The 119,167-nt window shown below is 46.3% G+C and overlaps 9 protein-coding genes across 13 annotated transcripts in view; 7 read left to right on the top strand and 2 right to left on the bottom strand.

Annotated features, from left to right (window-relative positions):
- Positions 1–7,764: 7,764 nt before the first annotated feature.
- On the bottom strand, positions 7,765–15,952 carry atf6b (activating transcription factor 6 beta). Of its 2 annotated transcripts, none has more exons than XM_076043983.1 (17): positions 15,522–15,952; positions 13,848–13,927; positions 13,514–13,595; positions 13,320–13,379; positions 13,064–13,140; positions 12,751–12,922; positions 12,444–12,593; positions 12,135–12,343; positions 11,647–11,826; positions 11,455–11,537; positions 11,190–11,366; positions 10,995–11,105; positions 10,810–10,909; positions 10,340–10,407; positions 10,133–10,232; positions 9,938–10,022; positions 7,765–9,850 (listed from the first exon to the last, which is right to left on the bottom strand). In XM_076043983.1, the coding sequence occupies exons 1-17, from the start codon at positions 15,592–15,594 to the stop codon at positions 9,534–9,536; spliced, it is 2,124 nt and encodes a 707-aa protein (XP_075900098.1). In that variant the 5' UTR covers positions 15,595–15,952; the 3' UTR covers positions 7,765–9,533. The 2 variants fall into 2 exon arrangements, with proteins under 2 accessions (XP_075900098.1, XP_075900100.1); XM_076043985.1 differs by having other exon boundaries at positions 10,995–11,102; positions 15,522–15,951.
- A 1,546-nt stretch (positions 15,953–17,498) lies between these two features.
- On the top strand, positions 17,499–21,240 carry LOC142900179 (uncharacterized). 2 transcript variants are annotated; one of them, XM_076044316.1, is made up of 7 exons: positions 17,499–17,649; positions 19,622–19,912; positions 20,026–20,085; positions 20,287–20,358; positions 20,468–20,581; positions 20,826–20,897; positions 20,984–21,240. In XM_076044316.1, exons 1-7 carry the CDS (start codon positions 17,568–17,570, stop codon positions 21,133–21,135), a joined length of 843 nt encoding a protein of 280 aa, XP_075900431.1. In that variant the 5' UTR covers positions 17,499–17,567; the 3' UTR covers positions 21,136–21,240. The 2 variants fall into 2 exon arrangements, with proteins under 2 accessions (XP_075900431.1, XP_075900432.1); XM_076044317.1 differs by having other exon boundaries at positions 17,500–17,649; positions 20,838–20,897.
- A 536-nt stretch (positions 21,241–21,776) lies between these two features.
- On the bottom strand, positions 21,777–24,824 carry LOC142900032 (DEP domain-containing mTOR-interacting protein-like). Its single transcript, XM_076044047.1, has 5 exons — positions 24,547–24,824; positions 23,281–23,568; positions 22,952–23,022; positions 22,763–22,867; positions 21,777–22,570 (listed from the first exon to the last, which is right to left on the bottom strand). Exons 1-5 carry the CDS (start codon positions 24,563–24,565, stop codon positions 22,442–22,444), a joined length of 612 nt encoding a protein of 203 aa, XP_075900162.1. The 5' UTR covers positions 24,566–24,824; the 3' UTR covers positions 21,777–22,441.
- Positions 24,825–33,107: 8,283 nt separating this feature from the next.
- LOC142899936 (autotaxin-like) lies at positions 33,108–46,888 on the top strand. The gene is made up of 25 exons (XM_076043895.1): positions 33,108–33,296; positions 34,562–34,667; positions 35,255–35,404; positions 35,831–35,956; positions 36,054–36,114; positions 36,338–36,435; positions 36,927–37,006; positions 37,120–37,239; positions 37,453–37,508; positions 37,962–38,027; positions 38,110–38,182; positions 38,304–38,412; positions 38,901–39,026; positions 39,098–39,129; positions 39,311–39,438; positions 39,539–39,617; positions 39,794–39,881; positions 40,366–40,544; positions 40,652–40,712; positions 40,981–41,120; positions 42,152–42,296; positions 42,382–42,459; positions 44,951–45,083; positions 45,164–45,317; positions 45,396–46,888. The coding sequence occupies exons 1-25, from the start codon at positions 33,279–33,281 to the stop codon at positions 45,564–45,566; spliced, it is 2,577 nt and encodes an 858-aa protein (XP_075900010.1). The 5' UTR covers positions 33,108–33,278; the 3' UTR covers positions 45,567–46,888.
- Positions 46,889–48,160: 1,272 nt separating this feature from the next.
- On the top strand, positions 48,161–63,572 carry LOC142899937 (autotaxin-like). Its single transcript, XM_076043896.1, has 26 exons — positions 48,161–48,256; positions 48,431–48,539; positions 49,270–49,419; positions 49,562–49,687; positions 49,956–50,016; positions 50,154–50,251; positions 50,958–51,037; positions 51,188–51,307; positions 51,427–51,482; positions 52,407–52,472; positions 52,576–52,648; positions 52,732–52,840; positions 52,941–53,066; positions 53,355–53,386; positions 53,486–53,610; positions 53,697–53,775; positions 54,035–54,122; positions 54,293–54,468; positions 54,565–54,622; positions 55,108–55,221; positions 55,340–55,473; positions 55,911–56,055; positions 56,160–56,237; positions 56,585–56,720; positions 56,927–57,083; positions 62,580–63,572. The coding sequence occupies exons 1-26, from the start codon at positions 48,239–48,241 to the stop codon at positions 62,748–62,750; spliced, it is 2,685 nt and encodes an 894-aa protein (XP_075900011.1). The 5' UTR covers positions 48,161–48,238; the 3' UTR covers positions 62,751–63,572.
- A 3,176-nt stretch (positions 63,573–66,748) lies between these two features.
- Positions 66,749–83,580, top strand: LOC142899950 (venom phosphodiesterase 2). The gene is made up of 22 exons (XM_076043910.1): positions 66,749–66,992; positions 67,950–68,010; positions 68,152–68,249; positions 74,347–74,426; positions 74,538–74,657; positions 75,557–75,666; positions 76,243–76,308; positions 76,404–76,476; positions 77,230–77,338; positions 77,424–77,546; positions 78,323–78,354; positions 78,555–78,682; positions 79,331–79,400; positions 79,798–79,885; positions 80,026–80,198; positions 80,462–80,507; positions 80,612–80,766; positions 81,416–81,551; positions 81,632–81,709; positions 82,081–82,213; positions 82,988–83,144; positions 83,214–83,580. The coding sequence occupies exons 1-22, from the start codon at positions 66,749–66,751 to the stop codon at positions 83,382–83,384; spliced, it is 2,451 nt and encodes an 816-aa protein (XP_075900025.1). The 3' UTR covers positions 83,385–83,580.
- Positions 83,581–84,991: 1,411 nt separating this feature from the next.
- On the top strand, positions 84,992–88,892 carry LOC142900104 (tumor necrosis factor receptor superfamily member 6B-like). Its single transcript, XM_076044154.1, has 4 exons — positions 84,992–85,081; positions 85,578–85,998; positions 86,570–86,743; positions 87,357–88,892. Exons 1-4 carry the CDS (start codon positions 85,076–85,078, stop codon positions 87,785–87,787), a joined length of 1,032 nt encoding a protein of 343 aa, XP_075900269.1. The 5' UTR covers positions 84,992–85,075; the 3' UTR covers positions 87,788–88,892.
- Positions 88,893–94,507: 5,615 nt separating this feature from the next.
- On the top strand, positions 94,508–99,061 carry ccdc126 (coiled-coil domain containing 126). The gene is made up of 3 exons (XM_076044055.1): positions 94,508–95,007; positions 97,280–97,889; positions 97,986–99,061. The coding sequence occupies exons 2-3, from the start codon at positions 97,652–97,654 to the stop codon at positions 98,228–98,230; spliced, it is 483 nt and encodes a 160-aa protein (XP_075900170.1). The 5' UTR covers positions 94,508–95,007; positions 97,280–97,651; the 3' UTR covers positions 98,231–99,061.
- Positions 99,062–109,848: 10,787 nt separating this feature from the next.
- igf2bp3 (insulin-like growth factor 2 mRNA binding protein 3) overlaps positions 109,849–119,167 on the top strand; it is a 19,738-nt gene continuing 10,419 nt past the window's right edge. For 2 of the 3 annotated variants that reach the window (XM_076044062.1, XM_076044061.1), the window contains exons 1-3: positions 109,849–110,052; positions 111,115–111,175; positions 116,348–116,396. In XM_076044062.1, coding sequence (XP_075900177.1) covers positions 109,878–110,052; positions 111,115–111,175; positions 116,348–116,396 — 285 coding nt within the window. In that variant the 5' untranslated portion in view covers positions 109,849–109,877. Of the gene's footprint in view, positions 110,053–111,114; positions 111,176–116,347; positions 116,397–117,118; positions 117,304–119,167 lie in introns of those variants that run through there. The other variant, XM_076044064.1, reaches the window with a different exon arrangement.

Here is a 119,167-nt window from a genome sequence, read left to right as displayed (position 1 = left end):
CCTTTGACCCCCCCGACCTTGACTCGGCTCCGGTGTCTGGTGCAGTGTTCAGGTTCACCGGGGGAACGGCGGCGGATCGTTGAACTTTACTGTCCAGCTGCTACGGCTGCTGGAAGGAACCTGAGAGAAGATGGTTTCGCGCCAGGAACACATGTGGCGTGATGCTAAGCTAATCGCGTATCCCACATGAAGGAGGGAAATGGTGGTGGCTACTGGGAGCGTTAGCCCGTGGCGCTAACAACATTGCGGTGCTAGCGCAACTGTTAGCCGCCTGCTGCTGTGAAAATTACACACACACACACACACACACACTGATGCAACCTGCAGCCTTTTGGTTTTGGTTGGTGTGTGTGTGTGTGCATGTGTTAGTGTGTGTGACTGAGTGTGAGTGTGTGAGTGTGTGAGGTGTGAGTGTGTGTGTGTGTGTGTGTGTGTGTGGGAGACAGAACCCTCAGTGTTCGCCATCCTGCTGTAAAACTGACGGTGTGACGATGACGACAGCAAGAAAAACATCTTTCCATATTAAAGAGGCAGGAAACACATGTGATCAGCACTCACACACACTCACACTGACACACACACAGACACACACAATATTTGACAGTGAAAATATTATAATGTGAAAAAGTAAAACTGTAGAATTGGAGACTGTAGCCTCCATTGTGTGTCTCTGCTCATCTGAAAGTTCGACTGCCGAACGACCTCACAGAGGGGCTGTTTACATTTTTGAAAACGCTCTTGAAAAGTCTTCAAAAACGTTCCCGTTTACACGGAGACATTAGAATCGACTGAAAACAATGTAGTACCTGGACCGGTGCGAGGACCGGTATTACGCCGCAAGTTTACTCCCCGGAGGCAGAATAAGGAGAAGAACACCTGAAGCATGCCGTGTTTAAAGACGCAGAAGATCGCTAACAACATGAGCACCACGGAGAACAGAAAGAAAGATTGCTGGTGAAAAGGCGGTGTGGATAAACGACAGAGCTGAACTTCTCCTTCAAGTTACTTGAGAACACGAAGCCTTCAAAGGTCCATGTTAAGGTTGACTGAGAGTCGTGCCAGTAAAAGTTGGCTAACATTTTTGATATTTAGGTTTCCTGCCTCAATATCCCAGTCTGCCGACCAAAAAGAAAATCAATAAAAAGTAAAACAGAAGGTTTGCAAATCGCTTTTGTTGTGTTTATTTTCCCTTTGCACATAATCCACGATGGATCCACGAGCACCGTGTGCACCGTGTGTTATTGTTGGTTATTGTTTGCGGTTTGTTGTTGTGGAGTTTAATGGGGAGACTGCAGGCTGGTCATTAGCAGCAGTAACAAGTCCATTGCCCAACGCTGTTGTTGTTGTAGTGAGTGGTCGTCTGCACCTCACGTTGGCTAAGGTTGAAAGGCATTGATGAAGGCTTGATGTGACTTCCGGGGTTGGTCAGCAGTAGGGAACAGCGGTGACGCAACCAGGAAATACGGCAAAGGTTAGACCGTCCCATGTGGTTACCAGGGAGGCAGATTTGGGTTCGTCCTTCTCGGCCGGGTCCTTCGGAGGACCCGTCCTTCCGACGGAGGGCGCTTCCTACGAAGGATGCAGACCCTGAATTGAGACACAGCCATGAAGAAGAAGAACCACCACCTGCTGGACTTAATGAAGACCTTTCGGGTTAGTTTGGCCAAAGAATATTTTGGTTAAATTGAAAATTAAAAAAAAAAATAAAAAAATTCTCATTTCATTTTTTTTGTCTCATTTTTTATGTTTAAATATTTTAGAAGGTTTTCTAAATGTGTGTGTGTGCGCGTGTGTGTGTGTGTTCAGGATCTGGTTCCTCAATGGAAACTGTGATCGGTGCCTTCAGGTGCACTTACTGTAAATCTCAAAACAACATACATGGCAGCAGACATCAGAGGAGCAGAGCCCCCTAGTGGTGAGTATTTGCAGCATGTGACTGGTTGGTTAAAGTGGAGTGGGGTGATGAAGCGGGCAACTGCTGGCTCCGGCCATGAGGGGGCGACTTTTGGTTGTCACGATGAAAACGCCCCCATGTGGGCGGAGCCAAGATGCCTTTGAACTGAGTCAAATGTCACTGGAGCTGATCTGTGTGTGTGTGTGTGTTTCAGCTGAGAAGCAATAAACAGGACAGCTGTGTTTCCATGGTGCTGCGGGGGAGGTGGGATGGGGGGCACTGGTCCAGATGTTCAGGTTTGATGGTTTCAGCAGCTGTCACTCAAATATGCAGCATCGCTAATGTACCACAGCGACCGCTGTGACAATGATCAGGACTCTAGAAGGTCCCCATGCCGCATCTTTAGAACCTGCTGCGGCCTATGTCTATTCACTGTAGGCTGGTTCAATTCACTGAACTAATTCCGAGACAGTTGATTGATGCGACTCTTGACTTCTGGTGTGTTTTTTTCCCCTTCAATGAATCCAAGCTTTAAAAGCTTGCTGCTGTTTCCGTTTCAAAGCAACACCTGGAACGTGGAAGGAAACTAAATGATGATCATGGAAGTGCAGCGGAACATCCTGTCAGGGCATTTCAAATGTTTTCTCTCGCATTAAAATCACATCTTTGCTCAAACAGAAATGAAAAAAACCCAACAGCAACTCGGCTCTCAGGGATTCAAACACACGACAGGCTGCTGCACTGTGCTGTCGTGTTTTCATCCCAGACGGGAAGTCTGTGAGTCTGTTGAGGAAGGATGGAAAAAAATAAATAAATATTGAAAGTCACAAAAAAAATAAAATTAGCTCCATCTATAAAAGAAGTTCAGTGACTTCTGCAAGGAGAAGAGGGAACCGGCAGCTTCTTCCAGAAAAATGTCAGAATAAATAAAAAAAGAAAGTAAAAGGAAAGAAAGAATGAGTCATCTCAGTCAGGGGTCACATGACTCTGTTTACGGCTTCGAAAGGTGTGAAACTGCTGCTGTAAAAGTCGGGAGGAACCTTCTGAAGGTCGTTGAGGGGTCGGCAGAAAGCTAGGGGTCGGTATTCGACTAATAGTATTTAATTTGAAGGTGGCTACTGTCTGTTAGCATCTGTTAGCTAGTGGCTAGTGAAATACAGAATTGATCCGTATTTGACAATTAAATGGTGTGTCTCGTTTTGTCCCGTGTTTCCGAGTTGTCTTGAATGTAAATTTATTTTCGACGCAAACTCACGTTCGTTTCCATGGAGTTTGAGTTCAAAACCGTAATCTCCGCAGCTGCAGACACCAATTCACACCGCAGCATCTGAGGTGCGTCTGCGCTGCGGCGCGGAAACTGCTCCGTACCCTGCAGACGTGTTTCCGAGCAGAGCGTCGAGCGCGCCGGCTCGATCCGTTCACGCGAGGATTGCAAGATACAACCCAGGTGGTTTTGTGCGTATTTAAAGAAAACAATGGTGAAACAAAACCCCTTTGACCATCCCAACTGTGTCTCAAGTATCGCTGTGTGTAAAAAAAAAAGAAAGAAAGAAAAATAATAGTAAACCGAACTGCTGGTATTATACAAAAATGCAGGTATTTAAAGTATACATGCATTTTGTTCGTCATAGTTTTAGATGTAAAGTGAAATCTGCTTCATTGTTTGACAACCGAACTGAACAGAGTAGAAGCCGATGCCTTATGTTGACGTTTCACAGTACAATACAGCACATGGAAAAAAAAACACGCTGCACGTGAAGCGTGAAAAAAATAAACGCTGGTGTTCTTTATCAAAGCAGCGCGGTTTCACGCTTCTGAGACGCTTCTGAAACGCACCCGTGCTGCACCTGGTGTGAACCAGCACACTGACTTATTTTAAAAACTATACGGTAGAAATGGACAGTAGAGCTCCCATGTAAACCATGGGAGCTCTACTATCTATTGAGCAAGGAGCAGTGTGTTTACTTTTACCAATGTGTGTTTTGACACAAGTACTTTTCCTAAAGTACATAACGTGAATACTTCTGCCATCTCCAGCGCCCTCTGGTGCTCCTCAGCTCATCCAACACGGGAGAAAACCTTCGGCTCAGAATGTGAGACTTGATTCCTGCCCCCCCCCCCCCCCCTTTTTTTTTTATGTCTCAGGAGCAAATTAACCGCTTACAGTTTACAGCCCGTAGCTGCCAAACATCACACCCACACACACACACGCGCGCACGCACACACACATACACACCATTATCTCTAAATTATTTTATTTTATTGCTGCAACAAAACTATTCCAATCTATTTTCCTGAGCTGTGAAAAACCATTAAATGATTAAAGAGAGAGAGAGAGAGAGAGAGAGAGAGAGAGAGAGAGAGAGAGAGAGAGAGAGAGAGAGAGAGAGAGAACACTGCTCCTGGCCGGCGCACCTTCATGGCTTCCATAACAATGGGTTTAATTCAACCTTACAGCTATTACAAGTAATTACTGAGTCGTTTTACGAGATTTTAGCTCAGTTTCTCCGACTGACGTAAAAAAGAAATAAAAAAAAGAACTGCTGCTACTGGATCTAAGAATCCTTCCAGTGAGGTTTCAAGTGGAAACATTTTTTTTTTTTTCGGGGTAGATGAACTCTGGAATTTTGGACGTCTCTGCTGACTGGTCTGTGTTGTGGTCAGTGTTATTAAACTCATGGGTGGTGGGCAAAACTTTTTGACTGGTGAGCCACAATGGGACGGGGTCCGGAGCAGGAGCAGATCATGGGATATGTAGATAGCATGTTGCTTTAATGTGAATTGAAAATGAACCAAAGCAAAGTTACAATTCAATCAGTGTGTTTGAAGCCCCCACAGTATTTAGCTCTTTATTGAAATGACTCTTAAAACACTGAAAAATGGATGAAATACAGCTGTTTTATGACTTACTATATCATCAATTTCGGCGTGGCCGGATTAAAAAGCTTTTGGTGTCTCCACAGTGACTACGTTTACATGCAGAGCTTAATCGGTTTCTTGTCTAATCGGACTTCTCTCCTTGTCCCAGTTTACACGCAGCTGAGAAAATGAAATTATTGACGAGGACGTGTCCACCTCCCCCACACTAGGGGGCGATATGAGTCTTTTCAGCATGTTAACTTTCGGTTAACCTCTTTCGTTGCACAATAACAAAACAACTGGAGCGCGATAAAACACCAATGTAATTTCCGTACTGGTCTTCAATTTAACAAGTTTCCTCACCGTCATAATCGGACTAAGGCAATAATTCGCTTTTCTCGAGTGTCATGTGAACGTAGTGACGAGTCCTGGATGAGTCCTCTCGTTCCCGTGTCGGAAACGATGAGAAGTCTGTGCCTCGGAGCCTGATGACTTTCTCATGTGAGGCCTTTGGAGACGGAGTTGAAGCGTTTTTTGCTTCCTGCTCCAGCAGTCTCCCAACCCCATGGCCATTAAAAAAAAGACTTTTTAATGAGGAAAATGCAGGAACTAAAAAAAAAAAAAAAAAAATCTCCATCCCTTTTTTACATTTTAATCTCTTTGAAATGGAGACCAGAAAGAAGGCAAAGAAAAAACGTCTTTACAAGAGGCAAAAAGCAGATGCTGCTTTGATTAGTCTCTGACACTGCTGTTAGCTTGGCTGTCTGTTAGCTGAAGCTAACAGCTAACAGAAAGTTTTTTTTTTTTTTTTTTTTAATTTTATGTATATATATATATATAACGGTAAAACGAGTGATAGAGTGGTAGATGTTGATTTGATGGATTCTGAAGTTTCATTCCCAATATGCTGGAAATGATGCTGAATTTCCATAGGTCATGTTTTAAGACGTTCCGTCACGGCTGTACACATAAAAGTTAATACATAAAGTTAAATCGCCTCGATTAACAGCCGCCGATTAAAACAATAAACTATTTAACAGGCGATGACGTCAGCAGGAGGCGCCGTGTTGCCAAACAACTGCGGGAGGTTTCACAGCGACAATTACAAGCAGCAAACAGAAGAAGAAAAGAAAAAAAACAAAACAGAAACCAAAAAGGACGTTAAAGTTTTTTTGTTTTTTTTTAAAAAACAAAGCAAAACAAAAAAAACGTCTGTGTTTGCGAGGCTACAGGAGGAGGGGGAAGGAGGAGTCGCGGAGGCCGCGCCCCTATCCCTCCCCCCACCCACTCACCAGCCAAGATGCCTTGTTTCCAAGTCCCACATTTGCTGTGTCTCAATTCAGGGTCTGCACCCTTCAGACCGAGTGTCCTCCGTCTGAAGGAAGCGTTCTTCGAGTACCCGGCCTAGAAGGACGGACCAAACCCCGCCTCCCCGGTAACCACTGGGGACGGTCTAGCCTTCGGCGTATTTCCTCACTGCGTCACGGCCGTTCCCTCCGGCTGGCCAACCCCGGAAGTTACGTTTTTATAGCAATCAAGCTAACCATTGGTTCGCCATCTAACGATGCCGTTGGATGATCAAATAAGTAAAATCCTATGTTAAAAACTGGATACTTTATGTGAAACTTCAATACTTGAATTTATACGTTGTGTCTTTACCAGTACATGCCACTCATTTCAGCTGACTTCCCAGGATCCTAGGATGCTTTGCAGCAGCACGCAAAGCATCATGGGATACACAAGTATGCGAAGGATAGTAGCGGTGCATCCTTTGAATCGGCTAAAACGAGTGCCTTTTGAGCATTTTGAGCGTCCTAAGCACCCTTGGGAATTGGGACAAGCCTTCGCGCAGTGCTATGACGCAACTTCCTTTCAAAATGCGCACTTCAAGGACGCAGAACCTGAATTGAGACACAGCAAACGTCTGCATCCTTGAAGTACGCATTTTGAAAGGAAGTTGCGTCATAGCACTGCGCGAAGGCTCCAATTCCCAAGGGTCCTTAGAATGCTCAAAATGTGTACTCGGAATGCGCACTTATGTATCCCATGATGCTTTGTGTGCTGCTGCAAAGCATCGTGAGATCTTGGGAAGTCAGCTGAAATTAGCGGCATGTACTGGTAAAGACACTTCATATAAATTTAAGTATTGAAATTTCACATAAGATTTGCAGTTTTAACATCAGGTTTTTATTTATTTGTATATCGAACAACATCGTTAGATGGCAAACCAATGGTTAGCTTGATGCTATAAAGACGTCCCTTCCGGGGTTGGCCAGCAGGGGGAACGGCCGTGACGCAATGAGGAAATTAACCGAAGGCTAGACCGTCCCGTGTGATTATGGGGAGGTGGGGTTTGGTCCGTCCTTCTAGGCCGGGTCCTCGAAGAACGCTTCCTTCAGACGGAGGACACTCGGTCTGAAGGGTGCAGACCCTGAATTGAGACACAGCAATAGTTTCACATACTAGTGCTGCCACCTTGTGGCGGAATTGGAAAATTTATTCATTTACTTGTGCATCCGATGAGTCTGTGGCGACAGGCAACAGATTAGGTCATGGGTGTCAAACTCTGGCCTGCGGGCTAAATTTGTCCCGCAGTGAGATTATATTTGACCCAAACTAGTATTAAACAGGACATGTACCGCTAACACAAATTCCAGTATGCTCTGCTCAAGTCAGGACAGGACATTCATTAAAGTTATTAGGACTTCATTGGTTTATTATCTTTTAAACTTTTTTTTAAACGTATTATTAGCCTGCCTGTGGAAAAAGGTTACTGTTGAAATTTAAATCAGAAGGCTGTAAAGAAAAAAAGAGGCATACGATTTATATTTATATTTGATTTTTTTTAATTATTTTTTTAATTTCAAAATTCGATTTAGCATGTTCCATATTCAGGTTGTTTGGGTCCATGTTTGAGTTTAAAACCTATGTTCTAGTGAGCCACCTTCATGTTTGTTCAGTTTGTTCAGGCAGCACAATGCTAACCAAGGTGGAGAAAACAACAAGGGGGGTGGAGGGATTGCTTGATAGTTTATTAAATCTTTTATTAAAGCCGACGCTCCGGTTTCCTACAAACAATGAAGGCAGCGGTTAAGTTGGAAAAACAGGATGGAATTAGAAAGATTTAGGAACAAATTCAGATTCAACGTCATATAAATAACAGTTTTTAAAAAAACAAAAACAAAAGAAACAACAGAATACCGAAAAAAGGACTTTTAGCTTCACATATTTACAGCAAACCCTTTTATTTTCCATTTCACTCACTCACTCACTCTCGCTCTCTCAGACACACACACACACACTAAAAAATACAGATCAAACTCATTTCTTGGTTCTGCTCTGTAATTCTTAACTTCTTTTATCCAGTATTTTAAAAAATGATTTTCATTAAAGAAAACTACATTTTAGTGAAACATTTTAAACATTTAAAAAAAAAAAAAAATTTGTCAGCCCCAAATTCCAGAATTCTAGAACTGGGATTCTGGCCTGTGTTGCTTTGTGGGATGAAGTTAAGAAGCATGAAGCAGAGCAGAAATAAAGGAGCTTTATTGTGAGTTGCAGTCCAGAAACATCAGTGGTGCTTCAGAGTCCAAAAAACCTCTGAGAGAAAAATCATTCATCGTTATTATTAATAAAATTGTGTTTCTTCCTTTTCAAATCGCTGCATTTCTTTATTTAAAAAAAAGTAACAAACTGCTAGAAAAATGACCAAATAAAAAAAATAAAAAATATATTTATTTTCGTTCGCCATGTTTTTTGTTCTGCCTTCACTCGTCTCCATCGAGTAATTAATATTTCCTTCGCAGGGCATAGCTGATCAAGTATGACTGGAACTTTAAAATCCATTGGCAAAGAACAACATTACCCAGCATGCTTTGCAACAGTGCAGAGAACTCCCGTTTTGAAGACTTCAAGACACTTTTTTACAAAGTCGATAAAGAAAAAAATAAAATCTCAAGAAAAAAGTTAAAGGCTCATAACATCTTCTGGTTGATGATTTTTTTTTGTTAGTTTTTTTTTTGTCGCGATACGTTTTCTGTCCTGTACAATTAAAAAGTCTCTTTATATCTTCACCAGGAAGTTGGGCTACAAAAAATAGTGAATTCCTGGAACAACATAATTTCACATTTTTGTGTATTTGTCCTGGTTTTCCTCCACTTAAACGAAATTAAAAAAAAAATCTACGTAAAAAAAGTGACAAAAACAGCGAAATATATATATGTACACAAGATGAACACTAATATTTACAACCGTTAAATAATCCCCTGAAGGCAGCGTCAGGTCACCAGTAACCAACAGTAAGCGAGACAAAGGGCCTGAAGACGAAGCGAGAAATCAACAAGTAAGAATTAATATTATTTTTGATCACAAGGGGGATTTTTTTCATATCAGAGTCGCTTCCATCCATCCATCCATCCACCCACCCACCCATCCATCCATTCATTCATTCACTCATTCACTCATTCACTCATTCGAGTTTTGAATGTTTAGAGTTTGTGATTGGACCAGACCAGTGTGTTTGACAAAGAAGAAGACGAAGAAAATCAAAGAAGACGAAGATGAAGAAAAACAAGAAGAAGAAAAGGTAAACAGGAAGCAGTGCGATGTGAAACAGGATGTGGAATCTCCTGGGAGTCGAACATCTGATCAACTAATAAATAATATTATGGATTCACTCTCCTCCTGACGCAAACACACACACACACGCAACGCTCCAGCTCCACAGCGTCCCAATGGGCAGCAGGTGTGTCCGTTACCTGTCCACCCTTAGCCCCGCCCCTCACACTCCTCCCGATTGGCTGATTAGAAACTCGTCTGTCCGTCGGTGGGCGGGGAAAGTTTTGGAGGAGGGAGAAGAAGAGGAGGAAGAAGAGGAGGGGGAGGAGGGGTGGTGGTGGTTGCTGTGGCGGCCTCGCAGCGAGGTGTTGTTGCCATGGTGATGGTGGTGTGGGGGGGCGCCCGGGGGCGGGGCCGGGTCCCTCAGGGAGGGCGGGACGGCCGACGACTTGATGGGGACGATGCGGGTGTCCATCACCTCGCAGTCCACCTGCATCATCATCTCATAGCCCCCCGGGGAGGAAGAGTTGTACAGACTCTCTGCGGGGGAGGGGGCAAAAATAATCATCAGATCAAGCAGTCAATCAGACGACAGCCCCCGACTAAGCGAATGACTGACTGACTGACCATTGACGGGCAGGGCCGGCATCACCAGGGACATCTTGGGTCGACCCGTCTTATTGTGCAGGATGGCAGGAAGCAGCAGGTGGTCCTGCAAGAGAGAGAGGATGATTACTGCCCCCTGGTGGCGGAGGAGGAGGTCAGGGAGGTTATTACTGCCCCCTGGTGGTGGAAGGAGAGAGGGGGGTGCTGCTGCAATACCCGTCTGAAGGAGACCACGTAGAAGGTGTCCTCTCGCCGGTCGATGGCGTCCAGGAAGTCGCTGTAGGTGACCTCAGGACCAGGAAGCACCTGCAGCTGGCTGCAGACACAAACAGGAAGTACCTGGCTGTTATCACCGCGAGCACTGAGCAGGGTTGCGTGTGTGTGTGTGTGTGTGTGTGTGTGTGTGTGTGTGCGTGTGGCCACCTCTCGATGGAGCGGTGGGTCTGGATGGGCAGGTATCTGGAGACGTTGGTCTTCCTCAGCTGGGCCTTCTGCAGGGCAGAGGAGGAGGAGGAGGGGGAGGAAGGGGAAGGTAAGGAGGGAGAGTGAGAGGAGTCAAATTGAGTTCACGCCCTCTGCTGCGACCAGGTGAGGCCAGCTAGACCACAGTTTCTCAACAGGTGGGTCGCAACCCACTTTTGATTGGGTCGCAGCTTCATGGGCAATTTCCCCCTTTATATATTTTAATTATAATAATAATATAATAAAGTAATTTATTTATTTATTTTTGGGAAAAAAGGGATTTTAAAATATTTTGTTATAAAATATATGTTATGAAATTTATTTCTATATAAACAGAAATAAATAAATCATTATATTTATTTATTTATTAAAAAGCAAGGTTGGTGCTGATGTTCCAGCAGATGGGATCCAGTGCTCTAGGCTCCTCCCACCTGAGCAATCTTGGCCTTCCTGGCGATCTTGGTCTTCCCTCCGGACTTCTTCCTCTCGATCTGGTGGCGACGGACCCAGCCCCGGAGCTCGTCGGCCAGCCTGCAGAGAGAGAGAGAGAGAGAGAGAGGGTAAGAGAGTGGGCGGAAGCGTCGGGCCAGGGCTGGGGGGCGGGGCCAGGGCTGACCTCAGCGACTCGGAGCGGTTGAACTGGCGGCAGTCGGAGGAGGAGAAGTAGCGGTCGACGTCCTGCAGCACCAGGTCCTTCATGTCACTGAACACCTCGCTCAGGTTCCTGCTGGACGAGGAGGACAGTGAACGCACCGCCGGAGGCTCCGCCCTCCTAAAGGGGCAGCAGTCATGCTCTGATTCAGCCGCTCACCTGAAGTGAAATGTCTCTGGGGCCTCGTCCCCTCCCTCCTCCTCCGCCCCCTCCTCCAGTGGGGGAGGCGACGGCGCCACCTGCTGCTGCTGCTGCTGCTGCTGCATCTCCAGCAGGCGGCGCCCCAGGTGAGGCACCACGCCCTCCTGCAGGTCCAGCGGCTTCCGGTCCGTGATGCTGGCGAGAGGGAAGAGAGTGATAGTAGAGTGAGTGAGTGAGTGAGTGAGTGAGTGAGTGAGTGTGTGTGTGTGTGTGTGTGTGTTACCTGACAGGGCCGAAGCTGAAGGTGATGAACAACAGGACGGCCATGACGCACACGGCCCTCTTGTTATTGGCCGCGTCTCCGCCCTGGGGGAGGGGACAGCCAATCAGAGCGTTGGGGTTAGAACCGCCGCCTCCCCCCCTTCTTCCTCTCCCCTTCCCCCCCCATCCTCCTCCTCCTTCTCCTCCTCCTCACCTCCTTCTCCGCCAGCCGCTCCCTCAGTGCCTGGTTCTCCCGCCGCAGCCGCTGGTTCTCCTGCTGCACCTCCCTCAGCTGGGCCTCCAGGTTCTGCAGGTACTCCTTCTTCTTCTTCCGGGATTGGCAGGCGGACTCGCGGTTCTTGATCATCCGCTGCTGCCGCTTCAGCATCTTCACCTGCAGGAGGAGGAGGAGGCGGGGAGGGGGAAGAAGAAGGAGGGAGGCGGGGCTGTGATGATGATGTCACCCTCAGAAAACGATGACAAGGGTAACTTTGAAATCACTGCCATTAACAAAAGAAACTCGACACCTGCTCAGGTGCGTTCACTTCCTGCCCAGCTCTGCCCCCCTCCCACCTGCTCCCTCCCTCCCTGGTGTGAGCAGGTGGGAGGTGTGCGGGCGGAGCTGCTCCAGTCACTTCCTGGAAAATCTTCAACTTCCTGTTAAGTTTTTTTTTTATTTATTTTTTTAGTTCCGGTACTCACGTCGACGTCTGGGTTGCCCACTAGCGCCGTGGCGGCTACGGCAGGGACGATGGGCTTGCTGGTGGGCGGAGCCACGGGGGGGCAGCTGGAGGAGGGGCAGGAGGAGGAGGAGGAGGACGTGGAGGAGCAGCCGGGCGAGACGGGCTCCACCTTGACGATGGCGGCGGCGGCGGGCGGCGAGGCCAGGCAGACGGGCGGAGTCAGGACCACTGTGGGCGAGGCCGGGGAGGGGGGGGGGGGGGGGGGGGGGGGCTCGGTGAGGACAGGAAGTAGGGCGGCGGGACTAGTGGGGAGGAGGGGAGTAGATACCTGGTCTGGCCTGGTCCAGGGGGGGCAGGCCCTGCAGGATGAGGGTCTTGGTGGTCTCGGGCAGCCCGGGCACACACAGGGGGCGCGGCTGGATAGGAGGCTTACTGCTGAGGATGGAGCTGGCCTTCAGGGCGGCCGAGCTAGGCAGCACTGGAGAGAGAGAGGAGGGGGGTGCAAGAGAGGCAGAGAGACAGGGGAGAGAGATGGAGAGGAAGAAAGTGAGAGAAAAGGGGGAGTGGGGGGGTGAGCGAGTGCATTGACCCCACGATCACGACGATGACGATGACGATGATGATGTCGCACCCACCTGCTGCCACCGGGGCTGCTGCCAGCACAGCCGGGAGGTGGGCGGGTCTCTGCTGCTGGGTGGGCGGGACCGCCGAGGTGGCCACCGTCACCTCCAGGGTGCCCAGCGGGGGGGACAGCACGTCCCCATACATGTAGGGGGGCGTGGGGGGGTTCTCCCCCTTCACCATCACCTGGAGGAGGGGGGGGGGGGGGGGGGGGACCGTAGCAGCTCCATCACTCCATTCAGACAGTGTCTTTAAATTCAGGATATTATGAATATTACATATGTAAGACGTGTGTGTCTAAAACGGTCAAAATATAGTTTTCAGCACCTGAGAGTCTGGAGACGAGCAGTTGGAGCCCAGCGAGGAGGAGGGGGGAGAGGGCGGCTCCGCCTTCACCTGGAACACTGCACACGCACGCACGCACACACACAGGTGAACCAGCAGAATACTATCACTCTATGTGTGCGTGTGTGTGTGTGTGTGTGTGTGTGTGTGTGTGTGTGTGTGTGTGTGTGTGTGTGTGTGCGCGTGTGTGTGTGTGTGTGTGCGTGTGTGTGTGCGTGTGTGCGTGTGTGAAACCTACACATGTCCACTGGCAGCGGTTGTGTGATGCTCATCTCAGTCTTTATCTTTGGAGTTTCACCTGCAGGGAGGAAAAACACATGTCAGGAACTAAAGTCACCTTCATCATGACTAAAACGATCACCGTCGTCATCATCATCATTGAGCCAGTGATGATGATGATGATTTCCCAGTGTCTCATCATCTGCTGCTCACCTGCCAGGAGGTTGTTGTCCAGGTGTTGCCATGGTGACGTGGGGTTGTCAGGATCCAGGGTGAGCACCAGGTCGGTGTCCAGCTGCACAGGAGAGAGAGGAAACAAACGGATGAAGTGTGTCTGTGTGTGTGTGTGTGTGTGTGTGTGAGTGAGTGAAAGAGAGAGAGGGAGAGAGAGAGAGAAAGACTCAGCCAACATCATCACCGAAGAAGAAGAAGAAGAAGAAGAAGAAGAAGAAATCAGTGCTCCTACATCAGGTTCAGCATCATTCTGAAACTGGATCCATGAGTCTTTGTGTGTATTTGTGCGTCTTTGTGTGCATTATTTGTGTACCGTGGCTTCATATTTGAGGCTGTGGCCGATGTCTCCGTCCTCGCCCTCCTCCATGCTCTCACACTGGTAGAGGCAGGCATCTGTGGAGGTCAGGGGAGAACACACACACACACACACACACACACACACACACACACACACACACACACACACACACACACACACACACACACACACACACACACACACACAGCTGAGTTCCCTCACACTCTACCATTACTCTGACTCACTACACATTTAAAAACTGGTCACATGACCACAGGCGTGTCTGAGTGCACAAGTTCACGGTTCAGTGCCGTAAAATTCACTGCATGAGTTGTTTTCCCCCCCCCCCCCCTCCCATCATGCACCGGGGCAGAGCAGGTCAGGAGGACACTGTGACAGCGGCGCTGGACTTTGAAACGGAGACAAACAGCGTTGCGGCCGTTTGAACGTGCAGACACGCGGTCATACGTGGATATCTGTGGACGACTGACTGGTGTTGTGATGAGGGCTCCCCCTTGTGGCCACCACCGAGCCTCTCTAACGATCTGCTGTCACTTCGGATGGAAACACCGTGGAGCTTCTCGGTTCATCTTGTTCTAAAGCCGACAAGTTTGTTTGGTGATTCAGCTTTTAAAAAAAAAAAAACACACAAAAAAAACAACAAAACTGCTGCTGCTGCAGGTGCAGTGCTTCAGGGCTGAACTTGAGCCCACTGACACATTCCTGCGCGTTAGCAGCCTTGTGAAGCGGTGAAGCAGCTGCTACACCTGCTCCACTAGGTTCCCCTGCAACCTCTCCCTCTACCTGCTCCGTCCCCACAGCATGGTCAGAACCCCGCACCTCCATCACACAGGTGCACGCTGGGGGATGCAGGCTGGGCCGCACTGACTAGTAGCTTGTTTCTTCTACTGCTGCTGCTGCTTCACCAAATGTGTTGTGACATGTGGCATTAAAGAAGGCCAAAGTGTGTGTGTGTGTGTGTGTGTGTGTGTGTGTGTGTGTGTGTGTGTGTTTTTAGAGTACACATCTCATACACCCACACAAATAACGATAAATAAATAATCACACTACATATGCTACATTATATAAATAATAATAACAATGATGAATAACGTGACTTGCTGCGTAATTTAATCACTACACACCTTCATTCGCTAAAAGGGGGGAACTATCCAATCTGAAAGCTGTCAACATGTGACGTGTTCTATTAAATTAAATCTCTTAATATGCAAATTTGACCTGGATTCCTAATTCCTAACTGCTATTTAACACTTCCTTAACATAAAGGGTTTTTTGTTTTGTTTTTAAAGTAAGAACGTTTAATGGAGCAAAACGAAGTATAGCTTGACTCTCGGTGGTACACGATGCACTCACAGAAGCTGTGGTGCTACTCTGGTGAAGTGCAGCTACACAAACTGTTTTTGTTTTTCATGAGAAACGTGAAAAATAAACCGTCCCATTCTGACCGCACACTTTTAATAGCACCCTTGTTTTTCCCCCAGCACAGCGTTCGCACAGACAAACCACAAGCATCGCCACAGAGATGAATTGAATGCACTTCCGGATACAAGCCAGCTGCCTACGATTCCTCCACCCGGACAGCCGAGGGAGCGGGGGGGGGGGTTGGTGCTCCAAAACAGGGCTCATCATCACGACACTACACCGGGGGGGTTTAGCTGCACTACTCACCCCAGTCTTCGCTGGTCAGGAGGTTATCAGCGAAGAAGCGAGAGTCCAGGTCCGAGAGCAGGTCCGCGCTCATCGCCGCACCGGCGGTGTGTCGGAGCCGAGTCGAGCCGAGCGGAGCTGCTGCAGTCAGTCAGTCAGTCAGTCAGTCACGGCGACGTGATAACGGCTAAGGCTAACTGAACACACACCGGCAGAGCCGAGCGCCGCTAGTTTAGCATCAAGCTAGCAGCTTGGTGTCTCCGCGGGGAGTAGCAGAGCAGCTCCTTAGCATCGGGAATATATAAATATATTTTTCTTCGATGTTATGATTCCTTTCCTTTTTTCCGAGTCCGTCTTTATTCTCTATCTCGGGCCGATCTATCGATTCCTCCCTCGGCTTTGCATATGACAGTCGAGGAAACTGCTTTTTCCGGAAAGTTCAAGCCCATCTGCGAGCGCTCGACCAATAGTGGCGCGCTAGATTTTGACTGACGGCTAGAGCGGCCAATGGGATGAGACATATCGCGCCCAGGGCAGATGCCAACATAGTACAGCCAGACTCGTACTGGAGAGGGCAGGTTTAAAAGGTGATTTGGTCCAATCAGAGGAGGCTCTTTTTGACAGACGTGTTAGTAAGCCACTCAGCGGTTGAGAAATGCGGGTCCTTTTTTATATTGACGCACTTGCCGTCCAATCAAGTTCAATTTATAGTGAAAACTACACTGAAAGCGAAAATCACGCTGATGCAAATGTCACGCCGTTAATAAAAACATATAGTTTCAGGAGGGACAAAAGGAGATAACTAATGCGTGTTTAGCGGTCGATCGTGTAAGAATCAGTGAAATTCTGCACTTGCGCGGCCAGGACGAGAGTGTTTTTTTTCTTTCTTTCTTTTTAGCCCTGATGTAGTTGGGCGGAGTTTTGTTTTATTACATAACTCCGGTGAGGGGCGTTTGAGGATCCCGGGCTTTGTTTTCGTTCGTCCCCCCCAAAAAAATGCTGGTGGTGGGTGGAGCAGGTTGCCTGCTCGTGTTTCACTGCAGCTGAAAAGAAATAAACCAAACACTTTCGCAGCTCACAGCAGGAAGAAAGCAGACCGGAGCCCGCAGGGCTTCATCCGGGCCGGAAAGCTGCGTTCACGGCTGGAAGATAGATAGATAGATAGATAGATAGATAGATAGATAGATAGATAGATACTTATTGATCTCCAGGAGTAATTCGCAGCTCAGCTCCTGTAAAATGAGACTTGAAAAGCTGTCAAGAGTCATTTTGACTCAAGAGTAATTTTACATTTTAAGTATTTATATATATGTGTGTGTGTGTGTGTGTGTGTGTGTGTGTGTGTGTGTGTGTGTGTTTTGTTGTTTTTTTTAAAAAAAATATCCCACTATTTAAACGTGGAACACATAACTTCCTGTTAGCTTTCCTGTCCTCTGATGGAGTACCTACAGGTGACAGATGTTTGATGATGATGATGATGATGATGATGATGATGATGATGATGATGGAGCTGCTGCTTGTTCACACAGCAGTATCTTTTTTGTTTCAAAAGAAACAAAAAGATAAAAAAATATATATATATATTTCTTGAAAAAAAAAAAAACCTTGAGAAAGTCTGGAAAATATTATTTTTCTCTTGAATATAATTGTTTGTATGTTTTTACAACTTGTGTCACTGCTGTACTCTTGCAGTTTTGCACTCCCGTTTGTAGCGTTTGCACTCAGTTTGTTTTACTCTTGTACGTACATGCTATCCTCACACCGTGGCGCCGCTGAGAAACGACATTTCAATGCTCTGTATATGTCGCATATATTGTAGGATTGACAATAAAGCTTCCTAGAACCTTGAACCTTGAAATTATTTGGTGTCAGTAATACTTACAGTATATGACACAACCCAGCAGCGTCACCCCTCAGTGACTGGTTCTCCTGGGAGTCTAACTGGGACTCAGTGGTGACTGACCAGCCCTGTGGAGGAGCGTCTCTGTCACTCACTCACTTTGGCCTGTCAGTAAGAGCGGCTACAGCCGGGTGGCGCTGCACCGCAGTCACCAGTTTCCTGCCACAATGCCCAGTCGGACGACCTGCTTCCTCCGCTCGCTGCTGCTCATCTGCTGCTGTTGCTGCTGCTGCGCTGGAAACTGCACAGGTACGGCGAAGGTGTGAGACTCACTGCACTGCTGCCAGCTGACTGGTCTGGAGCCACTGAGGGTCATTATTCTGCAGGTGCTGTCGTGTTATTTTGACTGAGATGCTGTGGATGTGCAGTATTTAGTCATGACCAAACACAAGGAGGAGTGTGTGTGTGTGTGTGTGTGTGTGTGTGTGTGTGTGTGTGTGTGTGTGTGTGTGTCTGTTTTCGATTCAGAAAGCATCTGATTTTATCTATCTATGTAATTATTAAGTAATTAAGTAATTTTAGATATCAAATTATATTATTTGACTCTTAGTTTTGGTTATGTTCTTGATTACTAGTGTAGTTTAAAACACACACACACACACACACACACACACACACAATGACCTTAAAACTTAAAACAAAACAACAAAATAACTTTCTGAAATGTCTTCTAGAGTGGATTCTTTTGAAGTTCTTTGTAAATTTCTTTCTTTCTTTGTGTAAAGAGGCAGATAGTATTAGATTAAATGATACTTCTTTCTGTTCCCTTTCAATTAAGGGTTGGGAATGTTTGTGTTAGAATGTCATTGTTTTGTTTCAACTGAATAAATGAAAAAAAATTCAAATAATAAAAAAAATAGACCATTCATTTAAAAAAAAAAAAAAAAGAAAAGAAAGCCCCCTGTGTGCCGTGAGTGTGCTTTACCGCCCTGAGCTTTGAATGGAGTGTGACTGGACCACAGTGAGTCTGTTTCCACCAGATAAAACAGGAAACCAGGCTAAAAACATACTATCAGCAGGAAGTGAGTTACACACAGCTGAATCATCGTGAGACTTTGCCCCGAGGTGGAAAACATTTTTCTCAATAAATGAAGATCCTGCAGTTACATGTTGTAAAGCGTCTGAAATCAATGGTTTCTGCTTTTTTTTTTTTTTTTTTTTTTTTTTAATAGGATTCGTTTGAATTGTTCTCATATTAAATTATCCCTCAGTTGCAAAAAAATGTATTTTCATCTTAACTTTTTTATGAGCACATTTAACACATTTTAGCGATCAGATGCTGCCATATCTGCGAGCTCTGATGTTGTGTACCAGCGTTGTGTTGGATTCAAAGATTCAATGATTTTTAATTGGTCACGTGTCACGTTACACGGCAGTGAAATGTTGGTGTGGCTGATCATGCAACAAGCAATAAAGAAAGTGTGAAGAGTCTAAAAAGTGGCAAGTTAAACATACATTTTACAAACAGACAAAGTTAAAAAGATTTAAAAAAGATATGGCAAGTACAGAGAAGGGTTTTTGAAGTACTATGCAATGCTATATAATATGATATAGAATAATAGCGACACGGTGGCGCAGTGGTTAGGGCTGCCGCCTCACAGTAAGAAGGTCGTGGGTTCTATTCCAGGCCTCGGACCTTTCTGTGTGGAGTTTGCATGTTCTCCCTGTGTCTGCGTGGGTTCTCTCCGGGTTCTCCGGCTCCCTCCAAAGTCCAAACACATGCACGTGAGGTCAATTGAACACTCTAATTTGACCGTAGGTGTGCATGTGAGTGTGAATGGCAGACCCCTGTGACCCTGAGCTCGGGAAGAAGCGGGTATGGAGGATGGATGGATGGATGGATGGATAATATAATAAAACTGTGGTAGGAAGATGGAGAGAACCCATGCAGACACAGGGAGAACATGCAAACCCGAGGCCCAGAATCAAACCCGAGACCTTCTTGCAATGAGGCAGCAGTGCTAACCACTGTGTTGTAACATCGAGTAAAATAATAATATTAGCAGGAGTAGTACAGGACAGCACATTTTACTTCCTTTGCCTCCTTTTCTTTATAATTCACTCTTTGCACTTGTTTTAATTCTTCTCTTTGCAAATGCAAATTTCCCCAATAAATGAAGGCATTCTCCTCCTTCTTCTAGCAGTGATAATAATAATAGTTCAGTAGTGTTACAATGTTGTGTTACATCAGGTGTTAGGTGGTCTTTTTCTGTGCGGGCAGGTCATGAGTACAGGGTGACTGCAGGCCGGACGCTGCTGCTCCCCTGCAGCAGCAGCAGCAGCAGCAGATCCTCCATCCTCCTCCAGCGGTGGAGCTACCGGCGCGCCGGCGGGAGGCGGGACTTGATCCTCACCTGCTTCAGAAACGGGTCGAGTCGAGCTGAGAGACAGGACGGAACACGGCTCAGCTGCAGCCAGAGGGCGCTGCAGATACAGCACCTGCAGCGAGGGGACGCTGGTCTGTACCAATGCAACAGGGGCCGCTGGGACAGAGTGGTCGTCGTCCTTTCCGGTGAGCCCCGCCTCTCCCATCTCATTGGTCCATTTGGGGAAGGAAGGTGTTTTTTTCTGTGAAAAGAGAAACTTTTATGTTTTTGGGGGTCTTGGGTTTTTTTTTTCTTTCAGCGCCGACACAGTCGAGCAGCGTCGAAGGGAGCCGCAGCTCCACCATCATGATGGAAACAGGTTGGACGTGTTCACACTGACACCTGGAGTCACAAACCGGTTTCACACACAACAGAATCAAAAGCAGTTGAATTTCTGCTCCAAAAATCATAAACTTTGCCACATTTCACGACTTCAAAGACAGTTTTGGACGTTCTAACTTGTTCAAGGTGCAGGAAATCACTGTAAGTGTGTGCGTGTGTGTGTGCGCATGTTGTCCAGATGGGGCGGAGTCAAAGAAGGAGAAGAAGAAGAAGAAGAAGAGGAAGAAGAAGAAGGAGCAGGTGGAACAAGGTAGGTACTGCCCACACTGCAGCACCTGACCTCTTGACCTCTGACCTCTGGCCGGAGTTTGGTCTGACCCCTGCTCTCATGTCTCCGCCCCCCCTCCTCCATCCCCCAGTCCTGCTGATGGTGGCTGTGGGCTTCCTGGCGCTGCTGCTTGTCCTCCTGGTGGTCGTCTGTGTCCTGCTGAGCAGCATCAGGTGTCGCAGCAGGACGACGGAGCAAAGAGCAGGTTCATAGTGTGTCCACCGGGGGGTGCCGTCCACATCCAGGCTTTATACTTCTAGAAGTTGGGGGGGAGTGGAGGAAAATGAAAAAAAACTAATGGTGGGACTTGATTTAAAAAAATAATAATTATGGCCTATTTAATTAATTAATCATAATTAATCGTATTTTGATCGCATATATGTAATATATGTAAGTATATATACATGTGTATATATATATACTTACTTACATTGTTGCATCTGAACCAGGTCCCTCTGCAGTCTCTCAGCAGCAGCAGTCGGAGCAGGAAGAGGTGGAGCTTCAGCCCTGCAGAAAGACAGGTGTCACTCCACATCACACCGTCTTACTGACTGTGACCTCAGCTGACTGGTTGGTCACCTTTCACCTGTCACTTGTCTGTCTGCAGAGGGGGCAGCAGTCCCAAAGCGCCCCCCTGTGGCCAAGGACTCAGTTCACTACGCCTCCCTGGGCCGGCGGGGCTGGAGGGAGCGACCTCAGAACCAGAACCAGAATCAGCACAGCGTCATCTACTCCTCCGTCATCACCGGGACCAGATAGACCAGCGGACCTCAACTGCTGAAGCCTCAGGACCAACATCTTTTTTGTTTCCTTCATGAAGCTGCCAAGACCCCGATTTATTCCAAAAAAATAAAAATGCAAGAACTTTCTTTACCATCTAGTCAAGAAATTATTGAATAGTGTGTCCTGCATCTTATATACATGTATAGATTTTCATATATACTGTACATATATGTCATACATATATATATATATATATATATATATATATATATATATATATGTATATATATATATATATATATATATATATACATATATATATATATATATATATATATATATACATATATATATATATATATATATATATATATATGTATATATATATATATATATATATATATATATATATATATATATGTATGTATATGGAGAGAGGGACAGAGAGAGAGAGAGAGAGAGAGAGAGAGAGAGAGAGAGCAACCTGGACGGGCAGCTGGCTGCCCTCTAGTGGATGTTGTTGTTTTTGGTATTTTAGGTTCTGCAGTGATACTCTGACTCTGTCGAGCCTCTAGGTGGCAGTGTTGGAACAGTCTCCCCCTGTGGCCCCAGTGGCTTCAGGGGTTTGTAGTACCACAAGTCCCATGATGCTATGTATAGACTAATCGAGAGTAATGTCGGAAAAGTTTCATCTTTTTTTATTGAACTCTTTGACTTGTAAAAACGCAGCTTTTAAAAGCATCGGAACAATAAGAACATTTAAACATTACAGTGAACTTTAGAGAGAAAAAAATAGGCTCAAATGATTCAGGATCGTTCATTAATACTCAGCTGGGCTTGATTTCACCTTCTCTCTGTAAATCCATCAACCAACCGGTTTCAATCAAGACAGAAGACGACGCGTGTGAAACAGAAATAAGTCAGTGAAAGAATCAGAATCATCAGATACAACCTGAAATAGCAAAGGAAAAAAAAAACAGCTTCAGCAGGAACCACTGGGGTGAGAGTCACACTGCTGGCCTCCCGTCTAGTGTGTGTGTGTGTAGCAGGTGTCACAGTGCAAGCACATTAAACAGGAAGTGTGTGTATCTCTCGCTTGTCATTATTTAAAGGGACAGTACACCCGCCAAAAAGTTTTTGATTTTTGCACTGTCCCTTCAAGGTGGGATTCTTTTTTTTCCGTGTGTGTTTGTTTCCTGTCAGTAAACATGCATCCAAACAACAAATCAACAACAAGAACAACCAAGCAGGTGGCTTCTTTGTATTGTTTTCACTGAAGACAGAAGCGTCAGCAGCATTTGACCTCTGGGTGACCTCTGGTGGGTGACCCCTGGGTGACCCATCAGTGCTCCGTCTCCTCCATCACCTCCATGAGCAGTGTGCGGGGCCCCGTTAGGATGAGGTGGCTGACGCTGCGGTAGTCCAGGTCCAGCACGTTCAGCCCGTTGACCGAGACCACAAACTGGCGCACCTGGAGCCGGGAGGGGGGGAGGGTCAGGGGGAGGAGCTTAAACAACCTGAGCCGCAATCTGTGATGATTGGTAAGGCACTTATATATACAAATATATGAAGCCAAAATAGAAGAAGCTGATACTGCAATTAGCGATGCTAATTTTGTTAGCATTGTGAGTCATGGCCCCCAACCCACCCTGTCCACACCCACCTTGAGTCCGGCTGCCGCCGCCGGGCCACCCGGCTCCACCGCCTGGATGTGGCAGGGCCGACCCCCCCGCACCACGAAGCCCCAGCCCACAGCGTCGCCCACCACCTGCAGGGCACAGGTCACAGGTCACACACACAGTGCCACTGTGAGAAACAGTGCCGCCTGCTGGTGGATGTGCTGTGGACGTACGGTGCAGGTCCTCTTGACGTACGGACCCCCGGGACGCTGCAGCTCCTCCGTGCTCACTGGCCGCTTCAGTACTGCACAACCAGTAACACACAACACATGTCAGCAACACACACACACACACACACACACACACACACACTTACTCACAGACAGGCCCCCTGCTGGCTGGTTGCAGAGCTCCATAAGCCCCACCCCCCTCTTTGCTAGCAGCTCAGACTTTCATCAAGCTCTTTTTTTTTTTAAAGTTTCTGTGGGACTGAAGGAAGTTCTTGTCTATTCGGGAGGGTTTCTACACTTTTTAAAAAAGGGGGTGAAGCATCAAATTATACCTGATTTTGGGTTGGAGAGTGGCAGCCAGGAGGAGGAGCCCAATCCTCTCCTGCAGTATCTGCTGCCGTCGCTGCAGCTCCTCAGCCGGGCGGCACCATGTCCTCCACCTGGTACTCCTGCAACTTCTCCTTCGCTTCCTCCTCCTCCTCTGGCTCCACCTCCTTGTCTTGCTCCTCCTCCTTCTCTTCCTTCTCCTCCTCTTCTTCCTCCAGCAGCAGCTCCTGGGCCTCCTCCATCCTCTCCATCACATCCTCCAATTGCTGACTTCACCTCCTTGGAAAGAGACACTGAAGGAGAAGCAGAGAGACAGAAAAGTCAGGAACCCAGCGTGACCCACTGTCTTCAACTGGAGCTTCTCCACTTCCACAGTGCTGGACGGTCCCACCAGGGTCCTCAGACCACACTTCGAAACACACTGCCCCGCATTGCACAACCAGTCCAGACAAGTGTGAAAACTCCTGATAATTACCAGGGTGCACCAAAGCACATTTGAGTGACAGGCATCGTCAGGCATCGGCGTCGCTAGCTGAGGAGCTAACTAACGTCATGTTAGAGCAATGCGTCTCCACAGCTAACCACACAGATGCTAGCTGTGAAGCTAACTGGCCTCTGGTTAGAGCACTGATGTCTGCACCACCACCAGCAGCAGTAGCAGAGCATGCAGACTGAGAGGTAGTTAGCATTAGCGACAGCCCTGCTGGGTGTCTTGTTGAGGAGTGAGAGGTCGCCCCCTGCAGGCCGGCAGGTGGTGGTGGCAGATCAGACATTGATGTGTAAGAAGCTGTGGTTTTGATCTGGGTCACCTGATGACTCAGTGACTCAGCGATGATAGCGACGTGATAATAAAGTGATAGAGAGTGCTCTGTTTGCTCTCCAGTCGCCGACTAATTGGCTGCACTTCCTGTTTGGAGGAAAACAAATCAATCCGCCATCATCACCAAGGACAATGAGTTTCAATGTGGCCAAAACTTAGTGAACAGGTCCAGAGACTCACCTCTCCTTCATTTAAATCACAATGGTGCATACTGTTTACTGCAGGTGGCCACAAAAGAACAAATACAAGTCTATTGACGATTGATTATTTAAAAATTAAAAAAATAAAAAAAATTATTGAGAGAATAAATTTAAAATAATTCACATTCATAACCAGTCCATCACTTTTAGCAGCCTTTTTTTCAGCTTTTTGGCCTTCAGACCAGCATCACTTGTGATATTCAGGAAACTTCTTTCAGTCCATTGACATACATTTCAGAACCTCCTCCTACCTGCAGTACGAGGTCCCATCAGTCCACAACGGGCCAGTCTGCAGCTCAGACTGCCGCTGCTGCTCCTCCTGCTGCTGCTGCTGCTGCTCCTGCTGCTGCTGCTGCTCCTCCTCCTCTTGCTCCAATTCCTCCTATTTTTCTTCTGCTGTTCCTGCTCTTGTTCTTCTTGCTCCTGCTGCTGTTTCTCCTGCTGCTGTTCCTCCTGCTGCTGTTCCTGCTGCTGCTCCTCACCTCAGTCTGGAGTCCATTCACTCACATCCACCAGCCATCTGTCTGTCTGTCTTTCTGTCTGGACAATCAGCTGCTCAGGCGGGAGTATGTGTGTGTTGTGTGTGTGTGTGTGTGTGTGTGTGTGTGTGTGTGTTTGAGCTAAATATTAAACCTCTGGACAAACAGTAGCGAGGGAAAAGGGGGGCAATACATATACACCGCTTTCCTCATGTACAGTGGCTTGCAAAAGTATTCAAAGCCTTTTAACTTCTCCACATTTTGTCACGTTACGACCACAAACATTCATTTATTTTATTGGATTTTTTTGTGAAAGACCAACACAATGTGGCATACAATTGTTGAAAGAAAATTATACATGATTTTTTTTTTTTTTTTTTTAACAAATAAAAAACTGAAAAGTGTGGTGTGCAAAAGTATTCAGCCCCCTTTTCTCTGAGTGCATCCAATTGCCTTCAGAAGTTGCCTGATGAATGCTGAATGATCGAATGTTGACCTAATGACTAAACAGAGTCTACCTGTGTGTAATTTAATCTGAGGACAAATACAGCTGTTCTGTGACGGCCTCAGTGGTTTGTTATGAGAATATTGGGGAGCAAACAGCATCATGAAGTCCAAGGAACACACCAGGCAGGTCAGGGATAAAGTTGTGGAGAAATTTAAAGCAGGCTTAGGTTTTCAAAGATTTCTCAAACTTTGAACTTCTCACGGAGCACTGTTCAGTCCATCATCCGGAAATGGAAAGAGTGTGGCACAACTGAAAACCTACCAAGACACGAGAGCACTGGTCAGAGATGCAGCCAAGAGGCCCATGGTGATTCTGGATGAACTGCAGAGATCCACAGCTCAAGTGGGGGATTCTGTCCACAGGGCAACTATTAGTCGTGCACTGCACAAATCTGGCCTTTGTGGAAGAGTGGCAAGAAGAAAGCCATTGTTAAAAGAAAACCATAAGAAGTCCTGTTTGCAGTTTGCCAGAAGTCATGTGAGAGACACAGCAAACATGTGGAAGAAGGCACTCTGGTCAGATGAGACCAGAATTGAACTTTTTGTCCTAAATGCAAAACGCTATGTGTGGCGAGAAGCTAACACTGCACATCAGTCTGAACAAATCAGCCCCACTGTCAAACATGGTGGTGACAGCATCATGCTCTGGGGGTGCTTCTCTTCAGCAGGGACAGGGAAGATGGTCAGAGTTGATGGGAAGTTGGATGGAGCCAAATACAGGGCAATCTTGGAAGAAAACCTGTTGGAGTCTGCAAAACACTTGAGACTGGGGGCGGAGATTCACCTTCCAGCAGGACAACGACCCTAAACATAAAGCCAGGGCTACAATGGAATGGTTTAAAACAAAATATTCATGTGTTAGAATGGCCCAGTCAAAGTCCAGACCTAAATCCAATCAAGAGTTTGTGGCCAGATCTGAAAACACTCTCCATCTAATCTGACTGAGCTTGAGCTGTTTTGCAAAGAAGAATGGGCAAAAATTTCAGTCTCTTGATGCGTAAAGCTGGTAGAGACGGACTCCGAAGGACTTGCAGCTGTAATTGTAGCAAAAGGTGGTTCCTCAACGTATTGACTCAAGGAGGGCTGAATACTTTTGCACACCACGCTTTTCAGTTTTTTATTTGTAAAAAATAAAAAAATAAAATCATGTATAATTTTCTTTCCACTTCACAATTGTAGGTCAGTTTGTGTTGGTCTTTCACATAAAATTCAAATGAAATATATTTATGTTTGTGGTTGTAACGTGACAAAATGTGGAAAAGTTCAAGGGGTATGAATACTTTTGCGAGCCACCGTCTTGGAGAAACGATGGCGAGACTTCAGCAGCTTCTCTACATTGACTGACCACCACAAGCGTTTCAATCTTTTGTTCCACTGTTTTGAAATGTGTTTGGTTTTTGCTCACTCATCCACGCGAAAACATTAAAGCAGGACGGGAAAAATGTTAGCAGCCCTCCAAAGTTTAAAGCAGGACAGAATGATTCGCTTCCAACCTCAAAGTCAAGAAAACTCTTGAATTCAACTTCATAATCTTTGATAAACATAATTCAAATCCCAAAAAAACATTCAGTCAACAGCAGGGAGGATGTTGATCCAACAGGAGGAGGAAGCAGAACCAGAGCTGGACTAAGTCATATCTGAACCTCCAGCAACCCAAACCAACCTGGACTGAGCCTCTAGGCTGGCAGTAAACAGCAGCAACAGCAGCAGGTGGAGGCTGGAGGCAGTGGAGCGGCAGCCGGCGGTTGCTAGGCAGACTAGAGAGGAGGAGGAAACACAGGAAACTCAGGAGTCGCTCAACCTGGTGGAGGAGAAGAACCGGGACAAAGGTGAAGGCAGAGCTTCACACAAGTCAATGAGAGGCGACCACACACACACACACACACACACACACACACACACCACAAACGCACACAGTGTCAAACAGTCCAGCTCCATCCAGGAATTGAGCACTGAGTCAACGGGTGGTGTGGGGGGGCAGGGGTGCTGGAGAGGGGTGATGTGGCCGATGATGACATCGTCATCATCAATGACGACGACGACAACAACGACAACAACAACAACACCACGCAGGCAGCAGACAGAGTAAACAAACATTAGCCAGCGTTCAATCTGAGTTTCCTGATCAGTGATAAATCAGCTGCGATCAGCAGTTGCACTGCCAGCACAGCTGCTGCAGATAGCAAGGACTACACGTAAACACACACACACACACACAACATGAAGTGTGTGGCGCTGTGATGCACCAGCAGAAGCAAACGTGAGTGTGTGTGTGTGTGTGTGTGTGTGTGTGTGTGCGTGTGTGTGTGTGTGTGTGTTCTTATTCTCTGTTGCCCTCTACTGGAAAAGCCTGAGTCCTCAGACTGAGGAGCCTGACTGATTGATCCGAGATCCAGATCTCATGATATATTCTTTTGAGTAGTGTAGATTCGTTTTTCTGGACTAGTGAAAAAAAACAACTGAAGTGAAAGGAAAGATAAGTTATATGTATATATATATATATACATATATATATATACAGCTCTGGAAAAAATTAAGAGACCACTGCAAATTTCTCAGTCGTGTTACGCTATAAAAAAGCCCTTCATTAATGAGAAGCAAAGAAGAGCCAGGCTGAGGTTTGCAAATGACCAGAAGGACTGGACCATAGAGGACTGGAGTAAGGTCATCTTCTCTGATGAGTCCAATTTTCAGCTTTTTCCAACACCTGGTCGACTAATGGTAAGATGGAGACCTGGAGAGGCCTACAAGCCACAGGGTCTCGCACCCACCGTGAAATTTGGTGGAGGATCTGTGATGATCTGGGGGTGCTTTAGCAAGGCTGGAATCGGGCAGATTTGTCTTTGCGAAGGACGCATGAATCAAGCCACGTACAAGGTCATCCTTGAAGAAAACTTGCTTCCTTCTGCTCTGATAATGTTCCTCAACTCGGAGGGCTGTTTTTCTAGCAGGACAATGCTCCGTGCCGCACAGCTAGGCCCATTAAGGTGTGGATGAAGGACCACCAGATCAAGACCCTGTCATGGCCAGCCCAATTTCAAGACCTGAACCCCATTGAAAACCTCTGGAACGTGATCAAAAGGAAGATGGATGGTCGCAAGCCATCAAACAGAGCTGAGCTGCTTGAATTCTTGCGCCAGGAGTGGCATAAAGTCACCCAACAGCAATGTGGGTGGTGGAGAGCATGCCAAGACGCATGAAAGCTGTGATTAAGAATCAGGGTTCTTCCATCAAATATTGATTTCCAAACTCCTCCTAAGTTAAAACATTAGTATTGTGTTTCAAAAATAAATATACACTGCATCTTTTTTTGTTATTTTGACCATTTGTCATTTTCTGCAAATAAATGCTACAATATTTTTATATGGAATTTTGGAGAAATGTTGTCAATAGTTTAAAGAATGAAACAAAAATGTTTTTTTTCCTCAAACACATGCCGATAAATAGTAAAATCAGAAAAACAGATAATTTTGCAGTGGTCTCTTAATTTTTACGCATATGTATGTATGAGAACATAATGGTAGGAAAACCAAATTATTTTTTATTCTTATTGTACTGTACGGAAACAGGTTTATTAATGTATTTATGGGCAATATGTTAAGTAAATCATAAAATATTACACGCTGGAGTTTTAAAAAAAAAATTGCACCGCCTTCACTTCACCAAAAGGGAGCGCCAAAATAGCAGAGTCAATGCCTAGCCCCGACCCCTCTAAAGAACTGATCGGCACTCCTTTAGTTGTGACCAAAGGAACAAGCTGTTCTCCAAGCTGAAGGTCTCAGCAGCTCCTCTGCACCACTCTGGATGAAAGCGCTGCTGGGTTACAAAAAAATATGATGTATTATAATAACATCACCAGGTCTACGATAACCCTACTGAAATAACATGGACCATCAGGCCTATAAGGTGGACAATGTAGGTGTGTGAAGGCCGATGGTGTTGGAGCTCCTCAGGGTTCAATCCTCGGCCCACTGTGGTTGTGGATATTATATACAACATTAGGGCCGAGAGCTGTGTGTGTGTGTGTGTGTGTTTTGGAGTGTGGGTGTGTGTTTGTGAGACAAATATTAACCTGGACCAAAGTACAGTACATCTGCGCTGCCGACTGAATTAGCAGCGGCGGGGTGAACATGTTTGGGGCTCCAAACTTCAGTTTGCTGCATCAGTCGGCGTCGCTAAAGGAACATTTCAATCAACAAAATCATTGTATATCACCTAATTCATATAAATCTCATCTGTACATTTTTTAACCTGTTATATTCTGGATATATCAATGGCAATATATATTATTCATTTCAAACCTGTACTTTATAGCAACAGACAGCAACAGAGTTATTTATTGATTTGCACTATGTGTTTATATATGTGAACATGTAAATATTTATATATTTATATATACATACATAAATGTATACATACATACATACACATGTATATATACATACTATGCTATATGTACATTTGTATTTAATTCGCTCCTTAGCACTTCTGTTCGGATGATAACATCCAATGCTAACTAGCATTTTGTTGCTCTGCACTTGTGCAACAACAATAAAGTGGAATCGACATGTAATCTAATTTCACCCCAGCAGAGCATGTCAGGATGTCAACATGTGGGGGGGGAGCGTATGTCTCACACACACACACACACACACACACACACACACAAAGAAAAAAGGCCCTTTGTCTTCTCCCCTGAACCAGCCGGTGAGAGCCAGCGGGGCTCAGTCTGGGCTCCAGATGAGGTAACAGGAACACACATGGTAAACACACTCAGGTTAACGAGGACCAGGTGAGGCTGATGAGGAGATGGGGAAGGAGGGAGAAGGAGGGGGAGGGGGAAAAAAAACTCCTCAGAGCTCTGGCAATAACCTCCAAACAGCAAGTAAACAACACCGGCTGGAGGTCCGTTTGCAAAACAACTGCTGCCCAAGTTGCTGTTACTCCACTCTCGAGTGTGTTTTTGGTTCTTTGGCATTATCATCAGTGGTTTTCTTTGGGTGATTCTTAAGTGATTCCAGAGACTGAAGATTAATGATTTCACAGTTGATCTTTCTCTCGTAGAAAACATGCGCTTTAATGTCTAATGAAGAGGAACCAAAGCAAATTTACAACAAAATATGTGTCTTTGAAGCTATTCATACAGCTGTTTTATGACTAACTGTTAATATAGTAATATGGCCTTTTCTACCTATGGGTAAAGCGTGACCACAATGCATGATGGGATATAGTGAGATGTTAATGACTATCAGTTGTACACTACTTTTAGTGATGCATTGTGAGATACATTAAGTGACAGTATAGTGAACGCTGATGTTGACTCAGGGTTCAGACGCCATTGTAAAATGCCAATGCGCCTTTATAGTGACTATATAGTGACGGTAGGTGGCGATGGAGGGCCCACCCACCGACCGAGTGACAGGGTGGGTCGTTGGTGTCGAGGCGTGGACTGCTTGAACCCGTGTGCAAGCCAAGCTGGGCCAGGTGCGCTGAAACCTGAGCTGCAGCAGACACTTCCTGTTGGGCTGGAGCGACAACAATCAGTGGTGACTGAGGGGGCAGGCTTTGGTGGACTGATGTGGATCAACGACGCTAATCTTGGCCAGAGGCTGTGTGTGTGTGTGTGTGTGTGTGTGTGTGTGTGTCAAGGATGCCTCACCACCACCACCACCACCACCTCCACCTCAGGCAACAGCAGCAGCAGCCTGGAGGTGCTGATGGAGGCTGGGATCACCTTCAAAGACGTGTTGTCAGCAGACTTTCAGACCCACGATGTGTTTGTTTTTGTTGTCAGCTACCTGTGGAATCCAGCACCTCACCTCACCTCACCTCACCTCACCTCAGCCTTCTGAACGCAGGTCAGAAATCCTGCAAAGACAAAAGCTCCTCATCTGCTGGACTGCTGGCCTTCCAGAGTTGTCTCTTCTCTGAAGCTTCCGGGAGGTCCTGCCCTGGAGCAGGTGTCTCTCTGTTTGAGTGACGGCTGAGGGGAGTCAGGTGGGCAGGTTCCTTACCTTGAGCTGTAACCAAAGTGTAAGAACTACTCAATTCCCCCTTGACTCTCTGAAGGAGTTATCTGTGAAATAAATATCCAATATCTTCTCCTACTCATCAATGCTCTGACTTTGGCCCATGTCCTGCATGCTAGCACCGAAAAGGAATAGAACAGATTATTTATGCTGCAATGCTACAACCGACCACCAAGGGTTCAAGGAGGGTTCCTCTGTTTCCTTGCAAACAGGGTTTTTGTCCACTGACATCATCAGTCGAACCTGAACCGAACCTGGACCTGGACCCTGACATCCCATCCCAGACTGATGGTCACATGACCTTCACTGTCATGCAAGGTCATGCAATGAGATGTTAGTTTATTACTGGAAGGTCGTATTGTTGCATAACAAGTTAACACACACACACACACACACACACACACACACACACACACAAAAAAAAAAAAACACCACACACACTCCTGCGGTCATGATAACGGTTTTGTTGAGATTTTCTTTTCTCCCTGTCAGCAGGAAATGCTGAGAACTGAGAAAACAGGAATGTTTCAATGTCAGTCACAAGTGTCGGTCTTGTTTAAAGACTCACAATCATCATCCGTGGCTGTGTTGTGTTCTGTTGTGTTGTGTTGTTGCTGCTCCTTGGTGTCAAGACTGTCCTGCCTCAACATGAACTTCAGCTGCTGACGCCTCAGGCTGGAGAGCTGCTGCGCTCCTGTTTGTCTAACATGTCGCTCATCATTTCTTTGGGGAAAGTGTGTGAGCGTGTGTGTGTGTGTGTGTGTGTGTGTGTGTGTTGTTATCTGATAACAAGATAGGCCGATTATATCACGCTGGTCACCACAGTGACACAGCCTGACCACTCATTAGTGTATGAGTGTGTGAGTGAATGGATGAATGAGAGGTCATTGTGAAGTGCCTTGGGGTACTGTGAAGGTGCTGGAAAGTGCGATATAAGTGCAGTCCATTTACCATTTACCATTTGTTGTGGACCCTGGGATCAGGATCAGGATCAGGATCTTCAGGAACCTTTTCGGAACCCTTTATTAGCCCAATGAAAAGACAAACTAAAACAGCTCAGGTCTCAGGAGGATCTACTGGACCTGAATTGGCCCTTGGCAGGATCTACTACACCTGAACTGGCCTCAGAAGGATCTACTGAACCTTAACTGGCCTCAGGAAGATCTACTGGACCTGAAATGGCCCCGTCTGCAGGATCTTCACCATATCTCATATCTCATGATGGGGATGAAATGTATGAAAATTATGAAACATCTCTCTGTCACCATTAGACTTGTTTGGTTGGTTGAGTCAGAAGGTCTGAAGACATCACGGACATCAATGATGATAGCCTACAGCTGAAAGAGGAGTCATCAGCCGACCCTGCAAGGATGAAACACAACTTCCACTGGGAGCATGAGTCAGTACTACTGTGTTGTTGAAATGTCACTTTTTAATTTTGTTCCTGTGAGGCATTTTGGACTCGTGAAAAATCCAGCCTATTGCTTTAAGACTGAGTTAAAACATTATACAACCGCTTCTCCCCGCTTCAAACGCCACCGCGCCACATCCCCCCTCTCCCCTCCCTCACTCGGTGCTGCCGCCGACTCGGTTGGACTCCGGATCGTCACCGACCCCGACTCGACCCGCCGGGCTGACGCACTCTTGTACCAGAGCGCAGCTGTCACCGTTACTTCACGCTCATTGGCCCGCGCCCGAGAGAGGCAGAGGCTCAAGGCAAACAAGTGGTGGGGGTGAGGGAGGGAGGGAGAGAGAGAGAGGGAGAGAGAGAGAGAGAGAGAGAGAGAGAGAGAGAGAGAGAGAGACGCAGAGTGGGCGAGCGAGGCAGGGGTTGGTTGGATTCGTGCGCTCCATCGATCCGCAGAGACGCACAGAGCTTCAGCAGCTTCAGCCGTCACGGCCTCTTCACGATCCTTCCGTTTTTTCCCAGGAGGGAATGCCAAAGGTGGACTCGGTCTTCTTCACAACATGCAACTGGGAAATTTGGTACGGTAAGACCGCGTACCGCGTATCGCTAATTATTTATTTATTTAGGGCTTCGTTTCGGGTGCCTGGAGTGATTTAACTCTACACACACTGACACATACACACACACACACACACGATAGCCCCCAGAGCAGATAAAAAAAAAAAAAAAAGAAGTCAGATTGCACTCTGGGAGAATCGACCTGTGCATGTGGGGAGGAGGGCGGGGGGTGCACTTTGACTGTCAGTGGTGGGAACCTCCAGGTCTGCTTGGGGAGCCACTCATATCATACATCTCTGATGATGGTTATGACAGTCATGGGGATGATGAGGAGGATGATGATGACAAGCTTGGGACAGTCAACAGTGACACACACACACACACACACACACATTTGTTTACCTGGGGGAGGTGGAGGTCAGCAGGGCCTGCTGGGGGTGGGTTGTGGTGGGTTTGGGGTTGGGGGGGCGGTTAACGTACGACAGAATCATCTTCATGGTGGCATCACTTACGTGCTTCTTATTTATGTGCTTGCGGAAACAACACAACCGTAGCACGGTGGCACCGAAGTAGTTAAATGCAGCAACTTGTTGCTACGGCTGACACGTCTCGTCAATAGAGTACACTTTGGAGATCAATGCAGCGGCAGGAAGTGCAGTCTGAGGAGGCGCGGACTGCTGCTAATGTGTCAACTCAATGCTGGCTGGCTGTGTCAGTGCGAAAGAAGAAGAATAACTACAACTACAGATCTCTTGCGAAATATGTATATTATTCATTTTATGTGGGTCACGATCTTAAGGAAAAATAAAATAAAAGCTGCTGAAGAAATGATCACAAAAATGACTGTTAAATTTACTTGGGGCCTACAGAAGATCTCTTCAAGAGCTCCGTCCATTTCTTTTTGTTGCTTTTTTTTAAATTTTTTTTAGTACTTTGTGTCTTAGTGTTCTCTTCTTTAGAGTATTCTGTACATTTATCTCTGACAGCCTTGTGTGTGCCGCTGGGTCCTGAGTTCTATAACAGACAAGTGGACTCATCACACAACACTCAGCTTTAACAAGGGGTTTCCATTTCTGGCTCCCCATTAACCTCTGACCTCTTTGGTGTGAACCTGAAAGTGTCCAAGAGGAGAAAACAATCTCCTAATTAGGGCAACGCTGTGACTTAGCCTTCACCTGTTAGCATCCAGTGGATAAATACTCCAGGACCTGGAGCCGCTGCAGCGCTTTTTCCAGAGTCAACAAAATAAAATATACGGAACGTGTTGGTTATGTGTTTTCCGCAGGTAGTGGTTGTGTTCTGCTTGTGGAGATCGGACGTCAGCAGGGCTTATGTTTTTCAAGCCAGTCGACCTTCTGAGGGAGGAGACGGCCCACAACCTCACACTAAAGGTGAGAACTTACAGGCAGAAGAGGAACTATGATGGAGTATTCTAAATCAAACTTGTTAGCTCACCATAATAATAATAATAGTAATAAAAATAATAATAAAGAGCAGGCCTTCGCTGAGGCTCAGTCCCGAATAATGAACAAAAAGTTTGCCTTCACTTGTATTGGAACTTATTTTGGATGTAATTTAGTTCACACGCAGATTAAATACATTAAAATGTTCAGTGTTAATAATGCTACCCTCTAAAACACACAAACATTCATTGGCTGCCGCCATATTTCCATTAACCATCAGCCTCCCACCTAAAAACTCCTGCGTCCAGATGCTGGCTTCAAAATCGCGTCGAACCGGCGCAGTTAAAAGTTACAGTTTCAGTTTAGGTGTTATATTATTTACTGGCTTTTAACTTTAAATAAATACTCATGGCATAGCATGTATAAGTCAGTGGTTTTGATTACAACAGTTGGTGCAGATTTGGAGTTAGTGAGACCCATGACATTGAAGCCATTAACAGTAGAAATGAACCTCTGAGATGAAGGAAAAGACTCTCGTAGTTGTGTCACATCCATTGTATCATTTCTCTGTCCAGTCGTCTCAGCATATGTCAGCTCGGTCGGGTCCTGCAAGGACCGGTGCTTCGAGCTGGAGGAGGCGCAGCCTCCAGGATGCAGGTGTGACAATCTGTGCAAGACCTACCAGGGCTGCTGCCACGACTTTGACACGCAATGCCTGAAAACAGGTAGGTCTGATGTCTCTCTGCTGCCTTCCAATTACTCACTTTTGTACCCCACTTGCTCAGTGTAATTAATATTCATGGTCATTAGAACCTCAGTGGGAGTCATTCCGAACCAGACTAATTCCTTTTCAGTTTGTCTTTTGGTCGCAGGCTGGTGTGCTTGCTCAGCTCATGTTGTCTGCTCTTATTGCTGTAAATGCACAAACTAAATGTTAGTTAGTGTCATCCGATGCTGCTGCTGCTGCTGCTGCTGCTGCTGCTGCTGTCGGCCCGGCTGAAGTTTCATCTTGAAAGCATTACGTAGACAATTCTGGGAAGTTCTCCAAAATCCGAGCACTGTGCTGAATGAAGAAAACTGTGGGCTACTTACTTTCTACCCCCCTTGTTTTTCAATAAAATAAAATCAGTAAGTCAGATGTTTCCTTGCAGAGGGCGGCTTCGAGTGCACCCCAGACCGCTGTGGCGAGGAGCGGGACGAGGAGCACGCCTGCCACTGCTCCGAAGACTGTCTGGAGACTGGAGACTGCTGCTCCAACTATAAGTCCACCTGCAAAGGTTGCTGATCCGCCTCTTTGTGTCAGTCAGTGCTAAAGAAAAAAGACAGAGGACACACACGCTAACCACTCTGTCTGCTGTTTCCTTCCCTCTGGAGGTGAGAGCTCGTGGGTGCAGGGAGACTGTGAGGAGATCACGACTGCAGAGTGTCCTGCAGGGTGAGTCTGAGGCTCATATTTAACCAGCAGCACCACTTGAATATGACAAAGTATAGATCTACCTTTGACCTTTAGCAGTAATATCCCATAAGTGTGATGGATTAAATCTGAGTGCATGTTGCCTCGGTGTTATTATTTATAATGAAATTTTTTTAATGGTAGATTAACATGCAGGAGACGTTCAACCGCTCTGAATTGCTCACTTCTTGCCTGTCTCCCTCAGTTTCATCCGTCCTCCGCTCATCATGCTGTCTGTCGACGGCTTCAGAGCGTCGTACCTGAAGAAGGGCAAATCGGTCATCCCCAACATACACAAACTCAGTGCGTCTTCCACCTCCCTTTGTATCATGGTTTTCTTTGAAACTTGAGTGGTGGCCTTTGTGGAGGTTGAGGGGCATCTCGTGCTCAGACAGGACACTGCAAAAAAAAAAATCTTAATTTCAATCCCTTTTATTCTATATTTTATTTATTATTTTATTCTTGTATTTGATGTATCTGTGCTAAGCTGTGCTGAGAATTTGTGTTGTACTGCTGTAAGGCTGCATTCTCGGCCATGTCAATCTCAGTGGCACTTACCTGGTGAAATGAAGGTTAAAAAACTAAAAACGACACATTCTGGAGCACCATGTGATCTCACACAGCAGCCTGTTGCGCATGCTGGTGCTCTTTAGATACGCGTGAATGCATGTTGCATGAGTGTGCGAAAACACACGTTATACATCAAACTAATGACATTTCCACATTAAACCTTTACCTTGGCATTGAACAGAGATTTTTTTAATTGCACCGGCAACCTGTGTCTTTCCCTGCAGGAACCTGCGGCACGACGTCGCCCTACATGCGGCCCGTCTACCCAACCAAGACCTTCCCCAACCTGTACACCTTAGCTACAGTAAGTCAGCCTCACTCTCACAACAGAACAAGGAAGTTTATATATATTTAAATTTCAGAGTGATTTGATTCATGTTGCGCTTCAAACAAACACACTGCATGCTGTGTCTGCAGGGTCTCTACCCAGAGTCCCACGGCATCGTGGGAAACACCATGCACGACCCGGTGTTCAACGCCACCTTCACGCTGCGCTCCAGAGAGAAGCTCAACCACCGCTGGTGGGGGGGGCAGCCGGTGAGGAGCTGACTTCAGGCCTTGGATGTGTTTTTAATTTTTTATTCTTATAGTATTTTCTGCAGAGAACGTCAAAGACTGGAGCTTCTTTCTCTGCTGTCTCCAGATATATTTCAGCAGTTGTGTTGTTTGCTCAGTACTAAAGTGATGCCCCCCCGCCCCCCCCCCCCCCCCCCCCCCCCATCATGACTTCCTCCTCCTCTTCCCTTTCAGATCTGGATCACAGCGAAGGAGCAGGGAGTGACGGCCGCCTCGTTCTTCTGGCCTTGGTACTTAAGTTAGTACTGGCATGTTCTTCAGTAGCTCCATCAGAAAATAATGATAATGATAATAATACATTTTATTTGTAGTGCACTTTACATTTGAAACATTCTTTCAAAACAGATAAAACACAGTTTTTGTTTTTGTCGAAGCTCAGCCTGAAATCAAGCTGTAGTAAGGAAGCGATGCTGAAGGCATGTTAGAATAGAATAGAGTGCAATAGAATACAACACAATAGAATATAATAGATGTACTTTCTTGATCCCAAATTGGCAAACTACACTGATGCGGCACTAAAAACAATACAAAGACAAACTATACAGTAATTAGAAGAATGTTTCCGCAGACACGACTTTGTTTTGATGATTGTTGGCTCGTCTTTGGTTCCCTGAACACACACGTGTTGGTTGACCTGTGGAGCAGCAGTGAGGCCGCGTTGTTGTTGTGGTGGTCCTCTGCAGGGTGATTCCTCTGGAGAGAAGGATTCTGACCATCCTGCGCTGGCTGCATCTCGCCGACGACGTCAGGTTTGTCTCATCTCTCTACGTCCACAACGTACAAGGCAAAAAAAAATGAAAAACCACCCGACCTGCGGTCACCTCTCTGCAGGCCGTACGTCTACGCCGTGCACTCAGAGCAGCCTGACTCCTTCGGACACCGGCTGGGACCGCTGAGCAGCGAGGTGAGTGAGACGCTGTCCGGGTCCCACCTCCACTCCATCGTCCATGGGTGGGCTTGGTTTTTTGAAGTGCGTCTGTGTGTATGTGTGTGTGTGTGTGTGTGTGTGTGTCCCTCCCCCGCAGCTGGACAACCCTCTGAGGGAGATTGACAACGTCATCGGTCAGCTGATGAATGGACTGAAGCAGATGAACCTGCACCGCTGCGTCAACGTCATCATCGTGGGCGACCACGGCGAGTCCTTCATGTTGTGTAACAACACAGTGCTGTGCAACAACTGGCTGGAATGTTGCACGATGTAGAGTAGGGGAGTAGAGTAGAGTAGTCACATTTTAGAACGCCCCTCCCGGTCCCCCCCATGTGGGATGTGTAGAAAACATGTTGCTTGAATGTTGATTGAAAATGAACCAAAGCAAAGTGACAATAATTTGTGTCTTTAGCTCTTTATTGAAAAATTAAAAAACTCAACAGGCCACACGTGGCCCCCGGACCCTAGTTTATTTTGTTTTTTATTTATTTATTTATTTATGGGCAGTATGTTAAGCTTTTACCAATATGAGAATCATAATCAAGCCAAATTTTTACACACTGCTCCTGTAAAGCAGGTGATTCTGACACAAAGTGAGGGAGCATTGAGAATCTCTCTCTCTCTTACACTCTCTTACTCTCTCTCTCTCTCTCTCTCTCTCTCTCTCTCCTTCCACCTTTTTTCCTCCTCTCAGGTATGGATGAGGCTCACTGCGACCGCACAGAGTTCCTCAGCAGCTACCCGCTCAACATCGACGAGATCCAGCTCATCCCAGGCTCCTTGGGCCGGATACGACCCCGCGACCCCAAATCCACCACATGTAAGACCAAAACTGGCTGTTTTTTTAACCTCTGACCTTTAACCTTAACTGTTTTTTGTTTTTTTTCTTAGATGACCCAAACGTGGTGGTGGCGAATCTCACGGTGAGGATAAACACTCACCACACACACGCACGCACACATAGACACCTGTCCAAGTTTTGTGCGTATTTGTGTGTGTGTGTGTGTGTGTGTGTGTGTGTGAGTGTGGGTGTGTGTATATGTGTGTATGTGTGTCGGGGGAAAGGGCAGGTTGTTGACCCCCTGTGCGTTTTTTTTGTTTCAGTGCAAAATGCCGGCTCAGCATTTCAAGCCGTACCTGAAGCAACATTTACCCAAGAGGCTCCACTACGCCTTCAACCGCAGGATCGAGGACGTCCACCTGCTGATGGAGAGGAAGTGGCACATTGCCAAGTAACCATGAAGAGCCCAAGCAAACATCTCTCTGTCATGTTTGGACACTGAAGCATTAAAAAAAAAAAAACTACCTTATTGGTGTGTGTGTGTGCTTTAGGAAAATGCCGGAGAAGCAGAGATCTCGCTGCGGTTTCTTTGGTGACCACGGCTTCGACAACAAGATCACCAGTATGAGGGTAGCGAGCCTTCTGACGGGGCGTCGGTCAATGGGCTGTTGTCTTTCACCAGACTGCTGTGATGACATCACTTCCCCTGTCATGGTCATGATCAGGTCTCTTCCCTCCTCCTTCTCCCCCCCCCCCCCCCCCCCGCCCCCGCCCACACACACTCTCCTCCTCCTCCTCCTCCACAGACCATCTTTCTGGGTCACGGGCCCAGCTTCAAGTTCAAGAAACATGTGCCGGAGTTTGAGAACATTGAACTGTACAACGTCATGTGTGGTGAGATTTTGACTTGTTGCAATACATATGACCTTTGTCCAAACCAATGTCAACTATCTCAGATTGTGTGTGTGTGTGTGTGTGTGTGTGTGTGTGTGTGTGTGTATATATACACGCACATGTGTAGTTTTAGTCAGAGGGGCCGACTATGTGTTAGTAAAAGGGACTAAAAGGCCTGGTTCATACCGGACGCGGAAGCACCATAGCCAGTTTGTTTGTTTGTTTTCATATCTCTCGCGCTCTGATACTAGGTACTGAACGTACACAAATATGATCGCATTTGTAAAGTTGCGGAATTTTATTTTTTAAAAATGTACCGGATTTTCTAGTGTTTCTTTGAGGGACTTGTGTCAAGCTGGACAGGAAGTCACTCAAAGAAATACTAGATGTATATGTATGTATATTTTTATGTTTTTGTTTTTTTTTAAGAAATCTCACACTGACATCCTCCCTCTCTCTCCCTCTGTCTCTCTCTCCCTCTCAGACCTGCTGGGTCTGACTCCGGCACCCAACAACGGGACATACGGCAGTCTGAATGACATGCTGCGGCAGCCCCAGTTCTTCCCCACCATGCCGGAGGAAGTGACATCACCAGAGCCGGCATGCAGGTCCTGCGAAACTACCACCGCCAGCCACGACCTGGGCTGCAGCTGCCACGACGAGGTCAGCGTGATGTCACAGGCGCCCGCCCGTGTGATCAGTACTGGTCCAATAAGGGAGCAAAAGGAGAACACACTCACACCTCCTCCTTTGTTTAATGTCTCATCCAGAACAAAGTGGAGGAGAACATCGAGGCCTTCAGTCCGCCAGCAGCTGGATTCTACACCTACAGTGAGTTCCTCAGATGGTTCCTCTACTGGTTCTTCTACTGGTTCCTCTAATGGTTCTTCTACTGGTTCCTCTACTGATTCCTCATATGGTTCTTCCAACAGTCCCTCTAACAGTTCCTCTACTAGTTCCTGCGTCGGTTCTTCTACCGGTTCTTCTACTTCTACTGATTCCTCCAACAGTTCTTCTACCAGTTTCCCTAACAGCTCCGCTGTGTGTGTGTGTGTGTGTGTGTGTGTGTGTGTGTGTGTATGTGTGTGTGTGTGTGCAGACATCACCCAGCTGCCGTTCGGACGTCCCGCCGTGATGTTTGACACCCAGTACAGTTTGCTGCATCACGTGGAGTTCATCAGTGGCTACAGCAAAGAGCTGGCCATGCCACTGTGGACCTCCTACACCCTGCTGCGACAGGTACGCACACACACACACGCGCGCGCACACACACGCACACACACACACACACACACACACACACACACTCTCTCTGCATCCCCTCCGTCACCTCGTTAGGCCCTCACCTCTGGGTGTGGGCTTGTAAAGCTCTGAGCTAACGGAGGTTTGTATGGTACAGTGAGCAGCAGTGTGTGCTAGAAAACACAAACAAGCCACAGCCACCGAAACACAAACACGAGGGTGCAGGTGGGGGCGCTGTTTGCAGCTTTACAGGGTGCTGATGAGCTCACTGCCGTTTTCCCCACCTTCACGTGTTGGTTTTGCGCAACTTTCTTTGGCGTCAAAACATGTGCGACACACTGCGTCGCAACAATCTATCCATCAATCAATCCATCAATCAATAAATCAAGCAACTTCTATTTGTACAGCGCTAAATCACATCCAGAGGCGTCTCAAAGCAGCTTTGTACGATCAGAGGGAAAAAACCAACTGGGGCCCCCGGCAAGCAAGCAAGAAAGGTGCAAAAGTGGCCAGGAAAAAAACTCATCTGTGGGACGAAGCCTCGAGCAGATCGAGACTCCAGGAGGCGCCCAGCTGTTCTGACCTCTGGTTTGGTGTGAAAAGGAAATACAAAAAATGTGGAGAGACACAGAGTTAAAGCGACGGCGATAGAGATAGAGACAGAGATGGAAGTAGTCAGAGTGGCAGACAGGCCAGAGGGAGATGTAGGGTGAACGACAAAGCGAACATAAAATAGATTTAGACATATATAAATAATTAATTCACACAGAAATACGCACATAACTTTATGTCATATATAAATATAAACATGTATATGTATATAAATAAATGTTGTGTAGTTATACATTGAATTACTATGAATTCAAATACTTAAATAATATATAATATGATTTAAATATGTAATATATCAAAGACTTAAATGTACAGCAGTGGGCTGCTTTAGCTGCTGTCCATATGGAATGTGTTTGAATGCGTTGCATCAGTGAGGATAAAATAATATAATGCCTCCACCTCCGTCGTGTCCCCAGGAGGACTTGACTCCCGTCCCGGACGTCTCGTCCTCTAGCGCCCCCTGTGTCCGGGTGGACTCCAGGGTGTCCGGCGCTCACAGCCAGAGCTGCAGGGCCTACGGCCTCCACAACCAGCTGTCCTTTGGCTTCCTCTTCCCTCCAGGTGAACCCTGCAGGGGGGCACCTCACACACACACACACACACTCACACACACACACACACACACTGACTGGGTTCCCTTCCACAGAGCTGGCAACGTCTGAAGAGTCCAGATTCGACGCTTCGCTCATCACCAACACCGTCCCCATGTACCCGGCCTTTAAGAGTGAGTCCTCCAGCACCAGCACGTACGCACACACACACACACACGCACACACACACACACACACATTGTACAACACAAAAATGAGCTATTTACTGTGACGCAGCACAGATTAGGGACGTCGGGAAGTTGTGATTAAATCTCACCCTGAAACCTTGTTATGGGTTAAGAGCAGTCAACCAGATGATGTTTCCCCTTTGCATTTCATGCTCTGATGAAGGTCATCAGGCCTCATTGTTAGCATGTGAAATGACACGATACAGTATACAAAATTGGTACAATAAGACATTTGTGCCTGCTACCTCCTCACTTATGGAATTTAAAGTCATGTTTCCACTCTGTAAGGCCTTAAAAAACAAGCAGACTGAAGAGGAGAGGTTGTCTCTCTCTGGACTCTTACAGACTCTTTCTTTCTTCTTCTTCTTCTTTCCCATCTTTCACCATCCTGTAATAATCAGAACAATGTGTGTGTGTGTGTGTGTGTGTGTGTGTGTGTGTGTGTGTGAGTGTGTCACATGAGATAAAAGCGGTGATGTCAGTGGCTTGAGTGAGTGAGGACGTCCTGACACCCATTGTTGCTCCAGACAGAGAGGAACTTATCAGCAGCCAGCAGCCTCAGGCGCCCCAGCACCATCAGTCCTGGGAGCGCGCACACACACACACACACACACACACACACACACACACACACACACACACACACACACACCTACACGCAAACACACACTTACACGCACACATGCCCTTGTCAAGCCAAAGCATTTTAAATGACGACACAATTTCCTCCCCAAGTGTGTCTCAGTGTCAGATCCACAAAGCGATTGCGCGGCTTTTGCGCCAGAAAATCCGTGTAAACGGCGCCAAAAACGGTGATTCCGATCCACAGAGGGGACGCAAACGTGAAAATTGGCGGAAAATGCGCCGAGGCGCAGGTAGCGGCAGGGTTGCGCCAGACTCATTTGAATGTATTTAAATGAGTCATTGCGCGCAAAAGGACACGCCCCCTTCTATGCAAATAGGCCTCATTCAAACAGCGGCAGATCCAGAAAGAGTTTGCGCTCGTGTCCGCATGCAGTTTGACAGACGGAAAGACCGCCAGCCAGAACCAGGAGCAGCTTCTGTCTGTCAGAGTGTTTCTGGCTTCTGAGTGAAACTTTCCTCTCTGAAAAGCCTGAAATATATATATGGCTCCCCAAATCTTATACATAGATAGGCATAGACTACAGTATATATGCCAATGTTTTAGATGGGCTGTGAAAAATACAAATGGTACTCAGGTGTTGGTGATTGTCTTGCTTATAGAATGACTAACGCGTCTTGCGTCTTGACTTTCTTTCCATTATGGCAGCAGTCTTGGTGAGACAGCATCGTAATGCCAGGCGCGGACAGGAGAGCGTGACTGCCAGTGAAATACTTTCCCATAATTTCTTTCTTTCTTTCACTGGGATTGTTTTTTTGTTTTTTTTTGCTTTAATCTTGTTGCGTGTCTCATTGCATATCGTTATCGCAAAAAAACATTGTGGATACCCGCATCTGTGGCGCAGATTGCAGCCGCAATCTCGCCGCATTTTACCGCTGCGCGCCCTTCTTTGAGGATCTGCCACTCGGTGTTGTGTAAAGCGTTGACTCAACTAGCCTGATGGCCTGGGTTGGTTTTGCCAACTCAGGTCTCAAGACTGCCCCCCTGTGGTCACTTTTTGGCCCTAAAATTTGAGACGCGTTCCATCTGCTCGCTCATGTGTGACCAAGTTTGTTGTTGTTAACAAAATTTCCGGATTTATTTGCAGATCAGAAGTTTGTAAATGCTCCAGGGCAGCTGCAGTGTATAACCTCTCATCTCTCCCCGCAGTGGCACATTCTCTTCTGAATAGTAGAACATAAGTGTTCTCAGTTGCGCAGCCCAGTAGTACCATAATGGGTTTGGCCATTTAAGCCCTCCTCTCTCGTACGCCAGGTACAACAATGATAGACACTGCCTGGGGCATCGATTGTTCCATAAAAACTTGATGAAAAGTGTCCTCAGCCAAGAAATTAATTTCTTGGTGGTGGCAGAGGTCAATTTTGAAATAAATTATATGATCGTTTCGGAAGTACATTCATTTTGAGAGTATTTATTTTCCGCATTAACAACATTGGTAAACAAGCCCATCTATCTGATTGTGACTGTAAAGAATAAAAATGGTCTAATGTTCTAATGTCTAATGCTCTCGTCACCAATTTTTTATCTCTGAAGTTCAAAAACTTCATTATCAGCCTTGGGATTCTGTGAGCCCTCTCCAACATTAGCTTCGTGCGGCCCATCGGCATATCCAATGCGTAGATTTTCTTCTTGCGTCCCTAAAATTTGAAAGTTAGGGGGCGCCACTGAGAAAGTGCTGAAAGTGTGTGTGGGAGCCAGACTGCAGCTGGGACGAGTTTAGGGTCCCAATTATCAGTGCTTTCTTTCAGCAGTTTCTATCTCACTCAACCTCGTCATTCTTTGACTGAATTGAAGGGATATGGAGTTACCTCCAGGGGGTGCTGCTGAGGCGCTTCGCCGAGGAGACCAACAGCGTCAACGTCCTGGCCGGGCCCATCTTTGACCACAACCACGACGGGCTGCGAGACGCCACGGAGAGCATCAGAGAGTAGGAGGCCAATACATTGACAGTGAGGTCACAGGCTAGGAGGAGGAGAAGAAGAAGAACTGAACCTGTCTCCTGTCCAGGGTGTCGGGGGAGGGGCTCACCGTGCCCAGCCACTTCTTCACGGTGGTGACGAGGTGCCGGGAGCAGAACCAGACGGTGGACGAGTGCGACGGGCCGCTGGACGTCTTCTCCTTCCTGCTGCCGCACCGGGAGGACAACAGCGAGGCCTGCAATGTGAGTGTGGGGCTCCAGCAGGGGGCAGCACCACCTCATCTATGTTTTTAACAATGCTGATGCACTCCCCGACTGCAGAGCGCCGAGGACGAGTCCCGGTGGGTGGAGGAGCTGCTGAAGCTCCACACGGCTCGGGTGCGAGACGTGGAGCTGCTGACTGGCTTGGACCTCTACCGCTCCACCAACCTGACCTACACCAGCACCCTGCGCCTCAAGACCCACCTGAGCACCTTCGAGGGTGACGACTAGGACACACGTATGGACACACACACACACACACACACACACACACACACACACACACACACACACACACTAGATTCAGCCTCTGTATAGTTGTGCACCGCTGGACTTTGATGAATTTTCACTCCCCTTCTGGATGATGTTGGTGGAAAATGGAAACTGGCTTTTTTTTTTGGAACGTGGAAGTAACGACAAGGGACAGAAGGAGTCGGAGGAGGAAGAACGCAGGACTTTCTGGACATCTGGTCACATGACAACAACCGTTCCCCGGAGGAGCAGCTCACCTGTTGGACCAGCGCCGTGTGGACATGTGTCTTCCACTGAAGGCTGCAGGGTTGGAACATCTCAACCGGTCAGTCAGTCAGTCAGTCGGTCTGGATCATTGAACCCAACGTCTGGTCCTCCTGCTGCTACTGCTGCTGCTGCTGCTGCTGCTGCTGCTGCCGCTATCGTCCGCATTACAGAGAAACATAGTGAAACTTGTAGTAGTGCAAAGAAACAAAATCTGTCTACTTATTGTTCAAAAACCAACAATAAAAATTACTTTTTACAAAGGGTGCCCCCTGCTGGTTGGTTAGATACTCACTGGTATGAACTGTAAATCTATTGGGAAATGTTACAGGTTGAGCTGGTCAGTCTTGACTTTCTAAATTTTTAATAAGCATTTTTTTTCTCCACGATTGTCACGACACAGGAACAACACATATTAGCTCTGTGGCAGCAGCAGCAGCAGCTCCAAAAAGGATGAAGATCCCTTCGTATCGCACCTGCTCAGAATTGTACAACCTCCTCTTCCTGCAACAGTAGTTGTACTAGTGGTTGTACTAGTAGTTGTAGTACTCTGTTACTTCCTCGGTCAGAGAGTCACCATCCAGGAAGTGGTATCAGCTGACACCAAAAGCTGCCAACAACTTTCAAAATAAAAGCACCAACATACGATATGATGACCCCCCCCCCCAGGGTTTGGTGTGTGTGTGTGTGTGTGTGCATTTTTTTTCTGTAATTCCCACATTATTTCTATGTCATTGGCTTCAAGACACCTTTAAAAAACCTGATGTGAGTGAGGCGCCACCAAGTGGGCTTTTAAGACATGACCCATAAAACCAGTCAAAGGCAGATTGCCCCGCCCCACCCCCCACCACCACCACCACCACCACCAACCCCCTGAGTTGTTTCAGTATGAGCGTAGAACGTTTACACCCACACACACATTAGATACATACTGTATGTACTACCTTGTGTTTTGTGTTTTTCATTTTTCAAGTTGCTCTTTATGGGAGATGAATGTTTCTGACATGTTTCTGCAAGGACCTGGTTTAAAAAAAGTTCACACGCACACACGCACACACACACACACACACACACACTCAAGAAATGGAATTCTCTCAACTGTTTGTAACACGTTCAGACACGTTAGACACCGTGATGTTTCCTGTCCAATGAGCAGTGAGCAGGATCTTCCCCTTGAAGAGACCACGTGGCTGCAGTTGACCTGACCTGGAGCAGATTTAAAGCCTCCTCCTACCTGCCTGTCACTGGGAGATTAAAAATAAAACATCATCAGCCCTGTCTGATGAGCAGCTGGACGTGAGACACACTGATCGGGCCAGCGCCCCGAGGGTTCGTCAAACACCAGCCAGCAAGATTAAAATAACGGAAGCTCCGGGTGTTGATTTAAAAGGAAAACCAATAAAAAATAAAAAAAACGCCACAGGTGCTGGAGGTTGTGGTGGGAGTGGAGGTGGGGAGGAGGGGAGCACCAAGTCAAATATATCCAGGAAGCTGTGTGTGACCACGCCTTCTCAACTGATCGCTCACACCTTTTATTTTGTAGTCACCGAAAGTATCATGTACCTTCAAAGTCAAGGTCAAGGTCATCTGGTGATTTACTAAAGAAGAAAAAACAGCAGTTGTTCATGTCCTGATATTCTTTATTATTAAATGTTTGGTCTTTATATTCTTGTTTCTTGATGTCTTGATTATTAGTGGTGGTCTTGTCACTCATTGGCCACTGGTTTGTGTTGATGGATTTGGGTAGAAATCCACCACGCAGTGCAAATTATTATTACCAAAAGAAATATGCAAAAATGGCTCCAATTGTTGGTGTTAGCGACTTCAGGAGTCATACAAAGGGCAACTTGTTTACTAAACTAATAATAAAATAACACATTTTCTCCATTAGCCTGATAACTGATCACGTTCTTGAAATCTCAGTAATTATAAACAATGACTTAACAAGGTTGAGTAAAACTGAATTTTAGGTTGCAGCTCAACGAGTTGTGCTATTTTCAGAGCAGGCCTGCAGGGGGGCCACTCATTTGGTCCTTGGGGGCGGGGCTCTACCACATTGGTGACCCCTGTGTTAGAGGATCTGTTAGCCTAGCCTAGTGCTAGCCTAGCCAAGTGCTAGCCTGCTCTGTCTGTCTAACCCACAGAACACAACACAGGTGTGGCATGACGGCACCTCAGTTTTCCCTCCATCCACGTGACCAAATATTGATCCAAGGAGTCCCCCCCACCCCACCCCCATCCGCACAGTTTGAAAATCACACATTTAAATATTTAACTCCCTCTCACTGTCACTCCTGCTTCCTGCCCCTCTGACCGAGAGACGGAGACCTTCCAACTTCTGCTCACATCAGAATCTAATTTGGAGCACCGACTACCTGCTGAGGACCATGACTGCAGCCAACCTGGTACAGTAGGACTGTAGAATGATATTCTTTACAAGCAGCTGTTTTTTTCTGTTTTCGCCTGAAATGTGAGATGAGTCCCGGTTCGGAGCTCGATTGTTTGGCCTGGCAGGACTTCACTGTTGCTGATCCAGAGGCTGTCTGGTGGAGCTGATAGATGCTGCTGCTTCTCTGCAGGTCCTGGTGGTCCTGTGCTGCTGCTGGGCAGCTCACGTCAGCAGAGCCTTCTCTCCAGGAGACACTGGCTTTGTGGATGGAGAGGACCATCCAGTTTTCTACACTCAGGGTAAGGAACCGAGCCTCGGCTGCCCACATCTTCACTGTGGTGGTGTGTAGGACTGGAGACAATGACTAGGTCAGACCAGGTTTGACTGGTTTTGACTGGGTTTTACTGTTCTACTGGATTTGACTTGGGGGTCGGGGTGCTTAAGAATGAACCAGGTCCTGCAACACTCTGGACCTGGTTCTACCTTCTGGCCATGGGAACCAGCTCGGTAACATCAAGGGGGAAACAGCACCTAGTGCGCCCCCCATCTGCTGAAATTGGCATTGCAAGAGTCCATGTCCTGCAGACTGGGGGAACACTGGGTTTGACAAGCTACTGGTTCTATCTTCTTCTTCTTCTTCTTCTTCTTCTTCTTCTGGAGCTGAAAAACCATTTCATGTGCAATTTTAAATGATGATTTATTCTTTACTGATTTTCCAAGAGATTCAATGTTGTCTTTGTTTGTTTGTTTAAGTTATCAATTTATGTTAACCTTGGTGTATGTATGAGTGTGTATGTGTGTATTTTCTTCTCATCTGTGTGGTTCTATATATTTACAAATCTTTACTTTCTTGTAAAACATTAGCACCTTATTTTTTCTTTTTATTGTATCAAAGTGGGGAAAATGTAATAAAATTGTGCATGTAAAAAAAATAATTTTCTTCTTCTTCTTCTTCTTCTTCTTCTTCTTCTTCTTCTTCTTCTTCTTCTTCTTGACTGCTCATGCTTTCTGCTCCCACCCCTTGCCCAGTGGGCCCGGAGTGGAACCCCTTGGCCGGTTCCTGCAAGGGGCGGTGCTATGAGCTGGAGGAGGTGGAGCCTCCCGGATGCAGGTGCGACAGCCACTGTCAGCACTACTTCAGCTGCTGCTCCGACTTCGAGGAGCAGTGTGTAAAAACAGGTGAGCCCCTCCTGGTTCCTCCTCAGCTGCTGCTCCTCCTCTTTCAGCACCAGTCCACTGTGTTTTATAACACTGCAGCAATTTTTTCGATCAGGAATCTCGCTAATTAAAGTCCCTGGTTTAATCATCCTCATGCCTCTAGAGGGCGGCTTTGAGTGCACCCCAGACCGCTGTGGGGAGGAGCGGGACGAGGAGCACGCCTGCCATTGCTCTCAGGACTGTCTAGAGAGAGGAGACTGCTGCTCCAACTACCAGTCCACCTGCAAAGGTTGCTGATCCTCGTCCTTCACCACGAACGTTCTACTCTCATGTGGAAACAACTCCGGGGGGAGGGGGGGATCTGCCTTTGACTGGTTTTATGGGTCATGTCTTAAAAGCCCACTCGGTGGCGCCTTGCGCACACCAGGTTTTTTAAAGGTGTCTTGAAGCCAATGACAGAAATAATGTGGGACTTACAGAAAAATAATATGCGTGCACACACACACACACACACACTCACACACACACACACACTCACAATCTGTCTCCCTCTGCAGGTGAGAGCCCATGGGTGCAAGGAGACTGTGAGGAGATCCAGACTCCAGAGTGTCCTGCAGGGTGAGTCTGAGGGTCACAGTCCAGGACTTGAGGACTTCAATGAGGGTCTCACTCCACTTCTTCTTCTTCTTCTTCTTCTTCTTCTTCTTCTTCTTCTTCTTCTTCTTCTTCTTCTCGTTCTCCTCCTCCTCCCTCAGGTTCTCCAGTCCTCCGCTTATCTACCTGTGTCTGGACGGCTTCAGGGCCTCCTACCTCAACTTTGGCCCCAAAGTGTTGCCCAACATCCACAAACTCAGTACGTGTCACTCCTGTCCAAGCACTCCTCTTCCTCTGGTCTCTTCTGACCTTTAAAGGTCCAGTGCTTAATATTTGCTTAAATTATGATTTTTACATTGGTAAAAGTTTAACATGCTGCCCATAAATACATTAGTAAAAGTGTACACTCGCGGCACAATAAAAGTGATTCAGTTTTCCTACCCTTTGAACGGCTCTCATATATGTATAAGAATATCCATAGATCAGTAAGGGTCTTGCATCCAGTTAGCTGCCATCTTGCACCACCATATCTCTAAAGAAGTCTGGTGTGGACAATCCAGCTGCCTGACGGCGCATTTTGTGATTAGGGTGAATGGTGGCGTCCTCAAATAAACCTACAAATAAAATGTATTATTATTATTATTATTATTATTATTATTATTATTATTATTATTATTGTTATTATCGTTAAGGTGAATGGAGTATCCAGGTTTGTACTAGAAGGCCACAGTAGTTCACTGGCAAGCTCCAGAGGGGGAGGGTACAGAGTCCCTAACGGCACTGAAGTTAAAGAGCGCTGCAATCTAAAACATAACTACTTCACGTGGCTGTTTATTCTTGAAAATATCCAAATATTACGCAGTAAACCATCAAGGTAGGGATGATTTAAATGCCAGGTGTCCTCAAAAATTTTACATGCTGGACCTTGAACTGGATTGAACGCCGTCATTGTGTTTTGGTGTCAGTGACGTGCGGAACGTCGGCCCGCTACATCCGGCCGGTCTACCCCACCAAGTCCTTCCCCAACCTCTACACCCTGGTTACGGTAGGACCTCCAACCTCCCTCCAAAATGTCTCATCCATCTCCTCATCTCGACTGCTTGGTTTAGAAGTTTGGACCAGGATGAACTCAATGTTGGTTGTCTCACTGTGGTCCTCTGCTGTCTATCTGTCTGTCTGTCTCCATCACCGCCAGGGCCTCTACCCAGAGTCCCACGGCATTGTGGGAAACACGGTGCACGACCCGCTCTACAACATCACCTTCTCGCTGGACACAGCAGAGAAGATGCACGACCACTGGCTGGGAGGAGAACCTGTGAGTGCACCTCTCTGAAGTCAACCTGAGCTCAGTCTGGATCTGAAACTGTGGAGAACCATCACTGCTGATGACCTTCTGATGACCTTCAACTGCATCTCGGTCTCTCCGCCCTGCAGATCTGGAAGACTGCCAGAAGACAAGGACTGAGAGCCGGAATCTTCCACTGGCCAGCGTACGGCTCACAGATTAGAATAGAATAGAATAGAAAGCATTTATTAATTAATCCCAAACAGCAATGATATAGTGAAAAGGAAGCAAAATGATATCAATTAAAAAGTAATAAAGAAATAAAATAAAAAATATTTAGAGAGTATGAAGAAAAACTATTTTGATATTTATGGATTATTTTACAAGCATTCTACATAGAGTCATTTAAAGCTTAAACATTTCTCAAATCAAATCCATTCATATCAAATTGTTATTTATAAACCAAAAGGCAACTCAAAGCGGCTTAGATAAATAAAATTAAGTGGGCAGTAGAGTTAAAATAAATGAACTTTAACTTTAAAAATAAATATATTGATTACAAACGGTGAATTCAAGGCAACAACATCAGATAAAGTAAAATTAAATTACAAATCCTAGCTGACAGCCTGATAAAAGGTCCGATGTGTAATACTAGGAGATGTTTTACGAGGACATCATGTGGTTGCATACCCTTTGGTACTCTGTACCCTCCCTCCCTTGAGTTTGCCAGTGAACTACAGTTGCCTGCGCTCCCAAACCTGGATCCCTCATCAACCTTCTTCTTCTTCTTCTTCTTCTTCTTCTTCTTCTTCTTCTTCTTCTTCGTTGGTTTATTTGAGGATGCCAACGTTCACCCAAAATACAAAAGCTACGCTCAGGCAGCTTGATCGTCCACACCAGGCTTCCTTAGAAATATAGCGTTGCAAGGCTTTTATTGTTCTATGTATATTCTTATACATATATACATATATATATACAGTATGGTATGGGCAGCATATCAAGCTTAATAATAAAGAATAATAAAGAAATCATAAATCAAGCTAAGTTTTACACACTGGACACACTGCTGGTTCAGTTGAGTTTTTTTCAGTGTTCTGTTCCTGCTGTCTGTCTGTCTGTCTGTGTGAAGGTTGATCCCAGTGGAGACTAAGATCTTGACTCTGATGCGTTGGCTGCAGCTGCCTGAAGACCAGAGGTTGGTCTGAGCTGCTCACATCTTCCTCAGGCTGCACCTGCAGAGATGACAATGTTGCATTGTTGTTGTTGTTGTTACTGTGTTGTTGTTGTGTTGTGTGCAGGCCTCACGTCTACACCATCCACTCCAAGCAGCCCGACAGCGCCGGCCATCAGTACGGCCCCTACAAGGACGAGGTGGGCGGGGCCACTGCTACTGACCTCTCTGACCTCTCTGACCTCTGACCTTACTGACCTCTGACCTCCCTCCTCCTCCATAGCTCCGGCACCCCCTGAAGGCCCTTGATGACCTCATCGGTCAGGTGATGGACGGCCTGAAGCAGCTGCAGCTGCACCGCTGCGCCAACGTCATCCTGCTGGGGGACCACGGTATTGCACCCCCATTCTCCGCCTCCCCAGCTGACCTCCAGCTGACCCCCGCCCCTCGCCGATCTCCTGACCACACCCCTCTCTCACCTGCCCCCGCCAGGTATTGAGGACGCCCACTGCGACTGGAAGGAGTACCTGAGTGACTACCCTGTCAACGTCAGCGACATCATGATGATCTACGGCTCGCTGGGCCGCATCCGACCCCGTGACCCCTCCTCCCCCACCTGTAGGACCACACACACACACACACACACACAAACACACACACACACCTTGTTCAGGACCAAATCGACCAATCAGAAGCTGACCTGGTGTTTTCTTCTTCATGTCGCTTTCTCCTTCTCCTCTGCCTCCTCTTCCTCCTCCTCTTCCTCCTCTTCATCCAACACCTCTTCTTCCTCCTCCTCTTCCTCCTCCTCCTCCTCCTCTTCCTCCTCCCACTCCCCCTTACATCCTTCCACCTACCCTTCCTCCTCCTCCCCATCCTTGCTCGTCTCCTCCTCTCCCTCCTCAGACGACCCTAAAGACCTGGTGGCCAACCTCACAGTAAGTAAACCAACCAACGCAGCAGCAGCCAGAGGCCTTTCGGAGGGCACCGCCATCGCCGTGGCTCAAACAGGAAGTTGTTTTTTTTCTCCCTTTCAGTGCAAGAAGCCTCAGCAGCACTTCAGGCCGTACCTGAAGCAGCACCTGCCCAAGAGGCTGCACTACGCCAACCACCACCGCATCGAGGACGTCCAGCTGCTGGTGGAGAACAAGTGGCACGTCAGGTGACCTCTCGGCCACGCCCCCTCCTCTTCCTCCTCTTCCTCCTGCTGCTCAGTCTATTCATCTCTGCTCCTGTCTTTCCTCTCAGGTCGATGCCCAAAGTGGGCGTCCCGCCCTGCGGCTCCTACGGCGACCACGGCTTCGACAGCAAGCTGATGGGCATGAGGGTGCCTGCACTACACTACACAACCACACAACACAACAACGCTACACTACAATACACTACACTGCACTACACCACACAATAGAACAACAATAAACAACGTTTATACAACAAGACAACACAACACCACAATACAACTCTACACAATGCAACAAAATACAACACAACACAACAGCAACACACCACAAAACAACAATAGAATACAACACCACACCACACTCCACACCTCCACAGCTTCCTTCTCTTCCTTCTCTCGCCTTTAGTCCATCTTCACAGCTCACGGTCCAGACTTCCAGTTCATGAAGAGAGTTCCGGAGTTTGAAAATATCGAAGTTTACAACCTCATGTGCGGTAAGATGTGTTGTCTGTTCACACATTTCATTAAAAGAACTTTTCCTTTTTTTACGGGGTCAAATTGAGGCTTTCATCAGCCTCCTGAATGTTTTGAAGTTCCCAGACTTTTTAAAAGCTCCTGACTTCTCTCGACTCCTCCTGTCTTCTCCCGTCCCGGTGGTCCTCAGATGTGCTGGGCTTGGAGCCGGCGCCCAACAACGGGACGCACGGAAGCCTCAACCACATCCTGAAGGTGGCGCCCTTCCACCCCACCAGGCCGCAGGAGGTCACGCCGCCAGAGCCGCTGCAGCCGCCGACCTCCGAGGATGACCACGACCTTCTGGATTGCAGCTGTCATCAGCAGGTCAGAGGTCACACCTTTAGCACCAACACACTCACTCATACACACACACACACAGAAAGTCACTACTGACCTGAACCTTGTTCCTCTGGCCTCCAGGAGGAGCTGCTGGTGTTCGAAGCCTGCAGGCCGTCAGTGGGAGGAGCCGGCGCTCACTGTAGGTTCCTCACAATGTCTCCGAGAAGCTGTGAATCACTATTTGACTTGCTGTCATTGACTGATGTTCAACTCAAGTGTGAAAATTTCAATTGCATCTTCACTTGGAACAGGCAGGCAAATAGTACAGTATAGCAGAATTAAAGGTGATTGTCCTTGCATTTTCTTGTTTGAGTCCTGACAGTGTGCACTTGTAGGAAACAGCAAACATCTTCCTCCTTAAGCATGTACCAGTTCAATGTCTTGAATACTCAGTTGCAGAGTAGCGTGAACATTTCAAAAAGAAAAGAAAACATGTTTTGTTCTTTTACTCAGACACGAGAGACCAACAAGTTGAAAGGTTGGCCAGGAGGGGGCAGTATAGGCCTGATGATCCACTCAGGATGGCAGCGGAGATGTTGTGTTTAACCTGCAGCAGCAGCACCAGGAAGGCTTCTGTTTCAGAAACGGTGCACTGACCTCCTCCTTCTCCCTCTGCTCTGCCAGCGGCCTGGTTGTCAGAGATCTGGTCTGGAGAAGAGGAGGAGGACGAGGAAGAGCAGGAGGGTCCAGAGGTCTCGTCTAAACCCTGGATGTCCCGACACTGCGGCCTGCTGCACAGTGAGACCCCCACCAGGACCTCCTCACTTCCTGTCTTCACACCTGGGAGGGTCTGAGCACTGCTGTGTGTGTGTGTGTGTGTGTGTGTGTGTGTGTGTGTGTGTGTGTGTGTGTGCAGACAGCACCCAGCTGCCATTCGGCCGTCCCTCCGTGATGTTTGACACCCAGTACAGTTTGCTGCATCACCTGGAGTTCATCAGTGGCTACAGCAAAGAGCTGGCCATGCCGCTGTGGACCTCCTACACCCTGCAGGTAGGGACACACACAGACACACACACACTCACACTCACGCTGAAGAAGAAGGAAAAAAGTAGTAGAAGATGAAAGAAGAAGAAAGAAGAAGAAGAAGAAGAAGAAGAAGAAGAAGAAGAAGAAAAAGAAGAAGAAGAAACAGTGTTTGCTCAGTGCTTAAGAGGCTCCAAGCCGAACCAACTTTCTTCTTCTGTTTCATTCATTGAGTTCAAAGCAAATAATTAAACTCTAACACAAACATTCCACACTCCTGAATCAAAGGGTGCAGAAAGACAGGAATAAATATAGAAAATAATTGATTTGAATGACTTACGTCTTGAATAAACAGTGAACAATCCTGAAGTCCATGATAAAGGAGTGTAAAACCAGAACCCAAAGGGTGAGGTGCAGCTCTGCTCTCCTGGTTTGCTGTGTTGTTACTGATGTCGTGTCCCCAGGAGGACTTGCCTCCCACCCAGGACGTCTCGTCCTCTAGCGCCCCCTGTGTCCGGGTGGACTCCAGGGTGTCCGGCGCTCACAGCCAGAGCTGCAGGGCCTACAGCCTCCACAACCAGCTGTCCTTCAGCTTCCTCTTCCCTCCAGGTGAACCCTGCAGGGGGGGGGGGCACCACACACACACACACACACACACACACACACACACGCACACACACACACACACACACTGACTGGGTTCCCTTCCACAGAGCTGGCATCGTCTGCGGAGTCCAGATTCGACGCTTCGCTCATCACCAACACCGTCCCCATGTACCCAGCCTTTAAGAGTGAGTGTGTGTGTGTGAGTGTGTGGGTGTGCGTGTATATCTATACATATGTGTGTGTGTGTGTGTGTGTGTGTGTGTGTGTCTGTCTGTCTGTCTGTCTAAAAAGATAAAAAAACTTCCATATATTCAATATGTATGTGTATATGTATATCTGTATACATATATACATATGTTCATATATATTTTTATGGATATGTACATTTCTATGTATGTGTGTACATCTACAGTATACACATTCTTAAGGAAAAAAACTTCTATATATTCAATATATGTATATATATGCATATAAACATACAGTATATACATATAGATGCCCCTTAAATGTATACCTGTTCACCTGTTTGCAGGAGTATGGGGCTACCTCCAGGGGGCGCTGTTGAGGCGCTACGCAGCCCAAAGTGGCAGCGGCATCAACGTCCTGGTGGGTCCAGTGTTTGACCACGACTACGACGGCCACAGAGACTCCGCCCAGCTGATTAGAGAGTGAGTGTGTCAATGAGTCAGTGTGTCAGTGAGTCAGTGTGTCAATGAGTCAGTGTGTCAGTGAGTCAGTGTGTCAATGAGTCAGTGTGTCAGTGAACAACGGTGCCACCAATCACAAACCTTTTTTTGAGCCACGAGCAGCAGACGACCTGTCGGTTTTAAAGCAAGTCCCGGTGCCCTGATCTTTGACCTCTGACCTCGGGCAGGTTCTCTCGAAGGGAGGGGCTCACCGTGCCCACCCACTTCTTCACGGTGGTGACGACGTGCCGGGAGCAGAACCAGACGGTGGACGAGTGCGACGGGCCGCTGGACGTCTTCTCCTTCCTGCTGCCGCACCGGGAGGACAACAGCGAGGCCTGCAACGTGAGTGTGGGGAGCCACAAGCTCCAGCAGGGGGCAGCACCACCACCGCTCTGTCTCTAGAGTGCTGACGCACTCAGTCTCACTGAGAATCACGTCAATCATCTAATAACGAACAATAACAATAATGGGTGTGGCTGTGTCAATTGTACATAGAGCAGTTTCAAAATTTTAGTTCTAATGTAGAATGATACATACTATCATCATCAGACAGAGAAAAGGGTAAATAGACATAAAATAAATAAATAAAAAGGGAGGCAATTAAAAAGGCGGGGCTGATTACAGAAGAGGGAACAAAGGAAACAAACATTGACGGATTGATTGATTTTCAGTAGCAATAGTGACGATACTCTTAATAACAATAATCATATCAATAGTAACAATAATCCCACCCTACATGCATATCTCATAATAGAAAATAACAATAATCATAATGGATGAATGGGTGAACGGATGAATAGACAGATTATTTTCATCATTGCTTTTGCTATTATTATGATTACTATTATTATTATTATTATCTAAAAGATGTTTATAAAAAAGAAAACTGATTTATTAATAATTAATTGTGATTAATGAATGAATGTTGTGTCCCTAAAAAAAAAAAAAACATTCTCCTTCAAAAGTGACGGTGTTTCTGCACAAATGGATCCCAAAATATAAAAAATGTACTCTCAGAGTTTTGACCTTTAAAGCTCGTATTCATACTAGCAATGAAGGAGTGGTTTTCTTTCTCCAGTTGTTCTTCAAGACAACAGCGAGGCCCGCAATGTCTTCAGAAGGGGGCGGCACCGCCGCTCTGTTTCAAGAATTCTAACGCACTCTGTCGCGACTAAAAAAAATGTTGTTTTTTTTGTTTTTGTTTTAAAAAATGCAAAGATTGAATCTTTCATAACTGGCGTGATTAATCATAATCCTTAAAAAACACACACACAATTCCTTCTAAAGTGACGCAGTTCCTGCGCCAATGGGTCCAGCTTCATAAATCTTCCCAGTAATAACAGTTAATATTTGACAGTTTAAACTGGCATACATTATTAATAGCTGTGATTTCTGGCCTCTCACTCTTGTTATTTATTACTATTATTATTATTATTTCTCTTGGTAACCAGAAGAGACTGACTAAAATAGGTATGGGAGGCAAACTACGGCCCAGGGTCTATATGCGGCCCGTTAAGCTTTTTAATTTAAATTTAAATTTAAATGCTGAATTCTTCAATAACTTTAAAAGAAGCGACTCAGTGGAGGAGACGGAGTTAGAACCTCCTCAGTCCTCCCTGAATGACGGGGACACTCTGCTAACCGCTGCTGGCTCTCAGTGTTTGGACTGCTTGGCTGCAACTCGAGTTTTCCAAGGAAATTCTGTACAACAAGAAATTTCTGACCAAACATCGAGGCCTCTGGCTGGCTGTCGATCCTCATCTGGATGAGGTGTCGTAACATCGCCCCCTCTTCACATCCAGCCGGTTCACACTCGACGCCGAAGCGGCCCGCCTGCAAAAATTGTGCGCGGGCCGCAGCCTGCTCAGCTGACACATTCAGACAACTCCCTCCACTTCTCCGCTTTCAAGATAAATTTTACGTCATCCATCTTGACTTCTCAATAAATCCACTCTGCCTCTTCTCTCTTGCTCTTTCCCTGTTTGTTTGCGACGCCCTGAAACCCACCCCGCCCCGTAGCCGGCCCACTCTGTTGCTCACTGTCGCGCTTGATCACTCTCGCACTCTAATACAAGATACCGACAAATATAACGTACACAAATATGATCGAATTTGTCATTCGCAGTATTTCATTTTTGAAAATTGCTTTTATTTTGAAAATTAACCAGATTTTCAATTTTTTTTTCCTTTGAGCGGCTTCCTGTCCAATTGATGCGCATCGCTCGCGGCTCGCGCACAAAATAGAGCAGAGGCGCAGATGATAGAGAAATGATAAATGCACGTCGCAAGCAGCGAACAGAGGTGCGCACCGCTGCGTGTACGACCGACACCAGTGGTTAGCACCGGCGCCGCTGCGTGTAGGACCGACACCAGTGGTTAGCACCGGCGCCGCTGCGTGTACGACCGACACCAGTGGTTAGCACTGGCGCCGAAAGGAAGCAGGCGCCGGTGCGAACTGGGCGGAAGTTGGGTCAGGTCAGAGAGGTCAGTGAGGTCACACACATCACATCTCAGTGTCTCCCAACAGCAGCAACTGTCCACACAATGTTCTCAGACACACACACACACACACACTGAATACACTCAGACTCAAACTGGACGCAAAATCAGCAGCATCGTCGTTACCTCCCATTTTCAGCTGCTAAAACCTGAACGTTTTTAGCTTTAATCTTTGCATCAGTACATTTTTTCACCGGCCCTGACTTGAATAATGAATAAAGGCTAAAGGAGTCAAAATTGGGTCGAAAGACGCATTAGGTAAATAATATGAAACAGGTGTGTTTGGGAACAGGAGACACACAGGTGATGTTGAAAGCGTCTTTAATCAGCAGCAGGCACGGTTGACAGGAACAGGAAGTCAAGTCAGTCTGGAAATATTGCTGGTGAGTCTTGCGTGCGGAAAGGTAAAGAACAATCTGGCAAGGAATGTGTGGCGAGCAGGAGTCTTTATACGCAGCCAGTTAGGCGTAAGCAGGCAAGTGGAATGGAGTGGGATGAAGTTGATGGGGTGGGTTGGAAAATAACTGAACCGAAGTTCAGTAGATTGTGGTGCAAAATAGGAGAAATATAAAAACGATTTGCTGAAATCGTAGTCAAAGAATGTGTGGGTGGGTCGACGGGCGGGCGGGTGGTTGGTAAATTACATGGCATGGAAAAACACATGAGAGGTGAGTTATTTCTGTTGGTGTACGTGTCTGTGTGTGAGTGAGTGTGTATGTGTGTGTGTGTTGTTGATCTTTGCTTCAGATGTTCCTCCTCAACCTCATGTAACCTTCTTATCTTGTCCTTCTTATGTCTGTGTCACACCTCCCACTTTCCCAGCAGGCTGCTAGTGAAGATATGGAGATACGCGCGCAGACACACACACACACACACTCACACCCACACACTCACACACACACACACACACACACACACACAACTAAAGACTGTTCCTACTGACTCGTTCAGACATGCCACTACACAACATTAAGAACAGTATTAGTACAATAACTACAACATTGTTCATAGTAAAGAGAATAAAAGAAGTACAAAAAGAAAAATAATAATAATAATAATAATAATAATGATGAGATTTGGTGTAAAGTCATATTGTGTGCTGCAACGGTTGTTGTTTGTTCTGTTTTGTTTTGTTTTGTACTTGTGACCTTTCACCCTGGCCTGCGGCTGATCCTTTGATGTCGTGTGAGAGTTCCTTGTTGCAGGGACAAAACCCCTGAGGCAACAGTGTGTGTTGCTGCCACGCCCACTCCACTCGGTGACCCTGAGCAACTTCTGCTTCCTGTTCCTGCACAGGAGCCACCAGGAGCTCCTGGCTAACTAGCTAACTAACTGGGCTAACTGGCTAATGGTTCCACTCTGAACCTGAGCAGCTTTGACTTCCTGCTTCTTTTCTTTCTTCTTCTTTGCTGATCCTTTCCTTTTGTTAAAAAAAAAACCCATCAACCAGTCAATCAGAATGACATGCATTACTGTGTCTCACTCTGATGACGCTGACTGTTGCCGGTTGCTAACAGCCCACGAAATAACAGTAACATAACAGTAACAGAGTTACTGATAACTTCCATGAAACTCCTTTGAGTCACATCATGTCTTATGTCCCCATGTTATTACCATGTGAGTCACATCATTAGTCATTACTATTTTTTACATTTATTTATTTTCTTGTTGTCTTTCCTTTCATACTCTTTCAGCATTTTTATTTGTATTTCTTTATTTCTTTCTAATTCATATATTTTTTCTTCTCTTTTGCACTATATTGTTGGTTTATTTATGCAAATTTCCCCAATGTGGGGATTATTCTATTCTACTCTATTCTATTGAAAGCTTCTATACTACTCTATTCTATTCAGTTCAATTCTATTCTATACTATTTCAGTGTGTGACTGCAATGTAATGGCAGCAGGCTGACACTCGGCCCGTTTGCACTTGGTCATTTCATGCGTTTTTCGTATTCTGATCGGCAAAAAACACACGACGTAACCAAGTGCAAACAGTCCAAATCCGTTTTGTCATCCGAATACCAAAATTTTGGGAGTCGCATCGCATAAAAACGCATTTGTCACGGACGTGCAAACAGAATGCGAGCTCAGTCCACATTAAGGACCGCCTACTCCACCCGTGTACGTACTTGGTCGGCGCCCCACCTCCCAGCGTCGTCATTATAAAGTTACAAACAAGAAGCTAAAACAAATCATTTTTGTTAGACTCGTTTATTAGCATGCTAATAAATTTCATTCCGCATTAGCGTATTTTGTCAGCGGAGCAGCGGTCGCAGTTTCCCCACATATGTGATTAAATGTGCGACGTTGCTTCCGAAAATTTGCCAGCCACTGTTGATCCGAAAATAAAGTCGTCACCACTCTGTCCCACCAGTTGTTACTCCTCGTTCGGATCCATACGAGCTGCAGTAGAATTAAAACCAGTGACTTGATATGGTCCGCAAACAGGAAGTTGATTCTTATTCACTGTCATGTAAAACTCGCCGTGGTTTTGCGCTTTACTGCCCCCAGTCGTTAAAAACGGAAATGACGCATGTTGCATTTGCATAGGTTCGGAAGGGGGGGGGGGGGTGTGGGTGTGATGCGATCACAAATGGCACGCTCGAGACGCATGTTAATGCTACGTGCGAACAGATGCTTCGAGATCCGTTCTCGTGATCCAATCCCCCAAAACAGTTACAAGTGACCAAGTGCAAACAGGGCCGGCTGACCTCCACCACCATCGGCCTTGTCAGGTTCAAACCTACAAAGTATAAAACAAACACACAGGAGTCATTATATCTTTCTCGCGAGGAGAGCAGTGACGCAGGGCAACATCAGTTACAGTCCATCTACCCCACTGCCTCCGGCTGAAAGCCTCTTTTATTATCATTAGGACGGTTCCTAGTCACATGTGTTGGATTAGTCTAAGGTTGGATGATGAGACACACGTTAGTATCAAAAAAATGTGGTTTCTGCTGTAGAGCTGAGCCTGGCAAAAACAGGTACCGGCTGTCTCCTGTTTTGTTACACCGTCTTCTTCTCCCACGTTCCTCTTTACGTCATCACGAAGAAGACTTATGTACGTACAATTGGCCTCCCAAGCCAAGTGCGATCAAGCTGTTCCTTGACTCCCTCGCAGCCTTGCACCCAAGTCTTCCCTCCGGCCTGCTTTGTTTTTCTCCTGTGGAATGTCGGCTTCAAAGCTGTGGTTATTAAATTTTATTTGCAGCAATTATAAGCATATCATGAGATAAAATATAAAAGCATCTTTATCTTTCTCTAACAGCCTCGGAACAGGAAATATTTCACCCTCCTTACTTCCTGTTTCTTGCTCCACCCCCAATGCTCCCTGCAGAGCGGCGAGGATGAGTCCCATTGGGTGGAGGAGCTGCTGAAGCTCCACACGGCTCGGGTGCGAGATGTGGAGCTGCTGACGGGCCTGGACCTCTACCGCTCCACCAACCTGACCTACAGCAGCACCCTGCGCCTCAAGACCCACCTGAGCACCTTTGAGGGCGACAACTAGGACACGTACACGCACGCACATGCATACACACACACACACACACACACACACTAGAATGGAATTTGAAATCGTGAAAGTAAAGACATGGGACAGAAGGAGTCTGAGGATGAACATCTGGTCCATTGACCATGACAGTCCCAGAGGAGCAGATCACATGTTTAACCAGCAGTATGTGGGCATGTCACGTCTTCTCATTGATGGTCCACTGAAGGCTGCAGAATTAGAACAACTCAGTCAGTCAGTCAGCCTGAGTCTGTGTCTCAATTCAGGGTCTGCATCCTTCGAAGGAAGCGTCCTCCGTCTGAAGGAAGCGTTCTTCCAGGACCCGGCCGAGAAGGACGAACCCAAACCCCGCCTCCCCGGTAACCACACGGGACGGGCTAGCCTTCGGCGTATTTCCTGGTTGCGTCACCGCCGTTCCCTCCTGCTGGCCAACCCCAGAAGTGCCGTTTTTATAGCATCAAGCTAACCATTGGTTCGCCATCTAACGATGTTGTTGGATGTTCAAATAAGTAAAAACCCTACGTTAAAAACTGGATATATCATGTGAAACTTCAACACTTAAATTTATCCGTTGTGTCTTTGATCCCACAATGCTTTGCAGCAGTGGGATACAGAAGTATGAGAAGGATAGTAGCGGTGTAGCCTTGGGAATCGGCTAAAACAAGGGCGCATTTCGACTACGCATTTGGAGCGTCCTAAGGACTTTTGGGAATTGGGACAAGCCTTCACGCAGTGCTATGACGCAACTTCCTTTCATAATGCATACTTCAAGGATGCAGACCCTGAATTGAGACACAGCCTGCGCTGGGGGCCATATGCAGCCCCTTTAAAACTTTTTATTTTGTCCCTCCCAACTTTAAGAAATGATATTAGTCAGTTAGTCATCAAATAGCTGTATTTCATCCATTTTTTTTCAGTGTTTTAAAAGAAATTTCAACAAAGAGCTAAATACTAGAGGGCTTCAAAGACTTTGTTTGGAACTTTGCTTTGGTTTATTTTCAATTGACAAGCAGCATGTTTTCTACATATCCCATGATTATGCAAATTTCTGTTGGAGATTAATAAAGTATTCATCTATCTATCTATCTATATATTTTCTTCCTATGAGGTGGCTCACCAAAACACTCCATCCATCTGCTCCTGCTCCGGCACCTCTGTCAAATTTTAAAACCAATGTGGCCCACCAGTCAAAAAGTTTGAGCCATTAAACTCACCTGTTGCTTTTGTTTGTCGTTGTTGTCGTTGTTGTTGTTGTTGTTGTAATTTTCACCTTTAATTCAGCAGAAATGTAGATGTGAAGAAAACAATACAGTGGGTTTGTTGCTCTTTGTTTTTGTGTATATCAAGCTGCTGTAAGTGCACATTTCTCCTGTGGATCAATAAAGGGTTAGTCTATAAACACATAGCACAGAGGATGAAGGTTCTCACACAGGTCTAAAGGTCCACCGTCATCATCCAGATGTTCCTTCATAAAACTCTGCACCAGTTGGCTTTATTCACACTGATTGGTAATGTATTAGTGATCTAAGATCAATAAAGTGGACATTATTATTCCATAGTGTCATTTTATTCCGTTTACTGCCAGTGTGCAATGATATTGTCTCCAGAGGACCAAAGGTCAACCGATGATTAATATATTCTATAATCGCATGGACTCACGCTTGTGATAAGGAAATTTGCTCAATTTTAAATTTTATTTTTAAATCTTTCTTTTTTTCTTTGTTTAAAACATATTTTTAATGCATTTCTGTCATTGACCAAACTTCTGATCTCTATTTTCAGGTCGGAAGTTAAATTAAATGAAACATTGCAGTTTCTGTATTTGTTGTCAACGTTTCTATCAGTGATACAGAGAAAATGTGAAGAATTGTGCTTCACATACAATGGCGCCCCGTAGATTTTCTCGTCGCACCCGCAAAAATGTAAGTTGAGTGCTGAACATAAAAGTTAATCAGCAGTCCCAATGATTAATTACATCAATAATAAATATTTATTTTATTGCCCATTGTGCAATGATAAGCATGTCTCAGAAAAGTCCAAAAGGTGGCCGATAGTTAAAAATTCAACGGTGGCATCTTATGGAGCGTGAGGTTGTTGTCATTGGCAGGGTTCGGAGGATCAAAGGTTTTCCACTGATCGATCGCCATCGATAAATTCACTGCCAACTCGCTGCCACTGCACTACTGCTCCTTACATCTCCCAGGTCACGATCACACAGTTTCATCCCTTCCAGCCATAAAAAACAATCGCACAGGTGGCTATCAGCAAGGGCGAGATAGCGAGATAGCGCTCGAGGTAATGATTAGCGTCGGCGCTTTTCCACTCTGTGGTGCAGTGGAGTCTATAAAAAAGAAACGTGAGGTTATTGCTGCTATTCAGTGACTGATGTGCTGATGTGAGTCCACAGGTCAGTGGTCCCCCTGGTACACCTGCGCGAGAGAGACCGTCAGGAGTTTGAAAGAGTGTGACGGAGAGAGAGAGAGAGCGAGAACAGCGCGATGGCCTCCAAAAAGATGATCATTGTGAGTAACAGCTTCACTTTCTTTAAACTTTCTGACCAGTGGGCCTCAGTGGGTTGTATATAATGTGACTGAGGGGGAGCTGTAGCAGCAGCAGATGGATGGAGTGTTTTGGTGACCCACCTCACAGGAGGAAAAAATATATCGTGGCATATACAGATAACATGTTGCTTTAATGTCAATTGAAAAATGAACCATCGCAAAGTTCCAGCAAAATCTGTGTCTTTGAAGCCCAGCGCCACGATATTTAGCTCTTTATTGAAATGACTCTTACAACATCGAAAAAATGGATGAAATGCTGCTATTTTGTTTTTTATTTTTTTGACTTACTTGACTATTAAAACAATTTCTTCAAGTTTGGCTCAATGGCCACATTAAAAAAGGGGCCATATGTGGGCCCCCAGGCCGTAGTTTGCCCCTCATACCTGACCAAAAAGGGACAGTTTGTATCACGTGAAAACATTTTTCCGTTTCTTCTAGTATGGAGTGTAGTTTTGCGTGTGAGTGTGTGTTGACCCTGCAGTGCACACTGTTGAGAGGAGACATAACAGTTGTGATTCACGATAAACTGTCTCTTTGTCCAGTTTGGTTTTGTGTGTGTTTTTATTGACTCACACTGACTGTTCAATTCTATGTGGGATGGAAAAACAGCATCATCATCATCATCGTCAAGTAGTTTGAAAAAGGGCTAAGGCATTGATGAGATTGCTGGTTCGACGCCAGCTGAACTCATTAATATTAGTTTTAATGTTAATGGAGCATTAGAGTTGGCACACTGATTGGCCTTCACTGGCACCAGTGTGTGTGTGTGTGAGTCATACCAACCAGTGCCAAACAGCAGGTTCAGGTTACCCGCTGGTTCCAGATCAAAGGTCTGCTATCTTCACGCACATAGTTTGGGGGAGGTAGTGGTTCCCAAACGCCAGGCGGCCAGTGCTGATGTTCACTTTGATGACAGGAATGAGAGATCTCCATGCAGGCTCTCCAGGTTCTTGAGCCTGGTCCAGGAGCCTCAAGGAGTCAGAAGAACCATGAAGTCTTCAGTTCCGAGAGTCGTTTTTTGGGGCGGAACGTGAAAGCAACAAGAACAGAATAGAATAGAATAGAATAGAAGCCTTTATTAACACCACTTTGACAAAATTTGCATCATTACAGCAACAATGTTGTACAAAAATAGGAAAATTATATTATTTAAAAAGAAATGAAGAAATACAATGAGATATTTATATGGTAAGAAAGGGACAAAAATAAGATATTGACATATCTGCAGTCGGATCCCTTCTGTCCCATCTGTCTATCGATCTACCCATCTATCTATTTTTTTCATTTATTTCATTTCTTAAAACAGGTTTCAAGAAAAAGATAAAATAAATAAAATATGTAACCATACTTTTGCTCTATCTATCTATCTATCTATCTATCTATCTATCTATTCATTAAATTTATTTTTCATTCAAAGAGCTTTGCTGACATGCTATGTTGTTTTGGCTGGTGGTTTGGCTGCAGGCGGGCGTGGCGGCGGGCTGCCTGGTGGTCCTGGCCCTGGGTCTAGGTCTGGGCCTGGGTCTGGGTCAGAAGAGCCCCACGGTGAAGGACGACCCCTGGCTGTGCTCGGCACAGCGCTGCGGAGAGACCCGGAACAATGACAATAGCTGCTCCTGCTCCCACGACTGCAAGGATTTCCAGGACTGCTGCACCAACTACAGACACATCTGCCACGGTGAGGAGGGGGGGGGTATATAAATGTATACTATTGTGTTCGACAACCAGGGCTCAGAGAAGACGCTGCACAAAGTTATCTCGTTCTCACACCCTTTACTCTGCTCTCCAGCCACACACATCAACAGGCTTGATGAAAAAATTGCCGAACTCTTAATCAGGCATTACGTAACGATAACAGCACCACACCAACACTGTGGCCACCTGTAACGCTATAACATGGAACATTGCACATAACTGTACAGCGTTAGGTTTGCGTTGTTTTCAGACATAACATATGCGTTTTTACAAATTTATGATTTGTAAATTTATGTTTTTATATACATTTACACATTTGTATACATATAATATGCTTGGAAACAGTGTCAAATCCACAAGGACTTTGTGCCCGCATGTACTTTGACAGACGTAAACAGCGTGAGTGCAGTTTCCATCTATCAAAGTGTTTCTGGCATCAGAGCGACTCTCTCCTCTCTGAAGAGCTGACGATGACGTGTGTGTGTGTATATATAGAAAGATATTATATACACACACAACCCTTATCATATATAAAATAAATAATTTTATTTATTCATTTTTTCAGAATGCAACACATTGATACGTGACAAGTTCACTTACACTTAAAACCTGCACTTACTCGATCAGATCAGCCACTAAACAGCAACAAATCGCACTGAGGTAGCGGTAACTGTAAAATAGATAGCTAGACAAAATAGATAACACTTATAAGACTTAAAAATCTGTAATTGAAAGATTTATTATGAACCGCTTTTCAGGTCAAACGTCGTCCTGTCAGCTGTTTTACAGGCATTTATTCTTATGTTGCAGTCTAACCAGGAAAAAGGCTTTTTGGGAGCCAAAATTTAATTTTTGCAGTACCTCGAGTGACCACTGGGGAAACCGTCTGGTAGGAGATAAGCGAGATGTTGATGTGTAACTGTGACTGTGTGACCTCCAGCGGAGAGCCAGTGGGGGGACGACCAGTGTGAGGACCTGTCTGCTGATACCTGTCCTCCAGGGTGAGGACCTGCTGCTGTTGCTGCTGCTGTTGCCACCTGCTGGAGTGGAGGTCTGGCAGTTGAAGACTCACCCTTCTTCTTCTTCTTCTTCCTTTTCTTCTTCTTCTTCTTCTTCTTCTTCTCCTCCTCTTCAACCTGCAGTTTCCCACGGCAGCCACTGCTGCTGGTCTCCCTGGACGGACTGCGACCCGACTACCTGACCTCGTCAGACTCCCAGGTTCCCGTCCTGCGGAAACTCAGTGAGTTATAGCATGGGGGGCCAACTATGGATGTCATATTCGGCCCGTTAAAGCTTTTTAATCCAGCCCCACCAAATTTAATGAAGTCATTAAATAGCTGTATTTCATCTATTTCTTCATTGTTATCAGAGTAATTTCAATAAAGAGCTAAATACTTAGGGGCTTCAAAGACACTGATTTTGTTGTAAATTTCCTTACGTTCATTTTCAATTGACTTTCAAGCACGTTTTCTACATATCCCATGATATATTTTTTTCTTCTATGAGGTGGGTCACCAAAACACTCCATCCATCTGCTCTGGCACCACACCCTGTGTCAAATTTTAGAACACATTGTGGCCCCACCAGTTTGCCCCCCACCCTTTGGTTTAAAACTTTCACATCCATATCCAGGTCCTGAGACCTGTTTAGAGTCGCTTCATTCCACAGGGATGAATAATCAGCTGTATGTTGTTGTGGAATCCTTGTTTTAGAGAACAGGAATTTTTTCGAGGTGAATATAAAAAGAAAAATTCCAAAAGATGTTTGTGAGGATGCCCAGAAGCTGGTTGTTATGTACCGTGTTAGCTTGTACCATAACAATTAATAAGAAACAGGAGATCCGGAAAGGTTGTATGTAGTCTTGTATTACTCTTACACTTCTGTGCAGACACTGGAACAATACGTCACTTCAAAACACATGACACGGGTGGCACAGGATCCTATAAGGGACAAACAACAAAGGCCGTCAATACACAACATATTCCTCCCCCTTTACTTTTGGTGTTCTCATAACAAAAGGTAAACATTTTCCTTAATTCAAAATCTCACTTCAAGTCTCAACTTCCAATACACAAAACTTTATGAACCCATTTTTTTTTTTTTTAAATATGTATACATAAACATGTAATGGCTATAGAACTTGCCTAACTATGGAGAGAGGGTAGACTGCCTCAATCCGGACTGAACCCTGGGGATTATTCTGCCCCACTAGACTGGGTTAGTCCCTATACTACAATGATAGTCTGTCAGGAAGCCGTCTGTTTCTTCGTGGGTAAGTACGACCGGTCGCTGGTTCAGTCATAGGGTCTCTTGGTGAGGACCAAGTAAATTCTGGACTTGGAGTGACGCCTGATGTAGGCATCAAAGCAGGCGGAGGCGAGCCTGGGACATTGTCAGTTCCTGACGGTGGGATCTGTGGCTCTTCTGATGACAGCTGTTGCTCCAGCCGAAACTCTAAATCGGGAACAAGGGACAGGTCTTGAGGTTCGTCGTTACATGACCCAGCCGTGGGAAGCAGCTGGTCAACATGTCTTCTCCAGATAAGGTGATCACTGGTTTCCACAGTATAAGACACCAGTCCTGTCTTTGCCACAACCACTACAGGTGTCCACTTAACACCACCACTGTAATTGCGGGCAAGCACCTTATCTCCCGCTGTAAAGGTTCGAAACCTTGCTTTCGCTCGTCTTCTCATTTGAACTTCCTGCTGACGCTGAACAACCTCCTTAGTCTTCGGTGGTCTCAGGAGATCAAGTCGGGTACGCAGCTGTCTCTTGAACATAGACACAGCAGGAGACACCTTTGTGGTGGCATGAGGTGTGTTCCTGTATGACAACAAAAATGCATTGAGTCGTCGATTGAGGGACTGTGTGCCGTTAGAGGACTTGAGAGCTTGTTTCATAGTTTGCACAAATCTTTCAGCGAGTCCATTTGTAGCTGGGTGATAGGGTGCAGACTTTATATGCTGAATACCATTCTCTTCCATGAATGTTTCGAACTCTTCCGACACTAGCTGTGGGCCGTTATCACTAACAAGTTGTTGTGGTAGACCAAAACGACTGAAGATAGATCTGAGCGCTTCAACAGTTTTCTCTGAAGAGGTGCCCTTCATCACAGCAACTTCTGGCCATTTGCTATGAGCATCGACCACCACTAAGAACATGTGGTTCTCCAGTGGTCCCGCAAAGTCTATGTGAACTCTTTGCCACGGTTCTTCAGGCCAGTCCCATGGGTGTAATGGTGCCAGCTGTGGAAGGTTTCTCATTTTCTGACAATCAGGGCAGGACCCTGCTTTCTGCTCTATATCAGCATCGAGGCCTGGCCACCAGAAATAGCTGCGTGCAATTTCTTTCATCCGCACCACTCCACAGTGTCCAGTATGCAGCTCGTCAAGCACTTTCTTTCTAAGAGGTGGCGGGATGATGACGCGATAACCCCACAACAAACATCCGGACTGGACCGAAAGTTCATCTCGTCTTACTAGGTAAGGCTTGAAGCTGGATGTCATGTCTCCTCCCCTTCCCTTCATGATGATATCCACAATTTCCGATAAGATTGGGTCAGTGCATGTGTGTTTCCTCACATGAGCTGCGGTGACTGGAGCAGCGGCCACATTTTTGAAGTAGAATATCTCCACTTTTGTGGGCTCAGACAGATTAACAGGCAATGGAAGCCTTGAGAGGCCATCAGCATTTTGATGTTGGTCTGATTTTCTATACTTGATCTCATATTGATGAGCAGATAACAGCAGAGCCCATCGCTGCATATGGCTGGCCGCCAGCGATGGAATGCCAGTCTGAGGACCAAAGATGGAGGTTAAGGGTCGATGGTCTGTCAGCAAAGTGAATTTCCTGCCAAAAAGATACTGATGAAATTTCTTTACTCCAAACACTATAGACAGTGCCTCACACTCAATCTGTGCGTAGTTTCTTTCCGCCTTGCTCAGTGTCCTCAATGCAAAGGCAATAGTTCTCTCTTCCCCAGATGACATGACGTGAGACACGACCGCACCCACCCCATAAGGTGAGGCATCACAAGCCAGTCGGAGTGGTAGCTTCGGGTCAAAATGAGCAAGCGCCTCCGATTTTGCGAGGGCTGTCTTTACGTCTTTAAACGCTGTCTCACATTTGTCTGTCCAATTCCATGTAGTTGTCTTGTTAAGCAGTTCATGTAGCGGCTTCAACCTGTTGGCAAGGTTAGGTACGAATCTTGCATAGTATGTCAGAAGGCCAAGAAATTACCTCAGCTGACTCACATTTGTGGGCGATGGGGCCTCCACAATAGCCTTTACTTTAGATGGTGCCTTGTGGAGACCTTTACAGTCAATTACGTGCCCCAAGTATTCAACTGACGGCCTGAAAAACTCACAGTTGTCTTTCCGGACTCTTAAACCATAGTCCTCTAGTCGTTGTAGTGTCGCATCCAAATTCTTTAAGTGTGACTGCTCATCTGGACCTGTGACAAGCAGGTCATCCAGATAGCACTGAGAGGCCACTGAGGATCTGGTCCATTGCTCTTTGAAACAGTGCTGGGGCAGAGTTGATTCCGAAAGGAAGCCTCTGGTACCTGTACAGTCCTTTGTGTGTCACAATTGTCAACAACTCCTGTGACTCACGTTCCACAGGCATCTGAAGATATGCTTGAGATAAATCTATCTTACTAAACTTCTGCCCTCCAGCTAAACATTAAAAAAGGTCATCAATGAGAAGTAACGGGTATCTTTCTGTTGTCAGGACTGGATTAACAGTGACCTTAAAATCAACGCAGATTCTCGGCGTGCCATCCTTTTTTATTACGGGCACAATGGGTGTAGCCCATTTGCTGGTGCTCACAGGTTCCAGAACCCCACTCCTCACTAACCTGTCTAACTCTGCCTCTACCATTGGTCTGATGGCATAAGGCACAGGTCTAGCTTTTAAGCACTTTGGTGTACTGCCGGTTTGGACAGTCAGCTTAACCGTGATGTCTTTCATACTACCTAGTTCACCATCAAAAATTGTAGGATGTTTCTTTAAGATTTCCTGTAGAGGACTGGCTTCTCCATCTGTAACCATGAACACTCCTTGCCAGTTCAGCTTAATCTTTTGTAACCACTGACGACCAAGCAGAGCTGGGCGATTTCCTGCGATTATGTACAGTGGAAGAGTCTCTTTCTGTTGGTTGTGTTCCACCCTCACTGTCACAACACCTAACACTGGAACAGACTCACCAGTGTATGTCCTTAACTTCAGCTTGCTCTCCCGGAGAGCAAGGTGCTGTAACTTCTCTTTATACACAACTTCAGATATCATGGATACGCGTGTTCCCGTATCCACCTGCATCCGCACTGGTTCATTCTCCAGTAGTGGCGTGACCCAGTATCCGTCGTCATCATTGTCTAACACAGATAAAACATGCACAGTATATTCATCAGATTGATCATCACTCTGTTCTTCTTTTTCATGTTCCATCTTGTTCACATGTTTCTTGTTAGATTTGTGAAAGCCACTTTTTATTTTCTCCCTGTACTGATTGAGCCCAACACTCTGGTGCCTGGTGCCCGGCATTCCCACAACGGTAGCACAACTGGCCAGTTGCAGTCTTCTTAGTGAATTCAGTAGACCTCTTATGCACTTGAGTTGATGCACTTGAGTTGATGCACTTAGTTGTTGCGCTTCTCTGGCAGCCATCTCCATTGATGTGCTGATCTCAATGGCCTTATCCAGCTGAAGATTTGCTTCTGTCAGTAAACGTTTCTGAATAGCCTCACTGCGTAGGCCACACACCAGTCGGTCACGTATGGTGTCATTAAGTGAAAGTCCGAATTCAGAATGTTCTGACAATTGTTTCAGTACAGCAACAAATTGTGCAACAGATTCACCCTCTTCCTGGTTCCTTTTATGCAATCTGAATCTCTCTGCAATTACCAAAGGCTTCGGTGAGTAGTGGTTCTTTAATATTGTCACAATCTCATTATAAGACTTGTCTCCTGGCTTGGCAGTAGACTAGACTAGACACTAGACTACGCAAAAGGTTAAATGTTTTTCCTCCCATAACACTCAAAAACGTTGGTACTCTAACGTCATCTTGGATTTTATTGGCAATGGCAAAATACTCAAATCGTTCTGTGTAGGAACTCCATTGGTCCGCATTTTCCTCAAATGGTCCAATATTACCAACCAGCGCCGCCATTCCAGATATTTCCTTCTTCTTCTTTTTTTTTTTTTTTTGTTTGACTTACGACCGTTGTACGTGTCGCGTGGAACTTCCCTTATCCATTCACTTCGGTCTCCTTCCCTGCACGGTATGTCTTAATCCCCCGTAGTAACGTCGTCCTCTGACCGGACCCGGTCACGTACACTTCGGCACGGTAAGCTAGCCCGTACCGCCGCTCAGGTAGCCACAGCATCACACCGCACGTGTGCGAAATCCACAATCCCGGCTATTTACTTCTTTTTTATTTTTTTCGCCGAAGAAACAAAAAAACAAAACAGCAAACGTGAGGCCGCACCTTGTCGCCAGTTTGTTATGTACCGTGTTAGCTTGTACCATAACAATTAATAAGAAACGGGAGATCCAGAAAGGTTGTATGTAGTCTTGGGCTGTGTCTCAATTCAGGTTCTGCACCCTTGAGACCGAGTGTCCTCCGTCTGAAGGAAGCGTTCTTAGACTTCCCAGCCTAGAAGGACGGACCAAACCCCGCCTCCCCTGTAACCACCCAGGACGGTCTAGCCGTTCCCTCCGGCTGGCCAACCCCCGGAAGTGACGTTTTTATAGCATCAAGCTAACCATTGGTTCGCCATCTTACGATGGCGTTGGATGATCAAATAAATAAAATCCTACGTTAAAAACTGGATACTTTATGTGAAACTTCAATATTTAGATTTATATGTCGTGTCTTTACCAGTACATGCCGCTAATTTCAGCTGACTTCCCAGGATCCCACGATGCTTTGCAGCAGCACGCAAAGCATCATGGGATACCCAAGTGCGCGAAGGATAGTAGCAGTGCATCCTTGGAATCGGCTAAAACTAGTGCGTATTTCCGAGGGTGCATTTTCAGCGTCCTAAGCACCCTCGGGAATTGGGACAAGCCTTCGCGCAGTGCTATGACGCAACTTCCTTCCAAAATGCGCACTTCAAGGACGCAGACCCTGAATTGAGACACAGTCTTGTATTACTCTTACACTTCTGTGCAGACACCGGAACAATACGTCAGAACACTGGTAGTCAACCTCTGACTCCCACTCTGAATCACTCTCAGCGACTTTAGCGACTTTAGAGGAAAGTTTGCGGCTGCATCCCATTTTTGGCAAAAACCTGGCATCTGACTGACGATGTTTCTGTTGCCAATCACAGAGAAATGCGGAACCTCGACGCCCTTCTTACAGGCAGCGTTTCCCAGCAAGACCTTCCCCAACCACTACACCATCGTCACGGTTGGTTGATCACCATTGCAGGTTTTTTTTTTGTAGCGGGTAGCTACTCCCCCTTCCTCCCCTAACCCTGTACCTGACCCCCTTCTCCATGCCCCCACCCTTCATCTGCAGGGTCTCTACCCAGAGTCCAATGGCCTGGTGGACAACAGCATGTTCGACCCAGAGCTCAACGCCTCCTTCAGCCTGTCCAACGAGCAGAAGACCAACCCAGCGTGGTACCTGGGCCAGCCTGTGAGTGAAGGAGGAGTAGGAGGGGAGGGGGCGGAGCTGCTGATAGATCATATTCAGTTCCAAAATGATACTGATATTATATCTACTGTATATTAAATAATGATCACGAAAGTGTCTGTGTATTAATTTTTTTATTTAAATAATTTAATTAATTACATTTACAAAAATATTATTCTCAAGTTTTTTTCGCCAATAGAATAAAATGCCTTGGGGAACATTTGCATAGTTACAGCAACGGTATAGTGCAAAACAAGGAAAATTATATGAATTAAAAAAGAAACAAAGTATTAAGTAAAATATGGATGGAGTAAGAAAGAAAGAAAAAAAGTTATTTACATTATATAGACAATTGGATCATTTTACAGGTTATGCACATAATAATAACTGTATATACTATTGTAAGGTTATGATCGGCCTCCTGCATGTTCAGGAAATTTCGATTGGCATTGAGTAACAATCGGGGCATAGGGACCACCACCAACTCCCCTGAATATTGACAGGTATTTCGCACACTGGGTCTGATACAATGTCAGCACAAATGTTTTTCATACATACATACATACATATATATATATATATATATATATATATATATGTATATATATATATATATATATATATACATATATATATATATATATATATACATATATATATATATACATATATACAAATATAACAATTTTGTGGTGTGGAATGTTAAACGCCTCCTTCAGCCTGTCCAACGACAAGAAGACCAACTAACGGCATGGTACCTGGGCTAGCCTGTGAGTGGCGCTAGTTCGGTACTGCACCGTCATAGGGGCTCACTCAGAACCTCCAGACCCTGCAGGACCTCCAGAACCTCCAGGACCTCCTGCAAGCTCCGTACACTAAACATTCTGCTTCCTGTCTTCCAGATCTGGCACACCGCGAGCTACCAGGGTCTGAAGTCTGGGACGTTCTTCTGGCCGGGGTCGGACGTGCAGGTCAACGGCAGCTACCCCAACATCTACGAACCCTACGACGGGTGAGACCTAGAGGGTTAAAGTTTTGATGTCCGACTGATGGATCTCTGATGTAACGGCGATGACATCAGACCGTTAGGTTGAGTCAGTGTCCATTAGGAGTAATACAAGAGTGATCCAGTGTCTCCAGCATCAATCAATCAATAATTCAGTGAACAATTATTGTTAAAGACCTCTATAACATCCAAAGCCGCCTTGAAGAACATTCCATCATCATCAGAGGGTAAACCAACTGGTCCAGCAACTGATGAGATGATACTGATACTGATGATAGCTCCTCCATTTTCATCTCCTCCTCCTCTTCCTCCATCACCTCCTTCTCTTCCTATTCTTCCTCCTGCTCTTCCCCTTCCTTCTTCACTTCCTCCTCTTCCATCTCCTCCCCCTCCACTTGCACCCCCTCCTTCTTCTTCATGTCCCTCTCTTCCTCCTCCTCCTGTTCGTCCATCACCTCCTCCCCTCTTCCATCTCCAAATCCACCTCCTACATCTCCACCTCGTCCAACTCCACTCCCTCCGCCACCTCCACCTACTCCTGCTCCTCCACCTCACCCTGCTCCTCCTTCTCTTCCTCCTCAGTGACGTGCCCTTTGAGAAGAGGGTTTTCACCGTCCTCCACTGGCTCCAGCTGCCACAGGCAGAGCGGTGAGTCACTCTGGTCCGATCTGCGGCTCTGCTCCACAAATCCTTCTTCTCCAGAACCTCCTTTAATCTCCTCCTTTTGTTTACCCCTGGACCAGACCAGACTTCTTTACCCTGTACCTGGAGGAGCCCGACAAGGCGGGGCACAGGTATGGCCCCAACGGTGATGGGGTGAGTCTGATAAATCATGTCCAGACCGCACCAGACTAAAATCTGGACCAACACAGCTCTGATGTTAGAGTTCTGGAGGTCAAAGAAGAGGTTTCCTGTGAGAAACATCAAAGGAACATCTGCCGTTCCCCCTCCCACAGATTCGAAGCAGTCTTTTACACTCACAACGACTTCCTCTGATAGACCAATACTTGAAGTATTGGATTTATTGATCCATAAATCAATCAATCAGTCAACTTTTGTTTGTAACAATAGATGGATATGAATTTGTATATAAATTATTGAATGAAAACTAGAAAGAGACATATGGATGTGTATAAAATACATGCTATTGTGTAAATATACCTAAAATTATTTTAAAATTGACATAGACTTAAAGGTATAATAGAGGACTTTTTTGCTGTTGCAGTCCATATATAAAATACTGCAAGTATGAGTTGTTGTGATTGATGGCTCAGTCTGGTGGGATGGATTTAAAGCGAGAGCATGATTTAAAGTATACAAGTAAATCAGAAGAAGTTTGTTGGTTGCTAGTTTTGATGGGCTTATCCTGGATCACCCTTATGTCGTCATACATGATCTATATTAATATATATCATACATGGTATTTGTTCACATTGTTGTGTTGACCATCTCCACCTCCACTTGCCTACTATGATTAAGGAGGTTCGGTGTGGGAGAAAAAAAACGGCCTGCAGGCAGCAGCCTGGATCTTAACTCATGCTTGTTTGTTCCATTTCTGGTCCCCCACAGGTGAAGGTGGCGCTGGAACGCGTGGACCGGATCATGGGCCAGCTGATGAACGGCCTGAAGCAGATCAACCTGCACCGCTGCCTCAACATCATCATCCTGGCCGACCATGGTAGTAGTGGGCGGGGGCAGTGGAGGTCGGGGCCAGGACCAGTGGCGGTTGGGTGCAGGCTGACTAACTGTTGTTTCCTCTCCAGGGATGGAAGAGATCAGCTGCAAGAGGAAGGAGGTGCTGCAGGACTTTGTGGGCAATGTCAGCAGCTACTGGGTGTATGAAGGACCCTTCTCACGCATCCGGGCCAGGAACAGCAGCACGCAGCGTGAGTCACCCTGCCCACTCCCTCCAGCTGGCCAACCAGTTTGACTTCATGTCTGGTCCGGGCAAGGACGTTTGGCTCTTCCATCCAACCACCAGGTGTCTGTCTGACCAGGTGCATCCTCGCTCCATCACTCGCTCCATCACCTATCATTCGTGTCTCACCAGGGGCACCAGGTGCATCCTCAACTATGCATACCAGGTGTGCTGATCCTGTGCACACCTGGTCTGCACAGGTGTCTGATTTGGTGCACAAGATCACCACACATGCTCTGCACAGTTGAAGATGCACCTGGCGTCCGGAGGTGATTGAGTGATATCGATGAAAGCCGAGAGAATCTAAAGAATATCAACACTGTTGTGAGTGAGACTCACCAGGTGCATCCTTATCTGTGCACCTGGTCAGACACCTTTGCAGACCAGATATGCATATCCTCTGCACACCTGGTCTGCGCAGTTGAGGATGCATCTGGTGCCTCTGGTGAGACACCTGGGTCGCAAAGTTGATAAAAAATAAAAATATGAATAATGTTATGAGTGAGACTCACCAGGTGTCTGACCAGGTGCATCCCTCACCTGTGCACCTGGTTAGCCACCTGTTCAGAACAGGTTTGCAGTAGGATCTGCACACCTGATCTGGACAGTTGATGATGCACCTTGGTGCCGATGGTGAGCCATTTGGTCTGGTTGTTGTAATTTTTTTATTTTTCTTGCTGTCCCGTTGACCTCCTTCTTCTTCTTCTTCTTCTTTTTCCTCTTCTTCTGCCCACCTCTTGACAGTGGACTCAGCCGCACTCGTAGCCAACCTGACTGTAAGTTCTTCAACTGTGACTGGTTCTGATTGTGTAGTTTCTGGAAAACCCAGCAATTTTGTTTCTGACTGACGTTATGCGTGTGTGTGTGTGTGTGTGTGTGTGTGTGTGTGTGTGTGTGTGTGTGTGTGTGTGCGCGTGCGTGCGTGCGTGTGTGTGCGTGTGTTTGTGTGTGATGTCACTTGTCGTTGTGTTACCAGTGCCGCAAGTCCGACCAGAAGATCACGCCCTATCTGAAGGCCCACCTGCCCAAGCGACTGCACTTTGCCAACAGCCGCCGCATCGAGGACGTCAACATCATGGTGCAGCCTAAGTGGCTCTTTGAGAGGTATGCAGTATGCAGCTGGGGATCGAAAATCAATTTTTATTTGATTTTTTTATGATTTTATTTTATTTTATCACGCCACACTGTCAGAGCGATGGGAGCCTCCCTCCCTGCAAACCTAAACTAGCCCGAGCTAGACTCAGGCAATGTATTTATTCACTGAACTTTTTTGATATCTTGAACTTATTCCTGTAGCCACTGAGTTTTGAGACTCAATTAAAAAAGTTGTTTAAATCATGAAATTTCACGTATCATAATTTTTGTAAACTTCTGGGAGAAAATGGTGCTGCTAGCCTTAGGTTTCATTTTTGGGGTAATCTTACTGATGTCACAAAATTGACAGTTTTGTCTTCAGTTTAACTTTGTGTGTTGACATTATTGGAAACAGTTGATTGGCAACTTTCACATTTAAAATAACCCATTATACACACTGTATTGTGTTTTGTTGCCATCTTTTGCCTCGTTATTAACACACTGCACACTGGATCTTTTTTTTTAAATTCAGAATCATTTACATTGAGAGTTTGAATCGAGAATCCATTTTTAAACGAATTGGGAGACGGCCAAAGATTCAGATCTCCTAGCCATCATGCATCTGTGCGGTTCACTACCTGGATCCTTAACTGACTATGTGACCTGCTGTTCCACTAGGTTACCTGGGTCGCTCACCTTGTGTGATGGTGGGAATCACGGCTACGACAACGACGCTGAGAGCATGCACGTGAGTCAGTCATTTCGTCAGTCAGTCAGTCAGTCAGTCCCTGGACCTCTGGTGGTTCCCTTCACTTCCTGGTCCTCTGGTGGTCCCGTTCACTTCCTGGTCCTCTGGTCGTTCCCTTTCTTAACTTCCCGATCCTCTGGTGGTTCCCTTCTCTTCTTGGTCCTCTGGTGGTCCCCTTCATTTCCTGGTCTTTTCTGGGTTCTCTTCCTTCACTTCTTGGTCCACTGGTGGTTCCTTTCATTTCCTGTTTTCCTTCACTTGCTGGTCCTCTGGTGGTTCCCTTCTCTTCTTGGTCCTCTGGTGGTCCCCTTGATTTCCTGGTCTTTTCTGGACTTGCTGGTCCTCTGGTGGTTCCTTTCCCTCACTTCATGGTCTGTTTCTTTCCTCCTCCTTCCAGGCCATGTTCCTCAGCTACGGACCCAAGTTCCTCCAGCAGACTGAAGTGGAACCTTTCTCCAACATTGAGATATACAACCTCATGTGCGGTGAGTGCATATATGCACGCCTGTGTGTGTGTGTGTGTGTGTGTGTGTGTGTGTGTGTGTGTGTGTGTGTGACAAAATGATGTGTGTTTTGTGAGATTAGATGATGTGTATGTCCTCCTCCTACTCCTGCTGCACTGCAGACCTGCTGGAGGTGACGCCCACCGACAACAATGGCACCCACGGCAGCCTCAACCACCTGCTGGCCTCTCCTTTCTTCATCCCCACCTTCCCCATTGAGGAGAGCGCCCCCGCCCACTGTCAAATGACCAGCCTCCAGCCCGAGGACCAGCTGGGCTGCTCCTGCTCTTCCCCAGTAGGTGTTCAGCACCACCTCGCGCACACACACACAGACACACACACACACACACTGTGAATCAAACATCAGTGTCGCCACTTGGAGGTTTCTGGTCACATTTTGAAATCGTAAGATTTCATATTTGGATGTGTGGGCGGTACCAGAAGGAGGTGAGCAGTGCTTGGAGTGTCGGGGGAGCACCTGACCCCCCACCCCCAATGCCCCCAACATGATGACATACTTACTGAAAGTTGGGCCCTTCTGTCTGTCTGTCTTCCTAGATTGGAAACGACACCAACAGCCGCCTGAATTTGACCGCTGAGCAAGGTGAGGACACCAACACATCTCACCTGATTTCACCCAACCCCACCTGAGCTCAACTGACCACACCTGACCTCACTCAACCTCACCTGACCTCACCTCTCTTCAAGTGGAGGCAGTGGAGCTGAAGCACATCCCCTTCGGCCGGCCGAAGATGCTGCAGGTCAACCAGAGCTACTGCGTCCTGCACCAGGAGGCCTTCGTCAGCGGCTACAGCCAGCAGGCCCGCATGGCACTGTGGACCTCCTTCACCATAGACACGCTGGTAGGTGGCCCGCCTAAGGGGGGGAAACCGGAACACACTGGTTCTTGTGGTAAACCAACTGGTTCCTGGTTCCTGGAACACAGCATGAGTGGTACTTCCTGGAACTGGTTCCTTGGTCTCCTGGTCCCTTTGTCCACTAGTCCACTGGTTCCCTTGGTCCCCTAGTCCCTTGGTACCCTGGTCCACTGGTCCACAGGTCCACTGGTTCCCTGTTTCCGTTGTCTCTTGGTCCACAGGTCCTCCGGTCTCCTGCTCCCTTGGTCCTCTATTCCACTGGTCTACCAGTTTCTTCCTGGAACTGGTTCCTTGGTCTCCTGGTCCCTTTGTCCACTAGTCCACTGGTTCCCTTGTTTCCCAGGTCCCCTGGTCCTCTGGTTCCCTGGTCCCCAGGTCCACTGGGCCTCTGGTCTCCTGGTCCCTTGGTTCTCTGGTCCACTAGTCCACGGGTCCCCCGATCCACTGGTCCTTTTGTCCCCTGGTATCACTGGTCCCCTGGTCCTCTCGTCCCTTGGTCCCTTGGTCCTCTGGTCTCCTCGTTCCCTGGTTCCGTGGTCTGCTAGTCCACTGGTTCACTGCTCCCCTGCTCCCCTGCTCCCTTGGTCATCTGGTCCTCTTGTCTGATGCTGATGTGTGTTACTGTCTCCTTCAGGTGGACCCGGTGCCGCTCCCCCCGGTCACCCCCGACTGTGTGCGCCCCGATGTCAGAGTCCCGCCCCCCTACAGCCAGAGGTGTGACCAGTACCATGCCAACTCTACCCTGACACCTGCCTTCCTGTACCCAGCCAGTAAGTCTTTGTCTGACTGACTGCCTATCTGACTGACTGATGAATGAATCAAACCGTTTGAAACACCTTTTCCTGTTTAGACCTGAACTCCACAGCTGAGCAGCAGTTTGACGCCCTGCTCACCAGCAACCTGGTGCCTATGTTCCCCGCATTCAAAAGTAAGTCCCTCTGCCTCCCTGTGGTTTGGATGCAAGCCAATGGTTGCTGGGTGGAGGAGTTGAGGAGTAAGTAGATGGATGAGTGATTGGATGGATGGATGGTTGGATGGATGAATGAGTAGATGGATGAGTGAGTGGATGGATGGATGTATAGATGAGTGGATGGAGATGGATGAGTGGATAGATGATGGATGTATAGATGAGTGGATGGATAGATAGATGAGTGGATGGATGTATGGATGGATGGATGTATGGATGTATGGATGGGTTACGCCTTCTAATCTAAGCCCCCGTTGCTCAGAATGACGCTCCCCTGCGGTTTTGTCATTAAAAACCAATGGTTGCTTGCCGCCTCCCTGTGGCCACTGCAGGTATTTGGGACTACTTCCAGGCCACCCTGCTGCAGAGGTTCGCCTCTGTCTACAACGGCATGACGGTGGTGATGGGGCCCGCCTTCGACTACAACTATGACGGGCGCCACGACACCCCGGAGCAAATCCAGCAGTGAGTTCTCATCCCCTCAGCTCCCCGCGCCCCCAACTCTGATTACCCTCAACCAATCAGTCATTAGCTAAAAGGTGGCAAAATCAGGCTTTTAAAACACTTCTTGCTGCAATGCACGCTGGGTAGTTGGGGTTTACTTCAGTCTGCGGCATATTGTACAAAAGAAGGAAAATTGTATTGATTAAAAAGAAATGGACAAATAAAATATAAAAATATTTGTCGAGTAAGAAAGGAAAAACAAAATATTTAAATCTTATGGACAGTTGGATTATTTTACAAGTTATCTACATAACATTGAAATAAATTCATGAATAAGTGTGTATATCTCTATATGTATATACTGTATATCTCTAGGGCGACACAGTGGCACAGTGGTTAGCGCTGCCGCCTCACAGCAAGAAGGTCGTGGGTTCGATTCCAGGGCCCGGACCTGCGACCTTTCTGTGTGGAGTTTGCATGTTCTCCCTGTGTCTGCGTGGGTTCTCATGTTCTCATGTGAGGTCAATTGAACACTCTAAATTGTCTGTAGGTGTGCATGTGAGTGTGAATGGTTGTCTGTTTCTATGTGGCCCTGCAATGAACTGGCGACTTGTCCAGGGTGTCCCCTGCCTTCGCTCTAAGGCAGATAGGCTCCAGCAGACCCCCGTGACCCTGAGCTCGGGACTAAGCGTATATCTCTATATGTATCCAGGAATAGAGGAGTATGTTAGCACTTCACTTGCAGTCTCCGCCCAGTAATGTTGACTCCACCCCACCTCCACCTTCCCCCTCCAGGTTCCTAACCGGCAACCAGGTCCCTGTGCCCACCCACTACTTTGCGGTGCTGACCAGCTGCAAGAACTCCAGCCAATCGGTGTTGAGCTGCAACGGCGAGCTGCAGAGCGTCTCCTTCCTGCTGCCGCACCAAGCAAACAACTCTGAGATCTGCAGGGTGAGTCCACCAATCACAGTGCAGCACCGAGCCCATCATCATGTGACCTCGGCTTAACTCTCTCTCCAGAGTGAAGAGGCTGAGTCCAGCAGGGTGGAGGACTTCATTTGGTTCCACCAGGCCCGGGTCCGGGACGTGGAGTGGCTCACTGGCTTGGATTTCTATCAGGGCAGCAATCGGACACTCGCGGACCTGCTGAGGATGAAAACCCGCCCCACGGCTGCCATTGAAAGAAAGTGATAGTGTGTGAAGGAGCCGGAGCAGCTCGCTGTATTTATTGACAGGAACAGATTCATCTCAACTGTGTGTGTTTTCATCTGTTCTGATTCATATATTATTGTATTGTATTATATTTATTTAATTTTACATCATGATTCAACCCAGGCTTTTGCGAGGGACTATGGGCCCAGCAGCCCATGTGCGGGCGCTGCCTGAACTTGAAGAAATTATATTAATATAATATAAATATTAATAGTCTGTAAGTCATGTATTTCATCAATTTTTTCAATGTTTTCAGAGTCATTTCAATAAAGAGCTCAATCCCGTGGGCCTTCAAAGACACTGATTTTGTTGGAAGTTTGCAATGGTTCATTTTCAATACACATCATTAGCACATGTTTTCCACACATCCCATGATATGTTTTTTCCTCCTATGAGGTGGCTCACCAAAACATTCCATCCATCTGCTGCTGCTCTGGCCTCCTCCGACATGTGAAACTCATTTATGCACGGAAAAAAAACATAATGGAAATACACGATAAAACACTAAGACCTACCCATGAGACCTAAAAAAAAAAACACTCAAAGACAATTACAATAAAAACATTAAATAAATAAACAATAAAAACAAAGTGCAAGGTGCAAAGAGTTATTGCACATTTCATGACACTGTCATTTAGCAGTCTGATGGCTTGTGGGGAAAAAGAAACCTGTTCCTCAGCCTGCTTGTGTGGTCTGAGAGGATCTTGTGTCCCTTCACTCTGTTTGACTTTCGAGAGAACGGACTTTTGTCGGGGTGGGGTCGTTAATTATCCTCGGAGACTTGTTGAGGCAACGCTGGGTGTAGAGTTCCTCCAGATTGGGCAGCTCACCCAGTGATCTCTTAGGTCTTTGTCCGTACAGCTGCCATACCAGGCTGTGAAGCTGCTTGTCATGACACTCTCTATTGTGCCTCCATAAAGGTTCCTTTGGACCACTGCCGTGACGTGGCAGTTTCAAGTCAGGTCCTTCGTGATGTTTTGGCCCCACCCGGCCCCAAATAAAAAAGAAGAAAATGTGGAGAACAAATCCAGCGTTGAACGCAGAGAAATCAAAAGTTTAAAAAAATCAACAGCAGGTTGGAGGATGAAATATGTTTCATCATGTAGGTTGTTGTTTGTTTGGATGAAATTGTTCCTGAAATGTTGTCTTCTGATAGATGAACCTGAAAGGTTCCTGAAAAAAACAAAAAACAAAAACACTTTGGAGGATGAGTCACTCAATCACAAACACACACGCACACGCACACGCACACAAACGCACTGTGTGTATGTACATGTTGGGCCGCACAGTGTGTTTGTTTTCTCTTCTCTTCCTCGTCATTGGACGACAACAAAACACTGAAATGTTATTGAGACATTGTGACACATGTTGCTACACGCAGAGGAAGTCACTCACTCATGCACAGACACACAAAACAAAACAAAACCCAAAACCTGAAAACAAGCAAACCTTAACCAGGTGGAACCATAGACACAGCTAACTGGCGGCTGGTACCACCCTGCCCTCCCCTCCCTCTCCCTGTCCCCGTTGTCCAGGTAAACAGTGACTGAACTGATGACTCGTGATGACATCATCAGAAGCAGCAGCAGCAGCAGCAGCAGGGCTTCCCCCACCGAGCAGCTCTATAAATAAGACTGGAGAAGCTGAGAGGAGCATCACTGACTGCAGCCATGACGGTGAGTGAGGCAGGGATGAAGGGATGAGTGGAAAGATGGATGAATAGATGGATGTATAGATGAATGGATGGATGGATGGATGGATGTACAGATGAGTGGATGGATGGATGGATGAGTGGATAGATGAATGAATAGATAGATGTATGGATTGATAAATGGATAATGTGTAGATGAGTGCATGAATGTGCAAATGAGTGGATGGGTGGATGAGTGGATAGATGAGTGGATGGATGTGTAGGTGAGTGGATAGACGAGTGGATGGATGTGTAGGTGAGTGGATAGACGAGTGGATGGGTGTGTAGGTGAGTGGATAGACGAGTGGATGGGTGTGTAGGTGAGTGGTTGGATGAGTGGATGGGTGTGTAGGTGAGTGGATAGACGAGTGGATGGGTGTGTAGGTGAGTGGATAGACGAGTGGATGGGTGTGTAGGTGAGTGGTTGGATGAGTGGATGAATTGATTCTTGGTTACTTCTGACTCTCACACCTCTCCCCCAGATGCTCCTCTCCAGCCCCCTGAGGCTCCTCTTCCTCCACCTCCTCCTTCTCCTCCTCCCCCCCACCCCCTCCCTCAGCCAGTCGGCCGCGCCCACCTTCTGGTTCCAGGACCGGGCTACTGGTGAGCGGCTGCAGTGCTCCAGCTGTCCCCCGGGGACGTACCTGAGCGCTGGCTGCTCCGCGGGCCGGTCCAGCCAGTGCTCTCCCTGCCCCCCGGGCTTCTTCACCGAGCTGTGGAACCACATCAGCCGCTGCCTGCGCTGTTCGACATGTGGCGGCGCCGGTGAGGAGGCGGAGCGGCCGTGCTCGGCCCAGCAGGACTCCCGCTGCCGCTGCCGACCAGGGTTCTACTACCGCCACCAGGCCGGCATGTGCCACCGCCACAGCAGCTGCCCCATTGGCCACAGCGTGCTGCTCAATGGTAGGGTCAGGGGTACAGGGGTCAGGGGGTCAGACTGTAGAAGCCTGCTCGTCACACTTGTTTTTTTCTTCTTTTTAAAAAAGAGAAAAAAAGGGGGGGAAAGGGCTTGTCACACTTATTTTTTTACGTAGTTTTTTTCTTTTCCTTTTCTTTTCTTTTTTTATTAAAAAATAACAAATATGCTCATCACACTTCATTTTTTCCTTTCTTCCTTGCAAAATTTGCCTATTTAGATTTGTTTTATTCCAGTTCAGGATGAAGTGAGTGTTGGATGGATGGACTTTAATGAGTTTCTTAGAAATGTTTTGTTTTTCCTAAAAAGTGAGCTCAGCCCTGCTGAGTTACTCAACTGGTGTATCCACTCAGCAGCTCTTTCCAGGAATTAGTCCGGACATGATCGAGCCGGCAGCCACTGCTGCCCCCTGTAGCTCAACTCTAGCAACTGCACCAGGCTCGCCATTAGCAAGGAGGGAAAAAAGTATTTATTATTTCTTCAGTGTCAGTGTGTGTGTGTGTGTGTGTGCGTGTGCGTGTGTGTGTGTGCGTGTGTGTGTGGCTGCTCCTCCTCTAGGCACCGCTACCGAGGACACCCGCTGCCAACTCTGCCCTGCCGGCACCTTCTCCAGCGCCTCCTCGGCGCAGTCTGTCTGTCTGTCGCACCGCCTCTGCGGCTCCACACAGCTGCAGCTGCTCAATGGCACCACGTGGCACGACAGCGTGTGCAGCAGCCCGGGCGGGTCCCAAGGTGAGGCCCGGTCTTTGACCCGAATTTGATGTTAGACAAAATGATCTTAAAGACATTTTAGTGACTATTATTGACATTTTTTAATGTATTATTTTTAATTTGTGTGTATATATATATATATATATATATATATATATATATATATATATATATATATATATATATATATATATTTTTTTTTTTTTTTACTTTGAGGCTTTCAAGGGGGTCTCATGGGTTATTCAGGGTGGTCCGATCCCCCTGTATTTCGCGCACTCATTAAAACGTATCATCAAATTGTTAAATGTGAGTAAATCTTCACCACTTTCAGGTGTTGTTGTATTTTATTGATTGATTGATTGATTGATTGATTGATTGATTGATTGGTTGATTGATTGATTGATTGATTGATTGATTGATTATCTTTTTACAGGTTGCCATTTTTGGTCAATATAAAATATTTTTGTCCAAACTGTTCAGTGCCTTTCACACCTTTAGAGCAGAAGTCTTCATAAAGAGCTGCTTGTTTGGGATTATTGTCAGAATTATTAAAAAGAGGAAAAAGACAAGAAAAGGAAAAAAACAAGAAACTTAACATTTGTATAAATTGATGACTTTGTTGTTAACTTAACAGATGCGGCCTACTACCTGCGGGACATGCTGCCGGCCTTCTTCCTGCACCAGAACATCCCGGGCCGCCGCCTGCGGCTGCTGCTGCACCACATGTCTGGAGGAGGAGCAGAGAGAGAGCACAGCTCGGGTCCCGCCGTCGAGGGCGTCAGTGAACGCATCACGGAGTGGCTGGTCCACACGGCCACGGCGGAGGACATCTGGAGGCTGCCGGAGCTGCTGAGGAGGGCGAGGCTGCAGCGGGCAGCCGATAGGCTGGAGAAGAAGCTGCAGCAGGTGAAGGCCCGGCTGGAGGAGCACCTGGAGGGGGGAGCGGAGGGTAGAGACCAGGCTGGAGGAGCACCTGTAGGGGGCAGTAGAGGCGGGAGGCCCGGCTTGAGGAGCACCTGTAGGGGAAAGCAGAGAATGGAAACCAGGCTGGAGGAGCACCTATAGTGGGCAGCAGAGGGTGGAGACTAGGGCTGAACGATTATGGAAAATAATCTAATTGCGATTTTTTTTTTTCCCTCAATATTGCGATTGCGATTTAATTTGCGATTATGTTTTTTTTTTTTTGTCTTTCTCTCATGTATTTTTCCACAAACAAACAAAAAATGATATGTATTATAATTTACATATCAGATTTATTATACACAAATTGTTATTTTTTTTATAGGCTAGGATAATGTTAAGATAAAAGCAAAATAAAGCATGAATTGATATGAAAGACCCTTTATTTATCTACTAGTGTTTTTGTTTTGTTTTTTTGCAAGACATCTTGATAGGGCTTAGAAGGATTTTGTTTAGGTCCACACAAAGCACGAAACAGCGACAGCTTCACTCAACCGATGTTAACACACTAGCAGCGTTAAAATCGCTATAAGGTGCGAACGTACGAGGCAGCGGTTCGCTGCCAGCGAAGACAACTCCGACTGTTGTGGTCCTTGGTGCTTCGGTAGTCGTTCGGCATTTTTTTTTAATCTCTCCCGACACTTTTTTGCTAAACTACGGCCACCAGTTTGTGGCAACCAGGAAGACCTTTTCCTTACGTGTAGCTTCGTCCGTTCAGCTCGTCACAGCATCGACTCCTCTCACTACCTGCTTTGCTTTGCTTCGTGCCGCTCGCAAGTCACGTGACCAGAACTCGACTCAACCAAATCGCAGTCTTTGCGGTTAGAAAATCTTGTTTTGTCCTATCGCGATATTATCGCAAATGCGTGGAGACCCGGCTAGAGGAGCTAGCAGAGGATGGAGGCCAGGCTGGAGGAGATCCTGTAGGGGGCAGCAGAGGGTCGAGGCGAGGCTGGAGGAGCGCAGGTAGAGGGCAGCACCATCAACCGACCCACTCTTCTTCTTTCATCTCCACCGGCTGGAGGAGCGTCAGTCACTTCCACCGCAGGTGTTTTGTTCAGCGACTTTTAGGTGTTCATAGGAAGGATGCTACGATGCTAAGATGCTAGTATGCTATGAAACTAAGATGCTAACTGTAATTGTTTCTTTTTTAAGGCCTTTTTGTTCTTAATATTATATGATTAAAAAAATAGATACAACAAAATTCTCACTTGTGGAATGTTCTTCATTTTATTCATATTTTGTCCATGTCAATCAACCAATCAATCAACTTTTATTTGAGACGTCCAAAGACGTCACAAAGCGCTTTGTACAATCAGAGAGAACCAACCGGGCCCCCAGAGCAAGCAAGTGCGACAGTGGCCAGGAAAAACTCCCCTGTGGGAAGAAACCTAGAGCAGATCCGGACTCCAGAGGGCCATCATCTGCCTATGACCAGTTGGGGTGAGAAGGAAATTCAAAAATTGTAGAGAGAGAGGGAGAGAGACAGAGATAGAGATAGAAGTAGCCAGAGTGGCAGACAGGTCAGAGTGAGTTGCAGGGTTAAAGCTCTCACAATAAACAATAGATGCAGATATATAGGAATAAATAATTAAAATATGTATAGAAGTGGATGTTTTTGTATCATATACATCAAAACATTCTAGAATCTAGATAGGCCCAAATGGTGAGTGGTGGGGTGGTACAGTCGCTGTCCATGTAGAGTCTGTTAGTCTGTGTTTGCTGTCCATGTAGAATGCGCTTGTTTATGTTTGGGAGGGCAAGAGTCCATAATGGTCCATGATCTGCCATGAGATCCAGTCCTCGTCTAAGACTCCCAGGGCCGCACTCTCCAGCTCTGGGCGTCGTGGTCTTCACCTGCTGGAGACACACAGAGACTGCGGCAGTATCATGCAAATAATCGGTACTACAGGTGGAGAGGAAAAAGCGATAGAGGCTCCACCTGCACAGAGTGACAATCCCTTTAACAGGAGAGAAAGATCTCCCTCAGCGGCCTACGCTTATAGCAGCATAACTGACGGTGGGTAGATACTAACTGTAAGCTTTATGGAAGAGGAAGGTCTTAAGTGTATTCTTAAATAAACTAACGGTGTCTGCCCCCTGCACCGAGGCCGGAAGATGGTTCCAAAATAAAGGAGCCAAAAAGCTGAAACTCCTACCCCCTGATCTAATTTTAGAGACTTTACGAGCTACCAAAAGTCCTGAATCCTCAGAGCGAAGGGCTCTTGGAGGATGATAAGGTTCAATAAGTTCTTCAATGTAGGAAGGAGCCTGAGAGTGAAGAACTTTATAAGTTATTAGCAAGATCTTAAATTCAATTCTAGATCTAACAGGAAGCCAATGTAAAAATGCTAAAACTGGTGTAATGTGCTGCCTCGTCCTAGTCCCAGTAAGTAGACGCGCAGCAGCATTCTCTGTCAATTGTAAGGTCCTAAGGGAAGATTTTGGACACCCTGATAATATGGAATTACAGTAATCTAGCCTAGAAGCAACAAAAGTATGAATGATTTTTTTTCTGGATCTTTGAAAGATAAGAAATTTCTAATTTTAGCAATATTTCTTAAATGGAAAAAAGCTGTCCTTGCTACGTTCTGAATATGGGAGTTGAATGTCAAGTCCTGATCGAAAATTACCCCCAAGCTTTCTTACAGCGTCATTCGAGGCAAAAGTGGTATTGTTTAAGCTAACGGGACCATGGCAAATTTTGTCTCTAAGCTGCCTTGGGCCGACAATAATAACCTCTGTTTTGCTGGCATTGAGCATCAAAAAATTTTGAGTCATCCAAGTTTTGATGTCGCTTAAGCAAGTCTCTAGTTTAGCTAAATGACATGCTTCATCGACTTTAAATGACAGATATAAGTGTGGGTCGTCCACATAACAGTGGAAACTGATGTTATGCCGTCTAGTGATATCACCAAGGGGTAACATGTAAATGTTAAAGAGGAGTGGTCCAAGAACAGACCCTTGAGGGACTCCATGACTAACCTTCTTACGTTCTGATGAGTGATTATTGACATACAGAAATTGAAAGCGGTCAGACAAATAAGATCTAAACCAATTTAAGGCTTGATCTTCAATGCCAATAACGTCCTCGAGTCTTCTAAGAAGAATGCTGTGGTCAACTGTATCAAATGCAGCACTCAGATCTAGAAGAACTAAAATAGAAAGAAGACCACTGTCAGATGCCATCAGGAGGTCATTACTCACCTTTAGCAATGCAGTCTCGGTGCTGTGATTGTTCCTAAAACCTGACTGAAACACCTCAAATAGATTGTTGTCATGTAGATAGTCATTAAGCTGCCTGGCAACTATTTTCTCTAAAATCTTAGACAGAAATGGAAGGTTTCAAGTTGGACAGGACACTTGTATCCAGGTTTGTTTTTTTAATAAGTGGTTTAATTACAGCTACCTTGAAGGATTGAGGGACAAAACCTGTGGATAAAGACTGGTTCATTATTCTAAGTATGACACTATTAAGTAATGGTGATACCTCCTTTAAAAGTTTAGTTGGGATTGGGTCCAACAGACTAGTGGTCAATTTTGCAGAGGAGATAAGAGAATTAAGGTCAGAGAGTCCAATTTGCTGAAAACTCTCAAAATGAGTACTAGCGTTTCTATGATGAACATGTTCTTCCACAGGGCCGTTGGATGATGCAAAAATAAACTATAACAGACGAAATACACAAAGTCACGAGTCACAGAGGACTGGAAAACCCCAGAAAAGTAATGGTGAGAAACTGGAGAGCAACAATGAGATCAGTCAGATGTTCAGGTCTTTTGGGAGGAAGGTGAAGTTCATTATGGAGCTTTAAAAAGCCCCATTATGAGACCAAGACAAGCAGAGGAGGGGGAGTAGTTTCACAATGACAGCAGCTGCAGCATTGGTTATCTTCCCGAGTGACGATGTAGGGATAGTATGTTTTTGGCAGGGTAGTTTTTGGTTTCAGCAGGGAGTGACATCAGAGTTTGTAATGACCAAACTATTCACTCACACTGGGCAGAGACAGCTGGACTTTGTTATCAAGTGTGAAAACGCAAGAACCTCCCCAAACTTTTGGAGATTTAAATCTTGCATCACCTCATGATGGATGGATGCATAATTGATGATGGATAGATGGATGGCTGGATGATGGATGGATGGATGATGATCATGGATAGATGAATCGATGGATAGATGATGGATGGATGGATGGATGGATGGACAAATGAGTGAGTGGATCTCAACCCTCTAAGATAAGAAGTAAATTTCTGTGAAAGCTGAGAGCTGACAGCTTTTTTTCTTGCTTTTTTTTCAAAAATAAAAACAACATCCTATAAAGGTGACACCAGCACTGCAGCTGATGGCATATTATGGTTTTCTGGAGCAGCAGCAGCAGGCAGGAGATTAAATGAAAACATGCAGGTGTGGAAGCAGCGCTGGTTGGTCAGTCACCAGGGGCTCAAGGTCGCACAACTCTTGCAGGATGATGACACACACTGCTGGATCTCAACACCAGACATCCCAGTCCCAGTCAGGCTGTCAGGTTGTGTTTATTTGAGACTCCACGATTGGCTGGATTTTTGCTCTTGGTGGAAACAAGACACTCAAAGATTGAAATTGAAACTGTCCATGAAATGTAAATATCTTGTTTGTTTTTTCTCCTTTCTCAATCTATATATATTTCATTTTATTTATTTATTTTTAGTTGATATAATTACTTGTCTTTACGCTATATTGCTACTGTAATTATGCAAATTTCCCCAATGTGTGAATAATAAAGGCATTCTATTCTTTTCTGTAGTAAATGTAATGTCCCCCTGAACCCTGGCCACACTACAGGAGGAAACTAGCTCACATAGTGAAGATATTCCGTTGTCTGACTCATAAGAACAGTGGAAGGTCAACTGTTAGAAGGTCACACTGGAAACTTTTGGTACCGATATGTACACCTATAACACCTGGAATGTAGACTATCCAGGTATCGACGTATTGGCCCCGCCTCCTGTGTGAGTCATCCCGGACATTCCAAGGGAACACCGCGGGTTGCATTGGGACAGCAACTGTCACGCACAGTAAACAGTGACATCAGCGGAAACAATAATTTGAAAGTTGGAAATAACAGAAGGTCAGAGTCGAAACGGCTGTGACGTCACGTCTTGAGTTGTTGTCGGTTTTTTGTCAGTTGTGGCGGTGAGAGGCGACGAGGACGAGCCTGTTTGTTGTTGAAGCAAAGTGGAATTTTCCACTGACAGGAGTTTGTTGAAGGGACAAGCCTGCTAGCACCTGTGAGCGCCGGCTGTTAAGTTTAAAGTTAAATTCCCAGTGACTGTAACTTTATTTTGAAATGCTACATCAGAAATATCTGAAAATGATTGTGGAGCATCCTGGTGAGGTGTACTACCAGCCTGCGGTGGAATCGTGGCGTGAAAACTAGGAATTTTCCAGAAAAATTCATCTGAAATCCAGTACAGTAAAACCATAAAATCACATTTTTGGAAGAACTTTATTTCGAAATGCTACATCAGAAATGTCTGAATTATTGTGGAGCATCCTGAGATGATGTACTACCAGCCTTTTGTGGAATCATGGAGTGAAAACTACGAATTTCTCAGAAATGTTCATCTTAAATCCAGTACAGAGACATGCTTCTCCCTCCGCGAACGGAGCAGTTACCGTAATACCTGGTGTACACAAAGCAAGCAGAAAGCGAGTGTCTGCTGGCTCGAACGCTTTTCCCGAACTGTTGGCTGGCTTGACCGCAGTCACATCCCGAATGATGCGACATTTGTCCTACGCGTTTGACTCATACCCTGAGGGAGCGGTGGGCAGCAGTCGGGAATCATTGGGTCATCTAAACCCACAATTCCAACCTCAAATACTGAGTGCCAAGCAGGGAGACAATGGCTACCATTTTCAGAGTCTGGTATGACCCGGCCGGGGATTAGCGCCTGTTAGCGCCGCCTGCTTGCGCCTGCTAGCTTCCTCTGAACTGTAATGGGGACGTGAGGGCGACGCCACCTGATGTCCCTGGGTCACCAGCTGGAAACGCTGGAAACCCCGTCCGATTAACCTTGACTTGACCGTAAAGATACACGACTTGTAATACAGAGGGCGCAGCAAACACAGAGATGTACAACATGTGCAGCTTTGTATTTTCATATTAGCCTCATGTGCTGTGTGGACATGAGGCTGGTTACTTGTTGTTGTTGTTGTCGTTGTTGTATTATAGTATTTTCAATAAAACAACAACAACATACTAAGAATAATAAGAATAATACACACCAATGACACACTCATGTTTAAGTGTCCAAACTACTGAATGATCAGCCTGACAACTTCAAGCTTTGCTGAGTCTACTCGAGTGGGAAACTGTAAGTGTAACGGCTACTTGTCTCCATCTAGTGCTCAAACTAGACATGCACACACATCCAGAAAAGCCACATGAAATTGTACTATTTCTTTCTTTCTTTCTTTCTTTCTTTCTTTCTTTCTTTCTTTCTTTCCTTTTTAAAGTAGTAGTGCTAAGTGATGAAAGTGACCTGAAGAGGTGTGAAGCTACTACCTACTAAACTACCCAACAAACATAACAACAGTGCCAAAGGGGAGCGCAGATTGTCGTGAACCGAAAGATAGTTGGTTCATCCACTCAAGTCAGTCACAACTAACTGTACCACACTTGCTTTAATATTGAGGGCAAACTACGTTTCATATCCACTTTTTATTCACACATTCGACTGTCATATTGCCATGGTGAGACCGCCCTCTACCGGCGTGTAGGCGAAACTGCAAGTAGTTACGCTATGTATAGTGCTAAGCAAACAAAGCGCTTTGAATGGGACTATAACTAGAGCAACTGATGTTAACCTCAAACCCTTCACACTTTTATGACACACCAAGGACACTTTTGCTAGCTTCCCTCTGCCAAATTCGCCACCCCTCCACCCTCCTCTGTGGACATCATTTCCCATAAGGCCACAGTGATGATGACGCACTTCAGTTGACGTCCGGTAGGAGGTGGGGGTGGCCATGACAGTCGGCGGCGCCACTGCTGAACGCCTGAAAAAGAATTGCGCCCCATACTTTGGCGGCGAGCAGGAGGGTCGGAGAACGGACCGCTTCCTCGGGAGACAACATCAGTAGTGCGGGTTGCTCAGGTTCTCCAGCCGTGGAAGTTTACCCTGCGGTAGCGGCGCCAGCCCTGGGTAGAAAGTCTTTCTAGCGTCTCTACGGTGGCCGTCAGGGGCGACAGCAGCGGCGGCAGCAGCGGCAGCAGCAACTGGAGCTTCTACCGGGGCGCCGCGTCTCCTCGGCTCCAGTGCGCGGTGTTGGCGACCTCGTCCTCCAGGTAACCGCACGCACGCACGCACAGACACACACAGTGGACTCCTTCCCCCTTTTAATTTAGCTGTAATGAATCCCTTGGTCGGAACTGTCTTGTATCTTCTTCTTTTTCAGTCGCCTACAAGTTCCGCCGCTGTCAAACTAGCTAACATCGTTAGCGACTACTGATGAATTCTAATAGTTAAACATGGATTTAAAATGCCCAAATTCCTTGATTAACAAACTGACACTCGACTTTTGTGATGCATCGTGATAAGTTTGTTTTTAGCAAAGTCTGCAAAGTTTCTCGGTGGTCTCTGTCGAAGAGGTGCTGTCTTGTTGATAATGTTTGAACCTGCAGAAGCCACAGAATTGTGTTTATAGCTACCTTTATTCACCTTTGACGTTCCCATGACGCATCTTCGCTGACCCGAGACTGTCTGTGAGCCCATAAGCTGTGCGATGACGTGTGTGGCAGCCGCAAGGAGTCAATGTTGTACTTGCAGAGATGGTTTTATGTCAATGTCCCAGTTGGATGGATGAGGTTTATTATAGCTTGCATACTAATATCTAAAAAAAATTTAAATACATATACAGTATATACGTATGTACACGTGGACAGTGAAGCAGATCAAAATGAAAGCTTATAATCCCAGCTGCTCCCAGTGTTGAACTGTGTCCCAGAACCCTCCTAATAAAACCCAACCCTCTCCTAAATGTCGTTAAAGGCCTCAAATTATGGAAAATAGTAGATGAGGCGGCAATAAAAACAATAACCGAGGGGGGTCAATGGTCAACGAGCCTTCTAAATCCAGTGCCATCGTTCCAGTTGATTCACTATAAGTCAGGTTTGAACTTAAATGAATCAGGTTTGAATTTAAATACAGTGCACAAACTGGTGTCTAATCGATCTGGTCTGGATTAAAGTGAGAATCTTACCACTGATGCTTAACCAGCTCAGCTGCATGACGACATCTCAACTTTATTGGTCACAATAGTATTTTTATGACCCCACTTTGACCCTCCCTCTAACTACCACATCACACTAATCACTCTGTTATTGCTGCAGGCTCTTTACACATACACATATGTTGATGACACTGACATTAGTTTTATTTTTTTCTGGTTATGTTGTGCAGCTATTGTCTGTTGCTGCTGTTTCTCTCCAGAGCAATTGGCTTGTTTGAACTCCTAGTCATAATCTTGTCTAAATACAGTAGTTTGACGAAGGCGGATCTGATTGTGTCAACTGACTTTAACCACCTGGTGAGAATTTCCACAGCTTGTTTTGCTGATGCAGCAGAGAAGCGAGGTCAGAAAAAGGACGTGCGTGCGTGTGTGTGTGTGTGTGTGTGTGTGTGGATACATACTGTGAAGCGTTGCCAAATGGATTCAATTACCTTTCCTTTTCATAATTAATTCCCGCGGCCTCCGTCCCCATTCTGACCTCGGCTGTCGTGGCCACGCCCCCAGGGGGGCGGGAGTGACCTGGCAAACAAAAGTTGTGAAAACTGACAAACGATAGCCTAATTTCCACCAGCTTTGTGCGTCTGTGTCAACCAGTGAGTCAAATGACCTGTTGGGGACGTGGGACCAGCGGGGCGATGTCCCTCGGCGCCTCCTGTGTGCTGATGGGTGGAAGCTGGAAAGTGGCTCTGGTGAAAACTGACCTGCTAGTCAGGTGCCCAGGGCGGAGAAAGGTGTTAATTTATGGCTTATTGCGCCGCCCGACCACAAGCTCATTTAATAGTTGCCGTGTGCCATCACTCCGGTGCATGCAGACACACACCGGCTCAAAGTTGTTAATAGTGATGAGGCGGTTGGAGGCGTAAAGTCTTACACATACGATGCAGTTTGAAGGTCCCGTATCGTGCAAAAGCTACTGTTCCTCTGCTGATTGATGTTTGTCGGTGTCCACCCGATCTACTTCCTTTTGCTAGTTCTACATTTTTAGAAAGTGTGTGTAAAAATGCACACAGTTCTGCATTTGTGATAGCACAAAAGGTAAAGATTCCCACTTCTCCCACACCTGTGGAAGATCCAGCAGAGTGATGTGTTGTAAACAGAGCGCTAAATATGCTTTTTTTTTCACTCCCCCAGAACTTTCATAGTGTTAATTTTCAGTGGCATTGCTCCATTGCTGCCTCAGTCTTTGCTCTTTTTCGCTAATGATAATAAAAAAATTAACACAATTTGTCTCAAAGGTCTGTTACAAATGTGAAATGGTGTGGTTTTTTGTTGTTGTTGCCCTTTGTCCAATATTTTTTTTTTCTCTCTCATGTGTTTCTCCCTTCTAGTCCACTATGTCTGCAGACCACGCCTCCTCCACGCCAGGTCACAGGTGCCCAATCACTCCTAACTGCCAGTGTCTGTCAGCCTCGTCCCTCAATCTCCGTCCAGATCCTGGACAGAAGCTCTAAGAGTCGGGGGAACGTGTTTGTGTTTTTGTTTTTTGTTTTTGCAAGGGGCGACAGACCCCTTGCTGCTTTCCAAGCATGCTTTGTCGCAGACTTTGACCTTCAGACGGCTAAAAAGAGACTTTTTCCCCAGAGGGATTAACTGAGCAGTTAGTCAGTAAAAGGAAAAAGCAGATTTACTTTCAACCCCAGACTCGCCGCCGCTAACTCCGCTCTGCGGTGGGACTGTCGGGGTGTCGGTTGGTCGGTACCATGCTGGGCGCTCTCCTGCGCAGGAACATGTCTCAGAAGCTGAGCGTGCTGCTGCTGCTCTTCGGCCTGGCCTGGGGACTCATGCTGCTGCGCTACACGGTGCAGCAGCCGCGCCACCAGAGCAGCAGCGAGCTGCGCGAGCAGATCCTGCAGCTCAGCCGCCAGTACGTCCGGGTGCTGACGGAGGAGAATCACAACGCGCTGGGGGGACCGCAGGGGACCTCCATGGCTGGTTATGGTAAGATATTAATACCCAGAGGAGTCACGACTGCTCGTCGAGGATAAAAAAAAACAAACTGATCTGGTTTTTGAAATGTTGTTTCTTTGCGTGCAGCTGATCTTAAGAGGACTATCGCTGTGTTGCTGGACGACATTCTGACACGGCTGGTCAAACTGGAGGGGAAACTGGAGTCAGTGGTCAACGTGTCCTCTGCCAACACCTCCCAAGCAGCGGGGGGCATCCTTCTGTCCTCTGCCATGGCTGCCTTGCAGAAACCCCTCAAACAAGAGATGCCCGGCAGCAGACCAGGGGGGATGTCACGCCTTCACAAACACATTCTGCAGCGGCCCCATCAATGAGCTCATCTCTGAAATCAGCCTAGCAAACCTTATCGACTGGTGCGTTTTCATCAGACAGGTGACAAGCAATAGTGGGACATGAACATCCCACCCCGCTGCAGACTGGAACTGTGCAGCCTGTCTTGAAGAGGGATGGATGGACGTCCTTCATTAGGCTCTATATGATTGTTTGCTGAATTTAAGTTGACTTTACTGAAAGTAGCCAGCATATTTTTGTATTTATACTCTTTATTATTTCATTTTTTTGGCTCACTTTTTGTTCATATTTTCTAACGCCACCATTTGGTTCTTCTTCTCTGTGACTGTTTCAGCAGATGCAGCATTTAATCTGAGTTTGCAGCTTCAAAGCCCGTTCAAGTCTGACACACAACACAAGTTCCCTCACGCAAAACTGCACAATTAATTTAGACTGTAGGTTCTCATAGTGACCACGGCTTATGTTTGTTTAATTGAAGTCTATATCCCTGTTGTCTGGTCCAGCTAATGATAAGAGTAATAATGTTAAGTTAATTTAGGAATAATTAAACAGTACAATTAATTTCAGACACGATCCAAAGAATGTTACTTGCACTCTGCCGCCTTTGGGAGTAAAGCTGTGGCAGAATATCAACATGACGTAAACGTATGTGTTCGTGTGTGTGTGTCAGCAGGGAGGATCGACTTGAATGTACTTTTTTGTGTCCCATCTGTAGCCCTTTATTGCTGGTCAGATGACTGACATACTCCTTAAACTCGTTCAGGGGTCAAGTTACACTGTGACAAGAAAGACGTTTCAGAAATACAAAGCAAGGCATAGAAAAAATAAATCCTGACTACGTCCTGAAAAACTGATGTGGACATATTTTGCTCCTGTTTGGGGGGAATTATTGAATCTGCTGATGGTTATGGTGCTTCTTTATTTGATGCGATACAAACTCAATACAAAGCGTTTTTGGTTCATGATGAAAATTAGATTTTTGTCAATCATCGACCACACAGCAACTCCATTAGACAAGTTTTACAAAGTCAACTAATTTGAATTATTTAATCATCAGAATCTGAATTGTCAAAAAAAAACATTTAAACGCTTCTTTGTGAATAACCACTTCAATATCACGATTAGACACAAAATAAACTGCGGTAATAATTTGTTAATATTTCGTTAAAAACTCGTGTCAAGTTGCACTTCCAGTTTATTTTTCATGTTTTCCTTCTGTAGGAAACGGGAGCAAGCGCTACCGGACGTGACGTCGCGTCCCCGCTGTGCGTGTACTTGCGCTGCAGCGACCTCGCGGGCCTCCCTCCAGTCATCTTCCTACCCCGCGATTGTACCTAATCACACAGCAAAAATAAATAAATAAAAGTATGAAAACAGCAGCCATATTTGCGCCAGTGTTGGGTAAAAAGCAAGCGAGGTCAAAGATGGGAAAATCAGGAAGTCAGGTAGGTGGTAAGTAGTCGAAAATGTTCCATCACGCTCTATTTTGCCGCCAATAGCCAAATAACGTTAGGTTTTTTTTAACCGGCGGTCGCCGCTATTTGCAAGCTAAAGGCCAGGCTTGGCTAGTTGAATATCGCATTTTGCCTGACACTGCCGTGTGTCTTTGAAAGGCAGAGAAGTGAATTGTTTAGGTTCCGCATTTGCCATCCGCCTGAAATAAAAATAAAGTCGCCCGGAAGTGACGTTGATTAGCTTCCGGTTCGTGTCTGCAACGTAGCGAATTTTTTCTTTAATGTTTTTTTTTTTTTCCAACACTGGTGAAAGACACGTCTCTTGCTGAATATTTAATTCGTTTACTTCCGAACGTGTTGTAGAAAAAGCACTGTTTTTGGTATGAAAGCACCTTTTATAAATTTGGGAGTTGTGACTCTCCTTTTATTTCTTTATTTTTTCCTCCAAGAATGTGACAAACCATGAAGGCATCGCATAACCTGAAATAGATTAATTAATTGACCCGTCATATAATGCGTCGTCTACGCTGTATGGCCTAGCATTATTCTAAATTTTTTGCTGCTGTTTTGAAACATTATTCCAACTTAGATTAAAGGTCTCTTGTGTGGATGGTACTGATACCGTTCAACCGTTGAAACTAAAGCATTTTCGAATATCTGTAACGACAGGTATTTGTTTTCAAAAAAAAAAAAAAAAAGGAATTCGACTCAACTCAACATACTATTTGTTTCCTTGCGTGCGATAAGCCTTTTTCACCACTAGATGGCTGCCGTGGCCCTATGTCATTCGCCAGCACCAGGTTGCCCTGGAAGTGGAAACTGTCGGGCTCCCTGTGAGTGACGTCAGCGGACTCGTTTCACTGCTTCTTCCCATGATGCACTCGGAACATGGTCCTGTTCCATGGATGTGCATGGATATAGTAATATAAGAACCGGATACCGGACTAGCAATGTGGCGCCGCGCCGATTTTTTTCTCCCAGTGGCCACTCGAGGTACTGCAGCAAAAAATAAAATCCCATGATCCCTAAAAGCATTTTTCCCATAGACCGCAATACAAAATTAAACGCCTTTAAAATGGCTGACTGGACAACTGTGACCTTAAACGCGGTTCATAGCAAATCTTTCTATTGTAGATTTTTCTACGACATCGCAATGTCGTACGTGCTGCTGTGTCTGAGCTCGTTCTGATCGGCTGTGTCCTGACGTGTCTTTAAGTGACGTTCTCCAGAATCTCTCTCATTGGCCAAATAGATCATGTGAGTTACAAAGGCATGAGGGGGAGATACACTACTGGGCATGCTCTATGGGTCCATTAATGCAGAAGTCAAAAAACATTTTCGTTGTATGCGCTGGGTGGGCACTTTCATTGAAATGAATGGGCCGCCATCTTGGAGTCTGCGGGTGTGTCCTGTTCCCGTCCAGGAGTGACAGCCAGCCAATCACCATCCATCGATCCAGTCAGAGCCACTCAGGAGTCCCGGCAGACCTCAGGCACAGGTTAGCAGGTCGATTCTCCAGCTCGCACAGGAAACATTTGTGTCACAATAACGTGTTTGTGCCTCCAGCCCGAGACACTCACCTGTCTGCTTCACACTCCCACCGCCCAGGTAAAACTGCGGGCAAACTGACTACTTTTAATATAGTTGTTGCCACTTGAGGCCCCATTCATTTCATTTATTGTTATTGCAGGATGATACTGCAGCTTCTTCTCTAAAGTTCCCAACATGCACTGTGTGTTTCTTCTTTCTTGAAGGCGGAATGTTTGGCTTTGCCCTTCCATCAGGACCACCAGATTTTACATTCACGCTCTTCACGGATTTTAGTTTTGTGAAAGACAAACAACTGCCTTTGGCCGACTCGGTAAAAGAATGCCAGGTGTTGATGGCATCCCCTCATCAGCAATAGATGAATTTGGTTTGGAATGAGTTCATTTTCATCTTCCAATGTTTGGTTCTCTCTTTATGTCTCAATCGCTCTCAAGTTTTCTTAATGTGTCCTTTTTTTAATATCGTTTTTTATAATTATTCAAATAAATATATAAGGAATCTGTAAAGTCCATCGGTCAGAATTGGAGTTTTGCCTCCACTGCACATATGTGAAATGGAGGTTGGGTCTGGGTTGGTACCGGTGGACTAAGTGCAAAAAAAAAAAAAAAACACCCCCAAGGTGGTACCAGGATGCTGCGTGAGACTTTGAGAAAAAGACTCACAAGAACAGCATTTACAAGAGTTTAAAAACAAACTGGACAAAGAAACAGTTGAAACTCGTGTTTATTGGTCGGTCATGTAGGTTGTGGTGTGAGAAAAATGAGCATAAGATCAGGATCTGGCTGACAGGGGTCCCAATCTTCAAACTCACTGTGCGCCTCCTCGTCCTTCTTTAACAGGGCCACTGAGAAAACACTTTTTCCCTTGCAAAAAAAGGAATGAAGAGAACACAATTGTCTTACAGTCAAGCAGGATCATCTCATCACAGAACCTTGGCAGCTGCATCACAGGTCACAACTAGAAGATAAAAGTTCCAACTGTGTTGACGAGGTCACAGCGTGCGCCATCGCAAGACATATCGGCCAATCGCGGGCCAAGCTGAAGGAGCTGGAGGTCTCTTTATCTGAGGACCTTGGCTCCGGCAACCTGGCCCTGCATTCAAATGAGGTTAATCATCACTGCAGACATGTGCTGGGGCCCCTGGTGGCGCCATAATCACCCGCAGGGGTCAAAGTGTGAAGTCTTTCTCCACTGACTTCCCAACACGTAATTTTCTTTTTTGTTCAATCTTACAACGCAGGTATGCAGCTAGTGACAGAGCTGAAAGTGTGCGTCTGTGTGTGTAGGCACGGTTGACTAAAACTCAAAAGTTTGCTTCCTATCCACAAAGATGCAGAGTTGCACAGCATTGAGGGGAAGGGAGTGTATTAAAAAAAAAAACTAGACACATTTGTGGTAAAACATGACGTAGTTTCATTATTTTCCTCTGAAATTTGTGAGGATTCTGATTGGTGGGATTTCCTGCTGTCACAACACAGTCTGAACCCTTTATAAGCATTAGAATAGTACACAGTATTATAAGTATGGATCCTTCCTTTACAATTTTTTTTAAACTTGATTTTTTTTTTTTCTTTAGTCCTCGCCATCCCACGGTTGTACTTTTTTTTTTTTTTTTTTTACCTTTCATCAACTGTATGGGGGAACTTGCAAGAAACAGGAAAGGGTCAAAGAAAAAAAAGGAGTGATTTCTTTTTTTGTGTGTGTGACAGGACAAAAAGAAGCTTTGTGTTAACTTTTCCATTGACATTTTACCTGTTTTGGGGGACAGCCGAATCACACTTACGGCAAACACCTGTAACACTATTTCTGCCTCCATCACACACAGCATGTCCAGAATGAGATGTTGCTGTCATTTTAATTACGTCAAAAGCATTTAAAAACAAGATTTGTTTGTGTTCAATCTTGGGTGTTGAACGTAATTAACTGTTTTTTGTTTAGAAGTTGTTTATTGTCATTTGTTTTTCTTCTAGTTGACTTCATTCAGAGAAAATATTTCATCATAGGCTGAAAGACAAAATTATAATAATAATAATTCATCTTTTGTACACACGGATATCTAAAACAAGCAAATTACAAATAAATTAATCCCTCTGCCAATAAATACACGTTTAAAAAAATAAGATATTTCAATCAAAACGAAGCTTAAATTTGAATTGAAACATTTTAAACTGAAATTATTTCCAAAGATTCCTTAGGTTTACGGATAATTAAATCCCATACTTTGAGACCAACTTACAATTTTCAGGGTAAAATGTTTGTAGAATAATTTACAAAATCTCTCCAATGATGCCAATGATGGAAACAGATTGAGACTGAAATAAGAAAATTATTTCATATCAAACTAACTAACCTTAGAGTGCAGGGATGACAGGTTGAAGCCAGCCAACATGATTATTTTCCTTTTCTAAATATTGAAATAATTAATTAGACAAAATATTGAATGTTTTTTGTGTCAGGTTAGAAAGAAACAAGCAAAACAACAAAAGCACAACAAATGGGAGTTTTGGTGGGTGTTATACATTAATAATAAACTACAAACTACAGCATTAAAGTCGTGCAGCGTGAGCAGCTCTGGCTGGACATATGGACGTTAACTGGCTGTGTGCAACAACACAAAATCAAACACTTCACACTATTACTTCCAAAATTGCAAAATAATAAATGTTTTAACCGAAAACAATTAAATACGGCAACACACGAGTCTCGCCAAAAATTATGTGGGGCAGGATTTACCGTAACAATGAGCAAATTAGCAAATAATTTGGCTATAAATATATTTATACTGATTTTTATAATTTCACCTCGATGGCAGAAAACGGGCGGACGGAACGTGTTTAGAAGCAGTTAGTTAGTTGTGTTTAGAAGCAGAAAACGTTGTTTTACGCCAACAGGACAGTATTTCCTTCTAAAAAAAAATATGCTATGATATGTGGAATGTCTTGTGGGTTTTTCTGATTCAGTTCGAGCTAAGTTTCACACCAACTTCCCTCAAAATGTGACTTTTTTTTTTTTTTTTTTTTGCCAGGACAAACGTGGCGACGAGAAAAAACGAACAAAAAAAATAAAAACTACAAAAAAGAGACACCCTCCCTGGTCCGTCCAATAGGTGTTACACACAAACAGACGACAAACTGACCACAAACACACCGATTCGGCTGGAGTCTACCTTGGTTTTAACCACCGAGTAAAAACCGAGGGTGGACTCAAGTTATGAGCGGCAACAACCCGCCATTTTCTCCTCAAATGGAGCCAGTGAGTCAACGGCTCGATGGGCGGCTGCTGTTGCTGTGTGTGTGTGTGTGTGTGTGTGTGTGTGTGTGTGTGTGTGTGTGTGTGTGTGTGTGTGTGTGTGTGTGTGTGTGTGTTCTAACTCAACACAACCAAAGACCTCGTGGATGGAGCTCCAGCAGCTCCAAGCAACCAACAAGCCTGGACTGGAGAAAGCAGCGAGAACATCTCGACTTGAGGGAAGGAGAGAGAGAGAAAGGGGGTAGAGTGAGTGAGTGAGAAAGACAGGGAGAGAGAGAGAGAGAGAGAGACTCCTAAACATGGCGTTCGAGAGGCTACACGGAGTGTGTCCGTGGTCAGGATCACACAACAACACAACAACCACAACAACAATAGCCACTGTGTCGCGGGTCAGCGGGAGGGAGGAGTTGAAGGAGTCTCACCGGGCAGCAGGGCTCCGTCCCGGGCGTTGAGGGGGCTCCGCAAAGACCTGCTGCTGGACCTTCATGTTGGAACGCGGCCAGCGGCTCCAAAAGTGGCCCTTTAAAGCTGCGTTCGACTTAAACAAGCTGTGCCCTGCCCCTCCCCTCCATCGCCCCCTTTTCCTGTCTGTCCATAAACCATAATCTGTGTGTCTCCCTGTCCCCTTTCTCCTCCTGCTCCGCTGCCTTGAATCCGCGACCAAATCTGCGCATATGGATGCAGTCTGGAGGCGCAAACTTTACGTCACTTAGGCCCCCTATGGATTCAGTGTATGGGAGCTGTGGGGAGGGGGCTCTGACGGGGTGTGTATGTGTGCATGTGTGTGTTGGGCGGGGAGGGGGGGGTGGGCTCTGTACATTCCTCGGCGATACATTCACTTCTCCTTCCTTCCTTCCCTTGCGCGGCTCACGTGACCGCGTCTCATCAGCAGCGCGTACATTTTTGTCTTTTCTTTTTCTGTATTTTTGTTTTCTTATGTTTATTTTTTTTTTCTTTTGTTTTATTGCCCGGGTCTAAAGAGTTTTTGAGAAACACGGACGCGTGTGCGCGCCGTCCATTTCGTGACGCTGGCTGCTAAAAAAAAAATTGTAGGAGTGAAAAAAAAAAAAAAAAAAAGTGGGCCAAAGGTGAGCGCGTGGACCCGCTCAGCCTTTATGTTCGTTGGCGTTGGTAAAGATGCGCTGCGGGGCCCGCGCCACGCGTAGGGATGTCCCAGTGTTTGCTGTTGTTGTTGCTGCTGCTGGAACTTCTTTCATTAAAACTCGACGTCAGTCACGTAAGGATCGACGCGCGTGATCAATTGACTTGTAAATGCGCGTGACAACCCCCCACACACCACCTCAGATCCGTGGGTGTAGGAAGAATCTTTGCCGGGAAGTCGCGATCTTTAGCGATAAAGCGGCAGCGGCCTCGCGCTTCGTTACATCTCGCTGATTATGTTATTATTGTTTAATTATTTATTTCTTTATTTGAAGACGGTGCCGCGCGGAGCCTTCGCCGTTGGCGCGCGGAATTCATATGGAAAAGGTCTGCGGCGCGAGCCAATGGCTGCGCGCGCTGAGGCCGCGCCAGCAGTGGTAGTACGGAGGGGGGGTCACGGCGCTGATTGGTCAGAGCCGTGGCCAATGGGAGCGAGCTGTGTGTGTGTGTTCAGCTCGGAGGAGGAATGAGCAGAACCATTCAGTGGCGTGTAGGGAAGACTGAGCCAACAGGGCCGCCGTAGCCCGAGGACACACATACACACACGTCCAGCCTCGTTCATCAGTACGTTCACACACGCACCTGCTGGCTGACTGACCAACAGTCAAGACCAACACGCTTTTTTGATGACTTAATTGTTTTTTTTCCTCTGACGTCACTTCATAACAGAAGCCTGAGATTACAAAAATATCAACATTAAACAGAGCACAGTGTCCCATCATGCTTTGTGCTGAGCCACCAAAACAATCACTGCACTGTATATATATATATATATATATATATATATATATATATATATATATATATATATATATATATATATATATATATATATATATATATATATATATATGTATACATATATATATATATTTGTAGCAATTCTGCTGTTTTATTGTGTTGGGTCTGTTTGAGTGCTGTTAATGTTCAGAGAGTTTGTTATGTACCTGAATGCACCTTAGAAGCTGAATGTGAATGGCTGAAAGAGAAGAGTGGGCGGGACAGAGGTGAGAGGATGAGGAAGTCTGGTGTGGTGAGGTGTGCCAAGAGTGAGTGAGTGACGAGAGTCGAGAGAGGAGAGTGGCAGTACACTTTTTGCTGTGACTTTTTCTTGCGGTCCGTTTGGCGTGGTTATGGCCGACAGTAACCAGGGTTGATCAATAAAGCAGCCTGTGAAAGAAACTGCCATCTTCTTTTCACCGTTCGGCTACGCTACAATATATATATATACAATATATATATATATATATATATATATATATATATATATAAATATATATATATATATATATATATATATATATATATGTATACATACACACACACACACACACAAGTGTGCATTGCTGTTTCAACATCTCTGGTGTTGAAACAGCAATTTTCAACATTATATATATATATATACATATATATATATATATATATATATATATATATATGTATATATATATATATATATATATATACATATGTGTGTGTGTGTGTGTGTGTGTGTGTATGTATGTGTGTGTGTGTGTGTGTGTGTGTGACAGTTGACGGTCCTGTCACTATGCCTCCAATTGATCATGTGCCCTGGCTACTTGGCCAAAGGGATATCCCTTTTTAAAGCCCTCTGCGCCTTGTCATATATAAGTCACATAGGGCCATGTATAAATATATAAATAAATAAATATAACCGTTATAGGTCAATCCCAGTATATTGTGTATATATCTGTTCCCTGTGCTTGTATTTTGCTCACCTATGTCCAATTTCTCTTTCTTATGCTTCTTTTGTCTGTTTGTTTGTAAATTCTTTCGTTATGACTGACTCAGGGAGTCAGCCCCGTCGCCGCACTTCTGCACAAGTGGACCGTAAATTATTGTGCAGAGATTCGTGTTTGGATAGATACTTCCTAGCTTGACTTTGTTGTTTTCAGGCTTGATTTTTTTTGTTGTTGTTGTTGATGAGAACAGCGACTCAACTTTGAATTGAAGCAACTGGCGGTGTGCGAGCCTCCGCTAACACAGCTACACAGAGTTGCTCTGAGCACCAGTGAGTGAGTGAGTGAGTGAGTGAGGCCTGTGGTTGGCTGGTTTTATTTTGTAGACACCCCCCCCCTCCTGCACTTCCTGTCTTTGTCTGTCTGCTCCTTAGTCCTGACAAACAGAGCTGAACCAGAGCCAACTGAGCTGTCTGCTTCTCCTCTACCTCCTCTTCCACCTCCTCCACCTCCCCCGCTTCCTTCACCTTCCACCCTCCCACCTCTTCCTCCACCTCCCCTCTGCAGAACTTTGACCTTTAGCCTGTCGCTCCCTCTGCAGGGCGACACGCGCTCTGTGCGTGACTTCCGTTGCTCACTGTGGCCTATAGGAGACTAGACAAACCGACTGTGTGCCTGCAGGGAAAGCCCTGCCTCTCCCTCTCTCTCTCCCCTCCCCCCAGTAGGCTGAGGTATGGCAAAGAGAGAGAGGCGGAGAAAGAGAGAGAGCGAGAGGAACCACATGGCCTCCACGCTGGTCGTCACTTCCTGCTGTCTTAAAACACATCTTGACCCCCTTTCTAAGCACGTCCGTGCCTCGGGCTCCTCACCCTCCTCACCCAGGGGGAGGAGGGTGAGGCCACGGGGCCACTCATGCCCGGAACCCGGAACCTGGCTGCTGAGGGTTAGCGCTGCTCTGCGGCTGCCCGAGGAAGATGGACGACGCCATGTGGGAGAGGAAGGCAGTTACGTGTCAGTCCCACGCTGTGGGCGCGCACGCACACACGCACGTCTTCCACTCCCACTCCCACGCACTGGAGCGAGCGTGCCCGCGCACGCACAGGACACAAACTACTACTACTACTACACAGGGCTAGATGTTTATATGAATGGCCCTCATCTCCCCCTCCCCCTCCTCCTCGCCTCTCCCACCCACCGGGTCATCAGCATGGCAGAAAGAGAGAGAGAGAAAAAGCCACGCCCCCCACTCCCACGCCCCTCCCCTCCGCATACATCAGCCATGGGCGTGCGCACACACACACACACACACACACAAAAAAAGGGCCCCAGCCGGCCAATCAGAGCGTAGCATTCGCACCGAGGAAGCCGAGCGGCGGTGTTGATTCTGGAGCGGAGATAGATACTCCCGAGTTCTCACGGAATCCCTTTACACACAACATTGCTCTACAGTGCGCCCGCCCTCCCCCCACCCCCTCCCCCTCATCATCCCCATCCACCCACACCCCTCGAAACCCCTCTCCCCCCCTCCCTCTGTCCCCACCCCGGATTCCCGAGAATTTCTTTCTTTTTTTCTTTCCCCCCCCCCCCCTCCTCCTCCTCAATTCCAAACACTTAATTGAGCAATTGGGATCCTCACGTGTGGGCTGATTTGTAGTTTGAACACGTGGCTCATTCAAAAAGAAAAAAAAGAAAAGAAAAAAAATGGGGGCGGGGGGGGGGAAGAAACGCCGGCATAGCTGTGGATTCTCTCTCTCTCTCTCTCTCTCTCTACGCTCCCTCCCCCTCCTCCAACCATCACACCCCCTGCTCTCTCCACCCTCCCCCTCCCTCTCTCTCGTCCTCTTCTTCTTCTTCTTCTTATTCCGGGCTGTGGACTCCGAGGCGTCCGCCACTTCTTTCACCGTGTGTCTCGCGCTCTGTCTCTTCTACGGCAGCGGCTCTCTTTTTTGTCGCTCGGGGAGGAACACGCGCAAAGTAGTTTCTCCTCCTCGTGTGTGTGTGCGCGCGCGGTTCATTTTATTTTATTTTTAAAAAAATTATTTTTAAATACAGAGATATATATATATATATATACATATATATTCCTTCCGCGGCTCATCCCGTCAACCCACGAGCCTCCTTCCTGCACCGTCTTTTGGAGCGTCCAGATGAATAATTGAGCGGCTTTCTTCTTCTTCCTCTTCTTCCTCTTTCTTCCCTTTAATTTTTATTTCTCGCGCGCCCCGGAGACGGAGACGAGCGACGGGGAGCAGGAGCGAGCGAGCGCGCGCGCCGGGGCTGCGAGAGGAGGAGGCACAGCCACAGTTGAAAATCCATCTGTGACCGAGGGGGAGCACGCCACGGCTACTCCAAACAAACACACACACTCACTCGCACACACACACACACTCGGACGCACACTCTCGGATACGCACACATCTGCGCCCTCAGGACTGTGGCACCCCCCTCCCAACCCCGCCACCCTCGTCTCTCTCTCTCTCTCTCTCTCTCTCTCACACACACACACACACACACACACACACACACACACACACACCCGTTGATATATTTTTTTGGCCATGAATAAGCTGTACATCGGGAACGTGAGCGCCGAGGCCACCGAGGAGGACTTGGAAAGTATCTTCGAGCAGTGGAAGATCCCGCACAGCGGCTCGTTCCTGCTCAAAACCGGCTATGCGTTCGTGGACTGCCCGGACGAGAAGACTGCCATGAAGGCCATCGACGTGCTGTCAGGTGAGGACGCAGCTTGTTGTTTTTTTTTCTGTTTTTTTGTTTTTTTACTTTAATTAAAATATGAAATATCTTTGATGGAACACATCCACTACCACCACTACTACTGCTACCAGAAGTAGTAGTTCGGTCGCTGCTGCTGCTGATTAAAGGGCGGTGTGGTCGTGCAGGGTCGGGGGGAGGCTCCCTTGCTCAACACAACCTTTGCTTGGCCTTTTGACACCCCGGGGTTCACACTAATGGCCGTCGGCCTCTCTGTGTCTTTTGTGTATAGAGATGTTGATTTAGTTATTTTATTTTATTTTATTTTATTTTTAAAGGTGTGTAAGAGCCAAAAACACCCGCGAGTGTAAAACGGCAGCGGCTGCTGCGTCCGTGAAGTGAGTGCAGCTCACACGCTCGGGCCAGAGCATGTGTACATATATTTATATAAGTGTGTGTGTGTGTGTGTGTGTGTGTGTGTTTTGCGTCGTCGTCCATCTATTCTCCATGAGTTAAAGTTGCACCCCGGGGTGCTGCTGTAGCTGCTGCAGCCGGGGAGCCATGTTTTGTGACGCCAGGTGCTTCTAATGTGTTGCTCAAATGTAGGCCAAGCAACACACACGAGGCAGAGATGTGCAGATTCAAACCAACGACTGTTGAGCTCTGGAGAGGCTACATGTGCGTCAACTTTAAATTCATCAGCAGAAAAACACACACACACACACACACACACACACCGACAGTCAGCAGCCCACCGTGCTGCTGACTGTTTCTCCACGTTATCGACGTGACAACGAAAGTGCACCGTGGTTTTGTTTTTTGTTTTTTAAGAAATAAAAACAAAAAACAAAAGAAATGCACGCGCTGCTTTCTGTCTCAGGCGCCAATTGAGCGGCGAGTTGAATAAATCTTTACATTTTAAAAGAAGTAGAAGAAGGAAACGAGGTTGGACGGCGTGAGGCCTGCTCCGCTCTAGCTGCTCTGTCGAGAGGTCAAAGGATAGCAGCAGTTAAACCTCGGCGCTCACTTCGTCCCTTTAACGTGTTGTTGTTTTCTTATTTTTCTTATTTTTTTTTTTTGCAGGAAAAGTTGAACTTCACGGGAAAGTTCTGCAAGTGGAGCACTCGGTACCGAAACGTCAGAGGTACGTCTGCTTTCTTTCTTTTTTTTTCTTTTTTGAAAATTAATTAATGATTTTATTTGAAATTGCTGCTGCTGCTGCTGCTTCTTCATCAACTCGTGTTGTGAACAATTTGAATTAGTGCACGCTATGTCGTTGGTCACTGTGGGAACTTTTGCGTAAATGGCGACTCGGCTTTTTTTTTTCTCTTATTTTATTTTAAATAGTACGATACATATATAGATATATACACGCAATAGTGGTGCTGCGGGGTCATATGAAAGGGGCGTCAGGAGCGGAGCCTGCTGCTGCTCCAGCTCCTCGCCATGTTGCCTGTTGGCTCGAGCTGCGCACGCTCAGCTGCACGCGCTTGTAGATATGTCGTCGCTCGTTCCGTTTTTGTTGTTGTTACTTTGTATGACTTGTTGTGTTGGGGCTCTGTGTGGGGGTGGGTGGGTGGAGGTGAGCGGGCCTGCTGGTGGTGCTAGTGGTGGCGGCGTCCATTTGAGGAGGATGTGGTCGTCATTGTGCCTCCACTTCCGCCTGGCGCGAGATGGAGCCCAGGAGGGGTGTTTTTTTTGGGGTGGGTGGGGGGGTGGACACGGGGTTCACATCAAAACATGAATGCACCCGCCACCTAGTCCGAGGGTCACACCCGCGGGAACTAAAAATAAATAAATAAATGGCAATTATCTGCAACAAACGGCATGGAGCGTCTTCGTTGGGCGTGTGCGCTTTTTGCGCAGAGGGCGTAAAAACGCTGAAATCCTGCCGTTTCTATGCATCGCGCTCGTGTCCGTTTGGCTGCCCGGTTGATTCGGGGTTGACGGTTCATTTTTTCCCCTCAGTTATTTTATTTTATTTTTTTTAATAATTATGATTCGACGTGCTGTGGCCATGTGTCCGTCACGCGGACGCCTCGCTCCCAGTTTAGACGTGAAACGGCCCAGTGTTTTTTTTTCTGGTTGTTTGTTTTTGGGTGGGGGTGGGTTGGGGTGGGGTGAGTGTATTGGGCGTGCACGCGCCACGACCTGTGACTTGCGCCCCGCGTGTTTTCTGGAGTTTCTGTGCCGCTGACGTGGAGCCTCGAGGGCACATCTTACTTCCGCATTTTAATTTTTTTTTTTTTTTTTTTAATTGATTAACTTATTCAATCGTCACCTGGTTGGTTGGATGGATGAATGAACCACATGGGCGACATCCATCAGAACACAGAGTGAAACGCTAATGACGAAAAAAAATTCGATTGTGTCCTGATGTGGGTGACGTTGTAGGAGTGGAGCTTCAGCTGTAGACTGCCCCTCCCCCCTTCCGCCTCCTCCTCAATCTCCTCCTTCTTCTTCTAGTCTTTCCAACATGGTGGTCAATGGCAACACTTGTCTGGCTGGGGGAAGGGGGCGACGGGGGAGGGGCTTCCCCCTGCATTCCAGCCTGCGAAAATCAACCAAGGGAGGCTCTGCCAATCAGTGCAGCTCTAACCTTTGACCCCGGTAGGGCAGGCAGGGGAAGTGGGGCCGTTGGTTTGAGTCGGTCTGTCCGTCGTGGACGGACCTACAGTGGTCGTGGACGGCGGCGGCAACGAGTCGGTTGACGTTTCCTGGAGGGAGCGGAGAGAGAGAGGGAAAAAAACGGAGAAGCAAGCTGATTGTCGAAGCAGAATTCACCTCGTGTCGCGTTCAGGAGCTCGTGTGGAAATGTCACGCCCACCCCCGCCCCACCACCACCCTCCCACGGACGCCCTTTGATTCTTTTAATATTCGCTTATTGTTTTCAACTGCAGAGTTTCAATTTATTTATTTATTTTTTCATTATTTGAGTCTGACTTTTTTTCAACAAAAAACTGCTCATTTAATCTGACATTTCAAAGATGACACCAACAAAGCCGTAACGTGTGTGTGTGTGTGTGTGTGTGTGTGTGTGTGTGTGTGTGTGTGTGTGTGTGTGTGTGTGTGTGTGTGTGTGTGTGTGTGTGTGTGTGTGTGTGTGTGTGTGTGTGTGTGCGCAGAGAAAGATATAGATTATTTTTTAGTCTCAGAAATACATTTTTTAAAATTCCCAGAATGATTATTTTATGTTGGCAGAAAAATGGCAGTTTTATCGCATCTATATTTATTTATTTATTCATTCATTCATTCATTCATTTTTTTTGACAAAAGTTTAATTCATTTAGGAAGTGGTCCAAGTTAAATTAATTCATGCCAGTAAAATTAATGTAAATAGTTACTCTCATAGTGATACTAATGTCAGAATTAAGCTTTTTTTTAAAAATAATAATAATTATTTTTATAATACTTTTATAATTATTTATATAATAAAAAAAATCACTGTGAAGTTACTACACTCTGATTTTAAGATTTATAATATATAGTATTTATGTTATCCACTTCCTAGATCTTCCATTTTAAAAAATAAAAAACAAAACAGGAAATTCAACCAAAAAAAAACCCAGGCCGTCCTCTTGTGGGCTGAAAAAACAGAAAATGGCGTCACTGGAATGAGGGTGTGTGTTGAACTGCCATTGGCTGGGATTTTTAAAAAATCCTTTTATTTCACAATGTATGGAGAGAAGCAGCTGTTTCTCAGCCGGAATTCATTCAAAGTTTAAAATAAAACAAAAGGCACCAAATAAAAAAATTTAACCTCATAACTGGCGGTGCTTCTTCAATTTCTTTTCTGCTGATGAATTCGAGTGACGGCGCGGCGACTCTGATTTCTTGCTGCAAAGAATTGTGGGTCATGGGGTCACTGTGGGGCCCCCTCTGCAACAGGGGAAAAAAAGAAAAGACGACGGTGTGTGTACGATGTAAACGTGTGGAGGTGGAGACTCGGTATTACCCAGAATGCAAAGCTCTGCTCATTCTCCCTTAGTCCCCTTTGAACGTGAATTAGATACGTGTGTGTGTGTGTGTGCGTGCGTGCGTGTGTCATCTGCAACATAACAGTTGCTCATAGCTAAAAGAGAAACCTTTGAATTTCTTTATAGGACTTCCAAACTGGTAAATCCAGACATGAATGCAGTGTGTCTCTGTGTGTGTGTGTGTGTTTGTGAGTGTGTGTGTGTGTATGCGCACACACTCTCACACACCCACTGGTGTGCTGATGGCGGCCCGAGCCGGCTGTCCTGTGGAACATGGGTCCATTTTTAAAAGTAAATACGGAGCCTCCCCCTCTTCTTCCTCCTCCTCGTGGTCACATGACGGGCTGTCCCCTCCCGCCCCTCCCCCGGTCACTCTCAAGCCCCTCCACCCTACTTTTAACCCCCCTCGCGCTACATGTTCCCGTGGTTGGACTGGTTGGGTGTCCATGGTAACGGGGCCCCACCCCCACCGGGACAGCCAGGGCCTCGTTACCCTCCACTGAAGCCCCCCCAACCCCCGCCCAAATCAAAGGCTGGGACTTGGGAATGTATACTAGCCCCTCCCCCAGCCAAACCCTGGCTGACTTCTGTGTGTGTGTGTGTCTATAGGTTAATCCGAGTGGAAGTGCCTGGTGCTCTTTTGCAGATTTCGCCAGCCCGTTCCCACTGCACTGCAGTGCAGTGCAGAGCCTGGCCGGGCTGTTAGCGTAGCGTAGCTTCCTTGTTGATTTGTTTCATTTTATTTGTTTGTTTTTGATGGGGGAGAAAATAAAATAAAAGACTGGCTTGGAGGCAAGCAGTGGGTTCAATCACTGCAGCAAACCAGGGCGGGGGGGGATTCCAACCTCGACGTTGTTGCGGGTTCCAGTGTTTAGTGTGTTGAGTGTGTGTGAATTATTATTTTTTTGGTTCATCATTTAATTTCTGGGTTTATGTGAATGATTTAAACTGTATATTTATCAGCAGAACAACACAGGGTGTGAAGGTTAGCTAGCTAGTTTAGCTTCCAGGCTGCTTGCCTTTTAATGCCCTTTAAAGTCCCATCAAAAAGCCTTCAGATATGCAGCTCCCTGGTCATGGAGAAACCAGTTCTATTGGGCATTGTACTTGTGTTTGAATTTTATTTTTTTTTAACTACTGAAACATTTTAAATTATTTTGACCGGTCACGTGTTCTTGTGTTAATGTTGGAAGTAGTTTGTGCTCCTACCTATAGTGTGTGACTGCTGTTGTGGTGTTTTATGTATTGCTGTAACCTTGTTTTTGCTGCCCTCTTGGTCAGGTCGCTCAATGAGGTCTTTTTACCTGGTTAAATAAAGAAGATTGATTGATCGATCAAATCAGCAGCAGCTTTTGATCGATAGATAGGAAAATGGATACTTTATTGATCTTGAGAAATTTGCGTCATGCTTTCTTCTGGTCGCTGAGCTAACCTTCTCATTGTGGAGTGAGAATTGGAATTAGAAAAGGAAACAGGAAATGTTTACAAGTTGTTGGGTTTTTTTTTTACGCTTTTTGTATCTCTCTAATTTATTTTTATGGTGGCAGATATTATTAATTTGGACAAATTTTAGCCGTCTGCCGGGCACTTCCTGTTCCTGTGTCCGACACTTCCTGTGTGTTCGGAACCTGTTGGGGGACTTTGGAAAGTGGCCTCGGCATGCAGCAGGAGGACGCACACACACACACACACACACACACACACACACACACACACACACTGGTGTGGCGGATGAATCGGAGACATCTGTCCTGCTTGTTGGTCAGTGATGGAGCACAGCAACGCCATTGTGGGGGTCCCTGAACGCAACGTGCATGCTGAGGTGTTTTTAAAAAAAAAAACAACTTTTCTGGCTGACTAGCGTGACTCAGCTAGCGGCTAGCAGCGAGATTCCCGTTGGGAAGAGCCACGCTTCTGTGATTCCTTGCTAGTTACACACACACACACACACACACACACTGGGTGAGGCTGTGTGTAGTTTCTGCTGGTTATGGTGATTATGCTGCTGCTGCTCATTTTTGACCGTCAGTCACGTGGTAGACGTGGTGTAGCAGCATCTTCTGGTTTGTCTCTCGCCTCTTTTTAACGACTTCCTGCTGATTCCGGCCAGGATGGCACTGGACTGGACAGGAAGGGGCGTGGCCTTTTAATCCTCTATCCAATTTTGACTTTGACTCTGAGTGCCAGTCACAGGCCTCAGTCCATCAGCAGGCCTGGAACACCTGGAACGTCCTGCTGGAGGATCCACTGGTCCTCATGACGCAGGTTAACTGGGATTGTTGCAGTCAGATTAATTTCGCTCTCTCTCTCACTCTCTCTTCATCTATTTCCTCCTCCAGGAGCTGCAAGCTGCAGATCAGGAACATCCCGCCTCACATGCAGTGGGAGGTGAGTCGCTCGCACGCTACGCCACTAACAGAGGGTCTCCTGGGGGGGGGGGGGGAGCAGGGGCTGGGCATTGGTCATTTGGGCGGAGCCTAGACAGGATCATGGCTGTCATGTGACCCGCGCTGGGTTCCCAGCGAACCCTGTTAGCATCTCTGCTGGATTCAGGCACTTATTGGTCCTCCTGGAGGAGGGCAGGGGGGGTCTTCCTGCTGCCCGACGTTGGGGTCATGACTCGATTGTTTGGAGAAGTTTTTATTTCCTCTCTCTTTCTCTCTGTCTCTGCCGCCTTGACGGTCGCTGAGCTGTGACTCACAGAACACCAGTTAACGATTAAAAAAAAAAAAGAGGAATTGAAATTTCCAAAGCAGCTGCTGCGAAATTCACTGGTGGAAATCTGGTGTTTCGGGCTGAATTGTATTTATTTTATGTAGTTATTTAATTAAAATTTAAAAAAATTGAGCTGTTAATTTGCCGTGATATGATTCTTGGGGCTGGATGAATGCAGACGGGATCAAACAATGTGTCTGTCTTCTTGTCACCCAGTCGCTCAGCTGTCCGTCGGTCCGTCTGCGCTGCTGCTGAGCTGATTTTTTTTTTTTTTTTATTAAAGTACGGAATAATTCCAAGTCCAAGGACTTGATGGTGTTTTTTATTTTATTTTTTTGAAAATATGCAAACCTCCTTGCAGAGACCTGGTTAGTTCAAGAATATAATTGAAATGACCTCAAGCCGAAAAACGACAACAATAAAAGCCTGAATTTTTCAATTTTATTAAGAACTTAATGTCTGAGTTTGTTCCTGGAGGAGACGGAAGTGCCTGATCGGAGAGAGGACTTGCTGATTCAAAGCGGGAATGAGGGTGGGAGCTGAGCGTCAGTCGGCCGCTCCGATTCGCTGGGAGTCACAGGTGTTTTTTTTTCTTTCTAACTGGCTCTGACTGGTCGGCGGTGTTTCTGCTGCTGCAGATGTTTACTGTCGACCATCTCAGCTGAAACACTTTCAAGGCCGCCTGCTGCTGCTTGCTGTTTTTTTTTTCTTTTTCTCCCCCTTTGTTGTTGGTGGTGGTGGGAGAGGGTGATAGAGTGATAGAGAGGGAGTGGGAGTGTTTTTCACTCTGCAGGTGATATGTGTAAAAAAGAAAAAAAAAAACAACTCCCGCTGGTGACATAGAATCACACTTTTATTTTATTTTTCTCTCCTCTGCACTGATTCCGTGTTTAACTCCTCCTTCCACCTGAAAGAACCTCCAGAACCTTTGACCAGATGGTCCCCATTCTCTTCCTCTGCTGCTGATTAGCTTCCCTAGCGTGTGTGAAAATTAATATTATTAGAAATTATAACATTGCTCCTTCTTTTTTCCTCTCCTCTGTGAGCTCAGACTGGTTCAGAATTTTATTTTCTCTTTATTTTAAAAGCCCACGTACTTGGGGAGTAAAGTGTACAGCGACACTGTGATTGTGAAGCTGCTGCTGCTGCTGCTGCTGCTGCTGCTGCTGCTCGTCCTCGACCTCCACTGAATCCCAGTGATCAAATGGCCCCAGACTTGCTCAGCGTGTCGTAATGGTGGAGCGGCTCTGCCCACGCACACACGCACGGCCCTCTGCTGCTGCTGCTGCTGCTGCTGCTCCTCCTCTTCCTCCTCCACCACGTGTGTTGCTAGCACGGAGCTGTGGAGCAGCAGAAGGTGACCTGAAGACCCTGGTCCAGGGTGGACCAGCTCCAAGGCCTTGTTTGACTTTGACCAGGTGGAGAAGATGGTTGTGTTGCTCTGTAGTAGCGGCAGTAGTAGTAGCAGCAGTAATGGCAGCAGCTCAGCGGTGCTCAGGCTGTGAGTGGGTGGGAAGGAAGAAGGCCGGGGGGGGGGAGAGAAGGGGGGAAGGGGGGGCCTTCCTCCATGTGCACTGATTCACAGAATGTGTAGCATGAGCTCCCTCCGTCCCTCCCTCCCTCTCGGCTTCCTGCTGGAATGCGCTCCGCCCTTTTCCAGAGTGTCCGTAGCTCCTCATTGGCGGGTGGAGCGGGGAGGTGGGGGGGTGGGGGGGTGGATGGGTGAGCAGCTCGCCCAGTCACCGCTGGCCAATGAAGCGGCAGGACCTGGCCGTGGTTGGTTGTTGCAATGAAAGGGGCGGGGCCGCCTGCTTGCCTGCCATTGGCTGAGAGGTGGGGGTTGAGCGCCTCAGTGTCGGGGGTGGGCGTGGCCTCGCCCGGCCGGCCGAGCCGCAGCTCCTTCGGTCACTCACCTGTGATCAGCCCCGGGTCTGTCAGTGGAATCAGTGATTCAGTGAATCAGTGAATCATTAGGCCCGGCTGTGTTGCTGTGAGTGTGAGGGAATGTTTTTAACAGGGTGTTTGTTGCTGATGTAGGGGGAAAAAAAATTCTCAGTTGCTTTTCTCCCATTGGTCCGTCAGCGGCAGTGAACTGCTGCCTTCAATCCACCAGTGACGGAAATGACTGTTTCTTTTCTTTCATTATTCCCAGTGAATTCACACCAGCTAAAAATGACTTCTTCTGAATGATGGTCCACCTGAGCCACTGGCACTGAAGCCTTGAAACTGTAAAACTAATTTGGTTTGATTTGTTTGCTTTGCATTTTTAAAGAAATTTACGCCGGAATTCTAAGCAGCGCTGGTTCTTCCTGGATACATGATCAGTGCTGAACTCTTGAATTGTGTGTGTGTGTGTGTGTGTGTGTGTGTGTGTGTGTGTGTGTGTGTGTGTGTGTGTGTGTGTGTGTGTGTGTGTGTGTGTGTGTGTGTCTAACTCCCTGGTG

Source organism: Nelusetta ayraudi, unplaced genomic scaffold, assembly GCF_046127955.1.
Source record: "Nelusetta ayraudi isolate G7.1 ecotype Tasmania unplaced genomic scaffold, CSIRO-AGI_Nayr_v1 ptg000079l, whole genome shotgun sequence".
Classification (NCBI taxonomy): Eukaryota; Metazoa; Chordata; class Actinopteri; order Tetraodontiformes; family Monacanthidae; genus Nelusetta; species Nelusetta ayraudi.
The sequence above is the reverse complement of the archived record's forward strand: the minus strand, read 5'-3'. Positions and strand labels throughout refer to the sequence as shown.

Bases quoted from the DNA above. Each gene is read 5' to 3' on its own strand.
- LOC142900104 (XM_076044154.1), top strand. The intron at 85,999-86,569 runs GTAGGGTCAGGG...CTCCTCCTCTAG, and splicing joins CCACAGCGTGCTGCTCAATG to GCACCGCTACCGAGGACACC. The intron at 86,744-87,356 runs GTGAGGCCCGGT...TTAACTTAACAG, and splicing joins CAGCCCGGGCGGGTCCCAAG to ATGCGGCCTACTACCTGCGG.
- LOC142899936 (XM_076043895.1), top strand. The intron at 42,297-42,381 runs GTGAACCCTGCA...TCCCTTCCACAG, and splicing joins TGGCTTCCTCTTCCCTCCAG to AGCTGGCAACGTCTGAAGAG. The intron at 42,460-44,950 runs GTGAGTCCTCCA...ACTGAATTGAAG, and splicing joins CATGTACCCGGCCTTTAAGA to GGATATGGAGTTACCTCCAG.
- ccdc126 (XM_076044055.1), top strand. From the start codon at position 97,652: ATGCTGGGCGCTCTCCTGCGCAGGAACATGTCTCAGAAGCTGAGCGTG. The intron at 97,890-97,985 runs GTAAGATATTAA...CTTTGCGTGCAG, and splicing joins GACCTCCATGGCTGGTTATG to CTGATCTTAAGAGGACTATC.
- LOC142899937 (XM_076043896.1), top strand. The intron at 51,038-51,187 runs GTAGGACCTCCA...CATCACCGCCAG, and splicing joins ACCTCTACACCCTGGTTACG to GGCCTCTACCCAGAGTCCCA. The intron at 54,623-55,107 runs GTAGGTTCCTCA...CTGCTCTGCCAG, and splicing joins GGGAGGAGCCGGCGCTCACT to CGGCCTGGTTGTCAGAGATC.
- LOC142900179 (XM_076044316.1), top strand. From the start codon at position 17,568: ATGCCCAGTCGGACGACCTGCTTCCTCCGCTCGCTGCTGCTCATCTGC. The intron at 20,359-20,467 runs GTAGGTACTGCC...TCCATCCCCCAG, and splicing joins GAAGGAGCAGGTGGAACAAG to TCCTGCTGATGGTGGCTGTG. The intron at 20,582-20,825 runs GTTCATAGTGTG...CATCTGAACCAG, and splicing joins GACGACGGAGCAAAGAGCAG to GTCCCTCTGCAGTCTCTCAG.
- atf6b (XM_076043983.1), bottom strand. From the start codon at position 15,594: ATGAGCGCGGACCTGCTCTCGGACCTGGACTCTCGCTTCTTCGCTGAT. The intron at 12,344-12,443 runs GTATCTACTCCC...CCTCGCCCACAG, and splicing joins CCTGGACCAGGCCAGACCAG to TGGTCCTGACTCCGCCCGTC. The intron at 9,851-9,937 runs GTCAGTCAGTCA...CCTCCCCCGCAG, and splicing joins GCCGGCCCTGCCCGTCAATG to AGAGTCTGTACAACTCTTCC.
- LOC142899950 (XM_076043910.1), top strand. From the start codon at position 66,749: ATGTTGTTTTGGCTGGTGGTTTGGCTGCAGGCGGGCGTGGCGGCGGGC. The intron at 81,710-82,080 runs GTAAGTCCCTCT...TGGCCACTGCAG, and splicing joins TATGTTCCCCGCATTCAAAA to GTATTTGGGACTACTTCCAG. The intron at 83,145-83,213 runs GTGAGTCCACCA...CTCTCTCTCCAG, and splicing joins ACAACTCTGAGATCTGCAGG to AGTGAAGAGGCTGAGTCCAG.
- LOC142900032 (XM_076044047.1), bottom strand. The intron at 23,023-23,280 runs GTATAATTTGAT...CTGGTTGTGCAG, and splicing joins ACTCTCCAACCCAAAATCAG to TACTGAAGCGGCCAGTGAGC. The intron at 22,571-22,762 runs GTGGGTGTGGAC...TCCCGGCTCCAG, and splicing joins CGGCGGCAGCCGGACTCAAG to GTGCGCCAGTTTGTGGTCTC.